General features: G+C 42.6%; 14 protein-coding genes across 20 annotated transcripts; 8 read left to right on the top strand and 6 right to left on the bottom strand.

Moving 5' to 3' along the window:
- Positions 1 to 4,612: 4,612 nt before the first annotated feature.
- pcsk9 (proprotein convertase subtilisin/kexin type 9) lies at positions 4,613 to 13,805 on the bottom strand. Its single transcript, XM_007899835.2, has 12 exons — positions 13,490 to 13,805; positions 11,924 to 12,115; positions 11,401 to 11,524; positions 10,609 to 10,742; positions 9,562 to 9,703; positions 8,898 to 9,094; positions 8,497 to 8,680; positions 7,672 to 7,842; positions 7,090 to 7,238; positions 6,616 to 6,793; positions 5,698 to 5,861; positions 4,613 to 5,299 (listed from the first exon to the last, which is right to left on the bottom strand). The coding sequence occupies exons 1-12, from the start codon at positions 13,679 to 13,681 to the stop codon at positions 5,096 to 5,098; spliced, it is 2,031 nt and encodes a 676-aa protein (XP_007898026.1). The 5' UTR covers positions 13,682 to 13,805; the 3' UTR covers positions 4,613 to 5,095.
- Positions 13,806 to 18,884: 5,079 nt separating this feature from the next.
- bsnd (barttin CLCNK type accessory subunit beta) lies at positions 18,885 to 22,700 on the bottom strand. The gene is given in 4 exon segments (NM_001292621.1): positions 18,885 to 20,127; positions 20,829 to 21,092; positions 22,156 to 22,259; positions 22,474 to 22,700. Coding segments are annotated over 4 exon segments (969 nt in total). The 5' UTR covers positions 22,651 to 22,700; the 3' UTR covers positions 18,885 to 19,703.
- A 1,510-nt stretch (positions 22,701 to 24,210) lies between these two features.
- Positions 24,211 to 28,961, bottom strand: LOC103182735 (transmembrane protein 61). The gene is made up of 3 exons (XM_007899833.2): positions 28,585 to 28,961; positions 26,002 to 26,454; positions 24,211 to 25,491 (listed from the first exon to the last, which is right to left on the bottom strand). The coding sequence occupies exons 2-3, from the start codon at positions 26,343 to 26,345 to the stop codon at positions 25,182 to 25,184; spliced, it is 654 nt and encodes a 217-aa protein (XP_007898024.2). The 5' UTR covers positions 26,346 to 26,454; positions 28,585 to 28,961; the 3' UTR covers positions 24,211 to 25,181.
- A 2,803-nt stretch (positions 28,962 to 31,764) lies between these two features.
- dhcr24 (24-dehydrocholesterol reductase) lies at positions 31,765 to 43,847 on the top strand. Its single transcript, XM_007899832.2, has 9 exons — positions 31,765 to 32,153; positions 34,515 to 34,670; positions 35,214 to 35,319; positions 35,788 to 35,906; positions 36,373 to 36,636; positions 36,953 to 37,096; positions 37,266 to 37,463; positions 38,156 to 38,334; positions 40,267 to 43,847. The coding sequence occupies exons 1-9, from the start codon at positions 31,923 to 31,925 to the stop codon at positions 40,418 to 40,420; spliced, it is 1,551 nt and encodes a 516-aa protein (XP_007898023.1). The 5' UTR covers positions 31,765 to 31,922; the 3' UTR covers positions 40,421 to 43,847.
- Positions 43,848 to 44,725: 878 nt separating this feature from the next.
- LOC103182818 (lymphocyte expansion molecule) lies at positions 44,726 to 50,789 on the bottom strand. The gene is made up of 9 exons (XM_007899965.2): positions 50,740 to 50,789; positions 48,946 to 49,033; positions 48,199 to 48,369; positions 47,736 to 47,855; positions 47,267 to 47,404; positions 46,794 to 46,934; positions 45,627 to 45,794; positions 45,403 to 45,525; positions 44,726 to 44,860 (listed from the first exon to the last, which is right to left on the bottom strand). The coding sequence occupies exons 1-9, from the start codon at positions 50,787 to 50,789 to the stop codon at positions 44,726 to 44,728; spliced, it is 1,134 nt and encodes a 377-aa protein (XP_007898156.2).
- Positions 50,790 to 53,275: 2,486 nt separating this feature from the next.
- Positions 53,276 to 70,010, top strand: ttc22 (tetratricopeptide repeat domain 22). 2 transcript variants are annotated; one of them, XM_042334979.1, is made up of 8 exons: positions 53,276 to 53,854; positions 56,319 to 56,374; positions 56,953 to 57,068; positions 57,606 to 57,724; positions 58,665 to 58,826; positions 59,671 to 59,823; positions 61,140 to 61,613; positions 69,980 to 70,010. In XM_042334979.1, the coding sequence occupies exons 1-8, from the start codon at positions 53,276 to 53,278 to the stop codon at positions 69,995 to 69,997; spliced, it is 1,677 nt and encodes a 558-aa protein (XP_042190913.1). In that variant the 3' UTR covers positions 69,998 to 70,010. The 2 variants fall into 2 exon arrangements, with proteins under 2 accessions (XP_042190913.1, XP_042190912.1); XM_042334978.1 differs by lacking the exon at positions 69,980 to 70,010 and having other exon boundaries at positions 61,140 to 61,982.
- LOC103182731 lies at positions 62,396 to 66,766 on the bottom strand. The gene is made up of 4 exons (XM_007899829.1): positions 65,626 to 66,766; positions 64,653 to 64,801; positions 63,812 to 63,936; positions 62,396 to 63,523 (listed from the first exon to the last, which is right to left on the bottom strand). Exons 1-4 carry the CDS (start codon positions 66,176 to 66,178, stop codon positions 63,430 to 63,432), a joined length of 921 nt encoding a protein of 306 aa, XP_007898020.1. The 5' UTR covers positions 66,179 to 66,766; the 3' UTR covers positions 62,396 to 63,429.
- On the top strand, positions 67,593 to 71,259 carry pars2 (prolyl-tRNA synthetase 2, mitochondrial). Its single transcript, XM_042334980.1, has 2 exons — positions 67,593 to 67,647; positions 69,091 to 71,259. Exon 2 carries the CDS (start codon positions 69,121 to 69,123, stop codon positions 70,525 to 70,527), a length of 1,407 nt encoding a protein of 468 aa, XP_042190914.1. The 5' UTR covers positions 67,593 to 67,647; positions 69,091 to 69,120; the 3' UTR covers positions 70,528 to 71,259.
- ttc4 (tetratricopeptide repeat domain 4) lies at positions 70,690 to 82,492 on the top strand. Of its 3 annotated transcripts, none has more exons than XM_042334982.1 (10): positions 70,690 to 70,753; positions 74,047 to 74,164; positions 74,999 to 75,160; positions 76,336 to 76,413; positions 77,050 to 77,174; positions 77,396 to 77,482; positions 78,291 to 78,529; positions 78,917 to 79,001; positions 81,502 to 81,584; positions 82,186 to 82,492. In XM_042334982.1, the coding sequence occupies exons 2-10, from the start codon at positions 74,065 to 74,067 to the stop codon at positions 82,286 to 82,288; spliced, it is 1,062 nt and encodes a 353-aa protein (XP_042190916.1). In that variant the 5' UTR covers positions 70,690 to 70,753; positions 74,047 to 74,064; the 3' UTR covers positions 82,289 to 82,492. The 3 variants fall into 3 exon arrangements, 2 of the variants coding, with proteins under 2 accessions (XP_042190916.1, XP_042190915.1); XR_006085131.1 differs by lacking the exons at positions 70,690 to 70,753; positions 82,186 to 82,492 and adding exons at positions 72,948 to 73,062; positions 80,403 to 80,591 and having other exon boundaries at positions 81,502 to 81,564; XM_042334981.1 differs by lacking the exon at positions 70,690 to 70,753 and adding an exon at positions 72,948 to 73,062.
- A 3,669-nt stretch (positions 82,493 to 86,161) lies between these two features.
- si:ch211-121a2.4 (transmembrane protein 205) lies at positions 86,162 to 91,802 on the bottom strand. 3 transcript variants are annotated; one of them, XM_007899825.2, is made up of 4 exons: positions 91,695 to 91,802; positions 88,972 to 89,090; positions 87,775 to 87,938; positions 86,162 to 87,009 (listed from the first exon to the last, which is right to left on the bottom strand). In XM_007899825.2, exons 2-4 carry the CDS (start codon positions 89,084 to 89,086, stop codon positions 86,707 to 86,709), a joined length of 582 nt encoding a protein of 193 aa, XP_007898016.1. In that variant the 5' UTR covers positions 89,087 to 89,090; positions 91,695 to 91,802; the 3' UTR covers positions 86,162 to 86,706. The 3 variants fall into 3 exon arrangements, with proteins under 3 accessions (XP_007898016.1, XP_007898017.1, XP_007898019.1); XM_007899826.2 differs by having other exon boundaries at positions 91,716 to 91,802; XM_007899828.2 differs by having other exon boundaries at positions 91,720 to 91,802.
- Positions 91,803 to 92,359: 557 nt separating this feature from the next.
- Positions 92,360 to 99,418, top strand: pigb (phosphatidylinositol glycan anchor biosynthesis, class B). Its single transcript, XM_007899824.2, has 12 exons — positions 92,360 to 92,561; positions 93,002 to 93,137; positions 93,861 to 93,978; positions 94,886 to 94,990; positions 95,312 to 95,442; positions 96,236 to 96,376; positions 96,812 to 96,863; positions 97,262 to 97,473; positions 97,807 to 97,871; positions 98,029 to 98,242; positions 98,629 to 98,809; positions 99,018 to 99,418. Exons 1-12 carry the CDS (start codon positions 92,375 to 92,377, stop codon positions 99,132 to 99,134), a joined length of 1,659 nt encoding a protein of 552 aa, XP_007898015.1. The 5' UTR covers positions 92,360 to 92,374; the 3' UTR covers positions 99,135 to 99,418.
- A 911-nt stretch (positions 99,419 to 100,329) lies between these two features.
- Positions 100,330 to 104,253, top strand: LOC103182727 (cytochrome b-c1 complex subunit 6, mitochondrial). The gene is made up of 4 exons (XM_007899823.2): positions 100,330 to 100,457; positions 102,295 to 102,321; positions 103,715 to 103,876; positions 103,992 to 104,253. The coding sequence occupies exons 1-4, from the start codon at positions 100,410 to 100,412 to the stop codon at positions 104,022 to 104,024; spliced, it is 270 nt and encodes an 89-aa protein (XP_007898014.1). The 5' UTR covers positions 100,330 to 100,409; the 3' UTR covers positions 104,025 to 104,253.
- Positions 104,254 to 105,314: 1,061 nt separating this feature from the next.
- On the top strand, positions 105,315 to 110,917 carry nsun4 (NOP2/Sun RNA methyltransferase 4). Its single transcript, XM_042335878.1, has 7 exons — positions 105,315 to 105,425; positions 106,908 to 107,107; positions 107,155 to 107,352; positions 107,649 to 107,803; positions 109,588 to 109,748; positions 110,012 to 110,136; positions 110,481 to 110,917. The coding sequence occupies exons 1-7, from the start codon at positions 105,321 to 105,323 to the stop codon at positions 110,755 to 110,757; spliced, it is 1,221 nt and encodes a 406-aa protein (XP_042191812.1). The 5' UTR covers positions 105,315 to 105,320; the 3' UTR covers positions 110,758 to 110,917.
- Positions 110,918 to 112,885: 1,968 nt separating this feature from the next.
- LOC103182725 (vitamin D3 hydroxylase-associated protein) lies at positions 112,886 to 128,164 on the top strand. 2 transcript variants are annotated; one of them, XM_007899821.2, is made up of 15 exons: positions 112,886 to 113,239; positions 115,365 to 115,478; positions 115,719 to 115,862; positions 116,569 to 116,702; positions 117,157 to 117,363; positions 117,877 to 117,917; positions 118,226 to 118,350; positions 119,122 to 119,247; positions 120,154 to 120,251; positions 122,177 to 122,276; positions 122,859 to 122,902; positions 123,808 to 123,847; positions 124,211 to 124,319; positions 125,153 to 125,298; positions 127,869 to 128,164. In XM_007899821.2, the coding sequence occupies exons 1-15, from the start codon at positions 113,036 to 113,038 to the stop codon at positions 127,992 to 127,994; spliced, it is 1,758 nt and encodes a 585-aa protein (XP_007898012.1). In that variant the 5' UTR covers positions 112,886 to 113,035; the 3' UTR covers positions 127,995 to 128,164. The 2 variants fall into 2 exon arrangements, with proteins under 2 accessions (XP_007898012.1, XP_042191860.1); XM_042335926.1 differs by lacking the exons at positions 124,211 to 124,319; positions 127,869 to 128,164 and having other exon boundaries at positions 125,153 to 125,235.
- Positions 128,165 to 131,837: the final 3,673 nt, after the last annotated feature.

Raw genomic sequence — 131,837 nt, 5'->3', positions numbered from 1 at the left:
AGTAGTTGTGATGTGCACTCATGCATACTGTGGACGGGGTTAGAAATTGCTTCAAACGAAATTCATAGAGAACTTAATGCAAAGAAAGATGTTTATTCCATCAACTGGATTAGACTGAAATACAGCACATAGAGGTGAACGGACTTTTTTTGTTAATCACTGCACTTCCTGTTCCCCCCCCCCCCCCACACCACTTTGGACTTGGATATGACAAATTGTTTTTAAAGCACTCACTCTTGTAACATTCTGGCATTACCCAGTGTGATCTTGAACTGTTACAGCCAGACATTGTGATTTGGGGAGTCTAGAATCCAGTATTATTGAGTTACTGCTGCACCTGGCTTCCTACCGAAATTTTTTCTCAAATCCCTTAACCCCCAAATCGATGTGTCCAAACTACAAACTGACAGCTTTCCTTTGAGAAGGGGTGGGATTGGGCTATCAGTGCAGTACAAGTACTGAATAAAGCAAGTAATCTGGTCAGGGCTCCCTTCAGCCCCTGTTCTAGAAGTTTATTTCTAGTCCAGCTTGGACGTGGGCTTTCTAAAATAGCATACAAGAAGCAAACCACTTTTCGCCAACCATTTTAATGCTTTTTCCTTCCTCTCCATAATGTAAAAATACCTAATGCATAGTGATTAGTCTTTCTATAAGGCTCTCAAAAGAAATAATAATTTGGTACTCCTACTCAATAGGCTGAAACAGTGAGATCCAGGTCCACAACACATTGTATTTTAAACAAAAATATAACATACAACCTGAAGTATTTCTTTTACGGTTTATCATCTGAATGAGTGTGTGTGTGTGTGTGTATATATATATAATGGATATTTTAAAAAAGAATGTTGAGTGGTACTGATTTGAACCTCGAACTGTACTTAATCACGCCTGGTCTAGAACGATGTAAGGTCAAATGTTATAAAAGGGAATTATATTCCAAAAATTGCCATCTGATCATATGTATTTACATGTTAATGGTGCATCTCGGTTCTCCCTGGTTTGTGTCGTGCTTTAAAACTAATTGCAGGAGGCCGAGGAACAGACCTTTCATGTAAAACATCTATTGCTTTTGTTGAGCTGTTTTAAAGCAGAACATATTCACATAGAGAGGACAGAAATAGAGACCAGTAGATGTACAGATATTTCTCTGCAAGTGTATAATGTTCAGCATGATATGGCAATTGGTATGAATACCTTCCCTCCCTTAGCTGTTATAAACACTGGCGTTTTACAAAATCTGCTTAATTGAGAAATTATTAAAACTGATGTCCAGAGCAGAAAAAATCTGAATGCTCATTGAAAATCTTTATAATATCCAATTTCTTCAGAAAAATATCCAATATACAACTGAATCAAAATAATCGGGCAGAGTAAAGAGAGGACAGTTAATGGTTTTCCACTTCGCGTTCGGTTGTTCCAGATGTTTAAAAGGTGTGTGTGTGTTTGTACGTGGTAGGGGGGCAGTTGTGATGAGACCTTGAGATTTGACATCAAGCAGCAGTTTCTAATCTCAGTATCGCATGATTTCTGCTTATGAGGGTGGAAAAGAAAATGCACTATTTCCTTTCCCGCCTTCCAGGACTTGTGTCTTTTGCTTTAACCCTTTGAGTACTGCAGTTATTTTAATCAGAATCACATATGTTGTAGGTTTTTTTCACTGACCCCCACTTGTACATTTCTCATTTTTACATACGACGTGACCAGTGGTGGGATGTGTGTTTTTCCAGTTGGTGATATGAGTGAGGGTTTCAATGTAAAAGTTATTAAAAGGGCTCTACTTTTCTCCTCTTCCCCCACCAACTTCTCTAGACGTGTATCTTAGTATTCATAACATTCACTGTGTCCCCTTTAGGGTGATGATCATTCTGGATGATTACTGTTGCATTTGGTGAGTTTGAATTCAGTGTTGGGATGTACGGATTGCATTATCAGGAGGCCAGGGCATGCAGGAGGCTTGAAACAAACGAATACTGCACAGTATCATGACTGGTTAGAGTGTCAGCAAGATGTTAAGTCCCCTCTTCCACCCTGGAGCATGCTACTCAGATGCTGTGTTGTAAATAATCTAAAGTAGCATTTCAGCAATGTATGTGACTGTACAAGTCTTAATTTAGTGTTCTTGTGAAAAAAAAATGTTAAGAAACAAGTTTTGTTTGATTTTGATGTTTTGGATTGGTACTCAAAGGGTTACTTTGCATTGCCATATGTTTAGTAGTTGCTAACGTCACTAAAAGTCGTGTTACTTCCTTAAATTTGCTCCCTAACCTGAACACGAGACCGAACTTGAGCCTGGTTCAGGAATGTAACTCTCACAAAGTATAGCCGCGCAGTTCTGCAAGATTATAACAAGTTGTGACAGTCTATTGTCCATCCTCCTAACAATGTTTTTTGGTGAGAGGGAGATGCAGAGATAAAAAAAAAACCATGTCACCGTCTCCATAGATTGCAGTGATGCTTTGCCGTGCTTGAATTCTCTCAAGGCAAACAGAATTGTAAAATCAGTGGACTTGTAAACGATAGATGTGCTGCACTAATTGCATTATTAATTTCAATTGTTTTATTTCAGGATGTAATTCCAGAGCCTACTAGAATAAATGGACATTATTTATTGAATTTGTGTATATTTTTTTGAAGATCCCAGGTGAAAATTACTGAAAGTTAAATTCCCTTGCAGTTTTCAATTTAATGGCCATGAAGTTACTTTAACTATCTTTTTGTGTGAATATATTAAGATTGTTAATGTAGGATATTTGTCAGATTTTAGCTTTTTTTTTCAAGATTTTGTTAAAAACGATAAAAATGATTGCATTGTGCAAGCGCTGTGAGACGCTACCCTGTGTGGAGGGTGCACCATAAGTGCAAGTTGTTGTTGTGGTGAGTACATTTGGACATCTCTCAATGGGGAACTGCACGTTTGAGTGATAGAAGTCTCCATGAAGGGAGATTTGCCGGATTCCTGGCATCGCTGGACGCAGTTTCTGCTTTCAAATTTCACGTGGGAATAGACAGCTTTTAGCACTTCATGCTGTTGTCTTAAGGGCAAATATTTTTGCTCCTGACTGTTTGTACCCAGATTGCCACTGATCGCTTTGAAATCTTGAGAGAAGGGAATGCTAACTGCCCACACCTAGAATACCAATGTGCCATCTTTGAGGAGAAGAAATGTAAGATGCACAGCAGTTCAGACGAACACAATTTTGCCATTAAAGTACTGAACCTCACTTACGTGGAAAATATTTCTTTCAAGTTGAACTGCGTTTAGTTTATTCAGTTTTTTTTTCCCCCCCCTTCTGGTTCAACTGTGTTTGTAATTCAACATGTTATTTTAGCTGGAGGGAGGAGAGAGGAAATTGCTGATGGCTGAAGGCGGTTTGACTAAAAATAATGCTTCCTTGTGACATGCCACTTCATAACGACATTACTCTGTCAAGTGTTCAAGGAGTCTTTTTTTTGGGGGGGGGGAAGGGGGGTGTGTGTCTGATTTCTTCCATTGTCGGGGTGGGGGTGGGAGGGAGAAGAGGAGGGGGGGATTCAAGCCCATTGATGTAAACTGCATGCTCAACTGGTATCTGATAGATTATGGGCCTTAGTCCATGAACAGTCTTAATGGCCCACTGCTGTTTTGTGGATGAGTAACCTGTGTGTGGGTTTATAAAAAAAAATCGCCCTCTAAATTACAACGTAAAAAGCAAAACATACGGACAGTCAAGCTTTCTCCTTTATTCCTTAAATCAATACTCGTGTGAGGCAACTAATACTGATGCATTGACACAATGTTAGCAGTTAAATTCTGTATTGCCCAGGGAATGTTTGTATGCTGTAATGTTGATCTTCCTTTTTTTAAAAAATACTATGGAAAGTAAATTAATAAACTTGCTTTAAAAATTGAACGTTACATCATGTGCTGGCTTTAATCTGCAAGAAGTTGTGCAATGTTAGTATAATGGAACAAGTGTTCATTTATCATCCTTATTGCCCTGCCTTTCAGGGCCCACGCAATCCCTTGTCACGGTGACCAGAACTATATGCAGTGACCAGAACTGGTAGTCGCACCACTTTACAATAAAATTCTGCGATGGACGTTGAGACATTGGTGATGTAATAAGGTGCAAGGTTTACTAATAGTAGTAGAAGATGATGTAATTAAGTCCAAGGTTTACTAATAGTAGTCAAACTCTAGATATGGCGAGACCAGACCATTGTACAGTTTTGAGTTTGTCTTTTCTGGGATCTCCTAACGTTATTTGCTAATATAGTGCAGGATGCTGTTAGGTTTGTTTATTGCTACTATGCACTGTTTTGGCCTGGGACTACTGTTTAACTTACAAACACCCCTAAATTTCTTTCACCTTGGTTGGCCAGTTCCATCCCATTCATGAAGTTACATGCATCTCCTATTCTTCCTTCCTCTATGATGCACTTTGCATTTATCTGTATTGAATTACTTTGCCAGTTATCACATTAAGTGTGCACATTAAATTAAACTAATTTAAAATTAAGTTAGTTACTTAGTTGGTTACAAACTTAGTTACAAACTAAAAATTTCTGAAGGTAAGTGAAACATTTCAAGTCTAATAACTTTATTTTTATTAAAGGTTGGTAACAAGCGTACAAAATTTTCAGTACAAAAATGCATAATATAATACATTCTCAAAAAGAATGAGCTATTTACAAATCTGGGGAGGCGAAAACGATAGAGAACGTGGTCTTCTGTGAATTTGCCACTTCACAAGATAACCTGTGAACCTTTGTGTATTTTTTAAATTAACTTTTATATTTGGCAAAATAGCCGGAGGGGAGGGGGGAGTTAGGCAAGGGATTGAGAAGAGGGCTATTCAGACACTCCTGCAAGAAAGTGCTGAACGGGGCACAACCACCGTGTTTGTTTCCTATATTCTCTGTGGTCTGGTCTGGGTTACCAACCGTCACAGTTTATCAAGCATGGTCTTTTGGACAAGGTACCAGACGGCTGTCCTTGCCACTGTTCACGCATCCCAATTACATCACAGCTTTCAGAATAGGGGGAGAGAGAGGTACAGAACATTGGGTGGAGGTTGAGAGGGGAAAGCGTTACCGGTCGGCCCACAACTGGGTTTCATTTGTCAGCGAGCTTGAAAGCGCCTTTCGATTGCCTCGTTCGATTACGACAGCAAATGGCAACGGCCGCAGCACCCTTCCCCTCTCCTGAGGAGGTTACCACACATGTGTTATCCACAGCATATGCTCCGTGAGTGCGGGAGCCGTGGGAATATGCACTGCAGCCAGTCAATGTCCAGCTTTCGTCGCATGACATGCTGACCTGCAAGTGAAAACATGGTGCATGAAAAGGCGGGCGAAGGACAGCCATAGAATCGAGAGGGATTCGAGTAAGCCGAGTGTTTCGGCTTAAAACGTTCTTGTACAAAGAAAAGAGGTTATAAAACTCAATTTAGAAAAGGCTTCACTCTCAAAAGGCTTATCATTATCAGACCTTAGTTTATGGTATACATGAAAATCCAAGGTATTGTGCAAGTGGAAAGACGCTGACCATGCTGAGTGTACTTCCCTTGGTAACTTCAGGGTGTTTTTTTTTTAAATGGGATATTTGAAAGGTGACTGAGATGTGCTCCGTGAATGACGAGAAGGCTAAATCGTAAATGGCCAAAAGCCTATTCTTTAAAAAAAAAATCAGTGGATGTTTAGAAGAATTAAAATTACCTTTCCTGTGAAGCCCATAGGTCCTTGTTCCTTCACCTCACACTCTATGCTTGGCACGTGGCAGCAGGTAGCGTGCGAGACCATCCCTGTTTGCACTGCACAGTGCTTGTTTGGCAAAGGCCTCACACTGTCACTGAACTGTCCAAAAGAGTGTGAGCTGCAGCCTGTCAAAATACAAAAGGCAAAACACTGCAGATGCTGGAAATTGGAAATGAAAACAGAAATCGCTGGGAACACTCGGCAGGTCAGGCAGCATCTATGGCAGCAATTGGCTGCCGCGTTCGCCCACAAATATACAGTCAATTCACTTTACAGTGTGTTCTGTGAAGCGCTTTGGGACGTCCTCCCGACGTGAAAAGCGCTATATCAAATGCACGGATTATTATTATTATTATTATGGAGAGAGGAAAGTGGGTTAACGTTTCAGGCCGATCACCTTTCGTCAGAACTGGTAGATGTTGGAAGGGAATATGATCTCATCATCTCCTGTCCTCCACCTAATTTTTTCCCTTTTTCTTTCCCTGACCCCTTCTCTGTTTCGCTTTATAATTTGCACCGTTCCAACATCCCCCGGTTTGATGAAAGGTCATTGGCCTGGAACGTTAACCCACTCTTCTCTCCGTAGTTGCTGCCTGACCTGTCAAAATATAAGTTGTGTTTATTTCTTTATTTTTTTTGGACCCTTTTGGTTTCCCATCTGTTTCCTACTGCAGGGATTTGTGCGTTATCCACTCCGTAATCAGGAGTGAGAGATCGTATACATTTAAATCAAACTCTGAACTCCTGATCTTCACTAAGCGCTGAGCTACTTACTTGGCAAAGCTTACCTCATGATTTGGTTGGTGTGAATGTGCCTTGAAATTAAGATCTAACCTGCAGTTACCCTGTATCCAATCCCATTTTAAATTCCGCTCTTACCAGTCAGCGTGTAATCCTTGTGTGGGCAGCCTGCCATCAGTGAGGTGCCATCATCAGCCTGTAAGCTGGCATTAACCACGCACTCTGCTGTCGGCCAACTACAGCACCGGGCGATGGCATAAACTCCATGACTGCCAAAAGCGTTATGGGCCACGCATTTCTTCACACTTCTTTCCTCCTATAGACGCACAGAAAATAAGATTAGAAGGGAATTGTGTCACTACTTCCACTGATGAATTTTATCACACAATTGTACCAACTGCTGACATTAACTTAAGTGCAAACTAAGCTTTGACATAGTGGCTGGAAGTGAGTCAATTTGAATACTAAGTTAATAATGCAAAGATCCCGTAGGTCAGGATGAAACACTCCTGGGTGACTCCTAAACACCATTACAAATCAACATCCTCTCTACTGGTGTTTTCTCTTCTTCCTCCCAATTTATTTGCGTCATCATAAGAGCTCCCTCCATACCTCTATGTGGTCACCCCTTCTCTTTCCATTCCTAGAGAAACTTGAGCAGCTGAACATCTCCTCGTTCTCGCTGCAGTGAGCTACCGCCTTCGCGGAGCGTGCAAGTCCCGATTGCTTGGACCACACAGTCCGGCACAAAAGCTGGTTCTCTGAAAACAAAAACAATCTATTAGGGTCGGGAAATTTATTGTAATTTGGTCACTCAATCCACGACTGTTTTGGGGACACTGCTGTGCACAATTGGCTGCTATGGTTCGCCCACAGCTCAGGAAAGTGGTCGTGTGGTAGGATATGACATCTTTATTTTGAAAGTAGAAAATATAATAATAATAATCATCCTTACACATTTAATACAGCGCCTGATCAAGTCTTTGAGAGGTCTCAAAGCACTTCACAGAATATATTGTAAAGTGAATTGACTGTATTTTGTGAACAAAATGCTGTCTTGTGTGTGATATTAGAGATAACAGAAATATGTTCGAAGATGTTAAACTTTACGAAGGTAGATTAGGATTCAAGTCTTCTTGAAATCTACATTATACCATGCAAAGTATCTCGCACAAACTAGTGTTGGTAACGTACCAGTAAACACGAGGGAAGGCAATCCTGCTATCCTGTTTGGTGTGATGAGTCTTTGCTCCTCTGGGAACCACACATCGCTGATGGCATTCTTTGTAGAATATTGGATTAGCCTCTGACGCAATGCGGACGCAGTGATATTGGGATCAGTATTCATTATCACTGCGGCAATGCCTGACCAGGATAAAATTGAGAAGGAAGTTAAAAAGCAACAGGAAAGTATGGATTATGGATGGTGAGCATTAAAATGATTAAGTGTACAGTTGTCTTGAGAGTACAGTGGTGCTTTCAATCTTTTAATTGATGCTTTCAATTGTGCTCTGTAATGATCTAGGAGTTTTAAACACTTTAAGCAGTAGTTTCGGGGATAGGGCACCCCAGGCTGCCATCCTCACCTTGGAACTGCCTACAGCAATTGGCACGAGTCCACACGAGTCCATTCCAAATCCCTGCCTCATTTCCAGTTGCTACCACACAGCTATGCCCTTGGTGCGGCCATAAATTTAAAAATATTCAGTCAAGAAAATGTATTAGGTTGAGCCATCACTGGCCTATAGCAGGTGGTTAAGAAACAATTGTCGCAGAGAATGGAGGCTTATGTTTTCAGGCCACCAAACTAGACATGGTGGGCACTCTTCAGCTTTCTAGTCAAGAAGGATCACCAGAGCATAACACACACAGCCTGGGAGAACATGGTTGAGAGAAGGAACTTGTTTGGCATGTTGAGAATTTAGAGCGATTCAGTGTCCTCCTGCTCTCTGGTTGACACCTTACTTTGGAGCCGAGCGAGTGCACTCACTGACTCACGTCTGGCCCAGGCGACATTACCTGCCACGTGAGCTGCTGCCTGGGACGTTCCGCTCTTGGAGGTGAAGCAGGTGATGCAGTCGCTGGATGCGCTGATAATGTCATCGCCAGGAGCAAAGAGGTCCACACAGCGGCCAAAGTTGCTTCCCATGGTCCCCAGGTGGGTTGGCTGGTTATTAAAATTGATGGCACCAACGGTGATCACCTAACGTTTGGCAAGCAAAGAAAGCAACTGTTTATAAGTTTCTTTGAAATCATACATACTTTTATTCCCATATTTTGCTTTATATTCTGCCACTTGAAGCCTTCTGGTCAGGAGAAGTATACCCAGGCCTCGCTGCTGTTCTACAATCAACTACTGAGATGTCGAGTGGTGCAGTTGGATAGCAAAGCCTTGGATGATGACACCAACACCAACCTACCCCTGGTTCTGATGCGGGTGAGTACGAGCAGGCATCATCCCTGTAGTTGCCGGCAGCTGCGATCAACGTGACCCCAGTGTGTGTCAGCATTCTAGCTGCAGAGTTCAGTGTGCGACTGAATCCCCCAGCGAAGGGCAGCAATACAATCATAGGACGGTAGGGCTGGACAATCACAGTGTTTCTGATGAACTCTAAGCCTGAGGAATAGAGGAACGTGTCGATATCATTATTAAAAAAAAAAAGACAAGTATTTGATATTGTTAAAAGTGCAGAATCCTTTAGTTTTCCAGTTTGGACAAAACAATCGCTACTATTCAATTTCTACAACCTACAGTGTAAAGGAATCTGAGGATCAGTCCTTTTGAGGAAGGGGGAACCGCACACATAAAAACAGGGGTTAGGCCATTCAGCCCCTCGAGCCTGTTCCGCCATTCTATAAACTCATGGCTAATCTGTACCTCGACTCCAAACACAACGCTCCTTTGCTGGGTAGAGTGCTGCCATCACTGTTTACCCCAGCAAACACCCCTCAGCACAAATTGTATCTGATGTATCAGGACAGTATCCTTCTATCCTAATTCCGAATTCTGCTGTGAGCAGGATGGGTGTGAGAACAGTTTAACGAGTGTCGGCAAACCTGCTGTAACCTGTGAACATCACTCACCAGCCAGAGCTCCACTCGTTACCCCTTTGCCTTGACAATTGAGGATTCTTACACTACGGACGTTTGCTCCTTTTGCAACTCCAGAATCCCGACCGCTCACCACCCCTGCAGTGTGCGTCCCGTGGCTATCACATTTACTAGTCTGGGGAGGAGAACAGAAACATTTGCATGTTAGAAACGATCATCAATAAGAACTACAGGTAGGTGGTACACTTTGTTCCAATGCTACTTTTAACTGTGGGAGTTCAGTTGGAATCCAGCCAGTGGGAGCGAAGGTTTCCTGTGTTTCTCCCCTCCTCCATATCCTAAATGAAAAACACTTGAGCAATCTCATTTCAAGGTCTGCTAGAGACGAACGCACGTCCTATTACTGTATTGTTCTGTATGAGCTTTCTGCCCTCTCTCAACAGCAACAACCACAACAGTTCTCCAAAGTACACAACTGGTGCTATATTTTCAGATTTGCCCTTGTATCGTCAAAGATGCAGTCTTTCAGGTGAAATGTGAAACCCAGAAGTTGTGGTGATTCAAAGGTGAAAGAGAATAGAGTCCCTTATTTCTGCTGTCAGCACTGGGTAGTAACTCTGCATCCCTGGAGTGTGAGCTTGGTTGGGGCATTGTCAGATTACAGTGACGAAACAGGTTGTGAGTCTGTGAAATGGGGTTTGAAAGCTGTGAGGCGAGTCCTAACCATAAATTGTAATTTCTCTGAATACAGACCCAGTGATTCAGAGGAAGCTAACAATCAGTAGACAGGACAGGCAACACAACACTTTGATATCGCTTAATAAGCTAGAATCCTAAAGATACTGTGTTGATTTATCTTGCAAATACACCCTATAATGGTGAATGTTTTTCTCTTGTGTCCTCCTTTTAAACCCTTCACCTCTTTCTCAATTTTCGCACTTGACAATGTCCTGGTGTTACTTGGAACAAATCTTAATGATACTTTGATAACCAAATATCTATTTCTTGGCACATTCACAATGCCCATCCAGCAGAAGCTTTCTCAGCCCTTTCTCTTTATTTCAAGTAACGCTCTCTTACCTGGCGGTAGAATCGAGTGCCATCCTCTTCTGGAACGCTCTCAAATTCTGTGACCAGAACCTTGCCTTCAATTTCTCGGTGGTTGCTCTGAATGCTGGTATCAAGTAAGTAAACCTCCACCAGGTCACCATTATCTAGCAAAAGAGGAAATTAACCAGATATCTGAGTCTAAAACATCTTCATCTCTAGGACTTGAATTGCAATTTAGCCGAGACGAAGGTAATCTGGAGGTGTCCGAGAGAGAGAGAGAGAGAGAGTGCGTGTTCCATTCCAACAATCTATCTCTGGAATTTCCATGAGTTGGTGGAAAGCATTGGATTCTGTACGGTTTGGATCCTCTTACGCACGGTGAAGCATTCCAACGTATGTCAGACACCCGGCTAGCAAAATAAAGCCTATAAACACAAGTCCACATCACCAAACTAACCATAATTCCTCAGTAAAAAAGTTTATGAGCGAATCCATGGAAAGAAATGTAAATATCACACTGGTGTAGCAATTTGTTCTCCTGTGACTGGGGTCAAGGTAAACTGCGACAATAATTTCTACAGTGTTTTTACCATCAATTCCCCATTATTGTTATGTTGGATCTATGCTCAATACAACCTAATATAAGCACTTTGCAACACAGCTTTGATTTCATACACGATTTACGGCAAAAGATAAATCTGGTGACAATGTCACTCCCCTTTCTGTAAAGAGCTCAAATTAGCAATTCTCCGCCAAACCAAACCACTAAACTGGCTTGGGAGTTATTTAATGAGTTTCTGACAAGGATTTAAAGGTACGCACTTAGAGGAGTGTACTGTTCTCGCTTCTCCTCAGCTGGGACAATGCGATGGAGGTTCCAGGGGATACTTTGTGCAAACACCAAGGAATCCTCTTCGATATATTCAATGTGAGGCAATCTCAGAGCCTTTGAGAAAAGATAGGTCACAAAACGTTGTGTGTTAGATGAGCAAAATATTCATACAAACCACACTGAACAGGGCCTTCCCTAGTTTGTGAAATATAATGATCTTCAGATGGGACTCGCTAGTATTTATTTATTCCACTGAGGTGTGAAACTAAGTGAATTCTGAAACATTTCATCCACCATTTATTGTCAGATTCTGCTGTATACTAATGATGGTCATTAGTGATTTTACCCCATTCAGTCTATAAACTATATAATGGACTACATTTAACACAGTGCTCTCCGTATAGCAATTATGCTCCTACTCTTACATTTATTACATTATTATATCTGATTGCTCATATTAAGCACATGCTCTCGATCTCCTTTTGCATAACACAAGATCATCTCTGACATTACCATGTCCAACACATCACTGCTCATCTTGATGACAAAACCCTGGAAAATGTGCCGGAAAACATGAACCAGCTCAGTCATGTAGCCATGTTTGGCAGCTTTTGTCCGGAGCCTGTTGATGGTGCGTTGTGTCTGGGAATTGTGAGTATTCTCCTTCAGCATCACGATGTACTGTCCTGGCAGTCTCCAGGCATCCTGGAAGGGAAGTGAGAAACGGCTATTGTTCAGTCATCAGGTTAAGTAAATGTCCATCATAAATCAGAACAAAATGATCAGCTGATCAATCCGATTCTTTTCACGCAGTGAGAACAAATGCTGTTCATTAAGAACCACAGAGAGTAATAATAATCTTTGGATTTGATATAGTCCCTTATCATGTCATTGAGACACCTCAAAGATGTCTGTAAAGTGCCAATCTCTTCCAATGGTACGCCAGGATTTAATATCATATATTAAATATTTTAATATACCGATATATACATATAAAATATGCTACTGTTTTGATTTCAGTTCGGAGCTACCTTCATGCAATCAGCAATATCTTTCTTGCTATCTCTGAGTGCAGTATAAGAAAGAAGTTCTGCTGAATCCTGCACTCCTCTTAATTCCTTCCACCCCACCCCAGGAATAAAAGCAAATCCATAGTCATGGGGTTGAAAACAAATTCTAGATCCTCTGTTAAACCACAAAATAAGTCAGAACGTTCATTACGTCCTCAGTGGAGTTAACACAAAAGCTAAAAAAAATGTCTTAAACGTTATTTTATATATCGTTTTGCGATCATTTTCAAGATCAGACTACATCACCCTGTCACCCCGACCATATCAAATACACAGTCAATTCACTTTTTACAATATATTCTGTGAAGCTTTTCGAGACGCGTCTCAACAATGTGATAAAATGCTGTATCAAATGCAAGGATTATTGTCAGTATTACTCTGAAATGTTCCCACACTTGGTATTGACTTTGTAATATTGCACATATCCCTAACAATACTATTTTCACAATGGAGCCTTTGACACTATTTCCAGCAACTTTGGCTGATTTAATAAATCTACATACTAATGTGATGGCCTGGATTAATCTAATCCTAATTGCAATGTACTGAAATACTTCATGGCAATGTTGTACATTATATGATATGTCGTTAGAAATTCTTCAGCCGCACCTTTTATCTGTGGGATAGCATTGGTTCTTTCTCTTTGTTACAATTCCTCAAAATCTATCAGAATAGTAATAGATTAATAATAGATATTTGATAATTTTGCCAGTCAGAAAATTGCAGCGCTTTATTGAAGTTATTCAGTTGCAAACAATAATATTTTCAGGGAACAGAAAGACAGTTTACAGCCAATGTTTAAATAAATCAAGTGCACAGAGGCAGTGTGTTAAAAGGGAAACCGTACGAAAGAATTGGTGCAGTTCATAGAGATGAAAAGCATTAAGGCAATGAGGCATTGGTTGGATAAAGGCAATTCATTTACAGAGGAATTTTTTTTATCTTCTCTGCGTTGCATTATTTCAAAGCAATGTCAACACTGAAATAGACTCACAAAAAACACACTTACTTTGTTGGATCGGTGAAAGGGTGCAGGCATGTTCTGAGTCTTAGCTTCAAACTCTACAAACGTTTCATAAATGGGAAAAGTTTCCAGAATCTCCTCCTCGAATTCCTCTTCTTCCTCAAACTCTAATGCAACAGACAGAGTTACAAACCAGAGGAGAATCACTAAGTTTGGGCAAACTTTAAAGCCACGCATATTGCAAGCCTGTGGGTTTCAGTTGGAGTCTCAGTGACAGGCGTCAAGGCTCTGTGTTGGGGGTTAAATACCTGGGGACAGATGCGGGGGCTGTTGATGTGATGGTCCCTGGTCTGAGGATCACGCCACTGCTCTCACATCGCATCAACCATTCATATCAAACTTCACCTGCCTTTGGAAAGCCCACAGTGATCAAATTACAAGCCAAGTGAAGCGAAAGACAGCCCCTTTCCATCAATGTTCAACCTACCTCTCTCAGCCCAGAGGAACTCAAGAAAACATGTGCTAAACTATGCAACTTACACATTGCTTTGCACATAAGATTGCACAGTTTACTGTATAAGATTGTAGAGTTGTGTTAAATAATGGATCAAACAATGCAATTATTTAAAATAATATTTTATACATGTGTAAAAAAACAGAGGGTATGTTACTCCTATATTCGTGGGGGAAAAAAAGAGAATAGCGAGGAAAGGCTTGCCTGCCTAATGATATTTGTTGAAACACAAAAGAAATGTTCCTAAATGTTGTTAGTGAGCAATGCCTTAGCTCAATTTAAATTCAAATCAACCATCGAGTTGGCTGCGCTGGAGCATTTGACGCTTCTGAAACTCTAAACCTACCCAACCGAACATTATTGGAAAAGAGAATAGAATTTCTCCCAGCGTGCGCCAGATAAATCTGTGTTCATGACTGTTTGTGACTATTTATTGAGCAGTATTGATAATAACAACAATTTGCATTGATGTAGCATAGGATAATGTATCAGAGAGCTTTACAACGATGGGTCGGTACATTTAGTGACTTGTGTCCCAGGTCATTAAAACCCAGATTAAGTTTAAAAAAAGAAAGCAATTGCATTAAAAATATATGATATATTACAAGCTGCTTTATGCAGCAAACAAATCATTCAGAACATAAGATTTTACCAATGAAGAAGACGTCGAGAATATCAGCGTTTGAAATCGTATTCTGGTAGGATATAGGTTATCTGAGATTAAGGATAAGGTAAGATGTTGTTGCTGAGTGACATCAGCACAGGGTGACCCACTGATGCATAGTGAGCTGTGCACCATGGTTGCATTTCAATTTACAATCCCATCTAAAAATCAACCCTTAAACACGCATTAAACGCCAACATCAGATGTTCTGAATAGGGTGTAGGTTTCCCAATGGGGGTAACGTAGAAGCAACTTGAATTCAAATTGTAGAATTTATTTTAAAATATCTTAAGAACAACTGGCGTCAGGATTTTGAAACTAAGAGTGAGATATTCCTGTGACTACTCTTGACAGTGTGAGATTTTAATCTGAGTGGTTCTAATCTGAATGGGCTGTACCCTCGTTTTTACACATTATACCGTTGGCGCATCTCTTTTTGTGACTTTCACGTTTGTGCATCTTAAAAGTAACCGATGGTGTTCGTCAAGTTATAATTGAAATTATAAATACAGCTCAAGTTTACGATGTTTGGTCCAGAGCACATTGGGTTAATAGTTCCTACACTGTATCTCAAACTTTTTTTTCCTTTCTCGTTCGATTTGTGGAAGCCAATCAGATTTATGGTTAAGTTGAGATAATCTTGGTTTCCTGGAAACACCCTTCTCCACAAGCCCAGATGGCAGTGTAGGGGAGGGAACTCCAATTCTGTAAGTTTAGATTAAAACATCTTTAAAGATGTGCACTTTGTTCACTTGATGTGTTAATCAGTGAATCCACTAGCTGGAGTAAAACTAAACTATACAAGCCGCAAGCTGCTCAGAGATAGGGGCGGCTGCTTTTGGCTATTGCTGACATCTTTCCCCAGTCACAGTTACTGGGCCCCTTTTCCGTTGCCCACTTTGGCATGTTGTCCATTGTATAAAATCCCTCTGTATCCTTCAATAGCTTTGGTCACTTTTGCCCGCATGTTTATAGTACATTCTGGTCCATCCTACATCCTTTGCACATATTTGCATTTTCCTTTACTCCTGATGCTCTCTCCTCTCTTGTTTTTTTGTCACCATTGGGGGCACTTACACTCCTCGTCTGATGTCCCTCTCCCTGACCGGCCCCATCAAGTATACTGCCTGATAGACATGCTCTCCTGACTCAACCAGCTCCTTCCAAATTCCAGCCTACCAATTATACTGCGGTTCAACCCAGCTTCTTCCCCTTTTCAAACCAAGAGCTGAGCAGAGTGGAGAGTGAATATTAAATTGGAGCTTCTCCATGTTACTTGGGTTTCCTTCTGGGTTTGAGTATAGAGCAGTGGTTTATGGTATCCCACAAGATGTTTAGAGTAAGTGCCGGCCAAAAAAAAACATCTCCTGTGCTTGTGAGACATCAGCCGAAATGTAAGCCTAGCCTCAACTACTGTAGTAGAACCACAAATAGAGATTATTGCTGTTGGAGGTTAAGTTCAATATAAGACTCTTGTTGGCCTTCCGAAGTGTTCTCTATTTTGAAGGGTTGCATGTCTGAGAAATCCTTATTGTAATTTCAGTTCTCTCCTTGTAGTTTCTTAGAGGGTTGTCCTTTAAATGGGATGTTGCTGTAAAGGTTAGCAGTGTGAGTCAGTGGTCTAATTATTTCCTAAAGTCCCACTCAGTTTCCTACCCAAAACGGCTTAGATTTTTTTGAATTAGTCGTAGTTTATACGTCGGATAAACGGCTAAATTGTAATGGTTTCTTGGTCCAAATAATCCTAAATCCTATGCAAATCATCTCCTTACTTGTAATGCTGCTGCCGCACTTACCCGCCAAAAAAACAAAAACAATAATAAATTGGTCATTTTCAATCTACGACTGTTTGTGGGACATTGCTGTGCGCGATTGGCTGCCGCGTTCGCCCACAAATATACAGTCAGTTCACTTTACAGTGTGTTCTGTGAAGCGCTTTGGGACGTCCTCCCGACGTGAAAGCGCGATATCAAATGCGAGGATTATTATTATTACCGGCTGCTTTGAAGTAAGCATGCACAGTGTTCTGTTTGAAACAAGCACGGGAAACAAAGTCTTGACTCATCAGCCATTGATAAAGTGCCACATGTGCAGTACATTACAGTGTTCTCCGTTGAAACAATCAAGATCTTGACATCAGGCAATAAGGTTCAACTAAATGCAAGTTGGTGACAAGGACTGTGCACTTGTTCACTGTATTTGTTATTTGTTAGTCTGACTTATACATAACTTTGCACATATACTTATGAAATGACTTGTGCAGGTTTGCCTGCAAGTTTACCCTTGTAAACCTTATTATAGTTACCCTTAGTGCAGTTCATAACGTTGCTTATAGTTTACAGATAATGGTACATTTTGTCTAATATGAAACCTGGTATCACTAGAGCACTGCTGGGCAATGCCAGAGGCCTTAATTTGTTCCACTGTTATTTTTATTAAGTTTTCCACTGTGTTTGCGTGGCTCTGCTGTGCACAACATGTTTGCAGCTTTGTGATTTGAAACAGGTGCGACATGTGCAAGACTGACTGGAGTAGCAGTACCACCTGGTGGTACAATCTAGTGCTGCAAAAGAGAGCAGTGCAACAGTAAAGAAAATATACAGCAGCACAGAACGGTAGAGAAACCACAATAAACATGATATAGATTCACTGGGCTTCCCTTTATATCCCCCTCAATTCGCAATGCTTCAACGTGCTGTGCCGAGCAGTGGTAAGATGAAGGTGAACCCAATAGCTCATTCCGGTTATGGTTTAACATCAGTTAACGCTGTGAAGCCCAGGGTAACTGCCCTCCTGCAGGGAGAAGTCAGCGAGATCTCCGCTACTCAACCCTCTCCTGCCTCCTTGCATGCAAGCAGCATTGACAGAAACGTTCAGTTGTATAGAGTTCTGGTCAGACCTCCTCTGGGTTCAGTTTGGGCTATGATACCTCCGGAGAGATGTACTGACCTTGGAGGGCAGCTCAGATTGACCAGAATGATGCCTGGGCTGAATGGGTAAAGTGTGAGGAGAGGTGGTCAAACTTTTGTGATATTCCCTTAAGCTGAGCAGGTTCAGGGGAAATCTCATTAAGATGTTTAAAATGATAGCAAAGTAATTTGCTGAGGTAGAGAGACAGGAACTCATTTCCTCTGAATCCAGAACAAGAGGACATCAACCTAAAATTAGAGCAAAACCAATTAAGAGTGAAAGGAATAAAATGTTTTTCACACAAATATTTCTGGAGGCGCCAAATTCACTGCTCCTGTTCTTATCTTATTCTTACGAGAGTAGGACATCGACTCACCTTTGCAGTCTGGGCATGATGCTTGGAGGACATAGCTTTATTAATACGAGCAATGTTTCACCTGTCTTCAAATAAGGAAAAACACAACACAGGTTTCTTGCTTGTGGCAATTAAGTGTTCGTGACATTCAAGTTAACTAATATGCAGTTGTCAGCCCCACCACACAGCTGTATCGTTGGTGTAACAACAAGGCTGGTCCAAGCTACTTGGCTCATTTGATGTCAATGCAATTGCTTTGACATGAAACGTCTGTTTTCCCTTCGTGTTTATGGTATCAGAGCAGCTGTGCTGCTAGAATACAACTCACTTTCTTGCTAAAGAGACATTGTTTGGGATTATGTGGGTTTAAAAAAAAATAAGATTAGAAAACGGTCCTTTCACCTCCGAGACCTGGATTCAAATTCAACAACAAAAACATGCATTTGTATAGTACCCCTCACACGGGATTGTGTCTCGGAGAGCTTAACCCAAATTCAAACCAAATCGTTGGAATGAAAATCTTCCCTTTTTCCTGGCTATTAGTGTCCATAATTAAATGAGTTTGGAAGATTCTCTACTCATTTCCTAGTTGACAGGAGGACAGTGAAGAGAACAAAATAGCCCTTTCCCTGACACTGACATTCTTCGCGTCGACAAATAATAAAAAGGTTTGCAAATAAATATTTATTTTGAAAAAGTGAAATTTGGAGCAGGGCAGATCGACTGTAAATTTAGAACCAGAAAATATAATTGATACAGATCCTTATGTGTTGCTACCTCTAGTCGGTATTCCCTTTGCCGTTTTCATGAAGTAATGAAAAAATGAGCTGCTATACAATCTTTTCATCCCAATGGCATGAGCACAACGGGAGAGGATTTTTCCCCCTTCCCCCACACCCACCAACTCCCTTTGCGCCAAACAAACGTAATTTGTCGTCTGAGGAAGTAGCCATCTTTCGCTCAACGTCACTCCATTAAAAACAGACCCCTCAGGAATGAGAGCCAACGCATTTTATAAAGTTCCATGTAACCCAAATCATACAACAGAAACATTCCAGCATTGCAATAGACGCTGTATTTTGTTCAACCTCAACTCATTCATTGTATAAGTAACCTGTAAGCATGCACACCCCGTGGGGTGTCAAAGGAACATATACACTATTTGCTTTGGCTGACAAGTGTTCTACTCAGTCACGGGCCATTGATTGTAGAGTCTGCATGAAAACGAGCTGAACAAAGCCAATCAGAGTTCTTGTAAAGGAGCCTTAAGCAGCCTACGCAATGTGCAGCACTCAGTTGACCTTGCTGTGCACTACCTGATGCAGAGTTACATTAAGAGCTTGGCCTCTCCTGTTAGAGTCAATTGTGCCCATTGGGGTGTGGAAATTTCCAACAATTCATAAACAAATCCCGGCTCTGTCACAGATCCCAATCTAATGGAGGAGCAAAAGTGGTGCATTTTGCTTTGGGTCTGTGGTATTATTAGGCCTGGCTATGCTTTGTGCGCTCGATTGATGCCTAGGTTATAAGTAAGACCCATCATTGCTGTGAGCACCCTTGTCATCACATAGAAATGTATTAGTTTTTTGAAAATGCTTCAGAGAATTGCAAAGCTACCCCACCTCACCTCAACTATCTGAAAGCAATCGGTTTGCTGGAAAATACAAATACTCTAAAATCATCTAATTATTTAAAGAGCAAATATATTCACACTTTTAAAATCCACCAGTTACAAGGAATTATCATTAACCTCTGCCTACGTCTGCCTGCCTCTCGACATTACTAAGTTATTAGATGAGACACTGACAACGAGACTCTACACAGAAATATCTTGAGAACAATATTCTTCGACTTCAGATTCCTCAGATATATTAAGAGTATTATCTTGTGCTTCATCGTATAACCCATAATACATATCATCTTCGACCTGGCCTCTTGATCTGACGTTCTGACGTTCACTGGAAGTGGATTGATCGGATTTCAACTCATTCTTAGAGATGGGGGCAACCAACTGGTTGCAGAGACAGTGGGTTTCGCAAGGTACTGTTTCAACAACGGTGATGTCTTCGTATTGAGGGAGGTTCCTACCCACTGGGCCCTGATCTTTGTTTCTCAAAGCTGACGGAATCAGTGATTCGTATCTGGGAAGAGATGAGATGCTTGAGGAGGACGGACTGATTGTAGGATCAAGGTCTTCGTGGAAGACAGCAAGAGGAGCCTTGCTACAGCATCCTGATTTACTACAAGAGGACATAAAGTGAAGATGATGAGAAGGAACATGGATTAGATAGAGACAGTGACACCTCCCTTTTAATAACAACAATTTACATTTATATAGTGTCCTTCATGCCAGATGATGTCTCAGAACGCTTAAGGATATTATTTCTCATCTTATGGTCACCTGGGTTTTTGACACATGTAGAAACTTAACACTGTGCGTTAAGACTCTCTGAATCAATGATCTCACGGCCCATCTTGGCTCATTAGGAAATACTCATTTCCAGACTCCAAAACTCTGGTTCTAAAACTCGGCAGTCAATTTGCACCAACAATGCCCCCTCCTCCACCAGCCATGAAGTGAATGCCCATTTAAAAAAAAATTGGGGGGAATTGTTGGCCAGGATATAGGGAGAGACTCACCATTTTTGGATTAAAAAAATAATCACCCTGACCTATAATCTCAAAGTCCTAATGTGACCCACAAGCATCCGATTCAGAGGGGAGAAGCTACCAACTGAATTGGGCTGACCAGGCCACATCTAACACTGTTGATAACAGTGAAATAGAAAGAAGACCTCACAATCTGAGTGATGAAGGCATTCAGCAACTGTTTGACTTCATTTTCTTGCATGTCCTGGTCTCGCAGTCCAGGTTTGAATGGTGTTTCCCCAGTGTGCGACCTCAACAAAGGGAATAAGGACCTAAATATAAATGTCCTCACCTTCTGCCAGGTGGGGTTATGTTATTGGAGCCAAGGCTAGAGCTCGTCTCTCCATCACTCTCAGAGTCCCTGTGAACCATAACCTCTGCCTTCAGAGAAGCCTGGCTATCTCGGTCCTTGTGCTCTGACTGAAGGGAAGTGGGAGGACTGCTCACTTCAGGGGGCTCCACAGCATGGGTCACTGTATATTGGATCTGCCTGGATGTCAGAAGATTTTTTACAAGCTGTCCACCTGCTTCGACGGAGATATATGGAGTCTGTGCGCTGGAAGAGAAAGCAAGTTTTACTGACTAGAAATGTACTGTACCACAAGCCTGACAGGTGCATGTGAGCCATGAACTCTCTGGAGACTCATGTTTAGACCTCCTGAGTAAACCATACAGCTTCACTATCTGCTGTCTTTGTTTCACCCACCCTCTGGTAATCACAAGTTGGAACAGTTCTACAAACCCTACTGGAACGTAAAGCCCTAAAATTCTTCCATAACAAAAATCCTTCTGCTGAGAAAATATACAGTCAATTCACTTTACAGTGATTTCTGTGAAGTGCTTTGAGACGTCTAGAAGACGTGATAAGCCACCATATCGAAAGCAAGGATTATTATTATTATATAACGATCCTCTCAAGGCATGAACTTCTTCTTGCACCAGAATGAGGGTCAAAGAGCTCATTCAATGAAAGATTCCAAGGTCGAGATCAATGCAAATCTCTTACATAGTTGATCCAAGTCCTAAGTTGATGAATTAAACTGCGAGAGAAAACTTAAGCAAAACATGTATTATAACAAAGACTCAATCTCCAGGTGTCTATTTGGATCGTCAGTAAACTTCACATATTTAATATGACTTATGCAGGACTTGGGCAGATGTACGACTTGGCGATTGTACAAGTTTTACAGATCAGACGTGTGTGAGATTTACTATGTATGGATTTTCGTCACTTCAACAAAAGTATACCACAATGAAACATTAAAACATTACATTAAATACCTCCATATACAGAGTGATCAAAATGTCTTAATTTTCAGCTACCCTATTATCTAAAAAAAAATTCTTTAAGACTTATTAGACACTGTGATGATATCACGACTTTTTGGTTACCCTGTATTTGCAACTAAAAAAAAAATAATTTTGTCCCACGTCCTACAAAAGCAGCCTCTACCACCAAGCCATGAAATGGTGATACAGTACTCCTATCTAAACTCCAAGTGTTCTCACTGGCACACACTTTAGCTTTGATTTAGTAAAGCTAAGATTAGGAAATCACACAGTAATTTGTGTAAGAATTTGTAACATTTATTCGCAACTTGATGTTCAGAATCCCTTACCTTGATTTGATGGGGACCTCACACTCTGACATGAAGGTTGCAATCTGACGCTTTTGAGAAAACAGATATTCCATGTCAGACTCCACAGCTGGGACAAATGTAATCTGCAAAGGAAACAGAGAATCAATCCATATTTATGATGGCAATGTGGTGAAGTTTGCTGGTCTTGGAGTAGACACATGATGATTCTTGTATGTAACCAAGGAAGAGAAAATCACTTCTTAAAAACATAAAGCAACCTTGTGCTAATGGTATCACATCACCAGATAAACCAGTAACTGTAGGAATATTCCATCACATTTATCCCCCATACCTTACCTTAGGGTAACATTGACAAATGCTCCAGGTTATCCCCACGATGACCATCAAAACCCCAACAGAACAGAAGGTGGCATAGACCTCAGGTTTGTCCACGTTCATGATGAACATCCCAATCATTATCAGGAAGAATCCCAGAACGATCAGTCCGTAGCGAAATGATTTATCCTCCGCCATCACCAGCTGAGAGCTTGGCAAGTCTTCAGGATAACACTCCAATAGAAAGTCTACTTTCACAAGCACAGTTGTACTTTATTCCTTTTTTAGTTTGCTACGTTCGTCCTGGTGCAATGAACGTTTGTGATGTAATGTTGATGGTTTTGTTTCCGCCAATCCTTCTGCACTCCAGTACTGCCCAATCCCACTCAAGTTCCATCCAGTCAGACTCAATGAATATAATCACTGCAAACACCTCTATAAAACCACGCACCATCGCAGTTTTACTGCCTTTACTGTAGCCATAACCTTCACAAGCAGGCATCCAGCAAGTGGAAATTTATTCAATAACTCTCTCCTCAAACTCGCACTCAAGTAAGAAATGCATAGCAGCATCAATCATCTTAATGCATTCCACAGTTTGTGCACATCACATACAGCCTAGATTTTAATTTCAGGTGAATTTTACCCGCTATAATTTTCTTTTGATTTTTTTTTCTGGAAACAGTAGAATTTTGCACAGAGCAAGTAATTAAGTTTACAGGAATTTAAGCCTCTGGTTAGTATTTTGCATTTTAAATATTTAACCACTGATTCCTTTTAATATGGATGCCTATGTTTGCTGAACCATTTTAATGTAAAATCATAAGTTTTTCTCGTTTTTTTTCACTGTCTTTTTCACTGACATGATGATGTGTTGTGAGAAGTGAGTCCAATCTAAGTGTCTGAACCTGAACATCGTGTATAATTGTGTCTCAATATTATTGTTTTGAACCGTGACTAGTCAGCAACACAAAGCAATCATATATTCAGATAAGTTAAGGCACCTGTATTTTTCCACATTAAAGTAACTGATTTGATGTCGGGTGTCTCTGATCGAGTCACATAATGTACACACAATGACAAGAGGTGGCTCAGATTCAAACCCCACTCTATCTGCTGTTATGCACAGCCAGGATATAGTTATACATCACAATTTTTCTACTCTTCGAAACAATTTCAGTGAGACACTTCTGTTTTGATGAAGCGCTCTTTCCGAAAAACAAATTCTCGCTGTAACGTAATTGACATACTGTGTTTTAGGTTTACAATCTCTACGAGATGTTATTGGGATGTGAAGGAGTGAGCAGCCTTGATGGGCCAAGTGGTCTGTTTCTATCCTGTAACATTATATGTTTCAAGTCAGTGAGTTGTGCCAATCTTAACAGGAGTAGATGTACAAAAAAAGACAATTTATATTATAGAATTTTTCATGTCGGAAGGACATCTCAAGGTGGTTAACACAGCTGGCTGGGAGGTTAAGGTGTGGGGGAGTTGAGGGAAAGGGGAGAAGCAATCAAAGCGCGATTCAAGAGTTACGGTATTAAGTTTGTTTTATCGACAGTGAGGAAGGAGAGAGGCAGAGGGATTCCGGGATGGAATTCAAGAGAGTGGGAGCAGAATGATTGAGAGCTTGACCACCCCTGGTATGTACTTACACAACATATGCACACAAACATTTTTATTGTACAACCTCTATGATAATTAGCAACAGAGCTCATTTTAAATCATTCGTAAAAAAATGGAAACGGACATTGAAAATATTGATATCAATTCCATATTTATTTATTCTGTTTGTGTATATGTATTTTATCCTGTGCTACATATACATAGTATATTGCATGGTCTCACTCTCAGTGACTGTCCTCTCATGTTGCAGAATGTTCTTTCCAAGAAGTTGTCAGGTACAGTATATCTGGTTATGTGTTTATTGTAAAGCAATTTACATCATTTGCAGCTTTGTTAGTACAGAACATGGGATACTACCCTGCTTGAGGGGGGCTATACAGATGCAAGTTGTTGTTGTTAAAGAACATGTTGAAAAATTAAGAAACAACGTATATTCAGAGTCAAAGGTGATTTGTGCACCAGTTTTGAAGGTGCTTATTTGCTGGGTCTTAAATTAATTCACATTAAAACAGCTGTTAAGATCAGGGACTGTAACAGAGGGAGGACAGATCATCCTTTAGTGGCCAGGAAGGAGTATAACTCCAATTTTAGCGTTTCCGAAAGATGTTAATAATAGTTACAGCGAAGAGTATATCATCTATTTCCATCTGTAGCTGAATCCCTAATTATGAGCATAATATTTTTGTTTAAAAATCAAAGCTCTTCACAATTGTAAAGAACTTTCACAAAATGAATAATTATTTCTTCCAAAATACCTTTTCCTATACATGTCCAGATCCTACAAAGCAATCCGGGAGTGAAATCCCTGGGGTTGTGAACATCCCCAGAATGATATTGTCTCCCTTAACTCTATCTTTAGAACTGTGAATGAAACTGAAAGTCTGCAAAGTGCATGGAAATGGAAGTTATGATGTATTCTATTAGGAGAGGATGGACAAAGAGGAGGGCGAAGACGAGAGAGAGTAGGGTTGATATAACAGCCTCCACCTGTAATATACTGTAAAGTGTAGTGACTGTGTATTTTATGGGCAAAACGTAAAGAATAAAGGGATGAGGTGACAAAGGGTATCGATTGTCCTCCACTTCCCGGTTCTTGCAGACGGTTATTGCTCTGTCTGTGCATGGAGATTCTCATAGCTCGGAGGTGGCGTGGTATATGTTAGGGAGCTTGGCCGCTCTTCTTGCTGAAGAACAATCTGAGCCACCGCTGTCTGTGATAAATCACCGTCAGGCATGCAGCGTCTACAGGGGCTGAGCCGAACCCTGGTGATTCCCATTAATGTTTCATACGACGGAGGGAGTTCTGGGTCTTTGGACTGTTGTGATCTCTGAGGATTACTGGATACAACCATCACCTCTGGCCTACTGTTGAGAGCCTCGATGTATGAAGGAACTCGAAGATTATCTGGTCCACTGAAAAATCGAGAAAAACAAATACATTTTTTAAATGATAATCTTTTAAAATGATTAATTTGGTTGTCATTTGTGCTCATTAATGAGATCAATTGGTGTGAAATATAATACATTTGTATCCAATATCAGCATCAAGCACTTTGGATCATGCAGATAAATATATGGTCGCCTCATCAAGAGAATGGGACAATAAGAGGGAAGACGCAGACAGTACCAACAAATACTGGTGGATTCCCTTCAATCACAGAAGGACTGTCAGTGAAAACTGGTATCTTGCTAAACAGCCACAAAGTGCAAATGCCAAGTTGCAGTTTGATGGACGTTGTTGACAATGTTGTTTACACACACATTCACATTCAATACAATAAATATTGAATGTTTCGCTAAAATGACCCCTATGTCCAAACATTTATTTGCTGATAGGAACAAAGAAAAGGGTGGTTATATTTCAGTTCATGAACTTCATTGAATTTCTCTTCTAGAACTTCACAATAATGGGGTCTGTCCTACCTGGGCCTGTATTTTGCTCTCCATTCCAGGGCGTTGGAGTACAATCTTATTCTATTCCAGTCTCTGTAACCTCTGGACATTTGCCTATTTACTTTCATAGTCCGCAAGAGGCCAAAAAAGAGCAGAACTGCTCCAATCAAACAGAATAAAATGCTGATTGACTTCAGTAATGGATTTGAAGAGGCTCTCTGGGGAGCAGCCACCATTTCTGGGTTTGGTGAGGTTGCTGGAACTTTAGTGGGCTGCAGCTGATCGTCGCTCCACCAGGCAAAACAAACAGAGCCAGACACCAAAAGCACAACTCCTCCAATAATAAATCTATTGCTCATGTGGTCATACGCCATTGGTGCAGTTTCCAAGGTTGAGAGTCAAACTGGTCCACCAGAGATCTGGCATACAGGGGGTTAATACCCGTTATCTGTGTGAGTCATGCTCTCTGGCCTGTGGGCATTGCTGCAAACAAACAGAAGTTAATCATTAATAAACCTGGTACAGTATATGAAGATCCGATCCAAAAAAAATTTAAAAGCTAATTGCACTTATATTCCATTTGAAAGTTTAATGGCTATGAAGTCATTGGTATTAATTTGAGAGTATCCGCGTCACGTTGGATTCTTATAGCGAAATGACAGATTAATAATAATAATAATAATAATAATCCTTGCATTTGATATAGCGCTTTTCACGTCGGGAGGACGTCCCAAAGCGCTTCACACAACACACTGTAAAGTGAATTGACTGTATATTTGTGGGTGAACGCGGCAGCCAATTGCGCACAGCAATGTCCCACAACAGTCGTAGATTGAAAATGACCAATTTATTATTGTTTTTGGTTTTGGAGGGATTATTATTAGGCTCTGTGTGGAGTAAGGAAACTTGCCCAAGGTTTCGCCCTCTGCCTGGAATTGAACCCAGGTGTCTCGCTTGCAAAGCGAGTGCTCTAACCACTGAGCTGCAGGACTCAACAAGTTCACACGATAAGGACAAAGAAAGGAAAAGAAATGGAAACGAAGAAAATATATGAATAAAGGGTAAAATAAAGGGAGACGAGTGGAAGAAAAGAGACAGGAATAAAGAGTGAAAGAAATAATCCAGAGCAATGCAGGAACGTGACATTCCCAGGCCAGTCACGAGGCATGTTTGTGTATTATTGGGGTAAAGATGCACTCTTGTTGCTTTCAAAACATGTAACTAATTTCTTTTCCATGTAAACACAAGACTCAAATGAAGGGAATATGAAAGCTGGTATTCAATCACAGGGACAGGCACTCAATGTGCTCTCACCTCTCGGTTATTGATAAGGGTGATGTGATGTGAAGCCCGATACAGACTCCATGGGCTGAGCTGCCTCATTCCATATTGAACATTTCTATATTCTGTGACTCAACATTCAATATTATAATAATCGTTGCATTTCATGTAGCGCTTTTCACGTCTTCTCGACGTCTCAAAGCGCTTCACAGAATAGACTGTGAAGTGAATTGACCGTATATTTGTGGGCAAAACGCGGCAGCCAATTGCGCACAGCAGCGTCCCACAGACAGTCGTGGATTGAAAATGACCAATCTATTATTGTTTTATTTTGGAGGGATTATTATCAGGCGTGTGGAGTAAGGAAACTTGCCCAAGGTTTCGCCCTCTGCCGGGAATCACTTGCAAGGCACATGCTCTAATCACTGAGCTACAGGACTTCTGCATAATACACAGCCAGTCCACGTTATATTATAGCCTGTGAGGTGTTTGAGATGTCTCAACTACGTGATGAGGGGCTACATCAAATAGAATTATTATTATTATTATTATTTATAAGAATCCTGTCCACATTGAATATATTGAATGGGTGCGTGAGCAGAATGCACTAATACATTGTGCTGTGGAGAGGTGCAGCACAGATTGACTCTCCCATTCTCTGCCAAGCTCGGTTCTGATCTAATTAATGCCTTGGAAGGGAGTTTCTAATAGAAATCTGTGGTCTTGTGCACCTCAAGTAGTTGGCTTCAGAGCAATACTGAAACAGCAGTACATTGGCTATTCATAACCTTTGTGTGAGGAAGACCATCGAGGCCATCCTCGTGTGTGGTGAAAACAACAGAAACAATCTCAAACAAAGACGGTTTGTCACATATGGGAGGGAATGTGCTTCCACTCTAAAGTATAACTGATAAATAACCAGAAAAAACTGCTCCCTTGACATTTGCAGCTGACTCGTGCTCCACCTGGATCCAGTACAATCTCCAGAAATCTGTTGATGTTTGTAAACCTGCACAATTCAATATGTATTCTGCCCGATCCTGGGCCTGATAAGATGGCTTAACCTGATTTCAATTTTTTTAAATCACGGACTCGGAACTATCTGGATAGAGCATCATCAATTTCTCTCTCCCCAAAAGGAAGCGCTTTGAGCTGTCTCAACAACATGATAAGGAGCTATGATCAAACGGAAGGATTATTACTGTTATACAGGCGTCCTCGCAGCCAATGTCAAAGCGTGAGAGCTTTCTTTCTTAGCCAGGCCAGGGAGGTTTCTGTGTGTCACATACGAAGCATAGGGAAGAAATGCGTGTGTGTACAGTGAGTACTTACCTAGGTTTGAATTCTCGAGCACTCCAGAGGTAAGCTCAGTCTTGAAGAATATCTGAGATTAAATGGTGAATGCAGCTAGAGACGAAAAACTTACACATGGCCCAGAAACAACTGATATAATATTCAAACTGCAGAAGCAGGTCAGGACTCTAGCTAACTCCTATCTCTGTCTGACAGGTGTACGATGACCGCCCCCTCAAAAAGCTTAAAGTACGTATTGTTTATCCACAAATTAATAGGCAATCTCAGTATTCAAATGCGAGTCCATCCCCAACCACAATCGCTCACTCATGTTTCCAACTCTAATTTATGCAAATTATCGAATGCACGAGGTACTTGCTATTAACTTGAGCTTCACCACAAATACCCAAGCTATCTGATAAGGTTGTAAGGAGACTGATTAGCTTTGCCAATGAGACAACTTCTAAGGGACTGTGGTGAAAACAATAATAGCAACAAACCTATTACAAAAGATCAGGAAATTAGATAAATTATTCGAAGCTGTAAATCCGTCCAAACTGGTGCTTGCTCATGAACTTTCAGGGTGAAAATTACCCACAGAAGTCAAATTCTGTGACAATTCGTGTTTTCCTTTCCACTTTGGGTACGTGCTTCTTTTTTTTTACAGAGCTCCGCCTTTATGAAAAAAAAAGGATTTGCCGAACCTGTTTCTCATTTGTTTTCAAATGCATAAAATATTGCAAATTGTACTGAATGGCATCACAGTTGAAACGAGGCAACTCCTTCTGTCTGTTTTCTTCATCTGCGAAACAAATTCCTTTAATTGCTTACCTGCACAAGACAGTTTACACCCTTCAAGTGGGACAGTGGCATTTCTGTGTTAAAGCAGGCTCCAGCCTGCTCCATGTCTCCCACCCGACCCGCCCTACCATCGGCGGCCGGACTTTCAGCCACTTTGACCCCACTCTTTGGAACTCCATCCCACAAACCCTTTGCCTTGCTCCCTTCCTTGCCTCCTTCGAGGCACAACTTAAGATCCTCCTTTTCAACGGTGCCTTCAGCCGCCCTCCTACCTCTCTGCCCTCATCTGAACCCTGCCCCGCTCCCCCCTCGCTTGGATCCTGAACCCTGACTGTTCAGCGCTTTGGGATGTCCTTCCGACGTGAAAGGCGCTTGACAAATGTAATTTTGTTGTTGTTAAAATGTTACAGTTCCATTCAGAGAATAATGTGAATTGAGACGTCTAGAAGACGTGATAAGGAGCTATATCAAATGCAAGGATTATTATTAATATTGTGTGGTTCTTAGGACATTGTTGTTATTCATAGGACTACCCAGCTACTCTTTAATATTACAGATACATCCAATTTAATTTGACACTCCAAAATGTTTTAATCACTTTTATTTCTGATAAAGAATACAGGAACCGCAGTAAAACAAAATAAGTTATTGGAGTAATCCACTGTGTGGCAAAAGATCCCAAAATACTCTTTAATTCTGTTTATTGAATATGACTGTGAACACCTACAATGGAAATTCCTTTGCGTTTAAGTTAAGTGATTAAATGACTCTTTAAATCCAATGTAAGACGTTTGTATTGGGACTCAATTTCAGAATCCAATGGTTTTGTCATAAAGCCCCACATTACACAATTGATCTTTCCATTTAGGGATATTCTCAAAACCAAACCAAATCAGGAGGGCAACGATAACACAATAGTTTTAAAATGAGTGTTTGTTTTAAGAGCAGCCTTTGCAACATTAGTGGAGGGTTCTGCAATGCACCACTACAGAAAATTGTCAGCGTTATTAGGAACCCACAAAGCACAGTACAGGGAGAGAGTCCAGAATGAACTCAAAATTGAAAAACGATGATGGATACGGAAAACTGATAACTTTTCCCCCATGGACTTAGTTTGCATAGTTCAGGTTCAAAATAGGTAAAGGTGTTGAAAAATAGGCCTCTTGATGAAACAACACCATAAATAGATAAATAGATAAATAGATAAATAGATAAATAAATATAAAGAGACCATTTAACCCAAAACAATAAGGATATTGTGAATCACGGGATATTAATCCCATGTTACTGCATGCTATTTTGTTGCTGAATGTCAATCAGCATTCTGTCAAATAGAATTTTTAAGCAGTGATTATATGTAAAAGAATTACTACTTGAGGAAATATATTCAATTAATAAAACATATCAGATTGCTGAGGTATCTCACCGGATTTACCGCAATTTTGCAGATGAGGATACATGATAATAATCCTTGCATTTGTTATCAAATCCAAAATGCATGAACAGTGATACAGGTCAGAAGAAGAACAAATGCAATCTCTCCAGAGTGATGACATCTTACTTAGATGTCACTGCAGATTAGGAGAAATGGCATTCCACAGTGGTACGAAAATGGAGTATTATAGGTTAAGTTAGATTTCTCCGCCACTCAGAAGTGTATCATTATGAAAAATATATGACCAAAACAGATAGCGAGGATAGCTATAATAGTAGGACTTCCTATAATTAAAGAGGAACCTCTCAATTAGTATCTTTATCTTTTTCCATTAATTTGACAGGCGTTATTGAGACAGCCAGTAACAGTATCTTTTCGGGGGCCGGGGGGGGGGACCTTAATTAAAGCATTTTTGTTTAATATAGCTCATCGACGATAATAGATTCCCCGGTGGGGTGGTGGGAGAAATATGCCCACGACACTCCCCCATGCAAGACCTTTCCGATGAGGTATAAATCACGTCTTTACGTCAATCGGTGATTGCGTTATTGACGGACGGACGGGAGGACGGACGGGAGGACGGACAGACGGACCGACCTCTCCACTTTGTTAGTATAGAGGTAACACACTGTATCTATTTATCCCGCGGCGGGTGCACGAGACGGAGGGGGCGGGGCCCACACACGCCCGACCTGCTCGTCAAACTCCCGTCTCCATGGCGACCGCCATCGGGGGGGCGGGCTGCGCCCCGCGGTGGTCTGATCCTCCCGGCGCTTCCCATTGGCCGGGCCGGGCAGCGCACGATGTGGGCTCACGTTGACGGGTGTCGCCCGGCAGCCAATCAGCGGCGCTGCCCGTCCCCGTTCTCCCCGCCCTCCCCACCCCCGGCGCCCGGAGAGCCAATGAAAGAGGGGCGGGACGGTGTGGGCGGGACTAGCGTGTCTCGGTGTTAATAAAGGGAGGAGAGCCCCGGGACGAGGGGGGGGTGGGCGGCGCGTGACGTCACGTGAGCGGAGCGCGAGCGGCCAATTTGGTCCAACGGTCGACGAGGCTTCGGGGGGGTCCACAGGGCCCGTCCAGCGGCGGTTTGGGTGAGGGCGGTCCGGCCTGTGTGTGTGTGTGTGTGTGAGAGGGAGGGAGGATGGACTCGGTGCTGTACTTGGCCGTGGTGCTCTTCCTCGTGCTGCTGTGGGTCCGCAGGAAGGGAGTGGAGTACCTGCTCATCCATCACCGCTGGGTCTTCGTCTGCCTGTTCCTGCTGCCCCTCTCCGTCGTCTTCGACATCTACTACTCCCTGAGGGCTTGGCTGGTCTTCAAGCAGTGCAGCGCCCCCAAACAGCACGACCAGCGGGTCCGGGATATCCAGAGGCAGGTGAGAGGACGGCGCGAGAGTTGGTGGTACGAGGAAGGGCACACGGCCGTCATGTCCTCCCCTCCCCGGTCACAGGGAAAGGGATGATCCCAAGACATTAGTGTAACCCAACCCACAATGATGATGATGATGATGAGGATTAATAATAATAATAATAATCCTCGCGTTTGATAGAGCGCTTTTCACGTCGGGAGGACGTCCCAAAGCGCTTCACAGAACACACTGTGAAGTGAGTTGACTGTGTAGTTGTGGGTGAAAGGCGGCGGCCAATTGCGCACAGCGCTGCCCCCGCGCACACAGTCCCGCAAACCCATGATGGGTTCATTAACGATCAACGCCTGCTGGAAAACGTTATGGCGATGAGCGTAATCCCATCCCTTGCACACTCCCTCCTTAAAAGAGATTTCCTGCCAAGGGGACAGACTCGGTCTTTTAACATCAAGTGGATCTGCAGACAAGATTACCGAATAGCTTGGCAGCGCGACCGCTGACGCGCTGGGAAGTTGTCAATTCCAATGAATAATAATTCGGTGGTATTGAAACTCAACTGAGCTGAAACAATTCTCTTTTATGTGATGGGATCACATCGCCTGGTACTATTTGCTGGAACAAACAAGTGTCTTTTTTTTGTGTGTGTGTGTGTGTGTGTGCGTGTGCGAGAGAGACAGCCCTGACAAGCTGGGTTTGGTTTATTATTAATTTTGGAAACTGATGAAGGCAAACTACGGTTATAAGTTTGTAGAGGCAGCTTAATATTATAGAAGTGTGACAAGTTTTAAAGGTTGCAGATTTTACAATAGTTCATATCAAGTTAAATTTATAATATTTAAAGAATAAATGTTCTATTCATCTTAAACCGGTACTGGTTCATCTACTGGCTAGCTATTATATTATAATCACAATTCTCAGTTCTTTCCGTCTTCCCCTTTTATATTCTTCCTCTTGTTGAGGAACCAAGCTTTGAATTGGATTTGTTCTGGCTTATCCTGAATTGTCACTCTGGAACAGAATTAACGTCTTACTTTGCTAGAACTTTGTAAGATGTTCCACATTCATTAATATCTTTACAGCTTGCATTTATTTCCAAAGGAATTAAAATGTGTATCTGGATTCTCAATTGTAATATTGTAAAGATTTTCATTCTGAAGATACATATGCATTTTATAAACAGCAATATTCTCTGCAATGGGAAGCTGCCGGACTGAACTCCTAGTTAGTAAATTTTAATTAGTTTTCCACAGGATTCTTTTGTGCAGTCTTCAATATCAACAATTTTAATTGCTACGCAACCCTTTCCTAATCCCCAAAATGGGACCTCATGCTGACACCAAAACGGCTGCCCTCAGCCAAAAGTGATCAAATTGCCCATGAATAGTTGCTTTATAAACTCAGATTAAGAATGGTCCTGGAGGGATTTACAAGCTGCTAGGGAAGTGATACTTCAGGAGAGGCAGCGTAAAGAACAAAATTGACACAAAATATGACTATTTTATAAGAGCCATTGTTCAAACCTTGTTAATGTTGATCATAATTAAAATTAACTTTTTTTAAGAAACACAACTGAATTGCTTGTAAATGTTTGGTGCCCCAAATAATCTCCCTCCCCCCCCCCCCCCCCACTGATGCCCTAATATTTCATACTGGAACGAACCTGCAGTATATTGCCACATGTGTATCTCTCTTCATTAATATTGCTTTTACTATGGATAAAGAAGGTCCTTTCAGGATAAAAGCTCTTTAATATTATGATAATAGGTTTGCTGCACATAGGACCCTGTAGCAGTGTTTTTAAAAAAATCATGGTGCAATACAATGCAAGAGGAAGAAAAGTGTAGCAAGAGTACTCATTTAATAGCATTCAACATCATATATGGGGCACAAATATAATTATAAAAGTGTGCTTTCCAGCAGCACACTTTTAAAATTGTTGCTTTCTGCAAGTGTTCACTTTCTATGATCTCTTTTCAAGTTAAGATTTATATCCATAGCCAGATGACGACAAACAATCTGTTTAACCTTGGCTGTAGCTATCGATTCTTCTGTGTGTGTGTTTGTTTGTGCGGTTTTAAGAAGGAAAGCTATGCCGCCCCACCACCAAAGGAACACAGTTTCCTTACCACAAGGGCTGGAAAGAATCTTTTCCAAGACCATTGCCATAGCAATTATTTCTAGAATATACATGAGCAGCACTGCAACTTTGATTGCTTTATAACCTTTCAGATATTTGATCGGTATCCATTTCTCAGGTCATACTGCTTCCCTAAAACCTTTTAGGTCATTTCAAAGGGTTCAATAAATTCATTTTGTTGAAAGGAGGAAAGTGGGAGCAAACTGATGGTCCTATAACTTTTTTCTTGATAGGTCTGTGAATGGAAGAAACGAGGAAGCAAAACCTACATGTGCACCGGGCGGCCGGGCTGGCTGACCATATCACTCAGAGTCGGCAAATACAAGAAGACTCATAAAAATATCATGATCAATTTGATGGACATTCTTGAAGTTGACACCAAGCGGCAGGTAGCTATTCGCATCTCAGTAGAACATCTTCCAAGATACGCGTTTAAATTTATAAAGGCTGTTTTCCTCAATCTGCTTATGCTTTCAGGGAAATCGCTGTCATAATGATTCCAACAATCTGGTAATGAAAAATTGGTTCTGATTGGAATTCAAACTCCTCCTATTTAGCTTTTTGTCTCTTGCGTGTATGTCCACATGCAGCGTGGACAAGCTGTATATTTCCTTCTCTCTGCAGCTTGTCCTCAGCTTCCCAGGCAATGTGCCATGCAAATGAGCAACACACTTACCCTCTGTGCCATCTGCCCATCAACTGACCCCGCAAAAGACTAGTAAATTGTTTAAAAACTATCTCTAGAAACGTTGCCTTTTGTCCTTGAGTAAAATAGTGCCTTGAGATACTGCATGATAATGACAGTGTTAAGGGAATCAACTCTCTTCAAGAATAAAATGCAGTTAGTTATATCCCTTATACATTGTTTAACTGTTTGCTTTATTGTTTATATTATTAGGCAATTTGAATGTTGCTTTAACTTTCTGTTCCAGGTTGTCCGTGTAGAACCACTGGTAAACATGGGTCAGGTAACAGCGCTTCTGAATTCAATTGGCTGGACTCTACCAGTTGTCCCAGAGTTGGATGATCTCACTGTAGGTGGGTTCCTCTCCTTTATGTGTTTTGTTTGCTCTCTGTGATTGCAGCAATTAATGATTGCTTGATGAGCTTCAGATGTAAATATTTTCAGGTTAATCACTGTAATATTTACTTTTCTATTCTGTTACTGAATTACTTCCTATTCTATCCTATTATATCATGGTGTAGTTGGTAGTTAAATGCAAGAAATGTTGATCTTTAAACTCAATGATACTCAAAAAATGAATATCCAGAAAATTTCCTCAACTGCTATCTGTTAGCATTATATTTCTATTTATTTTAGTTTGTTCAACAACAGCAAATTTACATTTCTTGAGGCAGCATATGGAGAATTTTACTTTCAAATCTTATATTTATTTACATTATATTTATATTTAAAAGCTGCAGTTGCATAATGGTTTGCTTGTTCATTGATGGAATAAACAGTATCTGTTTTGTTCATGAGTCTAAAAGTAGTTTTTTTCTTAGGTGGCCTTATCATGGGAACTGGGATTGAATCTTCGAGCCATATCTATGGGCTCTTCCAGCACACATGCACAGCTTACGAGCTGGTCCTGGCTGATGGCAGCCTTGTTAGATGCACAGAGGTAAATGGAATTACCATCCATTTTAGTCTGGTTGAGATTGAAGTGTGCTTATAGATACTTCTGTAGATATGGTATTTCTTACAGCTAATTATTGAAAGTTGGTTCTGCCTCTTTGTATCTGGTTGCTGCATTATTTCCATGTTAAAGGGAAATTATGTAATAAATTGTTGTGCAGTTACCAAATTAGAAAACAAAAGAAAGACTAAAATAAGCTGCCTCTAATGTTGACTGTAAGTGGATGAATTGTGCAGCCTGGATAAATCTTGTTTAAGATTGTAACTAAACACTTAACTTACAGAAGTGAATAACTACGCTTAGATGATTTTGATTTCTTTTTGAAAAATGCATTTAAGTGATGAAGATTGTAGAATAGAGTTGCCCGGATAAAGAACGATACAGAGTGGATAATTTGTGCTTCCCAAAGTTTATGTTTTACCATGTTAAAACTTTTTTCTTTCATCCTCAGGAAGAGAATTCAGATTTGTTTTATGCTGTGCCTTGGTCATGTGGTACACTCGGATTCCTCGTTGCTGCGGAGATCAAGATCATCCCTGCTAGGAAGTATGTGCGTCTGCAGTATCAGAAAGTTTACGGGCTGAAGAAATTCTGTGAGACGTTCAGCAGAGAGTCACAGAACAAGGATAATCATTTTGTGGAGGGGTTGGTGTATTCTCAGGATGAAGCTGTGGTGATGACTGGAGTCCTGACCAATGAGGCTGAGCCAGATAAGGTAAAGTGACTAAAAGAGAGCAAAAAAAAAGAGTATTTGGCATCCAGCTCACATTGTCATGTAGGTCAATGTTTCTGCTTTTCCAGACAATGTCATATTTGAAACTGAATCAATGCGCAAGTAAGATCATGTTGCTGTCCAGTCAGACTAATCTTATTGTGCACCTCTTGGTTATAAATCTAAATGTTATTTACTTTATAATCTTCTCAGTACATTTGACAGAAATGTTACATAGAGCATGTCGTTCATATTCTGTTATTCAAGTGAAATATTCCCTTTATTGTGCACTGATTTTTGAATTTAATGTTTTCTTTAGATAAATGGAATTGGCTATTATTACAAGCCATGGTTCTTTAAACATGTAGAGAAGTATATGCAGCAGAATCACAGTGCAGTGGAATATATCCCCCTGAGGCATTACTACCACCGCCACACACGCAGTATATTCTGGGAGCTCCAGGTAAGGGTTTGTTGGTTAATTAGGAAGTTCACTGAACTAATCACAAAATAGGGTGTGCCAAAAATGCTACTAGATATGTACTGTTGTTTGACATGAGAATATATTATTGAATGTGGGAAGTACTAATCCGGTTAAATATTTGTTTGTTTTCCTTTCTCCTTCATTCAAGGATATAATTCCCTTTGGCAACAATCCAGTCTTCCGCTATATCTTTGGCTGGATGGTCCCACCTAAGATTTCCCTGTTGAAGTTGACCCAAGGAGAGACGATCCGCAAAATGTATGAGCAACATCATGTGGTCCAGGATATGCTGGTGCCGATGAAGAGTCTGGAAAAGTCGATCCGCTTCTTCCACGACGAGATCAATGTATAATAATATCTCAGAATTCCATCAGTAGTAGTTTATAGCAATTAAACTGGCCCCACCACTCAGTGGACACCAGGCTGCTTCACGTCACCTGCCCAAACCACAGTGGTCAGGCGTTCAGCAGATTTTCCCCTGCCGTCTGAATCTCCATCCTGGAGTCCCTTTGACTTGCCCGTCCTTCATCTCCTTCAAGGTCCACCTCAAGACCTTTCTCTCCGACCACACTTTCAGTTGTCTTTTATTGCCTCGGCCTCCACCCCTAGCTCAGGTGTAAATCAGACGGGTCTGGTTACTTGGGACACCAACCCAATGTGAAAGGCGCTATACTAAATTTGTATTGCTTATATAAACATGCTTCTCCTTTAGGTAATGTGTTAAACTGAGTTTAAGTCTGCTTGTTCAGTCATAGTTCAGTCAAGTGTGAGGGGGACAGTATTTTCTTAGGCCTGAGTCCTCTACGACCACCATTCACAAACTGGCTAACGAGGTTCATATAAGAGTTTCCTAGAGATAGCCCACCTGTGTTCCTGTGTTCTGGGAACTCTATGTAAGAGGATCGGGGGTTTAAACCCATGTCACAGTGGACTGGTTTGTTTGATTTCTTGTTCCTTCATCCATCCAACATATTTTTTTGTGGTGTTTAACAAAACCTCTTTTTAAAAAAATGTCATTTATTTGATCTGTTTTTGCAGGTTTACCCCTTGTGGCTGTGTCCCTTCAACCTGCCCAGCTTGCCTGGTATGGTCCATCCTAAAGGTGATGAAGCTGAACTTTTTGTAGATATTGGAGCTTATGGAGAACCAAAAGCCAAGCAGTTTGAAGCCAAGGCTTCAACGCGACAGTTGGAGCAATTTGTCCGTAATCTGCATGGGTAAGTAAGTGACACCAGCACACAAGTACGAAAAAGGAAATCAGGAAAAGGGTGCGGAAGCTCGACAGAATTGGGAGTTTGAAAAGAAAGTCGGGCCATCTAATTGTCCTAAAACTGTAAATATTATAGAAACTTATTGTTTTGTTTCTACCTTTTGCATATTGGACTTCCTAGTACGCAAACAAAACCAAAAAGCACAGATACAGAAACTGTCCAGTTTGACAGTGCTCCAATTATTACCTCCAGTTAATTATTACCAGGAAGGGTAGCAACAACAACAACAAGATTCCATTTATAAAGCGCCTTTCACGTCAGGAGGACGTCCCAAGGCGCTGCACAGTTGGGTCATGACCCGAGCAGGGGGGAAATGGTCAGGGTGAGGGGAGGGAAGGGAGGGAGCGAGGAGGGGGGAAATGGTCAGGGTGAGGGGAGGGAAGGGAGGGAGCGAGGAGGGGAAGAGAGTCGAGAGGGGAGCTGAAGGCACGGTCAAAGAGAAAGGTTTTGAGACCGGCCTTGAAGGAGGAAAGGGAGGAAGCGGCGAAGGCACTGGGGGATGGAGTTCCAGAGCCTGGGGACTGAGAGACTGAAGGCCCGACCACCGATAGTAGGGCGGTTGGGGCGGGGGACGTGGAGCAGACCGGAGCCAGAGGAACGGAGGGTACGGGCAGGTAGGTAGGGGGATAGTAGGTTGGAGAGGTAGGAGGGAGCAAGGCCGTGAATGGCCTTGTAGGTGAGGATGAGGATCTTGAAATCAATCCTCTGGGGGATGGGGAGCCAGTGGAGGCGAGCGAGGGTGGGAGTGATGTGGTCGCGAAGCCTGGTGCGGGACAGTACACGAGCTGCAGAGTTCTGAATGACCTGCAGTGTGGAGGGAGGTGGCGGGAAGGCCGGCGAGAAGAGAGTTCCCATAGTCCAGCCTTGAGGTGACAAAGGCGTGAACCAGGGTTTCAGCAGTGTGAGGGGTGAGGTAGTGCCGTAATCTGGCGATATTCCGGAGGTGATGGAAGGCGGTGCCAGTTGTGCGGATGTGAGGGAGAAAGGACAGCTCAGGATCGAACAAAACGCCGAGGTTCCTGACTGGCTTTGAGAGGTGGAGAGTGCAGCCTTGGATGCTGATGGTGTCAGCGCCTGAGGTGCGGAGGCGCTGACGTGAGCCAATCAGGAGGGCCTCGGTTTTTCGCACGTTGAGCTGAAGAAAGTTGTCTCTCGTCCAGGACTCGATGTCGGACAGGCAGCTGTCAGGACATCGGTGGTCGTGGAGTTGAGAGTAGAGGAGGAAAGGTAGAGTTGGGTGTCATCCGCATACATGTGGAAGTTAACTCCATGTCTGCGGATGATGTCACCAAGGGGGAGCATATAGAGGGTGAAGAGGAGGGGACCAAGGACAGAGCCCTGAGGGACACCACATGAGACAGTGCGGAGGGTGGAGGAGAAGCCATTCGTCGAGACAAAGTGAAGACGGTGAGAAAGGTACGACCTAAACCATTCAAGGACAAAAATCAGTGTTTCACAACTAACAATTGGCAAGTATCATGAATGTGTTTTGTTTTCTAAGCTTTGCAAGACTTAAGTAGGCTACACTATAGACTGTATTCATGTGTCTAGTTGCATGTTTTGTTAATTGGCCCAGGTATGGAAAGGGATCTTGAAAAAAGATTTTGATGAAAAAGTGAACTGATTAACTGGAGGTCATTTCTCATTCCTACTTTATACTCTTTCTTCAGGATTTTGATGTTTACTTAGATTCTGTTGGCCTAATTTTCAGAAATTTGGATGCCTCACAAAAGGAGCAGTCTGCTTTTGGTGCTTCAGGTGTAATTGTGTTGGTGCCAAGTTTTGCACATTTTGTATGACAACAATTCACTCCAATCTAGAACTGGCTTGAAAACATAAAAATATTGCGATAGGGTAAATATTTATTTTTTCTGTCAGTTTTCAGATGTTGTATGCTGATTCCTACATGACCCGAGAAGAGTTCTGGGAGATGTTTGACGGCTCTTTGTACCACAAGTTGAGAGACCAGTTAAGCTGCAAAGATGCATTCCCTCAGGTCTATGACAAGATCTGCAAGGCAGCGAGGCACTGAAAGACACTGGGAGATTAGCAGGAGAAGGAACCGGGTGAAGCTTTAGTTCCAATCTAATTTATTTCCTAATACGTAGGATACATTTTTGTGCGTTCCATTCATAGCGCACTTTTAAGTTCATTTCAAAGCTTTTTATTTCTCCAAAGAAACTATTTCTTCTGATTCTCATCCAAGCCTGCTTCTCTTGAAGGAGGTGCCTCATGCTAAATTTTGATTCTGCAGGCATGAAAAGGCATCTTGTATCCTGTACTTTGTATCTTAAGTGATGATCTTAATGTGGATGCCTTGACATGCTTTGTTTGTATCGGGAGGGAAAAGAGGGGACATTCCATTTTAGCCCACTATTGTGATACAGATTTGGAAATCTTGCTAGTCTGGATACACTGAAGCTAAAATGGAATATGACAAACACTGTCTTGGGGAGTTAAATAACTTAATACATAAAAAATCCTGCAGTGTTATCCACTGAGCTACCTGGGCACAGTTGACCATCTTTTTAGTTCTAGAATTATGGCTTTTTTTTCCCCACTTCATGTGTAATCAGTTGTGCTTCTTGTCATTCATTTGAAACTAGAAGACTTGTAGCAGCTCAGCACATTCTGTCACTCACAGCTGTTAGTTTATTTTAAAAAGATATATGTTATTCAAAATGGTGGGTGTAAGTGCATCTGTAATTTTGTGTGTTGAAGGGTTTAGTAAAAATCTAGTCAGTTAATTGTGCAAACAGCCATAGGCATGATGAAAGGCACTGTGTGAAATATAGACAAAAACTACAATTACAAAATTAGAATTTCTTCATGCGGTTAAATGGCTTGAATCGGTTACAATCTAATGAATAATATCATGGCAAGTCCAAGTTTTAACTTACTGGATCCACTGTGTGAAGTGAATGATATGGAAAGTTCTGTTAGCATTTAAATATCAAGTGCCAAATGTTTTGAAGTAAATGCCCTTGAGATTGAACACTACAGTCGAAACGACTGTGGAGAGTATTGCTGGGAAATAAGTAATTAAAACTTAGAATGGATTTTATTCTTTACGCAGTAAGGTACTTGTTCTGTGGTAATGTATGCTTTCAGGTCAAAAATATATCTCTGCTTATTGCCTTTCTGTTGCATTCACTGTATGTGTATAACAGTATTCACATGTGTATTTATTATGTATTATAGTGCGTGTGTGTGTGTAATAGGTAGCTGTGAAAACATTCAGTGGATTGGGGGTTTGTGCTGAGCAAGGTTCTCCTTGTACATCCTGACCATGCTTTGCTGAAGACTGCAGAGCATGTGTGTGTGAGAGTGAGTTGGCACTGGATCCAATTCCTGTTCACTCAACTCATTGACTGCTACACTCGCTTTGCTTCACCTCCCGTTACATACCACTAAGAGCAGCACCCCTCTCCGCCACAACATCCAATTAGCCCAGACTGGAGCAAAGGTGGATTGGGAGCTGATCCCCTTCCCCTCTCTAGCCCTAGCCACCTGCCACCTGAGAATCAATAGACCTCATCCACAGCAGTGCAAAGTAGTGCTTCAGTCTTGAAGTTCTACTGATGTTCATAAGCTCATCAAGCCTTGGTTATGGTGTATTTCCTCCAAAACCTCTGTTAAAATACAGCTTTGTAACTGCTGTTCATTTTGGACACTTACTGTATTGCGATCCCTTGGCATTCCTTCAATTCAGTGTAAATTGATTAAAAAAAGTAAGATCAATTTCTACTGGATTTGATGACCACTATGCATTGGATTGTGTTGATTCTTGGCTCCATTGGTACAGTGTGTAATATGCATATTTGCCAATTTAATACTGCACTTCCTCTCAGTACTCTTTTGTTTAAAGTTAAATGAAGTCTATTCAAATGTTTCAAAATTTCTGGGCGAAGGTTCAAGCTCATTACAGTGCCTGCTGAGAGAGTTTTGAAAGTTTTCTGTTTGTTGCTTTAGTATTATTGTTTAAAGCCTAAATTTCAAATTGAGTTGACAAAAACTCGACATTTTGTAAAAGGTAAATGAAATTTATCAAGCTGCCTGTAAATGCTGTACGTTAGTGTGGATATGAGTGTGGAATTGTGATGCCCAAAGAGCCCAGTTTCAGCTTGCCATACAAGTTTAACTCACTCAGTTATTTGTTGGCTTCTAGCCTTAGCCTTTGAACTTCAAGCAAGATAGACCAACTTTTTTACAGAAAATTTGACTTATTCCTCATCTGCACTTTCCATAAAAAGAGTGGAACCTTTTCAATGTCTGATACCTATGTGATCAAGTATTCGATTAGTTGTGTTTTATGCCACTGCTTTGTAGGATTCAATGAGAATTGTGTTGGTTTAGTAGTGAGATAGGAGGTCTGAGAGAGAGAAGACATTTTTGCAGCCCAGTGTCACTAATTTGATCTTCCTTACACCATCACTATTCTTATATTGGTGTAGCACTGTCGCCACTGTACTAAAAGGCATGCCAAAATCATTTGCTTCAAACTTATCTATGTCTTAATTGAACCTATTGTAACGATTTGATGAAAGACTCCTCTGTTCTAATTGTTTTGGAAGGAGTTCAACGTATGTGTGAGTGGGAATAAAAAATCCAACATGCTGAATTTGAAACCGTTTCTGTTCAGATGAACAGAAATAAACTTTCCATCAATTTGTTAGATATTCCTGTAGATTTTTGGGGCTGTTTGTGGGACATTCCTTGTGTGCCAATTGGCTGCTGAGTTCACCTACATATAGTCACTACACTTTATATAATCTAGTGAAGTACTTTCAGACATTCTCCTGGCATTAAATGCGTTAATCAAATGCAAGGATTATTATCAAATGTCTCTGGTACCCTTGGACTTCCACAATACTTATTTGAAATGTGAATTCTGTGCAATTGAAGTATTAGACCAAATACCTGCTTATTGGAGGGAGAGGAGGCAACGGGTGCTGTTTTGGTGCAGGGTTACATGAAGGTACAGCCTCTCAAACCAATGATACAGCAGAACCTGACAAGGTCAGAGGAAGTAATCAACCTTTTCTTAATTTTGGTTCTTGTATCAAGTTTATAATTTCTGTTCTTGCATTTTTTTTGTTTAAATTTGAGTAAATGGTTCCTGAGCAAACAAATATACTATGGAGGTTCGGTTCATTTAGCTAAATTGGATTTGCAATCTCAGTAATGATGTGTTGAATTTTCTGTGTACTGTCCATCTGTTGATAACAACCACAAAAGTCGGTAATAAACTGATTCCAGTATTTTGTCTGCTTGTTTTGGGAGAGGTGGGAGCTCTAAGCCTTTTGTTGAATTCCGGCCTTATAATCTGCTGTTGAAGGTTTGAGAGTGCTAGTAATTCTGATAATCCCCCTTTGTCAATGTATTGTAAATTCATTAAAAAAAAACCTGTTTAATCTGGGTTTATTTATGGTGTTTTTAAATAAAGTTTAACTGCTGAAGTTGGTTTATCTTTTGCATTTTATTTAACATTTGTTTACTATTTCCACATACTGCCTTCCCTTATAATGCGGAGATGTGCCTTCTACGTATCCATGTCTGTTAATTTGAATCCAAAAAGTCTTATGCAGATATTTAGGTACATTTATCCAAATTGGATGGTTTAACTTGTGGGAGGCACCGATTGAGCAATGGGTGATTTGCAAGAGTGTCAAATTGGGGCAAAATAAGCTGCAGAATGTTAGTTTTGCTCCCAAACATGTGAGAACACCCGTACAGACTCTTGATGAATGATGGTATCTATTCACTTATTCAAAAAGATGTACAGACTTCAACTTCCTTTCAAAGCAAGGTGATCGAACTCCCTCTTGGAACTGGATGAGGCTTTGTTGATTTCAGGCGCTCTCTATGATAATAATGAAAGTTGGAAGTTAAGCAGGTAGAATTAATAATAGGTTAGGTGTCTTAACAAGTTAAATTATCAACAGTTGTTGCACAAGAGGTACATCCTTCAATTCCTTCATGCAGGGACTCGATCTCAGCTATACTATCGGATATTTTATCCATGTTATTGACAAAATTAACTAAAACTAATCACACAGGCAGAATGGGCAAGAGACCAAAGAGGATGTACAGCTGCTCACAAAGGAAAAACTTTCCAAGTCACACTGAAGAAACAAGAACACCATCCAAACAGGATGATAACAGGTAGTTTTGAAATGTAAAACTTTTTCTTCAACAAAAAAGGTTAATATACCTCACTGTCAACATGTGAGGAAGAAAAAGCAAAAAATGTAGCTATTCCAATTTTCCCCTTCTGCGATTCAACCTGAAAATGATCGCTCAGTTTTTCTCACTGTGGCAAGGGATGTGTGCGCACTTACTGTAGGATTTTGTCCCTTGTAAAATTAGACAAGTAACGCTGGGTTTTAGAGAGAAAACATGATCTGAAGGAGTTTACTGGTCTGGTTTTGTCATACTTTGCAGTGTCATAGCGGCCCACACCTACGTTGTTCTGTAATGAGAAAATAAACAGGTGGCTTATTAGCACATTGACTTTAAATTCACTTTACAGTGTGTTCTGTGAAGCGCTTTGGGACATCCTCCCGATGTGAAAAGCGCTATATCAAATGCAAGGATTATTATTATTATTATTATTGAATCAATGAGAGCATTGTAGAGGATCACAAGTACAGCAGTGGAGCATACAGAATCTGGCAAATTGTTGAATTGAGTCTTAACTTTGAAAATAGTTTTTCCGGACTTCAGACAACGTTAGTGAACTATCTGGTGGAACTTCTCTGCAATCCCTTCAGCAGAGCAGAACAGCTGGTATCTTTCTGTACATGGGTAAAGAAGGGTTGTATACCAGAATAATAAGAGATTGGATCATAGAGACTTCTATGGAAACTCACTGATTTCAGCCATCCCATGGAGGAGGTGCTGGGCAGAACATAATTGCCAAGTTTTTTTGGTGGGGGAGGATAATCTTATGAACCATCTCTTTTCGTGTAACTCAGTTCAATGTTTAAAAAAAGTTATGAAGTGGTCACTCACAGGGTTGAAATTGTAGAGTTTAGCAGATTTGTAGCTGCCTCTCGTTGTGGAGGTTAAAAATGGTGGTGGTTTTCGGTTTTCTGGTTTAGAAAGTAGCTTTGTGGAGTAGTATCCAGGGTAGCTCTGTTCAGACACAAGAACAAGATCATTACATCGTCCGCAGAGTAGAACCCAAGGAAAATATAATTTTAATTAAAAAAAATAGAAATGATTGAATGACTGACCTTCGGCCTTTGCCATTGGCTCAAGGTGCTGTAATATATGCGATCTGTGGGGGGAAAGGGGTATTGTGCCTGCATCCCAAACTTCCCATGTCTCCTCTTTTCCTGGCATAAAAAGTCACTTGTGAATGACTTGATCTTGTACATTCCAGGACTCAGGTTCATGGGTCTCTAAAATACAAAACACATCTTTACCCAGGTTATTTTCAAGCAATTAATTGCATAATTCTTCTAATCTAGCCTTGAAATTCACTTCTATGACCCTCCTATATCTCCATATGTCTGTGTTTATGAACATGGGAAACCGCAAGATCATTAAGGCTGAAAAGTTAAGAATGGAAGATTTTTTTTTGCGGACATTTTCACTGCAGAAAATTTGGGGGGAATTCCTTTGATGGTAATTGGAAGTGTAAAGAAGCATCCAGCTTCATAGAGAAAGTAAAGGTTGGTAATGTGGAGTTGAATAATAATGTACATGATACTTTACAACAATAACACCAACAACTTGCCCCTATATAGCATCCCTCACGCATGGTAATTAAGGACTGCATCTCAGGCTTGTTGGTGCAGGGATCCACATAAGGTTTGCATAATTTACCACAAGATTACACACTGAGCGCTTATCAATTTTAGGCCCAGTTTACTAAAGTTTAAGGTAGAATAGCTATTTTGGTGCAAACCCTGTTTTTGGTATAATTGTAGCAAAATGGACATGGGCAAGTAATGCATTTTCTCCCTCGAACGAATAAAGGTGCTGCATCAAAATTTAAGAATTATTAGTGTTCTTAAATTTTCTTTTTTTCCTCTGCGGTATTTCTTAACCCTAACCTCATAAGAACACAATCTGCTGCACTAATCCTAACATAGTGATTTCCCAACGTCGTCTTTTGGTCTCTGTTGAATGTGAAGTACAGCAATATAAAATTATAGACGGCTGTGGGTGGGTATCTAATCAGGAAGTTCATTGAGAATGCTTAAACTCATTTCTCCCTGTTAGCCATCAAGGAGAGCGGACTTCACAATTCCTAGATTGGATTGAGAGGAAAAAAAAAGAAAAACTGTTCTGACCCCAGTACGTTCCACAGGCTTTCACAGGCATCCACCGACCATCTCCATCAACCTAAAGTAGCAATAAATATATACAGCAACTTTACTGTGACATCTACGTACCGTTGCACGATGCCCAGTGATGATACGACTGTTCCTTGAACCTGTGAAGAGATCGAAGGGGCCACGTTTACTGACGACCCGAGTCAGTAATTTATCTATGCTGTTTTCAATGGTATAGGTGCCCGGCCCCAAATCACAACCCTAGAAAAGAATATATTAAAATTGAGATGCATTATAACATCTCGCTTGACCTGTAGCCTCAGTACAATGTAATAGAAAGCTGATGATGCATAATTTTTTGCTGTGCTTTCCTCACCTGTCATTGGCTTTCTTCATGCCATAGCGACACCCATGATGACTAAGAACATTTTTAAATTAAATGCCAATCCTGATTCCAGATTTCTCAATCCACTTAAATCGTTCAATATTGGTGCAAGTGAGGAAAAATAATTCTCTTTCCGCCTTCAGGGGAAACTGCTCTATCTCCTCACTTTATGTTTCCTTAGGAAATACAACAACGTTGACGTACTTACATGTATCATGGGAGCTCGGGATTTTAAACCCTTTGAATCCATCAATCCCAGTTTTCCAGGAGAAACCTTTTCTTTCTCCTCCAACAGCGCACTTGGGATTCCTCCCTTTCCATATGTCCCAGGACCTGGGGTGTAATTCTGAAAATCAGCAAAGCTAAAATAACTTCACATCTTTTGCTTAATATTTGTTAAAACAAAAAAATCTGGTCAACCTAATGCTCCTGTACATATTACCAAATATTTCAAAGTCCACACCCCAGATTCTGCGAAGCTTTCTAAAGCCAGTCTGGGACTAGACATGTCGACTAAACTCATAGTGGGTCATAAACTAATAGAAATACAGCAATTGTAGAATTGGTTCTTCCTTTAAAAATCTAATTTCCAGGTATATTACATGTGTGTTTCACTGATATTTAATGCAAAAAAAACAATAGAAATTATTTGAAAAGGCAAAAAACTAAATCCTTACATCAACCTCCTTAAATCGCTCCTCTCTGGTGTCACAAACGCCTCTCATTCCAGGATTTTTCTTTTCCAGTAAGTCCAGAAAATAAGGTATGGTGTATCTTCCAGGGCCCCGGCTCATTTCCTGAGGTACAAAAAATGGTTCAGCAACCTAAGGCGCTACATCAAATGCAAAGATTATTATATGTTTATGTTCTATAAATATAGAGGCAATGTCTTTATACTGCTGTAACTGTTTTTGAAAAATCAGTTGTATATTACTTCAAAAGCAGGAAGGCTGGTTAATTTCAAACAATGAAAATGAACCATGGATCAAGCTTAATTGCCGTCGTTGTTGTTGTTAATTGCCATGTTCAAAATGCAAAGAGAAGATCACACTATGTACACCTCACCCATCGCCTAGTACCTACTGTAATTTGTTTTTAAATGTAATAGAGGGGAGATAAAACAATCTGTACAGTAATTACCAGAAATGTCTGTCTTTGCTTTTTTTCCTTATAAAACATTTGTGGAGTGCGAGCAAACTTCTCTATCTCCTGTTCTCTTGCCCAGCCAGGTCCAGACGCTCTTCGAGCCACTGCTTCAAGGCTGAAGCTGCCTTGGTCTGCATTGTAGTACCCAGGAGCTAACTTTCTTTCCTGGAACAGAATACAATTCTTATCTAATACAAATATTTGTTGTTGGTGTAATTTAGAATGAGATATTGGCCAATGAGATGATTTCTTAATCTCAGATCTGTTACCAGGGGTTGGCAATAAGCAGGACCTGGAATCGGGGAGGGGATCGGTAAGTGGCGTTACCTTGGAGCTGTGGTGGCTAGCTCCAATATGATGTACATTAGAATCACGTCAACCTTCATGGTAGTACTGGTAGTTCCTGAACCAGGTTATTACAGGACTCCAGGGCATTGTTAATAATGGACCAACTGTCTCATTGACAGGACTTGTGTGGGAACCAGTCCTTAGCAATGGATCTGTAAAAGGATATAAAACATTGAGTTCCTTAGAACTGTGTTGTAGGAGGGTGACTTTTTTTTAGGACTGATGCTTTAGCAAGAATCTTGTGGTAAATTATGCAAACCTGATGTGGATCTCCGCACCAACAGGCCTGAGATGTAGTCACCATTAGTTAGAGATGAGCCTCTGGTTTTATTTACTGATTAAAGTCTTGGACTGTTTGACAGCCCCTTCTTCTGGAACGGTTGTCTAACTTACCAATTCCCCGGTAGCTTTTTTATCATAAACCACTTCTGTGTAGGTGCCTGGCTTCCTTCTATTTGGGTAGAGTATGTTCACATCAAACCTGGAAGAACACCAGAAGTAAAAATACTCTTGTAATCAACTTCAAAGTCATGAAACGTAACTAGAATGGAAGAAAAAAAGGCATTTAGCCCTTTCTGTTTGCTTCAATCAATATCCCAAACCCATTCAGACCATTTTTATTTCTCACCAAAAAACGTCAATTGGTCATTTGGTTAATGTCTGCTGGTGATACTTTGCTGTGTGCAAAATTGGCATTTGTCTACAAAAGCATAATCACTGCACTTCACTCTGATTACCGCTGATGTGCTAAGAGATGTTTGGGCTGAGTAGATATATCAATTTATTCGTGACTAGGTCAAAGCTCAAATGGTGCAATGTGTAATACATTACCAATGAAGCCAACCCTGGAGGGTATACAAACAGAGTATATCGAGCAGGATCAAAGGCAAACAAAAGTATTAAATGGCATTCATCTGATTTAAGTCATTTGCAAGAATATAGTCGCAAAATAGAGCCCATCATAAGAGAGGTTTCCTGTTGACGGGTGAGTATTCAACCTGGATATGAATGAAGAAAGAAGAAGAATTTTCATTTTGAATTTATATTATGATGGTCCAACCTTGTTCAGTAGCTTTTTGCTTCTGAGTTCTGATACTTTTATGTTTCTTGCTAAATGGAGTAATTTGTTTCACAGATACATTACCAATGATTAAAGCTCTAAAGCGATACAGAAACTATTGGTTTCAGCAAATTGCGGATATCAATGGTAAAATAGAGGTTCCTTTATGAAGATATTTAAATTGTTAAAACTTAAACGTCTACATTAAAAGGAAGAACTGGAGGATGTTATTTTCAATAATGTTTTATAACCTTTACCACAGGTCAGAAATCGAATTGTTTTGCCATCCCTGAGAGGTAATTAAGTCTTTGAAACCCTAATTCGGTAACTTTCCCGTTTATTTTTTTTAAATTAAATCATTACTTCTCTCAAGAAAACGCGCAGAAAAGTGACTTTCCCAAGAAATAAAGAAACATTTTAATTCGGGGGAAGAACGACTGTAATGTTTTGGCTTTCCATCTACTTTCTGGGTTTGGATTTCTTCAGAGACGACAAAAAAAACAAAACAAAACAAACAAAAAAGACCAACAGAAGACCCAGAAGCGAGTAACACATGTTGTTTGCTCACCTCATTTAAGAACAAAATGTGTGTGTGGGTTTTTTTTTTAAAAAAACTGTCCCGAGTCTATCCTGGATCTTAATTAATTGAACAAATAAGTGAAGACTGAGAGGAGAGTTCTTCCCCCCCAATTAGCAATGGTTACACTACTTCTTCCCCCACGAGAAATCAGCGATGGTTAGTGATGACACTACTCCATCAGCAATAAGTCACTCTACTCCATCAGCAATAAGTTGCACTACTCCATCAGCAATAAGTCACTCTACTCCATCAGCAATAAGTCGCACTACTCCTTCAGCAATAAGTCACTCTACTCCATCAGCAATAAGTCACTCTACTCCATCAGCAATAAGTCACTCTACTCCATCAGCAATAAGTCACTCTACTCCATCAGCAATAAGTCGCACTACTCCATCAGCAATAAGTCGCACTACTCCATCAGCAATAAGTCGCACTACTCCATCAGCAATAAGTCGCACTACTCCATCAGCAATAAGTCGCACTACTCCATCAGCAATAAGTCACTCTACTCCATCAGTTTGGTCCACACGCACTGCTCTTATCTCACCTGGATTTCTGAGTGCCAAAGGGAGCACCTGTGAAACTTTTGCTGGCCATGTGGGATGGGATGGTCAACACCTGTGGGATGCCCAGGGCAGGAGGATCCTCGCCCCAATGTCCATCCAGTCCGAATGAGCTGCTGCTTCATTTCACGGTGATCTGAGCCACCACACTCTGGGGGGGGGGGGGGGGGGGGGCTCCTTGGCAACGGGACACGCGTGTTATCAGAGCACGTAATAGCAATCGGACAATTTATAAAATAATAACCAACGTCTTAAATGTACCAGTGGTTCGGACGATCCGATTCAGGTGATGGAAAATGAATCCAAACACAAGACTCGACCCCCAAGTGAAATCCAATATAATCCGCACACGCAGTACAGTGTAATCTGAACTCTTTTGCTGATTTTTTTTTCTTACTTCACTCCCCAGACATTCACAATTCCTAAGCAAACCCCATCATTCCTCATTCCCTGTGTAAATAATTTATCTCACCCCCCCCCCACCCCCCCCCCCCACCCCAATATGTTGTGTAACTGCTTGTTTTCTGGGTGTAATTTATTCCTAACTGCTATTCTCCACATACATTTGAGTAGTGTGTGTGTGTGTGTGTGTTCTATCTAACTCTCTCTTATGTTTTATTGAAGCAGCAGATGGAGGAGATATACATCTCTCTCTCTCTGTGTGTCTCTCTCTTGGGTATCATTGGAGTATCAGAAGGTGCATGTTTTTGTTGTGTGTGTGTGGTGTCAGTTACTTTGGATCTGAACTGTGAAGCTTTGACACTGTTGGCGTAAATCGAGATGACAGCTGTAAAGATGGGCTGGTCGGAGAGACTTGTCTCCTTGTTTGTCTTGTTGGTTCATCCGATTGAACTGGTCCAGACTTCTTGCGAGACTGGAAGGACTCGATCTGGCACATTGTTGAAATGGCAACCGTGCCGAAAGAGGGCGAAACAGCATTCCCGGGCGATCTCAAGCTGTCACACCTACATTCCGAAGCACTCTAATGTGAAAGCGTTCCCAAAGGCTGGGGGCACCGCTGTCAGAGACCGTCCACAGCTTCCCACATAAGGAGATGCAAGTCCGCATTCACAGCTATCGTTCCAATTAATGCTGAACTAAATTCTAACAATCCCTCTCTGGAATTTCCATGTGTAGGTGGGATGCATGGAATTGATTCTCGAGTAATCTGAAAGCTGCCAGCAACATGTGGGTTTAACGAGTAATAATAATAGTAATAATAGTTGCATTCGATATATTAATTATATTGGCTGCTGGGTTTCGCCCACAAAATATACAGTCAGTTTACAGAATATTCTGTGAAGCGCTTTGAGATGTCTCGAAGATGTGATGAGGCGTTGTATCGAATGCAGGATTATTCCATTATTGTTATTATATAGTGCCTTACCACATAATTATTATTGCCTGTGGAGTAGTGTAACCGTTGCTAGTTTCTCGTGGGGGAAGAAGGCAGCAAAGGAAAATTGTAGGTGGTCAGACACCTTTGCTTAGACATCTCCAAGTACCGTATAGCACTGAGAGAGAGAGAGAGAGAGAGAGTGTGTTGGGGGTAAAATCTCCTGGATTCCCAGATAGTATATGGGACCTGGTACTAGAAAGGAACCTCCAAAGAGAGTTGAGTTACAATAACATGGTGTGTGTGTCTGTATATATATATATAGATACATACACACACACACATATATATATATATGTATATACAGGCAAGTGAGTAGTGTGTCCATATAAAAAAATGTAAATGCCACCAAATAGGAAATAAGACTTTGACCCCTGTTAGCAGTCACACCCTTTACCTGTTCAACCCCTCCCACCTTAGTGGATCAGAGGTTACAGGTAGGACACATCGGCTGGGACAGGGGTTAGAACCAACACAACCAACACCAACACAACCAACACAACACCAACCAACACAACACCAACACAACCAACACAACACCAACACAACCAACACAACACCAACACAACACCAACCAACACAACCAACACCAACACAACCAACACAACACCAACACAACCAACACAACACCAACACAACCAACACCAACACAACACAACAACCAACACAACCAACACAACACAACACCAACACAACACCAACAACACAACAACACAACACCAACACAACACCAACACAACACCAACACAACACCAACACAACACAACCAACACAACACCAACACAACACAACACAACACCAACCAACACAACACCAACCAACACAACACCAACACAACACCAACCAACACAACACCAACACAACCAACACAACACCAACACAAGACAATACAACACCAACACAAGACAACACAACACCAACACAAGACAACACCAACCAACACAACACCAACACAAGACGACACCAACACATCCAACACAACACCAACGCAACACCAACACAACCAACACAACACCAACACAAGACAACACCAACCAACACAACACCAACCAACACCACTCCACCCCAAGGCTGTGTGTGAGTGTGAGTGTGTGTGTGTGTGTGAGTGTCCGCATTAAAACCAAATGGATGGCGACTCGGAGCGGGACATCGAGGCGCTGATGCAGGAGATGGACTACATTCCGGGTCACTTCCACCTGGAGCTGAACCTGAACTTCGAGCCCCGGGAACCGGAGAGGCAGCGGCGGAGAGACACGGAGCTGAAGCGGGAGAGCCTGAGGCTGGAGGCGGGGGGTTGCGGGAGCGGGTGCGGGTGGGGCGGGAGCGGGGGGGGCGAGCAGCGCCACGCCGTGGGCAACCTGCTGGGGCTCCTGGCTTTCTCCCTGGACGAGTACCAGGTGGCCCAGAAGATCTTCTCGGACATCTGCCGGGAGGAGCCGGGCAACCTGAACGCCTGGGCCAACCTGGGCTACGTGTACGACCGTCTGGACCGGGAGCCCGAGGCGGCGGAGTGCGTGGAGCGGGTGTCCGGGCTGGTGGCCCGGGGCCGGGGCCGGGGCTCGGGACCCGCTGCCCGGTGTTTGGCCGAACACGCCTTCGCCAACGCCTTCGACGTGGGGCTGCACCGCGAGGAGGAGCACCGCCAGAGGCTCAGCACTGCGGTGCGGCTCTACGATAGAGCTCTGGTCTACGGGCACGGCCAGGTGCGGGGGGGGGGGGGGGGAAGGGTGGGGGGGGGGGGGGGGTGGGGGCTGTGTGTGTCCTCTGGTCTCTTGTTTCACGTCCCATCACATGTCATCACATCCCATCACATCACATCTCATCTCATCTCATCTCATCACATCTCATCCCATCTCATCACATCCCATCTCATCCCATCACATGTCATCATATCCCATCTCATCCCATCACATGTCATCATATCCCATCGCATCTCATCACATCCCATCTCATCCCATCACATGTCATCATATCCCATCACATCTCATCCCATCCCATCACATCCCATCTCATCACATCCCATCCCATCACATCCCATCTCATCCCATCACATCCCATCTCATCCCATCACATCCCTTCCCATCACATCACATCCCATCCCATCACATCCCATCTCATCCCATCCCATCACATCACATCACATCACATCACATCTCATCACATCCCCATCCCATCACATCTCATCCCACTCACATATAATAATAATAATAATCCTTGCATTTGATATAGTACTTTTCACGTCGGGAGGACGTCCCAAAGCGCTTCACGGAACACACTGTAAAGTGAATTGACTGTATATTTGTGGGCGAACGCGGCAGCCAATTGCGCACAGCAATGTCCCACAAACAGTCGTAGATTGAAAATGACCAATTTATTATTGTTTTGTTTTGGAGGGATTATTATGAGGCTCTGTGTGGAGTAAGGAAACTTGCCCAAGGTTTCGCCCTCTGCCTGGAATTGAACTCAGGTCTCTCACTTGCAAAGCGAGTGCTCTAACCACTGAGCTACAGGACTCCACGACATCTCATCACATCACATCCCATCTCATCCCATTCATATCACATCTCATCCCATTCACATCATATCTCATCCCATCACATCTCATCACATCCCATCACATCTCATCACATCCCATCACATCTCATCTCATCCCATCTCATCCCATCCCATCACTTCCCATCTCATCTCATCCCATCTCATCACTTCCCATCACATCCCCATCAAATCACATCCCATCTCATCCCATCCCGTCACATCCCATCACACACACCACACCACACACTCCCCCCTCGAATGGGAATACCGTACAAACCGCTGCCAATAATAATCAATAATTGATAATAATTCTGGCATCTGATGCAGCGCCTTGTCACGTCTTTGAGACATCTCAAGGCGCCCGGCGGGATACGCCGTAAAGAGAATGCGCTGCATATTCTTTGGGACAACCTAAGGATTGGTTGTTATCGGTCACTCCCAAATGCAGCGCTGGGGTTTGTGTTGGAATTGTCGGAGGTGCAGCCCTTTGGATGAGACGTTAAGCCGAGGTCCCACCTGCCTGCTCAGGTGGATGTTAAAAGTTCTTTTTTTCTCTTTGAGTAGCCTGGTGGCAATCCCACAACCAAAATGGGTCACTCACTCCATGGCTCTTTGTGGGACACTGCTGTGTGCAACTAGCTGCCATGTTTCGCCCACAAAATACACAGTCACTCCACTTTACAGTATATCCAGTGAAGAGCTTTGAGAGGTCTCGATAAGGCGCTCTCTCAAATGCAAGGATTATTATTATTATCCACCAAGGAAGATAGTCATTTGAAGCCCAAGATCAGATACGGTTTGGTGCGGTCTGTTAAGGAATGAGTTTGATGAGCTGATTAGCCTTTAAGTTCAGTGTTTTCTTATATTCTTTTGCAAGCTTTGTTTACAAGGTTAACAGTTACTTTGGATTCTGTTAAGTGTAAACTGATGTTCAAAATTCTCACAGGTTATGATGGGGGTTGTGTGTGGAAGTGAAATAATCTTTGGATAACAGTAGGATTATACTCACAACAACAAGATTCCATTTATTGAGCGCCTTTCACGTCGGGAGGACGTCCCAAGGCGCTGTACAGTTGGGTCAGGACCCGAGGAGGGGGGAAATGGTCAGGGTGAGGGGAGGGAAGGGAGGGAGTGAGGAGGGGGTAGAGAGTCGAGAGGGGAGCTGAAGGCACGGTCAAAAAGAAAGGTCTTGAGACCGGCCTTGAAGGAGGAAAGGGAGGAGGCGGCGAAGGCACTGGGGATAGAGTTCCAGAGCCTCGGGGCTGAGAGGCTGAAGGCCCGGCCACCGATGGTTGGGGCGGGGGGTGTGGAGCAGACCGGAGCCAGAGGAATGGAGGGTACAGGCAGGTAGGTAGGGGGATAGTAGGTCAGAGAGGTAGGAGGGAGCGAGGCCGTGAATGGCCTTGTAGGTGAGGATGAGGATCTTGAATTCTACTCAATAGATTGTAATAGATTATATGGCAAAATACAACTTGGTTAACAGTTTACAAAAAATTAAATAGTTTTGATGATGTAATTCTACTCAAGGAGTAACCCAGCGGCACAAAGCTAAACCTTCTTGAATAAATAATATTAACAATGTAGTTTTCACTGAGTTTTTGATTTTAAAATTACTTTTCTATCCCTCTTTAGATAACCCCAGAAGAAAAAAGAAGTTGGTATCTTACAATGGCTACCATGTTAATAAGGTGAGAGAAGCTATTGCAATGCCTATCAACAACAACAACAACAAGATTCCATTTATTGAGCGCCTTTCACGTCGGGAGGACGTCCCAAGGCGCTGTACAGTTGGATCAGGACCCGAGCAGGGGGGAAATGGTCAGGGGAGGGGAGGGAAGGGAGGGAGCAAGGAGGGGTAGAGAGTCGAGAGGGGAGCTGAAGGCACAGTCAAAGAGAAAGGTCTTGAGACCGGCCTTGAAGGAGGAAAGGGAGGAAGCGGCGAAGGCACTGGGGGATAGAGTTCCAGAGCCGAAGTTAACTATACAAGTTAATTGCCACTGGTGACAAAAATGCTTTGCCATGTCCATGGTATAGCCTTTATAGGTTTGTAATTATTATTTTTAATTATGGTTCCTTGTAAATATTGTTTACTTAAAGTAATTGATTCATTAACTATTCTGTCATCCATTAGAAGATGTCTTCCCTCTGTCAATCACTGCTGCGTTAAACAAGCCAGGGCTTGGGCTATTTTTCTCGGGATACGATGGGTGTTGCGTAATTTAACAGAAAAAGTTAGCTCTTGCTTTTCTCTCTCACCGCCCGATAGACTGGATGGCATATTAATAAACGAGGACGTACCTGAACATGAGCGACTACCGTCATTCAACAGGTCATTGCTGCTCCTGAGGGAGGTTCTCAAGTCTAACAACACTCAATATAAAGGTAGTGTATGGACTGGGAAGAGCAATGGTTAATTGGCAGTTGAAAATGTTTTTATTTCTACAAAAGATATGAGATTTGGGACTGTGAGACTTCTCCAACAAAGGAGTTATTCTGCACCATTAACTCAATGCAGCCCATTAGTTGATGTGAGCTAAGGATTATTCCTCTCCATTTAGCAAATTTGTTACTGTGCACCTATAAATAACTGCAATGCAATTTCGAAATTCTAAGCATTGTTGCATGTTATATGTACGGCTCAATGGATTATAGTTAATTATATTAGCATAGTCTGAAATTCACGGGATTGACTTAATTGAGCAATGCTTAGGTCTCACTAACCAAGATAGCACGGAGACAGGCCACTCGGCCCAACTAATCGGTGCTGGGAAGTGTGCTGATGTGTAAATGTACTAATGGGCAACTATTTTTAAAATTTGTATAGGGTGTAATAATACTTAATAATATAACTGCTTCATTTATGGTCTTCATGGTTAGTCATTAACTCATGGATCTCCGTTAATGTTGCATTGTTTCCAGCTCTTGCCTGGTGTTACTTAGGGATGATGCTGGAACGGAAAGACTCTTTCTCCATCACTCCAATGGCAGTACATAACTGTGGCTACTCTGCTACTGATCCCCTCGATTGTTTTGGACAGGTGAGGCTTCAAACACTTTGGTATTGATAATTTGTGTCACTGTCTGACAGGAGTGGGTAAAGCCATACTGTGATCAAGATGCTGGGACAAACTCATAATAATAATAATAATAATAATTTGATATAGCGCCTTATCTCATGTTCGAGATGTGTCAAAACGCTTCACAGAATTTACGGGGATGGTACCAGGAATGAGGGACCGTGATTATGAGGAAAGGAGAGAGAGGTTAGGATTATTCTCATTGGAGCAGAGAAGGTTACGAGGAGACGTAATCGAGGTCTTCAAAATCATGAGGGGATTTGATAGGTTAGAAGGGGAAAAACTGTTTCCACTGGTGGGTGTGTCAGTGACTTGAGGTCACAGATTCAAAATAGTCTCTAAAAGAAGCCGAGGGGAGGTGAGAAGAAATGTTTTCACGCAGTGAGTTGTTCGAATCTGGAACGCATTGCCTGAAAGGGCGGTGGAGGCCGATTCGATAACTACTTTTAAAAACGCAGTGGAAGGGTATTTGAGGAGGACGGTTTTGCAGACTTATGGGGAAAGGGCTGGGGAGTGGGATTGACATTAATTGCTCTATTCAAAGAGTCGGCACAAACTCGATGGGCCGAATGGCCGTTTTTTGTGCTGTACGATTCTATGATTCTATGATTTACAAAGTGTGTTCTGATCTGCACACATTCATGTTACGGCTTTGTTTAACCTGTGATTTTAAAATCTAATTGCGCATTTCAGATCGATTGTTCTTTCACATGGCCTTTCAGATGTTCATGTTTTCATCTGTGTTTGTCCATTTGATAGCCTCTGTGATCAATACTTTGGTTCTGGTGCCAGAAATTAATCTTTCTGTGTTAATATTCCAACATAGGAATATACAGTTCAGAGTCGGTAAAATTTAACTTGCATTCTATCTTAAATTTAATTTCTCTTAATCATTTTCCAGGCAATTGAGACAGCAAAAATGGATCCCTTCATCCTAAATCGACTTGCCAAAATCTTTCACTTTCTTGGAAAACAGGAAATGGCAATCGGAATCTGCAACATGGCCTTGAATATTCTCCCTGATCCAGGAATGAACTGGCAAGCTTACTGCACTCGGGCAAAGGTACTTTATTCACGTTCTTCATCAACTCTGTAAAAGCTGCTTCAGTTGTGGTGGAGGTGAGAGGACCGCTGCTCAGAGGCATAGCTGTTTAACAAAAGTGGAATAGCAATCTTTGGAGCTTGCGTGGAGATTGCTGGGGATTGAAGTGAACGGCTTTAACATGTGCTGTGGGAGGTATTGCAAAGGTGAGCATAGCTGATGGTAAATCTGAGCTGAGGGGTGCAAGGCACTTTCTTTATTCTAATTGCACGGTTGCCAATTTTCTCCTATATCAACTGAATTATAGTAATAATAATCCTTGCATTTAATATAGTGGAGTCCTGTAGCTCAGTGGTTAGAGCACTCGCCTTGCAAGTGAGACACCTGGGTTAAATTCCAGGGCGAAACCTTGGGCAAGTTTCCACACGCCTAATAATAATCCCTCCAAACAAAACAATAATAAATTGTTCATTTTCTATCCACGACTGTGTGTGGGACAGTGCTGTGTGCAATTGGCTGCCACATTTTGCCCACAAATATAGAGTCAATTCACTTTACAGTCTGTTCTGTGAAGCGTTTTGAGACGTCGAGAAGACGTGAAAAGCGCTATATCAAATGCAAGGATTATTATTATACAGCTATTTTTCAAAGCGCTTCACAGAGTAGACTGTAAAGTGAATTGACCGTATATTGGTGGGCAAAATTATGGCTTCTCAAAATGGCATTGCTGATTTAACACGAGTTATAGAAAATTGTGACCAATATTAAATTGTAGGCACACACCCACTAGGACCTTGATTGAAGAAGTGTGATAATAGAAACAGAGTTTATAATTGATGCTTTTATTTACCCCTTTCTTTATCAGATTAATATTAAACTGTACATTCAAGGCCTTGAGCGTATCAAGATGGGTCAAGGAGGAGTGCCTGACAGAAACTTACTTACTAATGCAAAAACAGATTTGGAGCACGTCCTACCAGCGTGTCCCTGTCTGAAGACATACCTGGACATGGGACAGGTGGGTGATGAGTTCATACAATCAGGAGTACAATCACCACATTATATTGAACATATTGTTAATGAGCAGGTCGAGACAGATCTGGTTTTAATTTAGTGTTTACTGTTCAGTGTCTTATTATGTCTACCTCATCTATGCCTCTCACCATTTAAAAAAAACTCGATCATGTCCCCTTCAAACTCCTTAAAAAAAATAAAATCTAGCTCAACTTTGCAATTTTTAAAATTAAAACATAGAGATTTAAATCCCACAATTATCTTTGTTGCTGTTTTCTCAACTCTCCAACAATTCAATGCATTTTTGAAGTTGTTGTTGTTGAATGTAACATTTCAAAATTGCAAGTCTTATTCTAAATTGACCCATTAGTGATCTGTAAAATGTCAGAGTACCTTCCAAAATCCAATATTCTCCTGATCCCACTTAGTATTTGATTGAAACGAAAAATACCGCAGATACTGGAGATCCAAAACAAAAAACAGAAGTCGCTGGAAACACTCAGCAGGTCAGGCAGCATCTATGGAGAAAGGACAGTGAGTCAATGTTTCGGGTCCACGACCTGCGTCATGTTGGGAGGGAGAGGCTTTCAAGGGCTAACAGAGAGAGGCTGGGCAAGGAAGACAAAAGAGAAAATGGGATAGAGGATGGTGGATGATGGGTTAAAGAGTTAGTATTTGATTAGCTTTGTTTAACAGCAGCTACACATTTACTGGAAACCTTCAAGGATGATCATTAGATAAATCCAGATCATTATGTTCTCCATATTTTCCAGAAATAATCCTGCATTTGGGTATTGTGTTTACTGTTCTTGATCCAATATCTTATGTTTAAGTTTACTCAAATCTATTTGTCATTCCTTGGCCCATTCCTTGGTGCAATTTTTTTAAGGTTTATTCTCAGGTTATTCACTTGCCCATTTATCAGTGAATTTTACAGTGATGCAAGAAATGTTCTTCTCCACATCATTTCTAAATATTCTACATACAATGGAGAACTCAGAACAGATTCTGAAGAGAACTTCAGTCACTCTTTTCCGGCAGAAATTTTCTTTGATTTATCATTATCTTAGACTTTCTCTTGTTCAGACAGTTTTGAAACTAATTAACTATTGTGCTGTTAATTCCATGAATTTTTACCTCTTAAAAGTTTTATATATTTTTTACGTTTTAAAATTTATGAAATGTCTTCTGTAGATTTAGGTAAATGATGTCCACTAAATTTCATTTACATGAACCTCTATAGCCCTCGTCCATTAGCGTAGTTACTTGCTCAGATTCCTGTAAATTTCCAGATCTATACCGATTCTGTATTGTTGATAGGTGTGTTATTACATGGGTGTTGATGCAGTGGAGGAATTGCAGCTGGTGGATGAGAATGCACTCAATAGTGCTCTAACATGTTTTGCCAAAGCTATGGAGTATGACTTGGGAGATACTCTGCCTGAGATCCAGTTCATGAGAGGGAAGTGCCTGCAAGTCAAAGGCGAGGAACACAATGCTGTTGAGTGCTTCAAGCAAGCTATCGAACTGGACGATGAGGGGTCTCAGTACTCTGAGAGCTTCCGCTGCCTGTTGGAGATGCTCCTCTCATTGTTCAGCCAGGGCAACGGCAACATGGAGACAGTTATCGATGAGGTGGAGGTATGGGTGAAAAAAGCTCAGGCAAAGTATCGGATGGATAAGGTCAAACAGGAACTCCGCACGGTTTGCCAAAAACACACGCCCCAAATTTTAGAACTTTCCAAAGCAATGATCACAGCTGGGAAGCTGCAACTGGTGAAGCTACTGTTTGAGATGATGAACCCTGAAAATAACTTAGTTAACAAGTTCAATAAGCAGTGATTAGCATGAAGACTCTGTTATAGTGAATTGTATGAAGACACACTATATAGATTTGTGTGAAGACAGTCTACAGTGATATTAACTTGCTCTACTTCTGTCTCCCCCATCCCCTCTTCATTTCATGTCAATATCGGATTTAAAGCCAATGAGAGACCTGACCATCAGAAACCAAATTCTAATCTGCTTCTTCAATTCATTTGGTATTTCTAAAAAGCTCACGTTCAGGATCTCCTATTTTCACTGCAGTAATTCAGTGTTACACTGAATGAAGTATGAAGTTGTGGACATTGAATTAAAATATATATACACACACATATATAATATATACACACACATATATACATATAGATGATTACAACTATTGCTTGTTTTTTGGGGGGGAGGGTTTGATTAATCATCTCAAACTCCCCCAGGCCAAACACACAGGTAAGAGATAAAGTTCATTTTCCTCTGCTCCATTAAAAATTCAACATAAAACAATTTGTCAAACATAGCAACAACATCAAAATTACGTTTATATAGCGCTATTCACATCAGAAGGAACTGTTGAGATCCAGTGTAAAGATCTCAAACCTGCTCTCAGTATTAAACCTTAATTCTAAAATCACATCCTACTTTCAACAAGAAACAAGCAAAATATTCTATTTAAAATTCCTATCACAATATAAGGAACAGGTATAGTTCCTGATGACATTTACCGGTGTTAGACATCAAAAAGGTCACCCAGCATTCGCTTTAGGTAAAGTCTGTTAAGCCAAGTTTATTCAAACAAAAATACCATTGAAATGCACTTATTTCAGCAGTCAACCGTCAACGCCACTAGAACGAGTACTGCGAGTCCGGAACAGGGTTCTTTCTTAGTTGCTTCAGTTATTCAGGCTTTCAATCTTCCATGACCGTCTGTTAGCGCTGTTCCGGACTGCTTTCCACTTCTCTTTTTCGGCTACTTATAGTCAGTCGCCTGACTTGCCATTACATCCCGTATTTACATATCCAATCTCTTCGTATTTTACCTCACCTTATTCGGCAGTTTGTCGACCAACTGCCTCGGCCTAACTAGGGCCCCTCTACCCACTTCTGATACAGTCACGTACTCAGGTTAATCAATCATGTGGCTTGGTGCCAGCATGACTGAGTCTTCACGAGGTCTTCCCTTTTTCCTGTCTAAGATAGGAGACTGATCAGTTTGACTGCATCTGGTGCTTGTTATTTTATTATGTGGAATCATTAGTACATTCGTTTCAAGTGACTTGTTATTTCTTATCAGTATCCCGGGATGGTACCAAGGTCCTCTAGTTTAAGCAACTTGCTCATTTGTTGCTATTCTTCAACGCCTTGGGACGTCCTCCCGACGTGAAAGGCGCTCTGTAAATGCAATCATATTGTTGTTGTTGCTGGTTGCCTTTTGTCGCTTGGCAGTCCCTGTCAGAATCTAGCAACTTATTACTAAGTCGAGATCCTGTGTCGACCGGTACCTTGGACCGTTACCTCTGTGGCTTGTTGTCATTTACTGATAAGAGGTGACCCTCTGCCCTTTTCCAGAGCTGTCCTGTTATTCTTTCAAAAACAGAGAAAACCAGATGTGTCCTATCCCATGACTGTCAGTACTTTCTCCATTCTAAATTTGTTTAATGTTCATTATTATTAGACTACAACTTCTATAATCAAACACTGGGAACCTGGCTTCAGACTCAGCTCTATTAGTGATATTACTAGTGCTAACTGTAACTCAATGTACAAACACAATAATGTCTGTGTATGCATCCTGCTATATTTTACTTCTCAATATATTTCTCTTCAGTTTCTCCTGGTCGTCTGGACCGAATCCAAAACTTGTTAGGTAGTCATTCACGGATCCATATCTGACAAGTTAAAACAAAACTAATCTGTATAAAAACAGTACTATTTTTGCTGACAATGCTACTATAACACAATATTAAAATTTAACATTTAAAATGTTTTTTAAATTCAATGCTTTTAAATTCAATGCAATGGACATTCAGAAAATTTTAGGTAGACCACATCTATGGAATACAATTCCTTTTAATATATTTTAATTGCTTAATTTAATTGTTTATCTGCTCTGTTTGTGCATTTCTTAAAGATTTGGTGTTCTCGGTACAAAGTAGGTGCCCACTTTAATCACTTACGTATTGTCTACGTGTTCCAGTACTGCTTTTATATATTCTTTGGAGCTTAGTAGGAGATCTTCGGTGAATCCCATTTTTTTACAGTAAAGTGTGTGAAGCTTTTCATATATCGGCTTTATACCTTGCTGAAGAGAAAAGTACAGAGTTGGGCCAAATGAGACAACCCCAACTTTTAGCTACCAAAGTCATGCAATCATCATCCCTGAGTTAGGGATGGGGAAAATAACACTTTAATGATCTCCAAGTGGTTGAGTTTTGTGCTGTTACTGTATTTTGAGCATGGTGTATTGGTGACAAGCCCAACAACACAGCACTGATATAACAGAGCTAGAACAATGATAATGACCAATCGTATAAAGTAATAGATAACAAGATGCCTTTATACCACAGACCATTACATAAAAAATATTAAAGAACATTGGATCTGAGTCACATTCATATTTCACAATTCTCCTCTCCGCTCTCAACCCCTCCCCCTCTATCATTGGTGAATAACAATATAAAACAATTTTCAACATGAACACTCAGCTAGTTAAAAGCAAATTTGAATCTACTCCAACACATGGCAGAACAAAAAAATGCGCGTTTGATCATCCATGGTGATAGCTGTAATACCAGCATTCTTTCCAGGTAAGACTGCGAAATGATGAGTATCATTGAAATACATTGCAGGAATTTCTCTCCACCTGGGGTAAAGGGGTATGCAGTCCTGAATGTTCCAGAGGCAGCTCAAGAACCGCCCTTTCTAGAGGGGTTTTCACACCTAGTCAATGAGGTGAGCTATTAACTGGACGTAAAATCAAAAGTACATCTTGTACCTTATGACATCCGGTTTACTTACCGTGCTGGCCGTGTAGTCCTCTATGATGTTTTTCTTTGGCCAACCTACGGCTAGTTGTATGAGAGCAGCAGTGACCCCAGTCCTGTCCTTCCCAGCCGTGCAGTGTATCAGAGCAGGGACATTTCTGGGCTCAGACAACAACTTCAAGACTGTGAACAATATCAAGATCATTTTTTAACTGCTTAGTGACTTTGATCAGTTAACCATTCACTAATGTATAGTGCTTTTCTTATTGATTCTTATTCATTTCTGTGGAATTATTTTAAAGGAAGCGGTGTGTATGTCGTTGGCTGTTGATTTCAGACTTTAATAGGATTTAATAATCAACAACATGCCGCACAAGGGAAGGGATTGGTCTAGTGAATTTTTGTCATTCAGAACTCTGCAGCTCGTGTACTGTCCCGCACCAGGCTTCGGGACCACACCACTCCCACCCTCGCTCGCCTCCACTGGCTCCCCATCCCCCAGAGGATCGAATTCAAGATCCTCATCCTCACCTACAAGGCCATTCACGGCCTCGCTCTCTCCGACCTATTATCCCCCTACCTACCTGCCCGTACCCTCCGTTCCTCTGGCTCCGGTCTGCTCCACATCCCCCGTCCCAACCGCCCTACCATCGGTGGCCTTCAGCCTCTCAGCCCCAAGGCTCTGGATCTCTATAAATGGAATCTTGTTGTTGTTGTAGTGAGGAAGGAGGTTAGTCTAACTAATGTAATGATAATAATCCTTGCATTTGATATAGCTTCATCACGTCTTCAAGACGTCTCAAAGCGCTTTACAGAATATACTGTAAAGTGAGTTGACTATATTTTGTTGGCGAAACGGGCAAAGTAGTAAAGGGATTTATTTAGCTAGGAAAAGAGGAGGATATTTAACCCACACTTTTCTTAAAAAAAATAAAAATAAAACCCCACATGTGTAACAACGTCTTTAGGAAATAAAAATGATCCTGCAAGTTTCGGGAACGACTTACTTGTAAAGATGACAGTCTGGGAAGTGTCGACCAGATCTGTGTACTGTTGCTTCACCCCCCTGGGATTAAGGACACGGGTGGTCAGGTATCTCTGAGACAGCCAGGTGTGGAAAACCCGATCGATCAGAGCCATGAACATCAGCAGCACTTTCTGGCAGGCGGACATGGTTGTGAGGAGTCGAGCCTTGTATTTCTTGGTGGCAAAGCTCAGGACACAGCGGACGCCTTGTGCCTCCCCTGAGAGCAGTTTCCCTGTGGTGCCCTTGCGCTTCGTGTCTTCCATTTCCTCCTCTGTGACCTTCAGTCTTTCGTAGGAAATATCGATCGGCTTCCGACCCCCGTGAGACGAATCTTGGAGTTCCTCGGATGAGCGGAGGTCGATGATCAATCGGATCCCCAAGAGCTCCTTCAAAACTCTGACCTCCTCCTCGCTGGCATGGTCCGGGCTGGCTGAGCGGTAGATGTTGGCAAAGCCCGAACACAGTTGCCTGAGGTTTGGGATATTTTGAGGTTGAATTGCCATGATCCTATCTTCCTCGGGTTCTCGAGTCATTTCTGTGATATATATATTTCTCTCTCTCTCTCTCCAGAGATGAGTTTTGCTCTGGTTGTTAACGACGCTCAAGTGTCAAGTGTCCAGACCTTGGGGGAAACCAAATGGAACAATCACATTAACCCTTCCGAAGGCTGTCGAGGGGTTTAAAGGACAGGGTGGCGGCTTAGTCTGAAAGTTGCTGTTTCTTTGTCTTTGTCTTCTTTTCAAAAAAAGAATCAGTGACAGATCCGATTCCGGGTCTCTTGACTCTATTCCACGTTCTACTATTGTAAAGGAAGCTTAAGCCCAGCAAATTATTGGAGGCTTTTCCATTGGTCTCAGCAAAGTCACAAGAGGCCGTTTGTTTTTTTCCGCCGGTGGTAAACACATGTAAATCTTACGCTGAACCAGTTGACAGGCTCTCACGGGGGTGGGAGGTGCGGAGTCCAACCGTTGTCCAAACCTTCTGCCAAACAAACCCATCAGTTGCCAGTAACCAAGTGGATGTTCCCTCCACCTCCCCGAAGTTTGGAGCCGCTTATACGCTGTGTCTAACTTCTACCTCTGTCAAATGGAGTCCTGTAGCTCAGTGGTTAGAGCACTCGCTTTGCAAGTGAGAGACCTGAGTTCAATTCCAGGCAGAGGGCCAAACCTTGGGCAAGTTTCCTTACTCCACACAGAGCCTAATAATAATCCCTTCAAAACCAAAAACAATAATAAATTGGTCATTTTCAATCTACGACTGTTTGTGGGACATTGCTGTGTGCAATTGGCTGCCGTGTTCGCCCACAAATATACAGTCAATTCACTTTACAGTGTGTTCTGTGAAGCGCTTTGGGACGTCCTCCCGACGTGAAAAGCGTTATATCAAATGCGAGGATTATTATTATTATTAAATGCAATGGTTATTCTTATTCTTTCTTAAATAAATCCGCGGTTCCCACGCTCCCTCAGCAGAAATACTTGCTGTCATCCTTGGCAATGTATAGTTTCTCTCTCTCACTCTCTCTCTCTCTCTCTCCTCTCTTCTCGCTCTCAGCTCATTTGGGATTCCAGCAGCGACTATTGCTCTGTATTTAAACACATTACATTCAGTTCAGATATCTATATATATATATATATTTACATGTATAAAAGCTCCGATTGCTTCCAGTCAGACAATCTAAACTCTAAAAGATGAGGACAGAGGTTTATTTTAGTGACAATAACCCCCTATTACCAGAAAAGAGAGGGAGAGAGGGAATCGTTTAAAGAGAGAGAGAGAGGGAGAAAGAGAGAGAAACACAGAGAGAGAGATGGACAGAGAGAGAGATAGAGAGAGAGAGAGAGAGAGAGAGAGAAGTCCTTACCTGAAGACTGCAGAGGTTCTCAGTGGACAGACTGTCACTGGGGCTTTGGGTGGTATCGAGTTTAGCGATTTGGTTCTTTCTGTCCTGAGGGGCGGTCCGTCCGCTCCACACACACAGAGGCGGGAGGGCAGAGAGAGAGTGAGTGAGAGGGGCACAGGGGGTGAGGGGGGCACAGGGGGGGTGGGCCTGGCCCTGGGCACAGGGGGTGGGGGGTGGCACAGGGGGTGGGGGGCACAGGGGGTGGGGGGGCACAGGGGGTGGGGGGGCACAGGGGGTGGGGGGGCACAGGGGGTGGGGGGGCACAGGGGGTGGGGGTGGCACAGGGGGTGGGGGGCACAGGGGGTGGGGGGGCACAGGGGGTGGGGGGGGCACAGGGGGTGGGGGGGCACAGGGGGTGGGGGTGGCACAGGGGGTGGGGGGGCACAGGGGGTGGGGGGTGGCACAGGGGGTGGGGGGCACAGGGGGTGGGGGTGGCACAGGGGGTGGGGGGCACAGGGGGTGGGGGGCACAGGGGGTGGGGGGGCACAGGGGGTGGGGGGGGCCTGGCCCTGGGCACAGGGGGTGTGGGGGCACAGGGGGTGGGGGGCACAGGGGGTGGGGGGGCACAGGGGGGGGGGCCTGGCCCTGGGCACGGGGTGGGGGGGCACAGGGGGTGGGGGGGGCACAGGGGGGGCCTGGGCACAGGGGGTGGGGGGGGCACAGGGGTGGGGGGGGCCTGGCCCTGGGCACAGGGGAGAGGCAGAGGAGAGAGAAGAGACGGGGCGTTGGGGGCACAAAACTGCACCAGGAACTACCTGGTCCCCCCTCGAGCTCTGACCCTGATGCACAACGCGCATTAGTGCTGTGGGGGAGGGTGTGGGGGGCGTTCGGTTCATTCATTCCCTGCGGATCCTGACTTTGGGGCAGGAGGGGGAGGGGAGCGGTCAGTCAGGCCCAGGCCCAGGCCCAGGCCCAGGCCCAGGCCCAGGCCCAGGCCCAGGCCCAGGCGGGTGGACGAGCAGAGCTGCAGTGCCAGTCTGGCTCTCGGTTACTGGCCTCAGTTCCTCGCGTCTCAGTCGGAAAGCTGTGCAGGTTTTCATTGTGAGGTCCCAGTGATCCCCAACCTTCATGGAAGCCGACAGATATTTTTTTCTCTCTCTTAGCGAATTTTCCTTAATTTACGGCCAGGTGGTGGGTATCCGCATCACCCACAGGCTATACATTCAATTCACTTTGCACAAGGCCTCCCGTGAAGCCCTTTGAAACGTCTCGAAGACGCCATAAGGTGCTATATCAAATGCAAGGATTATTATTATTATTATCGCGGCTCAGTAGCTGCTGAAACTTTGGCCGGAGCCGAACCGCTTGACCCTGAACAGTATTCAGAGATGTGCTGAAAGCACAAAATGTTTTGTTCCTTACGCTGATTTGTCCCACTTTTATACACAAGATATACATAACAGAAATGACTAATCGACCAAATAAACATTGAGAGTGTATGTGGAATGCTTTCTGCCTGGTGGCCAAGTATTTCGCATCTGGATTTGAAAACGTTTGTTACTTCAGGGTGAGCTTTGACTTAAACTGTCTTTTACTTTCCAGAGAAATCTGTGTGTTGGACTCGGAATAAAGATGTTTTTCGATTGTCACTCACGACAGTTATTAAATTGCCTGTTTAGTGGCTACAGGAATGTAAATAGGTTCCATTATCACCGCGGCAAGTCCAAGCACCTGCTGCTGTCTCGCCTGTTTCAGCCCATGAACCTCCGTGAGGACAGAGTGGTTGGAGTTGGCCGATCGAACGAGCTCACCTGCAAGAGCCAGCAGCTGATGATTCAGGCAGGCCTCATCCACCCAGCCAATCCCGGCTGCTTTTATTACTTACCGTACACGGTTCGAGCCTTGGAAAAACTGATCCGGGTGATCGATGAAGAAATGGAATCAATCGGGAGCCAGAAGGTGAACATGCCCAGCCTGAGTACTGCAGAACTGTGGAAGATCAGCGAGCGTTGGCAGGTCATGGGGAAAGAGCTGTTCAGACTAAAGGACAGGCATGGCATGGATTACTGTTTGAGCCCTACCCATGAAGAAGCTGTGACACACCTCATAGCCTCATACGGTAGCCTGTCATACAAACAGCTGCCAGTCATGCTCTACCAGATAACAAGGAAGTTCCGTGATGAGCCGAAGCCAAGGTTTGGTTTGCTCCGTGGGCGTGAGTTCTACATGAAGGACATGTATACGTTCGATGTCTCGGAGGAAGCTGCAAAGGAGACCTACAATATTGTCTGTGAATCCTACAGCCGTATATTTGATCGGTTGGGATTGCGATTTGTAAAGGTGGAAGCAGACACTGGCAGCATTGGTGGGAAGATGTCGCATGAATTTCAGATACCAGCAAACATTGGGGAGGACAGAATTTTAGTGTGTTTGGCCTGCCGTTTCGCTGCCAATGTGGAGAAGATGGAAAGCGGTGGAACAGACTGCCCACAGTGTAAAGGAAAGCTGACAGAGACCAAAGGTATTGAAGTCGGACACACATTTTACCTGGGGACAAAGTACTCGCACGTTTTCAAAGCCTCCTATCACAACGCTGAGAACAAGCCCGTCACGGCAGAAATGGGCTGCTTCGGCCTTGGGGTCACACGCATCTTGGCAGCGTCTGTGGAGATTTTGTCGACTGAGGATGACATCCGCTGGCCCAGTCTCTTGGCACCTTATCAGGTCTGTATCGTTCCTCCTAAGAGAGGCAGCAAGGAGGACGTGACGGAGGGACTCTCAGAGAGTCTGTACGACACGCTGGTTGATGCTGCCCCTCAACTTCGAGGAGAGGTCATTTTGGATGACCGAAGTCACCTGACAGTCGGCAAGAGGTTGAAAGACGCCAAGAGGCTCGGTTACCCTTACGTCATCATTGCTGGGAAGAGAATTTTGGAAGATCCACCTGTCTTTGAAGTCTGCTGCCAGAATGTCGGAGATACTTTGTTTCTCACACAAGAAGGAGTTGTGGACATTTTGAGAGACGTGCAGACTGTATAGTGTGTGTGATTGTTCCCGGTTTACTTTGCCTCCCGAAGGTGTCCTATTGCTGTGTTTTGCCCACAAAATGTACAGTCAACTCACTTTACAGTGTATCCTGGAAGCGTTTTGAGACGTCTCGAAGACGTGATAACGTGCTATATATAAAATGCAAGGATTATTATCATTGGAGGGAGGGAGCTGTAAACATGGCAAGCTGTAGACATGCATCAAGGAACACTACCCAGTAAGTCATTTTTATTATTTTTCTATTGGGAAGAAAGCCATAATTAATATATTCTGTCCAAGATTATGGTAATTCAATTGGGATGGAAATTGAAGTTGCGTGATTACAGAGAGCAAGATCAGTAACACAGTGCTCAGAATGTACCGCATTCACATGGCTGTACACCGGAGGTGGTTTGTACAAAGCTTGTGTGAAAAGCATGTATTGATACAATGAGCATACGGCATTTACAGGAGTCATTGTAATAGTTATATTTCCACTGTCAGGTGTCAGCTTGGCACAGCGGTAGTATTCTTGCCACTGAGTCAGAAGGTTTGAGTTCAAGCCCCAAGTTGGGACTTGGAGTCACATGGACTAAGATGACACTCCAATGCAATGTTCGAGGTGTCATCCTTCAGATGAGATGTTAAACCGAGTTCCTGCCTGTCTGTTCAGATGGACCATAAAGATTACATGGCAGTGTTCAAAAAGGCCAACAATCTCCCAAATAAAATTAGTCACTCACTTCATGGCTGTTTGTGGAACATTGCTGTGCGCAAACTGATTGTCGCGTTTCACCCACAAATACACACTCCGTCTATTTTATAGTATTTTCTGTGAAGCGCTTTGGGACATCTCGACGACGTGTTATATCAAATGCAAGGAATATTATTATTATCATCATCACTGGTTTGTTGCTGAAGCCTTGACAGATGCTAATTTCCAGCCGTGTGACGGTGTGTTATATTGGCCGGGTTATTGTACCTGCCTACTTTCAATTTGACATTCACAAAATATTTTTCGATCTGAATGGATTATCTCAGAGTGCCTGAATTCAGAAAATCTGTCCTCTGAATAAAACATGGGAGCGTTTTCCAGAAGCTTTGGATGTAATTATTGCGTGGAAGCATTTAGATCGGTGTTACAAGATGCAACAAGCTGTTCAGTACAAACAATTGCACGGACCTGTGGCGGCCAAACTATGGCACATGGGCAGGTTATTCTGAGAAGTGCTTTTAAGATGTCTCAATGACATGTTAAGGCGCTCTGTCAAATGCAATACATATTATGATTATTATATAATCTCAAGTCAAATAATGAAGGTATGAAGCATTGGTAACTGCCACAGCATTTATTCAGCTGAACCGTGAGTCGCAATAACATAAAACAACAACAAAATTAAATTTTTATAGCGCCTTTCACATCGGGGGGACGTCCCAAGGTGCTGCCAAAGGCAAAATAATAACGAGTGGCAATAAAATTAAATCTAAAATTGGAAATATACAGCTGTGTGCACCAGCACAGTGTGTGTGTGTGTGTGTGTGAGAGCCATGTAGTGAGTGTGCGTGTGTGAGTGTGAGCCTGAACAGTGTGTGTGTAGTGTGAGTGTGTACAGTGTGAGAGCCTGTACAGTGTGAGTGTGTAGTGTGTGTGAGTGTGTACAGTGAGTGTGTGTGTGAGAACCTGAACAGTGTGTGTGTAGTGTGAGTGTGTACAATGTGTGAAAACCTATAGTGTGAGTGTGTACAGTGTGAGTGTGTACAGTGAGTGTAGTGAGTGTGTACAGTGTGTGTGTGTGTACAGTGTGTGTGTGTAGTGTGAGTACAGTGTGTGAGTGTACAGTGAGTGTAGTGTGAGTGTGTACAGTGTGTGTGAGTGTGTAGTGTGAGTGTGTAGTGTGTGAGTGTACAGTGTGTGTAGTGTGAGTGTGTACCGTGAGTGTAGTGTGAGTGTGTACAGTGTGTGTGTGTAGTGTGAGTGTGTAGTGTGTGAGTGTACAGTGTGTGTGAGTGTGTAGTGTGAGTGTGTACAGTGAGTGAGTGTGTACAGTGAGTGAGTGTGTACAGTGAGTGTAGTGTGAGTGTGTACAGTGAGTGTAGTGTGAGTGTACAGTGTGTGTAGTGTGAGTGTGTACAGTGTGTACAGTGAGTGTAGTGTGAGTGTGAAACAGGAACAGGTTTCCGAGCCGCGGGGACATGTTAGAGGGGGGAACAGCCGGAAGCGCAACCCCCCGCCCGCCCCCCGCCACAGCCGGAGCCGGAAACGGTCACTGCGGCGCCCGGAGCTACTGTCGGGGCACGAGGCACTATGGCCTCTCACACCCCCGGGGGGCAGGAGGGGGAGCAGGGGGAGGGGGAGCAGGGGGAGGGGGAGCAGGGGGAGGGGGAGCAGGGGGAGGGGGGGCAGGGGGAGGAGGGGGGGCAGGAGCAGGGGGAGGGGGGCAGGGGCAGGAGGGGGAGCAGGAGGAGGGGGAGGGGATGGACGCCTTCATGGACCAGTTCAAACATCAGAGATACAGAGCGGGTTTCAACGAGGACAACTGGGAGGAGGTGATCCTGGGACACCTGGGGGTGGGCGTGTGGGGGTGTGTGTGTGTGGGGGGTGTGGTGGGCGGTGTGGGGGGGTGTGTGTGGGGGGTGGGGTGGCGGTGTGGGGGGGGGTGTGGGTGGGCGGTGGGCGGTGTGGGGGGGGTGTGGGGGGGTGTGTGTGGGGGGGGCGGTGTGGGGTGGGCGGTGTGGGGGCGGTGTGGGGTGGGGGTGTGTGTGTGGGGGGTGTGGGGTGTGTGGGGGGGGTGTGTGGGTGGGCGGTGTGGGGGGGTGTGTGGGGTGTGTGTGTGGGGGGGTGTGTGGGGTGGGGTGGGTGGGCGGTGTGGGGGGGGTGTGGGGTGGGCGGTGTGGGGGGTGGGGGGGGGGTGTGTGGGGGGTGGGGGGGGTGTGTGGTGTGGGGGGTGGGGTGGGCGGTGTGGGGGGGGTGTGCGGTGTGGGGGGGGTGTGTGTGGGGGGGGTGTGTGGGGTGGGCGGTGTGGGGGGGAATCGGGAATACTTTCCTCTCTGAATGGTGATTATTGTGATGCCATTTCGTGCTTTGCCACTGGAAGGGGTCGGGGTTCGGAAACTTGAGAGACAGTATGTTCCGGGTGTCCGGGAGGCTGAGCCGGACAGCGAAGGCTTCTGGCTCTCCGGCCTCACCGCTGCCGGGCCGGGTACCAGCCCGAAAATAACAAGAATAATAAATAATAATAACGATAATAACCCTTGCTTTTCAAACACCGCCGTATTGTAACCGCCGAGACGTCTCCCAAAGCGCTCCCGCGGAATACACTGTAATGTGAATTGACTGCGCATTTCGTGAGCGAAACGCGGCAGTTAATTGCGCACGAGCGGCGACATCCCCACAAACACGTGCTGGATTGGAGTGATCAATTTGTTGTTGTCGGTTTTGCAGAAGCGTGACCAGTAAGGAGCTGAGATGGGGAGGGATTGCAATTTATTTATACCGTTGGCCTTTGTCATTTATTTTTGTTTCCTGTCCAGGAGTTTGACAATATTCCCATGTTCATGAAGAAGGCACCAGAGGAAATCGATCCAGTGAAGACTCCGGAACTTGCTTGTATCCAGACCATTCTGTACGATGAAGACCAATCACCAGAAGGTACAGGAGTAATTAGCAATTATTATTTTTAGAACGTCTTGCAAATTGCATGTTTTCCTTCACTGCCTCCTCAAGATAAGGTTGAAGAAATGAAACCATGTAGCGCTAATATTTCAAGCGCTCTGGGAAGCTACTCTGCCCATGCGAAGGATGCTATATAAATACAAGTTGTTGATACCATGATTATCATTGTATTTAGTGCTATCATCTACCCAGTTGTTGGTTAATGTTATGGTTAGTCATATAAACCGCACAAATTTGTTGGGGAGATTTTATATTTATTCTCACAATGATGCAAAGAGTTTACTGGAGCAGGTGAATTCGAAAACTAATTATCTGTCAATAAAATAATATATGGTGTAAATATAATTATTAGCCAAGGCTGTCAGTTTGCTTTTCGGAGGGTTGAGCAGACTCCCATCAATACATTTACACTTGTCTGCTCTAGATTCAGATCTTGATAACTGCTGTGCGCAGTTGGCTGCCGCGTTTCGCCCACAAAATATACAGTCAATTCACTTTACAGTATATTCTGTGAAGCGCTTTCAGATGTCTCGAAGACGTGATTAGGCTCTGTATCAAATAATAATAATAATCCTTGCATTTGATATAGCGCTTTTCACGTCTTCTAGACATCTCAAAGCACTTCACAGAATATACTGTAACGTGAATTGACCTCTTGGACTGGGGAATGTAAGTAGTGAGCACTTAGTAAGTTTTTTTTGTTGAAGAAAATCAGTCACTGTGAGGAATGAAATGGCCCAAAAAGCATTGACGTTGTACTACAGATCAACATTTTTTTATCTTAATCTCAAAACTATCTCTATTTTCCAGATCTTGCAAAAACATACAAAGATGAAGGGAATCATTACTTCGGGGAAAAGAATTATAAGAAAGCCATCATCTCGTACACAGAAGGGCTTAAGAAGAAATGCAGTGATCCCAATCTTAACACCGTACTCTACACAAACCGAGCCGCTGCACATTTTCACTTAGGTACGGACATCATTGCTATAATGATTCTGATGGCTGGATGGTATATTAGGTTAGGCTGTTACCTTTCGAACTTGGCCATTCTCTACTGAGTGTAAGAGTTCTACTCAAAGATTTTCTAATCAATACATCCACAGCATAAAAATGATTGTAACATTTTAAAATTAATGAAACTAAATTGGCTGTTTTACTCAGCTGTCACAGGATGGCTGATGTGGGAAATGGTAAGGTCACAGTGATGCAGTATATTCGTCATCTGAAGCTGCAGTTAATACACAACGTTCATTGAAAAAACAAATCCCTTTCAAAGTTTCTTTTCCACTTTTCTCTGAGAAAGCTTTCTCCCTTTCTGTGACCTTTGCAGTTGAGGGTAGATACGGTGTAAGTTGCAAACATGCTTAAACCTAGTAAATCATGATGAATTGTATTGGGGCCCAAACAACTGATGTTGGTGTGTGGCTGGGTGGGGAGGGGGGAGGGTTTCTCAGGCATCCCCGTTCCACGATGGAGCACAAAATTTCTAATAGTAGTTTGTGGTTGAAATTCACAGGATCAGGTCCAAGAACCTGCGTTCTTGTATCCTTTATTACCAGGATCTGCAGAAAATATTTGTGCAAAATGCATGGAGTGAAATGGTTTCTGCCGCAAGAGAGTGCTTTTCCAGTGATTAGATGTCACTGTGAGCTGTCATGGCCGATACCTGTTACTGCAGCATGGGGTGAACTCTTGTCAAATGCGTGTGAGAATTTCACTTACTTCCCCAAAGATTGACCCAGTCAGCTACATTAAGCCAAGCAACCCATCCTTACCCCAAAATATGTCAGGCAAAAGTCAATACATCGATCATTGTAAACATTGCACATTTTGTGTGGGGCCAGTTTCCTCCAGTAACTGGTTGGATTGTCAATAAATTGATATATACAAATTGGTATTAGAAAATTAATGTGGGAGCAGCATTGAGCAGGGAGAATTCCGAGTACAAGTGATTTGTTTGGTGGCTGTCAAGGTATCAGTGTATGCGGCTATCTGCCACTGGACCTCCTGATGTGAAAGGCGCTATACAGATGTCATTTGTTGTTGCTGAACTGTCTGTGGTGCTGACTGTTTGGGTAAAAACCTAAAGTGATGAACAGGAAGGTGATGTTCTCTGACCCTGCCGTTTAATATTTTGTGTCCAGGTAACAATCGATCTGCATTAAATGATGCGATAGAGGCTAGGAAGCTGAAGCCGGACCATCTGAAAGCGATAATCAGAGGTAAGAATACTGAAGCATTTTATTTTCTCTTATATCGTAAGGTTCTTTGCAGGCGTGAAGACAAGTAAAGATTTTCCAAGCTTTTCCCAATGGAGTTTATGTTGGTATCTTTGGCCTGTGCAGCACAGATTAGGTCGACCTGGCTGCGAGATTATCTTTGACTTTCATACACAACTGACTGAAAGAGAATTGAGATGTATAAAGTTCAAGAGAGAGCTATTGCAGCAGTGAGCATCGAACAGGCTCGGTGCTTCTCCCAATATTTATTCCAGGCACATTTTAAGTTGTTAACAAGGGTGGTAGCTGAATGGAGGTGGAGGGTTGAATAGGTTTTTGACTCTGCTTGTTTCTAAAAGAACTCCACTTCAAAGTTCCTTGTTCAGTCCCCTAGATTCCTCCTGCCAGGTATTTGTGCTAACAGAAAATAAGTAAGTAGCAATACATCTAAGAGCTGCTACTTAACCTTTGAGTTCCTGCATCATTTAAGAGTACTAACCATCCAAAATAGGAGATAATTTGCAATCCTCCTACAATTTAAAAGCTGCGTGATATTGTGTAACAGAAGTTTTGCTACAAATGCTTGAATAACAAGAGGGTAGAAAGAGACACTAGTCTGTTCTTTCTGATTTCTGACAGGTGTCCTGTGCCATACTGAGCTGAAAGATTACAGTAAGGCCATAATGTGGTGCAACGAGGGGCTCCAGGTTAATCCAAAGGAGAAACAATTGGTGGACCTGAGATCGAGGGCTGACAAACAGAAGGTACATAGAACAGTTAATGACCATTGTATTATTTTGTCATTGCAAAGATTGGCAGGTGATATTACTGTGTTAGGCTTTATTTAATATATTGCTTTGAAGCATTGCTCACTCTTGGGTATCCAATGAATACATTGAGGGTATAATCATTCTGCTGGGGCTAAAAGGCACAGTCTGAAGATACCATCTAATCACTTCTAACTGCCTTGTGTTTTTATATTTAGCGTGTGGAAGAGAGGAATGCAAGGAAGGCAAAGTTGAAGGAAAAGAAGGAACATTTGCAGAAAGAAGCTCTACTGAAAGCCATTGAGGTAAGAACCATACAAGGAACAGGTATAATCTTCCTGAGCTGAGTGAGATATGCATTCCAAGGTCATGAACGGGGAAGGTGCTTTTGCATACATGGTATTTGGAAAATTCCCATGAGTCTTAATTGAAATGATCAAGATTAGCTTTGACAAGGGATGCCTTCAAGGGAACCTGGAGACAGCTTCAGTGGTATAAAAGGCACGTTCAGGGCATTCAGTCAGCTAGATATCTTTACATAGACGGTTACAAAAATATTTGGATTGGATTACCCCAACCAAGGTTAGTTTGAAACCAGGATACTGGACTGATTTAGGGACTAGCTTGATGCTATTATAATAATAATAATCCTTGAATTTATATAGCATCTTATCATGTTGGAGAGACATCCCAAAACACTTGCTGTAAAGTGCTGTGACTGTTATTTTCGGGAATACATTAGGGTTGGTCGGGGAAAATGAGATCAAATGGGCCAAAGGGCCTTCCTCATGTGAACACCATGTGATATTGGGGCCCTGGATTTCTGAACTGTTGGCGCAGAGAGAATGGAGAGGAGAGGTAGTTGAATAAACTGAGCTAGAGAGCAAAAAACAATAGGGCAATGCTGAAATTATTTTATAAACCTTTAAAGTATTAGTTTTATTGTGCCTCTAGGGCCCCCCTCCCACCATCCCTCTCCCCCCCCCATTTAGAACGGATTATTGTCTTGTACTTCCCCGCTGAGTAATACTAAATCACTGTCTAGACATGATAATACTCTTTGTATATTTTCTGTGCTGCCTTTGCTGTAGTGTATTTTATTGCTTCTCCTAGGAAAGGAAGATCAAACTGTTTCGATCTCAGGAATGTTTCAGTCGACATTCAGATGAGGAGGAGGAGGAAAGAGTGTCAAAAAACTTGATGGATTTGTCGTTTGATGGTACAGATGCTGAGAGTGCTACCGGTGCCAGGGTGTACCTGGATGAAAATGGCAACTTGCAGTGGCCTGTCCTGTTCCTCTACCCTGAGTACGGGCAAACCGACTTCATCTCAGCATTTAACGAAGACACACGGTAAAGATTAATCTGCTGAGAGGTACCGATGATACGTGCCTAATTTGTACTGATTCATCTTAAAAGGCCAGTTACTCACCGATGATTCTTTTTATTTTGGATGATTTAGTTATTTAAAGGGATTTGACTTTTTCAAATTGTTCCTAAGTGAGTTAACTTTGGGCATAGTAATGTCTCCCAGTCCCTATTTGTGGAGGAAATGTGTTCAGTCACTCTTTAGCAGACAATTTCAGATTAACTCTTGAAGGAGGTATCAGCACACGTACTGGTGTTGTTCTCAGTCTTTATTTATTCCTGTATTTTCTGCTTTGAAACTGACTCAGAACTGCTTGGAAGTAGAAATTTAGCTGAGAATATTTTCGATTTGTGTTTGTTTCTTTTCTTCAGGTTTATTGATCACTTATCAGTGATGTTTGATAAAGACTTGCCCCCCTGGGACGTGGAGAAAAAATATCAGGCAGATCGTTTAGAGGTACGACTTGGATTATTTTATAAGTGCTGCGTCGGAGAAGGAGACAATTTTTGGGCGGAATGCTGGGTCTATTTAGGGCTAAGCTATTTTTCAATATAATTACAAGTATATTGAAAAATATAATTTTTAAAATTCTTTAATTTTTTTTAATATATCAATTTAATATCAATTGGCTGCTCCATTTCTCCCACAAAGTATACAGTCAATTCACTTTACAGTATATTCTGTGAAGCGCTTTGAACATCTCAAAGACGTGATAAAGCGCTATATCAAATGCAAGGATTATTAGTAGTAGTAGTAAGTGTAATCCTTAAACCACAACCAATCTCTAATTTTCTTTAATTATTGGGTTATGACAGAAAACCTTTTTTCGTTATTGCCCTGTGGATCTGTCAGGCAGCTGATGTGCCTACGCACTGCGCCTAAGTTCACTGACCAAGGTCAGGCTGACATACTGATTTCAATACAACCGTTAATGTCTTGTATTCCAATTCTGTTTAGTTCAGTTTTGTTTTGACTGCAATTGAAGCTGTCTATAGCCTAAGAAACAACACTGATTCAGTCTGAGCTTGAAATTCCTCTCTGTATCTGTGCAGGAATCCCTGAGTACAGGATGTGCTTGGAGATTTTCAGATTGGTCAGTGTGGATCGTGGCAGGTAGTCTTTAAAACAGGCTTTAGAACTCTAATAACCGCATACCTGTGGGAATCAGATACCTGATGAAAATCTCAGTTCTTTAACTGATTTACTTTACTTGCACCTCATCCCAGAATCTGGAAAGCTATTGAAGCTAATCCATTATATTGCTTTATTACTGACTCTGAATTCAACTAGGGTTAGGTTGCACATTGCAAATAATCATGACTTTACTCAAGGTAAGTTATTAATACACTTGTCACATCCGAACGTATGTCAGTAGTCGGAATTACAGCTATTACTGCATTTTGTTCAATCAGAAAGTACAATACTGATTTCTAACTTGACCAAAAACTTTTTTTTAAAGACAACTAATTTAATATTGTTTACATTGCTTTCAAATTACTGCTGTTTATTTGAGACTTATTGGCAGGCCTACATCTTGTTGGTTGATTTGCACCTTCCCAATACAAGAAGGTGTCTAAACCACCTGTGTAACTTTGGTAAAGGGTTGGGGGATTTTAAACTCCATTGGGAGATTCTGCTCTGCAAATAAGAGTAATAAGAATAATTCTTGTATTTGATATAGAGTCTCATTACGTCTTCGAGACATCTCAAAGCGCTTCAGGGCTATGGTTCAGGCTTCTGCCAGTCACCTTAACTAAAGAATCACAATCTAGCCTAACTAGAAGATAAATGAATGATCTAGTTTTGCAGTGTAAACACTGGACATCGGTATGATTAGTCTCTTGTGTATCCTTACAGTATGAAGAGCTGACGTTGCAAAACTGACAGTTTTCTAAAAGCACGAGCAAACAGCTCAGAGCGCAGAGAAAACATGCTGAGAGAATGCTGACTGAGCAAAATGATTTTCATCAGAAATAGAAAACTACTTGCGACAGACATTATGTCAGGAATAAATTTGTAAAAACAGAAGTGAAAATGCACCATAAGGTCGGTGGCTCCTATATTTCCCCCTCCCTCCCCCCTCAGAAAAAAGTACATATTTTACAGGCCTCCCAGCCACAGACTGGTGATGACGGCAGTCTGTGATTCAGCCATCCTTGCGTGGCTGACTGCTCTAAAGGGTCAGTTTGAACATTGTTTTCATTATTCCATCTCATTTATTTAGGATATTTTGGGAAATTATTTAAAAATACAAGAAAATTATGCATTTGACTGCATTGTTCAGCTGTTGGGTGAAATCCTGAGATGTGCTCCACTGGCACTATTAACCCCCGTACCCACATTTTTACTTGGATTTCAAGAGTAATATTTTTTCTGAGTTTTATGCATTTAACACCTACTATTATAGTAGTTATTATGACATGAAAAGCAATAAACAAATGTAATTTGTTGTTAAGCACCCACGAGATGTGATATTTATGCATACAGAGGACATGTGTGAAACGTTGTTTAATTGGGTGGGTCTGATTGTTGGATGTGTGATGTGTAACACACAGTGATGCCCAAAGTAAAGCAGTATGATAATGTCTAATGCCAAGTGTTGCATTCTGTTTGTGCCACAATTGTATTCCGTTGCCCTACGGGTTAATTTGTGTTCGTCTATTTTGGAGAGACTACAATGTGTGGGAGTAGCGATGAGAGCCTGGGAAAGAACAAGATAAAGTAGGAGATGATATTGAAAGTAACAATGTGATAATTTTTCTCCTCCTGCAGGGCCTATAATCCGTCATTGCTACTTTGTTTTGTCCGAGTGAAGAAATTGCGGAGATAGTGGAAATGTCTGCAAATAATATCTTGAGTGGGTGGGTTGAGGTTTAAAATAGAATTTAAAAAGGTAGATAATCTTTACATAGCATCATCAATCATTCCCCAAATGTTCTTTTCTGTGTGTCCGTAGCTGTATTTTGAAGATGAAGAAAGAGAGGATCTGTTTCGAGTGAACCCTGACTGTACCCTGCGGCAGGTACTGAGCCACCCCAGGTGAGCAGAACAAAATTTCTTATTAGCCTTTATGTTTCTCATTCTTTGGAACTCCATCCCACATTCCCTTCGCCTCGCTCCCTCGCTTGCCTCCTTCAACAACAACAAGATTACATTTGTATAGCGCCTTTCATGTCGGGAGGATGTCCCAAGGCGCTGGACAGTGTACAGCATTTCAGACCCGAGCTGGGGTCAGGGGTGGGGAGAAGGGAGGGGAAGGGCAAGGCACATCTCAAGACCTTCCTCTTCAACCCTGCCTTCGGCCACCCTCCTACCTCTATCCTCCCTGTCCACCACCCTTCCTTATCCCAACACCCCTCTCGGGTCTTGACTGTCCAGCGCCTTGGGACGTCCTCCTGACGTGAAAGGCGCAATACAAATGTAATTGTGTATTGTATTTTGTATTGTTATCCCCAGTTTCTACTCTCTGCCTTGGTTAATTGTAGGAGGGTCATACACTTGTGCAAAATGATCAGTGTGCCGTGCTCGAGTTTGGATTATCTTTCGAATGACTTGTTTAATTAAGGGTATAAATATGAATGTTTCCTTTTTATAAAGGAGATCATTGCTTGGTATTGATGCTGTGTTTACCCACGTCTAGGTATTTTGTGAAGGCTGGCTCTCCTAAGTTCATTATTCTGGTCAGGGGCTCATCATATTCCTTGGAATTTTTGTCTGGGAAGAAACTTCAACAAGCAAGTTGAGCTGTTTCAAAATCATCCATAGATGTGGCCATCAACTGGAACGAGCTTTCTTCGACCATCAAGCAAGCAGAGGAAGAGGACATTTTGCCACGTGCTAATGAATGTATGAGAAGATGGAAACGTCGTAGAAGGGGAGGGGAAAAAAGACGATGTCAAAGGTGAAACACTTCAATAAAGAAAAAAACCTGATGTGTTTAACTGCAAGAAGGTTTAAAATCAGTTTCTTGTAACAATGGGTGTGAATAACTCCGCCAAGATCCATATGGGTGACAGTAAATTTATACTGACATTTTGAAGCAGAGTCAGTGCTGTCCTGATGTGGAGATTCCAAGCTTCCATGTTTTCTGTTCCACCTCTGACTTTCACTCAAGGTTGAGCATGTTGCAAGAGTTATTGCACAAGCAATGGATCACTAACTAATGTTGATTTACTGCTGACAGTTACTGGTGAGTTACAAGGGCGTAATTTAATGAAGCGGGCTTGTTTTTTGGGGGTTATTTATTTGGGCCACAAAATACACAGTCAATTCACCTTATAATATATTCTGTGAAGCGCTTTGAAACGTCTCAACAATGTGATAAGGCGCTATATCAAATGCAAGAATTATTATTTAATATATAGTGTTGCTGTTATTTTAAAATGCTTAATCAATGATTGGAGCTGTCTTAACACATGTTGAAACTCATCACCAAGCTAAAGAGTATCCAAACAAAGCAGAATTCCATGCATGTTGCCTACACTGAGAAAATCACAATAAAGCAGCGAGAATCATACCTTACAGCTTCTTGAGGGTATTTTCAGTCCTGAAAGGTTATGATATTTAGTATGGTATCTCCATCAATGGAGAGAGCTAGATCAACAAGCCAACTAAGTTCCTGAGAGCATGATGCTGTATTATGGGGATTTTCCCCAGCCTTTTAGGAAAAAATGTCAATTGTTTGTTTATTTCACAGACTAAAGATAGAATAGTTTATAATGAAACCTCCTGCAATCTATAATAATACTTCTCTTTAAGGCACATTGTAGAGCAGTTCAGTGAGAGATTTAGACTAAATGTATGACCTGAGTGCTTGATGCCAATAATAGAATAATAATAATAGAAAATGCTCCACTGCTCATTACTGACTTGATTTGAGTTTCACACAAAGGTTCACACTTTATAAATGTATTTAAGAAAGTGCTCTGAGATGCCGTCCGGCGTGGAGGGCGCTGTATAAATCCAAGTTGTTGTTGTTAAGAAAATACTCTGATTGCTGCATTGGCTGATTAGCAGACAAGGCATGAGCAGCCAAATGAAACTTTGGATTAGTGTTCAGCCATTTGACTTACATTAGCTTCAATTCAATTCCAGAGAACCTGGAAAACCAACAGGATTTCTGTGGTAGTTGATGTAATTCAAAATAGAGTTTTTTTGAGACGTTGATGGACAATAAGACACCACCAAGATTAGAGAAGGAGACTGTACCTCAAGTCTTGATTTCAAGATAATGACAGTGAATGGGTGGGAGGGTGGATTATAGCAAAGTACATATGGAAACAAGGGTACTATGACCTTAATTGAACTGATTAAATAAAGAATGAGAGATTGATGGCCTGCCAGGATAGGAGAGGCATCAGTTGTTATACTGGAGGGTTTGCCTATATCCAAACCATGAATAGGGTAGGTGGAAGCTACTCCTCAGATATGCAAGCAGTAACCAAATCTTGAATAGAAGCAGAAGAGATGGGAGTTTAATTTGAGAGCAGAGGAGTTTGTGAAGCTACAAATGTCAACAGATGAAATGGAACCATAAAAGGTAATTGAAAAAGACCAGCAGCCCTTGAGATAATGGAGAAAGAAAGTATTTCAATGGTGAACCATTAACTCTAGCACAGATAGAGAGAACAAATACAACTGGAAGATCAGAAGATGCTAACGTGTTTGGAACTGCATGGTGTCAAACAAAGGCTTTGGATGTATCTAAGGTAGAGACACAAATTTGCCCAGGTATTACAGAGGTATACAACTTTGGCGGAGGTGAGTCATGGGCAAGATTTAAGAAAAGCTGAATTGACTCCAGCTTCCCAGTTACGGCCAGCAGGAAAAACAAGAGTGACTGCTCCATCTCTCTAAGTGGATTTAATCCTGTCTGGGACTAGATCCTGCCTGGGAATCCTGTGTGTCTTACTGTCTTAAACAGTCTTACTGTTTAACACTTTGAAGTTAAGTGGGGGTGGGGTGGGAAGGAGTGAATTGAAAAGAAGTGTGAGTGTTGTGTGATACTGTGTTTGGTGGTGCTGGCAGCTGATTCCTCATTTACTTGTTAAAACAATGAAAACGCATTGGGTATTTCCATAGTGTTCGCCCTGCTTACTGCAAACATCCTGAATCTCCCCCCAAAAAATGACCTATACTGTGCGGGAAAGAAAAAGTTCTGTTTTCTGCTTAAATGTGTCGGGGTGTATTATAGCGAGTACAAAAGAAAAGTGAAAATCAGCATTTTCAAGTTTTTAAAAAGTCTCCCAAAAAGATAAATCCAACTAACTCTCATCACACCCTGCATTTCTGTGAGGGGAGGATCTGGTTGGCTTGTTGCAGTGCCCAGTTTAATCACTAAACATTGAATTCCCCAAACTAGTTGTTCTCTGTGAATCAGGGCACACTGAATCCCCAAGAGGCTCAGGCTGGTCTCCAAAGTGTTTGAATTTGGTTATTGTATCTGGACCTGTCATTCGAATGGTTGTTAGTCGATTGGTGGATCGTTTTTCCGGGGATAATAATCCCTCAAAAGAAAACAAATAATAATTTGTTACTGTTCACTAAATCCCCCACTGTTTGTGGGACGCTGCTGTGCGCAATTGACTGCCGCGTTTCGCCCACAAAATATACAGTCAATTCACTTTACAGTATATTCTGTGAAGCGCTTTGAGCCATCTTGAAGACGCGATAAAGTACTATATCAAATGCAAGGATTATTATTATTATTCGGCTCTTAAATCACTTTAAGGACTCTCGCCAGCTGCGGCTAATATGAGTGAGTAACTAAGGGAACAATAGCTGTTGCCTGGACTTCCAAAGTGATCCAGTTAGTACACAAATTAGTGAATATTTTCTACTGTGCAAGTATTCACTGGAGAGGATATTACTAAATTCTCATTCATTTCTGCAGCACTCCTGTGATCCTGGAGGAATTTGAAATTCCAATTTGAATTTACAAAAAAANCCTTGGCACAAACATCCATTGATCCTTTAAAATTTACAGAATTTTAGCAATGATCCACATGAGATTTCGAATTACAGCTAAAATTTGCAGGAATCCAGGGCACATCAGTAACACTTTCATGCTCTCGGTCTAGCTACCTATTGAATTTCCCCACATTTTTTCAACACGTCTCTCTCTTTTAATAACCCTGAATGATTAATTTAGAGGAACTTGTCTAGATATTATTTGAACCCCTTTAGAGTACCTCATTCCACCACCTGTATTTTCTTAGCGAACAGGATAGTGCAGGACACATTACTGAATACATAAGAAGTGAATTGATCATTCATCAAGAAGTCAGATATCCACAAATGCAAATTGTGTTTTTTTTTGCATTTATTGGATGGGTTGCCATCATTAAGGTTACATTTAATAATATACATTTTATACAATTATATGGGATACAAAAGTCGACCATTCAAACACTCATTCTTGGGATCTTCTGTCTGCTTCTATTCTGTAGAAATGGTAGCCGGGTTTGTTGATGTTTGCTGACTTTGGTTTATGATTTTGCAACAACAAGATTACATTTGTAGAGCGCCTTTCATGTCGGAAGGATGTCCCAAGGCGCTGGACAGAATACAGCATTTCATACCCGAGCTGGGGTTGGAGGGGGAAGAGAGGGGAGGGGAAGGGGGGTGGCCGATGGCATAGTCGAACAATGAGGACCTGTGTGTGTGGACTGAGCTTGTATGTGAGTTATCTTAACCAGGTGTCAAGCAGAATGTCTACAAATTGTGTAAGCTGAGTTTGCTTTACAGTGGATGAGGTATTAGTATCTATTTACAGTCATGTGTCATTGGTATGTTTTTCTGAAATTATTCTACAATTGTAAAAGACTGTACCTTCCCAAAAAGTGTTTTGGGGAGGGGTATAGTACAGAGAATGAGTACATGTTCAATCCACATTCTATAAATGTGACTGTATACCAGGGCATACTTTTTCCTAGAACATACAGTAACTTTTCTAATCACAAAAATATTGCAGATTGCAGTATTAATACCCATCAAAACAGTATTATTCCAAAGATCACAGTGAACCCATAGTCCATCGTTACAATATGTGGTGCAAATAGTTTGCAACTTGAACATGTCTGTCTTGCACACGATAAACTCCTGAAGGTAAGAAAACTTCCCTGGATGATTTAGGCCCTTGGAATATCTGAATCAGACTATTTCACAAAGTGGACAAATTAGCTGCCATGTAATACAGACTCATCCCATTGCAAACAATGCAGCACAGGTTACAGAGAGAGGAGAACCTATGATACAGGTCAAGTTTATGTGCCAAATGCTTGTATTTAGTATTGGTCTCCTTCAGCTGGCCATACGCCTCCTTATTACTGGACAGGCCGACATCGTGACCCAGCCCACGGCTCTGTTCAATCACGTGCATGTCGGCCATGACCTCGGAAGTTATTTGTCCAAACCACTGAGCATTGATCCCGGCGACAGTCACACAGATGAAGAAAATTACAATCTGCGGGAAAAAGATTAAAGATTTTAAGGTATGTGTCCCAAGTTAGAGATATTAATGCTTATAAGCGTGACAATTTTTGTCAGTTGCTTGGTAGAGCTTTCTATACTCTAAAGAGTTAAAAAAACAAAAAGGTTTTGTACTGTGGACAAGTGCTTACAAGAAACTGGGATGATCTGAAGTCACATTAGACTTCAAAACCAGTAGTTAGAGGTGAAACAGCATTCTATGGAACTGTGTGCCCCCCTCCCCACCCCCAGTGCTCCTGTTGTCGCTGCTAATTGATGAGCCACAGAACTTGGTCAACAGTTACAGCTGACTTGGCTGGTTTTGCCCGATTTCACCTCCGAGCAAATTCGACCCCCGGGGAGTTACTCCCCTTCCTTGTATGTCATGGGGACGGATGACACTTGCAATAGCACTAAACAAAAAAATTAATTTGCACCCCCCCTGCCCCCCATAATACTTAATGTCCCCACCCGTCATAAAGGAATAATGTGGGGGCATCATTGAGGCATGCTTACATATTCACTTGGGTTCAGTTTAGAGCTGAACTAGATTGGGAGAGACACACATGGATAGGTGGGCACAGAACCTTCAAAAACACAACTACATAATACCAATAAAAAATTCTGGTCTTTGGCCATTAACAGTAACAGACGAGAGTGTGGGCAACTGAGCTAGTCTGACACCAGGTTATCCTTGATATGAGGCACTATTGCTATTATCCACACCAAATTGCCTTCCGGCAGGGACATTGTTTGTTACCTGCAGGGTCTCCTCTTCATTTAGCAGCTCACTTGGATGATATATTGCAAAGATGGTCAGGTTAAAGAAAGCGCAGGCTGAACCCAAGTGGAAATAGTAAGGAAAGAGCTTGCTCCGAATGAAGCCAAATGTATGTCTGGAGAGGTTACTGCCCATGACAAACTCTGAAGGAGAAACAATTAGCGATTACTGTTAATACTCAATGTAAAACCCAAGGCCTGCAGTTGTTTTTTTTTAAAAATCACACATCTACCTTTCTCTGCTCACAACCAAATATGTACCAAGATATACAAGTAGTTTCATTCAGATTGCTCATTCACAATAAACATTCCTCTCATCTCTACATATTGACAGCCATGCTACAAATAATCACAAAAGACCACAAATACATGAAGATCAGGTACCCCTGAAGCAGATTGCTGGGAGCACCAACATCTGCAATGGAGGGGATTCACTGACACATTCTATCAACAGACTGGATTCAAAGCCACTGCTGTTCAAAGGCAATGATCTGAGTCAGCAAAGACTTGCTCTGTGGGTGCTCCAGTGCTTAATTCTATAAATTAGATTATGGCCATCATAATGTTTTTTTCACAAGAGTATATTATAAATCATTAAGCACAGCCCTAGAGTATCCCCTGTTGTTAAATTCAAATTAAGTCAATGAGTAAATTAAATATGAACATAACACAGGATCACATTGCTTGGATCAAGATGTAATTGAGGCATTCTTGCCCCTGTGCAACAGGCATGTCCAAGACAACTGGCAAACATGATGAGAGAGAGAGAAGATATTTTGCAATGGAAAATATCACAATTTGGTACTGTGGGAGGTTGGCAATAGAAGTTAACATGAGTAGTGTCAGGATCGGAAAGGAAGGAATGAAATCCCAATTTACAAAAAGGATCACGCACAAACAACAGGCTGGTTAGTCTAACATCTATTGTAGGGAAGCTATCGGAGTGTATAATGAAGCACCTACAGTGCTTGAAAAACAAGGGTCAATACTGCTCAAACTAGACTGGTAAGCAATTTCCCAACTGTTGGCTTATACTGTCTTCAGTTATTATCAGCACATTTATGAACGTTGAGCTTGGCCATTGTAGGCAAATTTAAACTTTGAACCTGTAATTGTAAATATTAACAGTTCAATTCAATTACAGAAACAAAGAAGACAGATTTACATTCATATTTACCTGAAATAAATGTGACCCATATCTGCATCCCCCAGAATGTAGACAGAAATATCAGGTGAAGAAGTTTGGCAAAAGTTGTGGGTCCTTCATCGGTTGGCATGGCAATTGTCATCATACAACTAAGGAAGATGGAAAACTTGCAGAAAATTATTCTGTTTAAGTCGGGGACATATATAGTGTGGGAAATAAAAGAGCAGGGAGTAGAGACAGAAAATGTAAACCAGACTCAAGATAACGGTTTGATGAGGATCTAGTTTGGCATCAGCAAAGCATACAGAACAAAACATGAAATAAAAAAAGTAATTCTCAGATAAATCTCGCTCTCCCCATAAAACACTTTACACAGAGCAAACCATTCAAATGAGTGTGGATTTAAAAAGCACATACGCAACAGGTTTCTCTCAGATACAAGATTTTTCTATTGATAGGCACATCAAAAAAAAAGGACAAGCATCAAAGTGATGAATAAAATCAGCCTGGCTGGGTCAATAAATCTCCTATGCAATGTTTTCTCCCCCCCAACAGTTTTCAGTGTAGTTTCACGTGGCGTATTGTGTAAGGGAGTTCAAATAGCACAAGTTACAGAAGGGCCTTGAGATAATAATTGTATTTAATGATGTTAATCCGAGTCAGCACCTTGGGACGTCCACCCGACTTGAAAGGTGCTCTATAAATGTAATTTTGTTGTTGTTGTTGAGTTAGGCTCCTCTACTGTTAAGCGCTCCGAGCCATTACAGGTGCAAGTGGACAAGAACAGCTCACAAGTAAATCATTGAGTCTTAACCTCACACGCACAACTTGCTTGATTAATTAAACTTTAATCAGGTGTTCCTAGTTTACACTCTGACTTGGTTAGTAACACAGAAGGGGTATCCATATGACCAGTATTGTTTCAATCAACAGTCAGTACATATTATCTCAGTGCAGATTGGAGTCCTGTAGCTCAGTGGTTAGAGCACTCGCTTTGCAAGTGAGAGACCTGAGTTCAATTCCAGGCAGAGGGTGAAACCTTGGGCAAGTTTCCTTACTCCACACAGAGCCTAATAATAATCCCTCCAAAACCAAAAACAATAATAAATTGGTCATTTTCAATCCATGACTGTTTGTGGGACATCGCTGTGCGCAATTGGCTGCCGCGTTCGCCCACAACTACACAGTCAATTCACTTTACAGTGTGTGTTCTGTGAAGCGCTTTGGGACGTCCTCCCGACGTGAAAAGCGCTATATCAAATGCAAGGATTATTATTATTATAAGTTGTTGCTGTAATCCAGTTCATCTCTGAGCTCAGCAAAATATTCGCATGGGTTATCCAGCACGAAGCTGAAACAAATCACTCAAATTTGCCTCAACTTTTGCCATGACATAACTTTTCAAGGTGCATCATCCAAAGTTTCAGACCCCCCTTTGTATTCTGCTTTTTTTTCCCCCCAAAAAAACAACGTGAAGAAGCGTTGACCACGAAAACCGTCTCTTTAAAGTAAATCGCTCGGGTTTTGCTACGTGCGCTTTGTCACACAGTATATCACCATTAACGACCCCAGGACCGGGGCGAGGAATTGCTCAGTGCACCAAATCGTTGCAATTTAAACACATCACCAAAGTGGGGGGTCACCAAATTATTTCCACTTTTAGTTGTTTTTCCGATATAAAAAAAGACGAAACCTCTCCCCAATTTCCTAACAAATTCCGAGGATTTTCAAAACGATCGTAAAATAACTGCAGGTTTCCCAACACCCCACCACCCCATCTACACCCCCCCCCCACCCCACCCCATCTACACCCCCCACACCCCACCCCATCTACACCCCCACACCCCACCCCCCAACCCCACCCCCCAACCCCACCTACACCCCCCACCCCCCCAACCCCACCTACACCCCCACACCCCCCCCACCTACACCCCCACACCACACCCCACCACCTACACCACCTACACCCCCCCCACACACCCCCCCACCCCATCTACACCCCCCACCCCATCTACACCCCCCACCCCCACCCCAACCCCACCTACACCCCCCCAACCCCACCTACACCCCCCCACCACCTACACCCCCACACCCCCCCCCCCACACCACCTACACCCCCACACCACCTACACCCCCCACCACCTACACCCCCCCCCCCCCACCACCTACACCCCCACACCCCCCCCCCAACCCCACCTACACCCCCACACCCCCCCCCAACCCCACCTACACCCCCAACCCCACCTACACCCCCCCCACCACCTACACCCCCACACCCCCCCCAACCCCACACCACCTACACCCCCACACCCCCCCAACCCCACACCACCTACACCCCCCCACCACCCACACCACCTACACCCCCCACACCACCTACACCCCCCACCCCCCCCACCACCTACACCCCACACCCCCCCCCAACCCCACCTACACCCCCACACCACCTACACCCCCCACACCACCTACACCCCCCACACCCACACACAAGCAGAAGCAAATGAACCTTTTGAGTAAAAAAAATGTTGACTTTGGTCGAGTCGAGAGTCACTTTTGCAAAACTTTTTCCGACCAGTGATACAGATTTGGAGAGTCAGCAAAACACACACATACATACATACAACTGTTAGCTCTCAGTGGGTAGAGATCATGTGGGCAATGTATTATTATTATTATTATTAAAGCAGCGTTGGTGGAAATGCAAAGTTGCGGACTGCGGACTGACTGCTGATCATCTCTGCAACTCACTCACTTACCCGCTGCGCCGCGACACTCACCGACCTGTGCGCTCAGTGATGAAACACGTTGACTCTCGGGGCACCTCAGCCGCTGCAGCCGCCGCTCCTGATTGGTCCCCCGGCTACACCCGCCCACCCGCCAGGCGGCCCCCTCACGGTACGCACGCGCGGTCCGTCCGCCTGAAGCATGCCGGGACTTGTAGTCTCCGGCCCCCTCCCCCCTCCCGCTCCATCCGTCCTCCCGTGAGAGGGCAACAAGCGGAGTCTGAGGCCGCCGGGGAGAGGCGCGGAGGGGAGGGGGGTGGGGGGGGGTTGGGGAGAGAATGAGGAAGGGTAGGCGGCGGATGAGTTCCAATCGCTGGGGCGGCCCTGTTGCATTTCAGAGGGAGGGGAGGGGAGGGGAATGGGGACGGCCGTCGCCATGGCAACCGGCGCCGCGCTCTCTCGCTCTGTGTGTGTGTGTGTGTGTGTGAGAGAGAGAAGCGGCCGCATCGGGGCCCAGCTCGGCCCGCGCAGCCTGTCCGTCCGTCCCCCCTCCCTCCCTCCCTTTCACCGGGGGAGTGGGGGGGAGGGAGAGGGGCCTCTCCGCGCGCCCTCCGCTCTCTTGACGGTTTATTTGCCGCGGAAAGTCTTCCGAGTGCGGCCGTTGTCGTCGTCGTCGCCTCCTCCCTCCCTCCCCTCCTCCCCCGCGCGGGGCGATGACGTCGCGCCCGTGGCGGTCGCGGAGAAACCGAGCGGGAGGGGAGCGGTTGTGGGGGGGAATGGATCGGCTCCGCGGCGCTCTGTTCAGGCGCCGGCGGTCAGCGGCGGCCCAAACCGTGAGGCTCCGGGAGAGGAAGTCTCGGCTCTACAGCAAAGAGCGCTCCAGCGCTGAGCAGAGCACAGGTACACACCCGGGGGTGGGGTGGGGTGGGGTGTGGGGGGTTATTATTATTATTATTATTATTCTGTGCTTTGTGTCTCAGCTCAGTGGCAGTGTGTTGGCTCTCCTGTCGCTTTTACACCCCCCCCACACACACCCCACACCCCTCCCCCTCCCCCCACACCCCTCCCGGTGGGGGTGTAAGATGTCAGGCGACCATTGAATTACTCCCCAATGGAGATGTGGGATTTTGTTTTTTTTCCCCTCTCTCTCTGTTGATGAGGGAAAGCACTTTGGAGAGGAGGGGACTTTGTGGCTGTAAATGGCCTGAGTGGGGGGGGGGGGGGGTGTGTGTTGTTTTTTAAAAAAAAATCCGAGGGAGAATATTGCGTGTTCCCTGTTATCGTCCCCCGACTGTGTGCAGCTGCTCCGGTGACTTTGTTGTTGTGTTCCTCTTCTCCAGGTTGGATGGGTGCGAACGCTTATTTCGTTGTGTTCACGGTGGCTTTCAGGACACTGAACTGCATGTTGGTCCAGACCAGCTTTGTCCCCGATGAATACTGGCAGTCACTTGAAGTCGCACACACTATGGTCTTCGAATATCCTTTTTGCGTGATTTTAAAATTGTATGATTTGTTATTTTAAAACCTTTAAAAACCGTCGTTTTCTGCCCCCCCCAAAAGTGCTGCTTTGGAGGTGCTTCACATCTGTGTGTTCACAATGCAGTGAGTTCCAGATCTCAGTTCAGCAGAAAATGTGGGTAAACTGAAGTGTTGATTAACTTTGTATGATTTGAATGGGACCCGAGAGGGACGGACCCTAAATTTAAGGAAGGATATTCGAAATAGTTGTTGCAAAGAGTTGCTTCTTTCTGTATGGTATTTTATTTTCATTTATAAAGTTCCCATAAGAAACTCTTCTGTGCTGTTTTTGAATTGCTATTAGAGTTTGATGTATATATAAATGATACACATTTGTATGATCCACCTTTTTAAATGATGACCTTTGAGACGAGTGGTATACTAATTTTCTATGCAGGGATATATAGCAGACTGGCTGATGAATTCTTTTTGTTCCCTTTCCTTTGGTGCTCTCTTCTCAATAGGTATTGCATTCTAAATCTATCCATCGGAAATAAACACTTATTCTCTTTGAGTACGTAATCCAATGATAATGTAGGCTATTCTTGTGCATCTGGGAATGTATTGCAAAGCAACATTGGTAGAGGCCTAACTGTTGCCATCCCAGCTGTCTTTGTAGTTTTCAGGAACTATTCAAGAGAGAGGAATATTGTTAAAGTGTTGTAACCTTAACATTTTCAATTATGGTTACTTAACCTGGGAATGGAAGGAGAGGCTGCGAGGCTATACCTATCCATTGTTCTTTGCAAGTTTTTATAAATTATTACAGATTTTCAAGAAGGACTCTGTTCAACTGCTGGTAAGTACAGTGTGAATGACATTAACCAATCTTTATTCTCTGACAAGAAGTTCTATTTGGTGTGAAAGCCATTGGCGGTCTTGAATGATGTGTATTCCCTCAGAACATCAGATTTAGAAAATACTGCAAGGTAGTGTTCCATCAAAACAAACATTATTTTCTTGTGGACAAAAGCTTCCTCATTGTAAGCTTTACGACTAGTTTTAATCTTTCTAATTGACCCAGTTGATGTTGAAGGGAAGAGCTTCTTGGCTTTTAAGTAGAGTGTATATATTCAAGATTTTATGATAGGCTTATGTTTTGCCTATAATTCCATGGAATGACAGGCTTCATTTCCTTGCTCTGCTGCATTCCTAATCTCAGGTGCACTGTTGAATCAGGTAGATTTCTCATGTTTTCTACTGTAGGTCCAGTGTTACACAGAACGTTTTCCCCAGGAACATGTGATGGGGATTACCTCCCAACTCCCCTAAATGCATGGAAAGAGTTGGAATGAAAATGGAGTTGTCTTTTCTTGTTCATTTTGTGCTGCCTGGGTGTGTGCCATGGCATTCTTCCAGAACTCTGCGGATCTTCTGAAATGTCTACTAAAACATTGCCTTAGGCAGCTGATGGTTTGCATACCCTTAGATTTCAAGATCATCTGCTTGGCACCTTGGTCTGGTCAGTATCCCCAGCATTGGTCCAAAACTATATTCTGTGACTCCACATCACAGAATGCTGGAGAAGTGAAAACTGCAGGTTCCTCAGAAATTGTTCGAATTGCATCTATTAATTCAGAAAATTAAGTTTCTCATCCTTTTATGTAATAATTGTGAAACAGAGCAAAAATAATGCACCTCTTGTCTACCCTCTGACCCAAAAGTACTTTTTTGTGAATAATCTGATAATGTGTCTTTTCCTGTAGATCTGGGTTCCTCGACTAGTTCAATCGTTTCTGGCAGCACTGGCAGATGTGAAACTGTATTCTATCATTAAAAAGCGGGAGAATGCTGAGATTGCAAAGTGGGTGGTAAGAAACATCCTTTTCATCTTTGGTTGACAACATTTTTTTCCTGTAATACTTATTTGTACTGTGTAGAAATTCTTCTGGGACATTTTTAGAATTGTATAGAATATACAACAAAACCCTTATTAGATGTCATAAATCAGTTTCCCTGCTGAGAGGAACGTAGGGGAGCTGCACTAAAATATTTGCCAAAGCTACTGTTAAGAGTTGACTAGTTGACTTGTCCTCTATGTGCATTTAGAAGTATAGTTTGTTAAATAGTGAAGCAGTCTGATCAGACTTTTACTTTTTACTTAAAACAAAACATTTCTTCTCTTGTTGCAGTATTTCTGTCAACTATGCTCCTGGTTCACATGGTACTGCTGCACCCGGACTATTACGAACAGTATGGAAGCTGTTTTGACCAGCTTTATCCTGTATTACTGTCCTTTTCCTGGTACAAAGGCAGTCACCAGGTCAGCACAATATTTGTTTTGTTCTAAACCCTTTCCTATAATCTATTGTACATTCCGTGCAGCTTTGTGAGGTATGTTTGTGGGGTGGTGGGTTTCTCATTCCTCGTACAAAGTTCTCTGTTTAAAATTGTACTCTCAGAGGAGAAGTACTGAATGAAGAACAGACTCATTGAATCCTCCACAGTACAAATGGGAGGAAATCAATTCCTAGCTTGCTATTGGTGCCCCTAGGTGTATGGTTATCCCGACCCCCAGCTCGAGTCTGCAACACTGATTGTCCAGCGCCTTGGGACATCCTCCTGACGTGAAAGGCACTATAGAAATGTAATTTTATTGTTGTTATTGAGTGAAAACTGGAAGTAACACACACATTGTATTTGAATTGAGAATTTGGTTAGACTGGGTGGATTTGTCTTGGGAAGTTAGGAAATCTGGAGGGTGCTGGTCCTCCAACTACTGTAGTTTATTTTGCAATCTTTGAAGTAAGATTTATTGCGAATATGAACCTAATTGTGAAAATATTCACTTGGTTATTTTATGCCAGAGTTTTCAAGTCAGCTCTTTATGAAAGATGAAGACCTGTAACTGGTGAGCACGGCAGAAGGGACTTAAGTCTAGACAATTTTGCAGAGTAAGGAAATGGGGCAAGTAATAATAATAATAATACTTGCATTTGATATAGTGCCTTATCACGTCTTTGAGATGTCTCAAAGCGCTTGAGTACATGCTATGTTTTTAATGACATTCATGGGTAGCTTTAAATAGAACTTTTTTTTTCTCTCTCTACTTGTAGTTTCAAATACCTGGCGTTGATTGCATTTGCAGTGGTCATTCGTCCGACTGCTATCATCCTTTGGCTACCTTTGCTGTTTTATCACTACTGGCAGGAACTGAAAAAAATGGATCTAATTCTATACAAGTGCCTACCAGTCGGGTAAGCTTGGGTAGGTGCTATTCTAGGCACCTGCAGGTTGAGACATGAACTAGTACCTACTTTAGGAGCTACTTTTACCATTGTTGTTCCTTATTCAGATGGAAATTAGTAGTTAATTAGTAAAATTAGTAGTTCTACTGCTGATTCACAAGCACTGATGTCCACAACCATACCAGCACTAGTAAATCCAACACTTCTGTTAGCACAGTCTGTTATTGATGATGTAGTACTATTATTCTTTCTGAATTCAGGAGGACATCACCTCCCACAATGCAGTATATCCCCAGCAATGCACTGGAATATGAGCTTAGACTATGAGTTACCTCATCATCTACTTTAAAGTACTATTTAGCACAAATTGTTGCTTATTTTTTTCATGGAATATTTATATTTGTCCCACTAAATCCTGTATATACGTACTTGTTTGTTTTCCAGATGCTTGACACTTGTGATTTCTCTGATCATTGACCGAATATTTTATGGCGAGGTACAGTGATGCACATACCTTATTTTTCCACAATCAGTCTTTGTTCCCTTTTTCATTCACTTAATGAAAATTACATACAATATTGTAGTAATTAATAATAATCTTGGGATATATTGCCAATCGCACCAGAAAGTATTTACCTTCCCTGGATGCACCTATATGTCACAGCGTCATAAGCAATATAAAGTTAATAAGAATGCTGGATAATAATGTAGACTAAGTGGATATAGATATTAACTCATTTACTCTCATTGATCAAACTGTAATTGTTTGCCCAGGCTCAAATTTATACTTTGTCTACCTAAGAAGTGTTGTGTGACATTGATTCTCTACCTCCCAGTGCTGAGTTACTAATATTCATATTTTGTTCCTATCTTTCATTGCTTTCTTGCATTCAGTGGGTTGTGGTTCAATGGAACTTCCTCAGATTTAACGTGATCCAGAATATGGGGTCATTTTATGGCTCGCATCCATGGCATTGGTACTTCGGCCAAGGCTTTCCTGTCATCATGGGAGCACATTTGCCCTTTTTCATCCATGGATGTCTGTTGGCTCCAAGAAAGTACCGGGTTTTATTAATAGTTGTGATATGGACACTTGTGGTGTATAGGTGTGTACCATTCAGTTTGGGGTTCTCTATGGAGGGTAATAAATATGTGATAGTAACCACAAGGCAAGAATCTTAGTCATGGGCTTAAGGCTTCTTCATTGTTGTCCATTTGCAAGATACATCTAAACTTCTGAGATTAGATTCAGTCTTGTATTAATTCATTACATTTTATAATTTATTAAAATTCTTTATTTTCTTTCTGCCCCCACCATCCATCCATTAGCTGCCATGTATAGTGCTACAAGACAGTTTGGAATATTTATGCATAATTGCTTTTCAGGTGTAAACTCCAGAATACCCATTTGTAAAAATATTTTGTTTCTTTTATTACAGTTTCTTAAGCCACAAGGAATTCAGATTTATTTATCCAGTAATGCCACTCTGCATGGTTTTCTGTGGTAAGCATCAGATATTCTAATGTTATTACCAAATTTATTTATCTTTGCGATTGTCCTGTGATGTGAAGCTGTTTTTAATCATAAAAGAAAAATGAACTCTAGGAGACATCTATGACATGTAACAAAATAAATGCTTTTTATCCCTTTTTTTATTTAGGGTTTTCTTTGGCGAGCTTGAAAGCATGGAAGAAAGCAGCAGTCTCTTTCCTGTTTTTCTCCAACATTAGCCTAGGACTGTACACTAGTTTAGTACACCAACGTGGAAGCCTGGATGTCATGCAGCATATTCGACAGCTTTGTGAGGACTTGCCCAAGGAAATTGAACCATCTGTGTTCTTCCTGATGCCTTGCCATTCAACGCCATTTTACAGGCAAGTTATATAACACGGCCCCCAAAAATAAAATTGTTCAATTATAGGAAGAATTGCAACTTTGGACTTGTATATCATTTTCTTATTAGTTCAAATCAGAATAATGATTTCTCCGGTAAATCCCAAGTCTGATATAGCTGAGCACAAACCTCGTAACAAAGCTGATCTGACACTTGAAGTTTGAGCTTTTGTTTTTTTTAAATTTGTGAGTCCGTTCTTTCAGAGATTCTTTTGTGTAGATGCGTATGTAAGGAGGAAGAGATACATCACTTAAACATGAGCTATTAATCCCAATGAGTGTTCAGTAACAAAGTTTGTCTAACACCTAATTCAATAGATCATATCTCTGTAATATGATTGTAAATTATTTTTCCCCCTTCTCATAGCCATGTTCATTGTCCAATCAAAATGCACTTTCTGGAATGTCCCCCAGACTTGACTGGAAATGGCAGCTACGTTGATGAGGCAGATTTATTCTTCAGAGAGCCACTAAAATGGTTGAATGGAAGGTTTCCTGGTTCCAGCTCCCTACCCACTCATTTAGTATTTTATGATGTATTGGAACAGGTATGTCAATGTTTAATCCATTTATTTTGTTTTTTTTACCTTATGTTGGTTAATGTCTTAATACTTTTTGAGGAATCATGGTATGTTGCACATGTACAGTGATGAGAAAGTTAATTGAGCCTGAGTGTTAACTTAATGAATCAAATGATTAAATGTGCTGAAATTTGGAGCACATTCTCTAACCTGAGGTTTTTTTTTCTCTCTAAAGAAAATAGAACCATTCCTGATAAGCAGAAGCTATGTGAAAAGTGCAGTCTTCTTTCATACTCATGTACCTGGAGGGCGAACTGGACGTAACATTCACGTATATGAAAGAAAACTCTGATGGGTGACTTTTTTAAACAAGTTGACTTAAATTTATGTGTATATCTGGCTGATTTATAAATGTGTACTTTTTTAAAATTCTGTTGTGTCTGTCTTTGTACTTTCATATTGATACAAAGGAATGTATACACAGTTCTTCAACTTTAAATATAAGTATTGCAGCATTTAATAGACTAACCACACCACTGATGATCAGCAAAGGCTTTGAACTGGAGAATAATCTATTGCATTTTTGGGAGATTGATTTTTGAAATAAAAAAATAGTAGCTTTTTAAGATGAATAAATCACACTTTAGTGATGTTATTGTTACTGTTGGGATAGTATGCCATTCTACTACTTAAGAGAAGCTTGCTTCCATGAATGAACAGTGAACCTGGCTTTCCTTGCTTGAGACCAGATCTAATTTGTGAATAGTCTTCTGTAGTGCTCACTTTTTCCCCTTTCTATAGGTTTACTCCACCAGAATCCAATTGACCAAAGTTCAGTTGAAGTAGTGTCATCCGAAACCTTAACCCATTTATCTTCTGGTCCTGATGAGGTGCTGATAACGATTCCATGGCGCTCTTTGAAAAGAGAAGCGAGTTTCTCCCGGTGTCCTCGCCAACCATCCCCCAAATAAAACTGGTCACGGCGTGGCCGTTTGCGTGGGACACTGCCGTGCGCGATTGTGCTGCCGCGCTTGCCTGCAAATAACACTCCCATTTCGCAGTGACCCCTGTGAAGCCCTTCGGGAGACATCCTTCTGGCGGTCCAGTCGGGTGTCCGATACGCGCGGAAACCCGTCCGTGCCGCGCTTGAAGAGCACCCAAAGCCGAGCTGAGAGCGAATAAGGCGCGACAAGGCAAGGCCAGGGCTATCGTTGACCTCGCGACCCTCAGGCTGGGACAGCGATTCATTGCGCTTTCTGGGCAGCAGTTGACCGGCCGCCCGCGTGGGTTGGGGGTGACCGCTGGCGTTCCTGAACCGGCTAAAAACCCCAATGGGGCCGCCGTTGACATGGCTGTCGGCCGTTCTCTCCCGGGGTAAGGCTTCGGGCGTGGAGGGAGGGTTGGTGACAGGAGCTGAGGGGGATGACTCCCTGCCCTCGCCCCCCCCTTCCCCCCCCCAGTGGGTCTGGTCTGAGGCTTTGTTGATTGACCACAGTGACCACCAGCGGCTCGTGACGCGTCACCGCCGAGGCACGTCACCTTTGGGCCGACGTCACTTCCGGGTAGTCCAGGCGCGAGGAGGAGGAGGAGCGACAGCGCCGCCTCCATCGTCGTCGTCGTCGTCGCTATGGGTCTGCGGGACGAGAAGATGCTGACAAACGGGGAGCCCGAGGAGGTGAGGCCTGAGCCCCGGGGGGTAGGGGAGCAGGAGAGGCTGAGGGGGCTCTGGTGGGGGTCAGACTCGCCCGCCGACCGAGGCCCGTGTGGGGCGAGCCCCGGGGATGGGGAAGGTCTCAAGGTTAAGCCTCCGGCCGCCCTGAGGAGGCCCGGCTCCGGCTCCGGCTCCGGCCCCTCTCGGGGGGTCGGGGAAGCGAGCAGCGGGTACTGGCGCTGACAGCCCTGCCGGGTCTTGTCAGACCGAAGGGCAACCCCGGACTGCGGTGGCTCCCAGCCGCCGCCTTGGCCGCAGGGTATCCCGGCGACCGGACTGAAGCGAGCCCCAGGCTCGAGGCCCTGTCACCCCCAGACCCTGCTCCGCCTGTCAGGTTCGGGGAGAGACGCCAATACTTAGCGCCGTCCTTTCCTCGTGTCCTCCCGCACCAGGAGGTCGCACAAAGGACACGGACTGTGTGTGTGTGTTTCACTCATTCCTGTCTTCATTATTATTCCGTGTTTACACCTCTGCCATCGCTCTGACCTTGGGTGCTTTCGGTCGAACAGTTGAGGGTTTGCAGAGAAAGAGCAGAAATATAGACATATATTCTCCGCAACATCGCCCGACTCCGCCACTACCTCACCCCTCGGGCCACTGAAACTCTTGTCCGTGCGTTCATGAACGTCCTCCCGACGTGAAAGGCGCTCTATAAATGCAATCTTGTTGTTGTTGTTCATCACCTCCAGGGTCGACTATGCAAATGCGCTGCTTGTCGGCCTTCCCAACTCCTCCCTCCACAGGAACTCTGCAGCCCGTGTCCTCTCCCGCACCAAACTCCTGACCCCATCTCCCCCACTCTCGCCCGACTCCATTGGCTCTCTATCCTTCAGAGGATCCAGTTCAGGATCCTGGTCCTCACCTACAAAGCTCTCAATGGCCTCGCCCCACCCTACCTCTGCGATCTCCTAACTCCCTACCAACCCGCCCGCTCCCTCCGCTCAGCCGGCTCTGGCTGCTCCACGTCCCCCGACCCACCCTCCCCACCATTGGCGGGAGAGCCTTCAGCCACTCTGCCCCCAACCTCTGGAATTCCATCCCCCAGTCACTCCGCCTCGCTCCCTCCTTAGCCCCCTTCAAGTCCTGCCTCAAAACCCTCCTCTTCGACCATGCCATTGGCCAGTCCCCTCCCCTCCCTTCTCCCCCTGACCCCAGCTCAGTCTGAAATGCTGTACACTGTCCAGCGCCTTGGGATGCCCTCCCGACGTGAAAGGCGCTATATAAATGTAATCTTGTTATACATACTGTAGTTTTTAAACTCATTATTTGACAATATGCAGTAACCCAGGGATGTCTCCCGGAATTTGAATTCATCTTGCACACCCTGGTCTGACCTGTAGAGTCAAGTTGGATTCCTATTCAAAGCAGATTCATGAGATAAATTTCCTTTCTCTATTGGGCAGAAATTCCTCCAGTTTTAAATGCACATAGGCTTTTCATGAGCCTAAAAAGAGGGAACTTCTGAAAGGAAAGTAGCTGTGAAGGAATGCTAAGGTGAAAGCAAGACAAATCCGTGTAAATTTAATATAAAAATACAGATTGTTCTGGACCCTGCAAGCTAAAACTCTAATAGGTTGGGTGTTTCTCGTGAGCAAATAGGTTTAAAGAGAAGTTTATTCCGATATCCTTCAGATGACTCTGCTCATTCACTTTACAGCTGTTTGTGAGACATTGGTGTGTGTAAATTAGCTGCTTCTACATTAAATAATTATTATAAGATACTTTGAGAGGTTTTGACATTATAGAAGTTATTAAAAAATACAAGTGCTTCTTACTAATCATTCAAATTGTTTCTCTTCAGGCTGAAGAAGAGGAAGAAGACATTGTGGTAAGTTGCACAGAAGATCATAGTAAGGTTCTGAATCTCTGAATTTTTGATGTGTTAATTAAGAATGGTAATCTTGCATTGATATTAAGAAGAATTGTGTATGTTTCTAATCTGTGGTTCAAAACTTTGGATTAATGGTTCTATTGAGCAACATAGTATATTTAGAAAGAATGTACAGATGGAAATAGGCCATTTTTACTCGATCCAAGCATTCCTTGCTGGTGTTTACACTCCACATGAGTCTCCACTCATTCCTTGCTCCCTCCCATATCCTTCTATTCCCCTCTGATATGATATCTGATGGTATGACCTTGGAATATTGTTGAGAAAGAACTACAAATGTGCACTATGTCAATATTCTTCATTTCACTTTAATTTTATTTCTTGACTTAAACAGTAAGCTAATTACCAAAATAAAATTCTATTTGCTGTCCATCCCAGTGGGTTGAAACAATGAAACAACCATTCATTTTTAGAGGCCGACACAATTAGGGCAGTGATTGGAAAATATCTTCCAACGGGAGAGGAGAAAGGTAGTGAGGTTAAAGTGGCTCGGAGGAGATGCGTGAAGCACGTCAACAGTAATCCAAAACATTGTTGATGAATGACTAGCCTGTCTGGCTCATCAATGAGACTTGCTCTTGGCACAGACATGTCCTTAACTCAAAAGAGAATGGGTGGTCCTACCTGGACAGGTACTGTGATACTTATCGGTCGTTTGCTAATTGATTACTATATAAAATATTTCATTCCTTTCCATTTTAATTCTTCTGTTTTCTGGTCTCTGCAAAGAAAATGTTGAGAAGAATTCTGATACGGAGCAACTTTGATATGAATCTAAGCCTTTTAGTTGCGGTGTTGTAGTATAGTACAATTTACAAAAGTTATTTCCTTCCAATAATAATAATCCTTGCATTTGATATAGCATTTTTCATGTCTTCCAGACATCTCAAAACGCTTCACAGAATATACTCTAAAGTGAATTGACTATATATTTGTGGGTGAAACGCGGCAGCCAATTGCGCACAGCAGTGTCCCACAACCAGTCATGGATTGATGACAAAATTATTATTATTTTTATTTTATTTGTTGAGGGAATATTATCAGGCAGGTGGAGTAAGGAAACTAAGGTTTTTTTGCATAAGAATTTAGCTCACATTTTGTAATACAAAAATGTTAATTGAGAACTAACTGAGAAGAACCATATCCACCTTTAAATCCCACGCAACATTAAACACTTCTCGTTTTCGTTTCTTACTTGTACAAAAAGCTCCTAAATTTCTTGTAATATTTAATTAAACCATGTAGATTAAGAAAATACTGTACATTCAAAATATATAGTTCTTTTGATTATTCTGATGCTTTTTTGAAATGTGTTTGTGCTGTTGTGCAGGATCCCATAACTGTGATCAGGGAGCAATGTCAGCAGATTGAGAAGTGCATGGCATATCGAGCACGATTGGAGACTTGCGAGGAGCGTGTTACTTCACGCTCCAACACACAAGAGACGTGTACTGAGGAGCTGTTTGACTTCCTGCACTCCCGGGACCACTGTGTATGTGTGAGCTAAGTAATTTGAATAATTGTTCCCAGTAGATGCTCAAAATATTCTCTTCCAGTGATTTTCTGTGAAACTGGGGTGGTATAAAACATGTATTCTTCTGTTCCAGGTGGCTCATAAACTATTCAACAAGTTGAAATAAATTCTGGTATCTGAGGTGCTTTACAGTACCAGATGAAAATTTGTTATTGGGACTCCACATTCGTTGCTGCTCTTTGAGACCTATGAATCCGTCATGTAAATGGACTGAGCAATTTGAGGATTATGCATTGATGTTAATCAATTCTTTGTTTTGTTTGTGATTGAATTTGAAGTCGTAATCTTAGGTTCCAGTTGACGTAAATAAATTTATTGGAACTCAACTTGAAAAATCTTATGGCCTCTATTCATTTTGTTACTGTGTTATTGGCTGCCGTGTTTCGCCCACAAAATACAGTCAATGCACTTTATAGTATAGTCAGTGAGATGTTTCGAAGACGTGATAAGGCGCTGTATCAAATGCAAGGAATAATATGGTTTAAACTGGTGAATTGAAGCAGGCAAGCAATTTCCAATTTTAGCTGACAGTTTCCTCACTTCATCTTCTCCAAATGGATGTGCTCTTCTTCCACTATATGTATTTAAGCTGATTTTATAGCCCAATAAAACTATCTGTTATAACAATCTGGCAAAACCCTTTCCAAGCAAGGGATCATTTAAAATATACATTGGTTACTGCATGAAAATTTGCCACCGTTTCTGAACTAACAGCAGAGAGTTTCTGTTTGCCACTTTTGAAATGTGAAAGTAAAAAAGGGAGAAGCAACACCTCTTATACTCAGAAACGTTGTCGACAACAGTATTTGTGACCCCAACATGTAGAGTAGTATATTCAACCAATAAAACGACACGTTTTAAGAGTACACGGTTGCCCAAATAGGACCACCCTTGCTGTTTGAATAAATCGCCCCGCCATTGGAGGCCGTGTATTCAGTCACTCGTGACCACCTCCGCGTCAGGCTCCGCCACTGTTTAAGCGCTTTGAGACGTTGCCCTGGGTGGAGGGCGCCGTGCAAGTGCAAGTTGTTGTCGTAGAACAGGGTCACCAGGAACCGAGCGAAATCAGCCGAGAGGACCCCCTTGAAAAAGTTGATTGAGAACCCACCCCGAGTGAAGTTACACTTCTTAAATATTAAAAAAAAGTTCTATTTGTTTGACGTAAAAGCTGCATTTTTTTTGATAGTTTTAAAAAAAAAATTTGTAAAAAAAATAAAAAAAAGCAAAGCAAAAGTGGCGATGAGACCGAGGCCACGTGACTGTGCCTTCAATGAGGGAACCGCGCGGAGAGGCGGAACCTTTGCGCAGGTGATGTTGGTTCCGAGCCGGAAGGGAATCTGAGCCCTCCCGCCCCCCTCCCCCACCAGCGCGGGCGCGCGCGCGCGCAGGCGCACAGAACAAAATGGCGGCGCTGAAGGACCCGCGGCAGTTGGTCAGGAGGTTCCCAGGCGGTTTGAGAGACGCGCGGCCGCTGCTGTGCCGCCGCTATGCCGTCAAGACGAAATGGGTGAGAGTGTGCGCGTCCAGAGGGAGTCACAGTTAGTCACCGAGACACTGGACGTGCTGACCAACAACAGCGCTCACCATCACCCCTCCCCCCCTCCCCCTCCCCCCTCCCCACCACCACCATCATCACCATCACCACCACCTAATGTGTAGCAGAGAATTTAGCAAATTATTTATATGTTAATCGATTATTTGTTATTCAATGTGAATTACCGCACACACACACACACAAAAAAAAAATCCCACAGGAGCTCAGGGCGGCTCCGATATTCGTTTGACGTCAATCAATTCCCCGATGGCTGTTGGCGACGCGGTGACCGGGTCCTGTCAGTCAGAGACCTGCGTTCCCCGTCGAGACGTGGTTCCTGAATTGCACTAATAATGGTAATAATAGCAGCAGCAGTAATCCTTGCATTTGCTACAGCGCCTTATCGCGCATTCGAGCCGTCTCGAAGCCACCTCCGACGCACCGCCCGTCTCCTCAAACACCTCTCTCCGAAAGCCGCTGTCACCCTGGTCCAGGCCTTTGTCACCTCTCGGCCGGACCACTCTAACGCCCTCCTCGCCGGCCTCCCCTCCACTGCCATTCCATAAAATCCAGATCATACCAAACTCTGCCGCCCGCATTCACACCCGCACCAAACTCCGCTCCCCGATCCCCCCCCGGTCCTGGCCAGACTGCACCGGCCGCCTGTCCCAGAGAGGATCGACTTCAAGATCCTCACCCTTGTCTTCAAATCCCTCCATTCCTCTGCACCACTCTCTGGCCTCCTCTTTCCTCAAAACTACCCGTTGCCTTCGTTCCTCCGGGTCTGGCCTCCTCCTTGTCCCCCGAGTCCTCCGCTCCACCCTCGGCGGTCGTGCCTTCAGTCACTATGCTCCGAGGCTCTGGAACTGCCTTCCTCACTCCCTCTCTTCTTACTTTCAGGTCTCTGCTGAAGACCTTTCTTTTCGACCGCGCCTTTGGTCACCATCCTCCTCCTCATCTTGGACTCGGCCCCGGGATCCATTTCTGTAAAGCGCTCTGAGACGCCGTCCGGCGTTGAGGGCGCTATATAACTCCAAGTTGTTGTGTTGACTGTATATTTTGTGGATGAAATGCGGCAGCCAATTGCGCAAGCAGCGTCCCACGAACAGTCGTGGATTGAAGTGACCAATTTCCTTTTTTCTTTTTTTTCTTGAGGGATTATTATGGAAACTTGCCCAAGGTTTTGCCCTGCCGGAATCAAACCTTTTCAAATCAAATTGCCTTCTCAAAGTAAACTTTCTGTGTATTAAATGGTGAATGAGTTTATACTCTGGGTGACAGAAGGTTGCAGATGAGTTGTATTAACCAATATTAACCTGGAGTTTCCCTTCTAAAAAATGGGCATTACAAGGACAGTTTAAATGTGTCATTTATGTGTAACAAAAACAAATAGCTCCACGTGGTTCTCTATAATGCATTACTGCAAAGAATAATTTTCAATTTTTTTCATTACAGGCATCATCTCGCCGTAGAATTCAAAGTACTCAGCTCGCTCTTCAGAATTTTGATATGAATTATGGTGTGCAGTTTGGCAATCTCTGGCCATCCATGCGTGTCAGTCTCCTGTCGGAACAGAAGTATGGGGCTCTTGTCAACAGCTTTGTAGATCTAACAAAAGTGGTCGAGGAACTGGAACTCCAGCGGGCCAAAGATTTGTGTTTGAGGCCAGGAGTAAATGGGAAGGTTTGGACATGGCCTTTAGCCCCCAAGCAGGCCATCAGTCAGAGAGAAGCCACGAGGTCTCTCAGAATCTACCTGTGCCTGAAGAATCCTCTTTGTTCAGTGATACAACAGAAGAGTCTGCATCCAAACTAGAAGTGACCAGGCCTTTGGCCATCAGCCCTAACCTCAAATGTTTTACATTTCCAAGGGGAGATATCACACGGTTCAAGCCCGCAAGGTACAGTCACAACCTTTGCAATCCTCATGCAGCTGTCATGGAGCTCCTTTATTGAAGTGAATCACAACTCCATTTATGATTCCCCACCTGGAGAAGTTATAGTTTTGACATGGGGAATTGGCGATCTGATAGTAGACATTTCTGCAAAGAGGGGAAGATATCTCTACTCTGCGTGAAGGGCGCGATATAAATGCAAATTCTTGTTACGTTGCCTTTATTTGTATCAAATCATTTCAAAGCTCTTCACACAGTGAAATACTTTGACATCTGAACTCATCTATCATGTCTTCTTTCAGGCCAGATGGTTCAAACATGTTAGGATATTATCTGATGGATGCTGCGTCACTCCTGCCAGTCCTTGCTTTGAATGTTCAGCCAGGTCACACTGTCCTTGATCTTTGTGCGGCCCCTGGTGGGAAAACCCTGGCCCTGCTGCAGACAGAGTGTTGTCGTAAGTTGATGGGTTTCTTTAATGGGGGGCAAAAAGAGTGTATGTTACCGCTTTGATCTTCACTGCAAAGGAGCCCTGTCGCTCAGTGGTTAGAGCACTCACCTCGCAAGCGGGAGATCTGGGTTCGATTCCCGGCAGGGTGAAACCTTGGGCAAGCTTCCTTACTCCACATGCCTGATAATAATTCCTCAAGAAAAAAAATAATAATTTGGTCACTCAATCCACGACTGTTTCTGGGAACACCTGCTGTGTGCAATTGGCTGCCGCATTTCACTCACAAACATACAGTCAATTCACTTTACAGTATATTCTGTGACGATGTCTAGAAGACGTGATAAGGTGCTATAACAAATGCAAGGATTATTAAGTTTTGAAGGCAGTTCTACAAAATGATATAATACTTTATTTTCACTCTGCAATTTTATGGCACATTTCTAAAACTTACTGTCTTTTGAAGACTTTTGTCTTCACAAAAGAAGTGGATGCACCAAATGCTGCAGTATTGGAGGAGAGGGCAGAGGAAATGGATAGGATAATTATAAACAGAGAGGAAGTACTGAAAACGTTGACTGGGCTGAAGGTAGATAAGTCACCCGGTCTGGACGGGATGCAGCCAAGGGTACTATGGGAGGCACTGGTACAAATAGCAGAGGCATAGACAGAATGGTAAAATGGGCAGACACATGGCAGATAAATTTCAATGTGGAGAAATGCGGGTAATGCATTTTGGTAGAAAGAATGAGGGGAGGCAATATAGGCGGGTAATACAATCTTAAGGGGGGTAAAAGAACAGAGAGACCTGGGGGTGCAGGTAAATGAATTCTTGAAGGTGGCAGGACAGGTCGATAAAGGTGTAAAAAGGACATATGGGATACTAGGCTTTATAAATAGGGGCATAGAGTACAAGAGTCATGAGGTTATGATTAACCTATATAAAACACTGGTTAAGCCTCAGTTGGAGAACTGCGCCCAGTTCTGGGCACCGCACTACAGGAAGGACGTTAAGGCATTGGAAAGGGTGCAGAGGAGATTTACGAGGATGGTACCAGGAATGAGGGACCTTGATTATGAGGAAAGGCTAAGAGAGGTTAGGATTATTCTCATTGGAGCAGAGAAGGTTATGAGGAGACGTAAAAGAGGTCTTCAAAATCATGAGGGGATTTGATAGGTTAGAGAGGGAAAAACTGTTTCCACTGGTGGGTGTGTCAGTGACTCGAGTTCAGATTCAAAATAGTCTCTAAAAGAAGCAGAGGGGAGGTGAGAAGAAATTTTTTCACGCAGCGAGTTATTCGAATCTGGAATGCATTGCCTGAAAGGGCGTTGGAGGCCGATTCGATAACTACTTTTAAAAGCGCAGTGGAAGGGTATTTGAGAAGGACGGGTTTGCAGAGTTATGGGGAAAGAGCCGGGAGTGGGATTGACATTACATTGCTCTTCCGAATGGCCTCTTTTTGTGCTGTACGATTCTATGATTCAATGATAACCAGAGAGGATTCAGGAGGTTCCCAGTTTAAAAAAAAGTAAGAAGTTGATCATATCTAACTAATTATAGAGAGGCATTTGTCAATGCCTGGGAGATAGTTGTTTGTCCTCTTGGATCAGGAGCGGTAAATGGGTTGGATTTAAAGGATTGGGACAATTGAGTGCCCGCAAATCCACAGGTTTTAATCTTGTTGCTATGATATGACTGAAAGAGTAAGGAGTAACTTTAAAAGCAGAGCATGTGAGCAGGTTTATATTGCAATGAGAGAAAATATTATTTGTGTTCTTTTGTGTTCTGAGAGGACATCTTGCTATCAACGACGTGTCCACGTCTCGAACCAACAGGTTGCGTAAAGTTCTTCAGAGCTACGTCCCCACAAACCTTTGCTCAGCAGACAGATTGCGCATCACGTCGTTTGATGGCAGGCAGTGGGGAATGATGGAAAGGAACACCTTTGACAGGGTAGGTACACTTATCATGTAGCAAGACTTGATATTTGTGTATTTGAAATAAGCGGCCTGGTAAATAAATAAAATAGGAGGACGTTTCTTCTAGACCATTCTCACTCACCTCGGGGCACAGGCATATATGATGGGCGAGGAGAATTAGATCTGGAAATTAATTCCAGCTTTCTCACTCAAAAAATTACAATGATAATTGCCGGGGGAAGGGGAAATGTCATAGCAATGACCTTTCCGATTGTTTAATATGAATTATATTTCCAGGTGCTAGTCGATGTTCCCTGTACAACCGACAGACACTCCGTGCTCGAGGAGGACAACAGTATCTTCACTAAACTGCGCACCAAAGAGAGACAGATGCTTCCCATGTTGCAGACTCAGCTCTTGGTGTAAGTGCCAATATATTTGTGCACTGTTACCTCACACACGCCTTTTTCTCTCCTCTTTTCTCTTAAGTAGAAATAAGAATATTCGAATGGCCTGTCCAGTGGCTGTCGAGCCTACTGCCACTCTTTTCTCAGATCATGGCAGAACTTTTAATCCATTTATCCTTTTCTGCTTTCTCCGTATCCCTTACTACCCTTCCTTTTCAATAGCTACCTACCAATTAAAAACCCCAATTGAGTCTGAATTTAAGACCTTCTGGAGCAGTGCATTGCATGTTCTCGCAATTCTTTGTGAAGAAATGTTGCCTTAATTCACTTGCAATTGTTGTCCTCGTTTTCTTTCCCAGTGCTGGTATTCTAGCCACAAAACCCGGCGGAACTATTGTGTATTCAACATGCACCTTGTCACAGCTGCAAAATGAATATGTGGTGGAGGGGGCAGTGGAAGTGGCAGCAGCGGAATATGGTGTGGAACTAAAACTGGAGGATTTGACAGCCATTCGGATCCTTTACCGAAACACATTTAACTTCTACAACCAGTGTAGGGTTGGGGAGCTGGTTCTCCCACACCTGACGGCAAATTATGGACCGATGTACTTCTGTAAACTACGTAGATTGTTATAAAATATTTATGTTTTCACTGTTTATTTTAAATTGTTAAACAATAATAAATAACAAAAGGTGTCTATCTGGCTCTCCTCCGAGTCAACAACAAAACAATTAGATTTATTTAGTGCCTTTTGTTAGAAAATAAAATCAGCCATCATCTCCGTTTGCAACCGGATATTAGACCTTTCCTTTATTATTATTCGTTATTCCCCAATATCCCGATGGGTCAGACCAAAGGCCGGTACAATCAACAGATCTTATAACAGAATAATACCACCGTAGATATCTCGAGTTCAACACTGTGTCTTTACAGCACACAAGCTTGATTCTTTATGCTTTTAGTCTTCTTGCTGACAGCTTTCAATCTTCCATCTGATATCCTCAGTCTTAGTGTTTCTAGCTCTCAGTCTTCCATCTCCCGACCTTGTCTCCGCAGCCCGGGATGGCCCCATCTCCCGTACCCTTGTCTCCGTGACCCGGGATGGCCCCATCTCCCGTACCCTTGTCTCCGTGACCCGGGACGGCCCCATCTCCCGTACCCTTGTCTCCGCGACCCGGGACGGCCCCATCTCCCGTACCCTTGTCTCCACGACCCGGGACGGCCTCATCTCCCATACCCTTGTCTCCACGACCCGGGACGGCCCCATCTCCCGTACCCTTGTCTCCACGACCCGGGACGGCCCCATCTCCCATACCCTTGTCTCCACGACCCGGGACGGCCCCATCTCCCGTACCCTTGTCTCCGCGACCCGGAACGGCCCCGTTCACAAAGCTAACGGATGTTCATCCAATCATGGTGTGGACATTAGGTCACCTGGCCGAAATCATGTTGGGTTCACGTGAACACCTCATGGGGTATACGTGCCTCACACACAAACACATTGTCCTTGAGACAGTCCGTTATCTTGTGTACGTGCAGGGCAGTAGTACACATCTTGTCCTTGAGACACTCACTTGATCTTGGGTGTAAACTCATGAGTTTCAGTCCAGTTGCCCCCCCCCCACACTTAACTTAAAAGTTAACCCGTTCGCAACATCTATTATGATTCTAACATTATACAAAAAGTGTAAATTTTAACACTTTCACGTCAGAAGGATGTCCCCAGGCACTGGACTGTTAAAGATTCACATCTGAGCTGCTTTAGGAGCTTATCCTGCACTTCAAGCAAATTGGAGAGCATGATATCCTGAAATGTGGATTCCAGGATCAACAGGTGTGATTAACATTTCCACATAATCAAATATATATAAAATATATTACTTATCTCTATTTCCTGCTCTCTACAACCACTAAAAAGGGAATTATAAGAGTTCACAAAGAATGTACAGCACAGACCTTGTCAGGTTTATACTCCACATAAATCTAATAATTTAGCAAACACTGCTATCCAGATATAAAGAAAGCTTAAACAAAACACAGAATACTGCAGATGCTGGAGTCTGAAACAAAAACAGAGAGAGCTGGGAAAACTCAGCAGGTCAGGCAGCATCTGTGAAGAAAGGAAATCTCTCGATCTTGAGAACTATCTGTCTTTATTACAGGCATCTGATTTCCCTTGTTAGACTGTATAAACTACCAAGCCTGTCTTTACAAACACTGATTGTATGTTATTGCATTACCAGCTAGCTCTGACTTAACTAAGTGATGCAATAAATGCATGAGTGAAAAGTAGCCAAGAGAATTCGATTCAGACAGATAATCTGCCGCCGCAGAAATTTGACTTGGCACATCAATCATCACGTGATCTGTTCCGGATCAACATTATCACAAGACACCCTCTTGCGGTCCTCAAGCCTTGCCTTTTTTTTCCCCCCCAAACTTTGCGAATACTTTCCAGAATTAAGCAAGCAGTATGCAGAGAATGGGCATATCATTCAAGACGGGGTAAATTTCTGCGTGTAAGGTGGCATACAGAGGCGAAACTCAGTCTGGTTTGAGTTCATTTAAGAACAAGTACATTAATTGGGCAATAACTGTACCCCATGTACCCAGTTTGGGGCTAGAGCTGGGGTTGGGGCGGGCGAGGGGTGTGTAACTAAAGTAGATTTTTTTTAAAAAACTACATTTCAAATTGTGGTTACCAAAACAAAAGTGGGCAAAACTTCCTGGACAAGTTAATCAATGAGCTTCATGATGAATCCATGCCAGGTTTTGGAGCTCGCTGACGCTGCGGAAATCCCAGTGCTCGCTATCGCCACAGTTAATCACTGGCTGCAGTGCTCGCTGGAGCTGTTTGGCCACCGAGTGACTGACTGTCCGGTTAGTGAGGACGTAAACTGAGCTCTTGACCCGATGACGATGCTCTGGCTTCAGACCGTTTGGGTTGACCTGAAAGCAGTCCCAGTCCTGGTGCTGGTGTGCTGCGTCTCGCTGACCATGGCCCTGACGAGCTTTATGAAGAGCACCAGGTACAAGCGGGTGATACCGGAGGCAAGAACCAAGAGGATCAAGGGCCTGGAGGAGATGAGGAGAGCTGTAGAGCAGCACAAAGTGATGGTGAGAACCGTGTCCCAATTTCTGCTCAGGTCCTTCACCCCCCGCAGCACACACACACACACACACACACACACACAGACAGGTTGCTCTCTGGCTCGCTCTCTCTCTGCAGCTTTTAGCTTTTTTTTTCCACATCGAAATAGATTCAGAATTAACATAACAATAATATAATAATAATAATAAGGGAAACGCCGTTGTTATTGTTCTGCTGCGTCATTGGTTCAGACATGAAACTTACCACTTCATGTCAGTGGGTGGATTGCGCAGTTCAGTGTTTTGCAGGATTCAGTCCACTTCTGGTTGAAGCCTGAATCCAGGTGGGAATCAAATATTTTACGCTTAAGTCAGATGTTTTAAATCTAAGTGTTTCTAACCCCGCAAACCCAGACCCTAATGGCTCAGCAAATGCTTTCAGTGATAAGCTGTGCAGGTTTAGCTGGTTAGATTCCAGCAGTATCCTAAACGCACTCTGGGATCGCCAAGTCGTAGATTGAAAATGACCAATTTATTATTGTATTTTTTTTTGGAGGGATTATTATTGACTGCCAAACAGTCAAAAAGCACTTGCCTCACAATTGAGAGAACTGGATTCGATTCCCAGCAGGGCAACACCTTGGGCAAATTTCCTTACTCCACATGCCTGATCCCTCAAAGAAGAAAAAACAAAAAACAATAATAAATTGGTCGCTTCAATTTACGACTGTTTGTGGGACACTGCTGTGCACAATTGGCTATTCCATTTCGCTCACAAATATACAGTCAATTCACTTAACAATATATCAAATGCAAGGATTATTATTATTATTGAGGCTCTTTCATTACTTTGTCCTGGTTGAAATGACTAATGGGAGGCTTGTTTCCAGCTTTTGGTAGTGAGAAGTTGGTGAAGCATTAACATAAGAACAACAATAAAATTACATTTGTATAGCTCTTTTCACGACGGATGTTCCAAGGCGATGGACAGATAGAGTTTCTGACCCGAATTGGGGGTCGGGATTGGGGACGGTTGAGGGCAGGGGGGCAAGGAGGGAGACTGAAAGCATGGTCGAAGAGTAGGATCTTGAGATGGGTCTTGAAGGAGGCAAGGAGGGGGCGAGGTGGAGGGACTGCGGGATGGAGTTCCAGAAGTGGGGCAGAGTGGCAGAAGGCCCACCTGCCAATAGTGGGGAGAGCGAGGCAGGGGAGGTGAAACAGGTTGGAGTCTACTGAGCGGAGAGAGAGCGAGCAGGATGGTAGGGGTTAGGAGGTAGGGGGAGCAAGACCATGGAGGGCTTTGAAGGTGAATGTTCAGAAAGAACATAAGAAATGTTAGACAAAAAAAGACCAAGGTCCATCTAGTCGCCTTCCATCTTCCTGGTGGTCACATGCACATATGTCCCAAACTCCCTATGTACTATATCCCATAATGTTATTTCCTAAAAGAAAACTATCTAATCTGTGTTTGAAAGAATCAATACTTCCTGCTTCAACCGCCTGATCCACAGGTTCACTATTCGCTCACTGACATAGTGTTTGCGTAGACTTGTTCTGAATCTACCCCCTTCAATCGCAGGCGGTGTCCTCTGATTTCACTAGTCTGCACAAGATGAAACAGCCTGTCATGATCTATGTTGTTTTGCTCATTTAGAATCTTAAAGATAGCAATCATGTCAACTCTCAATCTTCTCTTTTCCAGCGTGAACATTAGTAAATTGATAATATGGAACCTAAACTAACCAAACTATGGGAAATGTAGTACAGGAGTTGGAAAGATGAAGTTGAACATGTTGCATAAACTGTTTGCTGAGAGTTGTAACATTGCAAACTCATTCTGACAGCATAACTACATTGTGTGAGTACATGGCAAATAAGCGTTGGCAGGCAAAAAATCCTCAGATCACTAAGTGCAGGAATATTGAATGATGTAGATTTACATGGGTGGAGATTTACACACAACGCACATAAAATTGGTCACCCACTCCATGGCTGTTTGTGGGACATTGCTGTGCACAAACTGGTTGTTGCGTTTTGCCCAACTAATATTATTATTTATTTATTATTATTAATGTGTTCCTGCAACTCCGTCACTTGCTCCAAAGTGGCAGTATCTGCAATGTTGTAACTGGGAATTGTTCTTTCCTCTTAGGGCAATAGTGGAGTTGATGAATCTATTCTGCATCTCACACTTCGGGAGCTCTGTAAACAGCTGAAGGAAGGCTCTTTAACACCAGCATCTGTGCTGTATTCTTACATGGAGAAAGTAAGAGAGCGACTCTGTCTCACTGTAGACTCAGATAGAAACTCTTTGTTTTCTCATCATGATAAAATGTTCTTTAAGGTGAGGGGAAGCGGGGTGGTGAGTGTGTTGAAACAATTATGTTGTTGATCAAGGTAAAGAACAAAGTCAAATGCTAACTTGTTTGTGCGTTCCAATTATCAAACATGCTGTCCATTTTCCTTTCTATCTGCTGTGGTTATGATTACATTTTTTCTCTTGAAGGCTTTAGAAGTCACAAAAGAACTGAACTGCATCACTGACTATCTTTCTGAAAGTCAAGCACAAGTTAAAGAACTTGGTGAAAGTGGCATAAGGGGAATGCTGTACGGGATCCCAATCAGTATCAAGGATAACCTTTTTTACAAGGTACAGGTTCTTAATTGTTTAGCTGTGCAATGATGACGAATGGCCAAGGCAGAGTCAGGCATGTTCTCACAGTCAAGGAGAGTTACTCCCCCGTTTCTCTCCTGGTTTGACTAGAGATGCGATTGACAGTAGCCGGGAGCAACTTTACGATCTATTTTCTTAAACAAATGTTAGTTGCTTTTCAGTACTGTCCGGTAAGAATGTTGATCAGGAGCCCATTGATCCCAATGCAGCCACACTGTAATCCAAATATAGGAATATCTGAGCACCTTCAGTTAACTTCACTGCAATATAAATATTAAATGATGAGGATTCTGCACTTGGTGCACTGAATTTGTTCAACTTCTTATTACATTAAACAAATACTCAATATTTGCAATCGAAACAATAATGGTTTATAGAGCACCATTGATGTTCATTTCAAAGCACTGAAGGTCAGAATGGGCTCAATTCATATTCAGTAGTTTTTTTTTAACAAGGGCCAAACTTTCCGGAACAGGGAACCAAATCTTAAAACATTGTCAAAGTAACAGTAAACTATATACGACAATTTACAATTTTATGCAGCACCTTTCATGCCAGGAGCTGGACAATTCTGTCTGAGCACCGGAGCTCAGGATGGGATCTTGGGGAAATGAGGACAAACTAAATCAAAGGCATCAATAATAATGCATGATTTTTGTTTCTGCATGATTTTTTAACACAGGGCCATGACTCAACTTGTGGACTTTCTAGATTCATAAATAAACCTGAGGAAGAAGACAGCATTATAGTCCAAGTGTTGAAGAAACAAGGAGCAATCCCTTTTGTGAAAACCAATGTCCCACAGTCCCTGCTAAGGTAAGACTTTGTTGAACACTAGAAGTTTTAATGAGGACTAGAAATTGGTCTGAAGACTAGGAATAGGATTATGGATTTAAACACAGATCATAAACCCATCTGGTAAGCCAGTATTCTAGCTATGCAACCTAATTCTGCAAAGAGAACAGCTAATTGAAGATCTAAACCCTCTCCAAGGCTTAAGGCTGTATAATATAATACAGATGACGGTTGCTCAAGCCCCCATCGGATAGAAGATTTTTTTTGTCATAATCTGTCGCTTAGACCATGTGAGGAGGGGCCTCTGATTTAAAGTGATTGCTAAACCAAAGTGTTTTATTTTAAAGCTTGACTTTATCATATGCTGAATTCATAAGTGAAGGGCAGAATCTTCAAGAAATAACAGAGAGATTAGGAATCAGGTGAGGGTGAGGATTCCCGTCACTCACAAGCAATGATTGATTCTTTGTTACAGCTACGAGTGCAGCAATCCCATATTTGGGTCAACTGCCAACCCGTACAACGGCAATCGGACATCCGGCGGGTCATCTGGTGGAGAGGGAGCTTTGATTGCAGGCGGTGGCTCCATCCTTGGCTTCGGGTCTGACATTGGTGGCAGCATCCGCTTCCCAGCTTCATTTTGTGGTATCTGTGGCTTCAAACCCACTGCCAATCGGTTAAGGTAAGAATTTTCTGTTTGCTATTTAATAGCCTAAATTTACATAGCATAGCAATCCAATATATGGAGCAGGTCTTTCCTCTCACCCCCAGGTACACTGTAGGGCTGGACGTTGTATCTTTAACTGAGAAACAAATTGCTCTGAACTCAATTATTTGTTGCTGCAATATTTAGTCTCTAGTTTTTGCTTATGTCAAAGAAACTTTCTGTTTGCTACATTTTTGTAACTTTTATTTGGACTTTAAAGGAAAAAGCAGTAAGCAATCATTAAAAAATGATTTATTGAAGTATGCCTAGAGTGCAGACAGTTTCAAACACTGTTTTTATATTCCCGACGTGAAAGGCGCTATAAAAATGCAGTTTTGTTGCTGTTATTGTTGCTGTTGTTGTTGTGAAGTGATATATTTCTCATCCCAGAGCTTAAATAATGACATTGATGCATTGATAAGGCTGCTAGAGTTTATGAGGAGGTTGATGCCTTTAATTGAATAATAAATGAGTATTTTTTTCATACAGCAAAAAAGGAATAAAGGCAAGTGTAGCCGGACAGAAAACTCGTAAGTTTTTTTTATCCTACACAAAAATGTTTGTTCCGTTAAAAATTCCAATAACGTCCCAAGACGCCAGACCCCAATCTGACTACTCCATACAGTCCTGGTCACCACAAGATAAGGAACCGGCCCAGCCATCCTCTACTCTCAGTCAGACATTGATCTTTACCTTCTCAATAACTAAGAATAAATTATATTGTGCAAGATGGTATCACGATATTGTTCGATAAAGTTCTGATTAGTATTTTTTTCCAGGATGATGGAACAGTGAATGCTGTGATGTGAGTGATGTGATCAATGATGCTCTTTCCTAGTTGAGGTGATGATTGGTCCAATGGCCAGAGATGTGGACAGTTTGGCTTTGTGCATGAAAGCTCTGCTGTGTGAAGACATGTTCCGTCTGGATCCCACGGTGCCACCCATTCCCTTTAAAGATGAGGTAAGTTACACAACAAATCCTGTTTGATACCCTGTTGTATATGGGAGAGTGTGTCTGATAAAACAGATGCATTTTTAACCAGGTTTTTGCGTAACACACTGGCCTATTATACTGGCTTTAGCCTCACAGACGAGATTCCTGAGCTGCCAAAGTGCAGGTTACTGTAAGTATCTTTCTGGACATGCTGGTGGAAAGAGCATGTTTTGTGTTACACAATGAAACATCCTTGATATGTAATGGCATATCTGGCAATTTGACCAGAGAAGTGTTACAATAATATATGGAGACACAAGACACACTGTTGTAATTTTGAATATGTCCACACACACATCTCTGTTTACCTGGCAGTAAGTAGGAAACCGGTTGTTAGTCGATCGCTTCCTGGGGATAATACTCCCTCTACAAAAGAAGAAATAATAATAATTTTGTCACTCAATCCACGCCTGTTTGCGGGACACTGCTGTGCACAATTAGCTGCCGCATTTCGCCCACAAGACACACAGTCACTTTACAGTATATATTCTGTGAAGCGCTTTGAGATGTCTCGAAGACGTGATAAGGCGCTGTATCAAATTGCAAGGTTTATTATTATATGATCTTTCTGTGATATCTTTATGAAGGGAAATCAGTTTAATATTGATCCACTTACTCAGCCATCAGTTGAAAATATACCCAACCAAACGAGCAGCAGTTGCTCACGTGAGCTGATTTGTAAAAATGTTTGAATAAATTTGAATTTGATCTTTGTCAATGTCCTCTCTTTACTTGTAGATTTACTCCAACACCAAAATGCTGAGGATAGGATATTTTGAGAGCGATGGATATTGGATCCCTAATCCCAGCATGCGACGTGCCATCAGGGAAACCAAACAGTTGCTGGAAGAAGCCGGGCACACGGTGAGTTTGTCAGTCTTCCAAGAGAATTGTAAAGATTGGGTAGAAAGGAAAGTCGGGTGAATGAATAATGCGATTCCCCCCCTCATCCAATATCTGTGCTACATACATGGAGCAAAATACCAGTGTGATGTTGTGCAATTTGAGATGTGTAGATATTTGTTTCCTTTTGTGGACTCAACAGCAATCAAAAAAATAAAATAATAATTCGGTCACTCAATCCATGATTGTTTGGCGCACTGCTGTACGCAATTGGCTGCCGGGTTTCGCCCACAGAATCCACAATCAATTCACTTTACAGTATACTCTGTGAAGCGCTTTGAGACGTCTCAACAACGTGATAAGGCGCTGCATCAAATGCAAGGTTTATTATTATTATTAAAACTGAAAATCAGCTGTCCCAGATGTAAACCAGTGAGTTTGCTTCTGGTATACTTATGTATTCTACCACTTTTGAACTGATTCAGTTGCAGCCAAAACAATTAGAAAGATACGGATTGGTTCACAAATCAGATAATTGGATAACTGGATTTTCCACTTTAAATTGTTCATTCGTTTTAAAAATATTACTGAAAGAAATGTTGTGGGCTTGCCTGCCAGAAATTCCTTGCCCGAGAGAATATAATAGATTTGTTGTTTCAGTAGCACAGAGTTGTCTACAACTGCTTCCCTTTGTTTTCATAGTCCACATAATAATAATAATAATAAATAAAATAATCCTTACATTTGATACAGTGCTTGATCACATCGTCGAGCCGTCTCAAAGCGCTTCACAGAATACACCGTAAAGTGGAGTGACTGTGTATTTTGTGGGCGAAACGCGGCAGCCAATTGGGTTCAGCAGTGTCCCACAATCAGTCGTGGATTGAGTGACCACATCTTTACTCTTTGCCCTTTCCTTTTTTTCAGTTAATACCCTTCACACCACCCAAAACCTACTTTGCTATGAACACAATAATTATTCCGGGTATCCTAGCTGATGGAGGTGCTTCACTCCTGAAAAGAATGTAAGAAAGCTCAGTGCCTTTGAATTCCAAATGTTTAAAGAAAAAGTCAGTTAGTCAATTAGCAGGATCGCTTTCCAGGGGTAATAACCCCTTTTTAAAAAAAAGTTTGGTCATTTAATACACAATAACAATAACAACAACAAACTTACATTTGTATAGCACCTTTCACATCCGGAGGATGTCCTAAGGCCCTGGACAAACAGAGTTTCAGACCCGAGCTGGGGGTCGGGGTTGGGGAGGGTGAAGGGCGGTGGGCGGAGGGGTGGGGACAGGGAGATCGAAACCACAGTTGAAGAGGAGGGTCTTGAGATGGGTCTTGAAGGAGACAAGGGAGGGGGTGAGGCAGAAGGACTGTGGGTTGGATTTCCGGAGGGTGGGGCAGAGTGGTGGAAGGCCTGTCCGCCGATAGTGGGGTGAGCGAGGCAGGGGATGTGAAGCAGGCAGAGGGAGCGAGCAGGATGGTACGGGGTTAGGAGGTGGCAGAGATAGGGGGAACAAGACCATGGAAAGCTTTGAAGGTGAGAACCAGGATCTTGAACTGTATCCTCTGTGTGATGGGAAGCCAGTGGAGGTTCCGTGACCCTATCACCCCCATGAAGGTCACAGAGTCGGGTGCGGAAGAGGACATGGGCTGCAAAGTTCTGGATGATCTGCAGCCTGTGGAGGGAGGAGTTGGGGAGGCCGACAAGCAGTGAGTTTGCATAGTCAAACCTCGATGTAATGAAGGCGTTTGTGAGGGTTTCGGGGGCCTGCGGAGTGAGACAGTGTCGGAGCCGGGCGACGTAATGGAGTTGGGGGAAGGCAGAGCAGGTCATAGCGCAGATGTGGGGTAAAATAGATAGTTGAGGGTCAAACAAGACCCCAAGGTTCTGGACTGGCTTAGCAAGGTGGAGTGTGTGACCATGGATGGTGATGCTTTCAGCGCCTGAGGTGAGGAGGTGCTGACGGGAGCCAGTCAGGAGCCTCGGTCTTGTTGACTTTCAACTGAAGAAAGTTAGCTCTCATCCTGGACTTGATGTCTGACAGACATTCTGTCAGGCCAACAGTGGTCCTGGAGTCAAGGGTGGAGGCAGAGAGGTAGAGTTGGGTGTCATCCACATACATGTGGAAGTTGACCCCATGTCTGCGGATGATGTCACCAAGAGGAAGCATATAGATATTGAAGAGGATGGGACCAAGGACAGAGCCCTGAGGAACCCTGCACGAGACAGGACGGGGGCTAGAGGAGAAGCCGTTTGTGGAGATGAAGTGGAGGCAGTGTGAGAGGTACCAGCTGAACAAGGACAGCGCCATGAAGGTTGAGGTAAGAGGAGAGGTGGTGTGGATGAGGATAGAGTGGTTGATGGTCTCGAAGGCAGCAGAGAGGCCAAGGAGGACAAGGAGGCAGAGGGAGTCCTGGTCGCAGATGGACAGAATGTCATTTGTCACTTTGACCAGAGCGGTTTCTGTGCTGTGGGCGGCACTGAAGCCCGATTGGAGGGGTTTGTGAAGGGAGTGGCGGGAGAGGAAGGAGCGAAGCTGAGAAGCAACAACTTGTTCCAGGACCTTGGAGAGGAAAGGGAGGTTGGAGATGGGGTGATTCGAGGGACACTGCTGTGCCTAATTTGCTGCCGCATTTTGCCCACTGTCAATTCACTTCACAGTATATTATGTGAAGCGCTTTGAGACGTCTCAACAATGTGATAAGGCTTTATATCAATTGCAAGGATTATTATTATAATTAAATACACTGATAGGTAATCAAGGGGGTTATTAGAGGAATATGAAAACATTTTTTGTACTTATATAAGCCGTCAGAAAAGCTTTTTCCATTTCAAATTATGCTTATTCACCTTGGTTATCCAGATCGTGGTCTTATTTATGTAAACGTGCAAGAAAAGGAACAAATTCTCTTTAAATCATTTGGCTTTATTTGGTTTTTTTAGGGATGGAGACATCATTGATCCTAATATGAAGCAACAGTTTTTTATGTGCAAGATACCGACAATAATAAAGAAGATCTTGTCATTTCTATTGAAACCATTCGTAAGTGACACTGCTTTACCTCTCATGTCATCTAGCAGTACGTAGGAACCGGGTTGTTAGTTGAAAGGTGGATGGCTTTTCTGGAGGTAATAATCCCTTCAAAATAAATGAATATATAAATAAAAATAATAATTTGGTCGCTCAATCCACGACTGTTTGTGGGACACTGCTGTGGGCAATTGGCTGCTGGGTTTCGCCCACAAAATATACAGTCAATTCAGTTTACAGTAGATTTTGTGAAGCGCTTTCAAACATCTTGAAGACATGATAAGGCACTATATCAAATGCAAGGATTATTATTATCATGGCTCTTAGTCTGTCACCTGAACACATGAGACGGAGCAGGAGGTCACTGGGTTTGGAACGTGAGCCGGGATAAATCCACTGTGAGACAGATTAGGTTTACCCTCCTGATGATGTCTCGATGCAATAGTAATCCTGCTCAGTACGAGAGGAACTGTAGGCCTATTGGCTTTATTACCCAGTGTGTTTAGATGAGATTGCCATCAGCCCACCTGGTGGTACTGCTCAGCTGTGACAACAATGATAGTTCCGATGATGTCTTTCTATTTATTTTTGTAGAGTCCTCGAATTGCTGATTTTTTGAAGGCGACAAGTGGAGTAAGGTTAGTCGTGAATTGAATAAAAGGAGAACCAGATTTCTGTGGTAGATGCAGAAACTAGCTGTTTTTGTCTTAGACGTAAACACAGAATATTTTGCAAAGACCATACATGAGAACGGATTCTTTAAGAGAAAAAAAATCAGTTTGATGAGACAGCTTAGCATCCCTTGCCCTCCCCTCGCACTATCGTGGATGACTCCGTGAGTCTGTAGTTGAACATGAAGACCTAATTTAAAACTAGTCTGTATTGAAATGGCTGATGTCAACCAGAGGATCAGTTATTTCACCACTACTGTCCTTACCTTGACAGTTCAGTGAGAGTAAGATCACACAGGATATGCACTCTTGACAACGCAGTGAAACAATATTAGGAGTGTTTCTTGAGCTGAAGTATATTATTTAAGAACTTAAATAAAACTTGAACACTGATTATTTAAGAATTTTTAAAAACAAAATCACATGGAACATTAAATACAGAGTTGTAAAATGGCCACATTGATATCATCGGGTGCAAAATGTATCGCAGGAAGAAGCGTTGATATCCCTCTTGTTGGTGAACAGTTACAAAGGCTGTTAGTCCACAATAGAATCTATTTTATGCTTATTATTATTATTATAGGCTTCTCTTTGTTGCCTCTTTATAATGAGAGATTCTATTATAAGGACATAATAAAAAGTTGACTTAGCAATCAGCTTGTTATTTGACAATGGCTGAATGTTATTGTGATTTTAAGCTAGTTCAGAATACCATGTTTTAAATAGGGTTGTTTGCTTTTGAAAAATAAAGTTTATGTTTTGATTACGTAGTTTTAAATGCTCCCGAGATGCCGCCCGGCGTGAAGGACGCTATATAAATGCAAGTTGTTGTTTCTCATCTTCTTTAGTGGCTTTGTTTTATATTTTCACAGCTCGGTGACTTTACTTTGGGAGTATCACAATGCTGCAGAGGTAAGCTCAAAAATTGTCATGTATTGTGGCCAGGAATCTAAGGAATTTGTGAAATCAAGAAAGAGACAAGAATTTATAGTGTCTGGAATTGAATGCACACTTTCTCCCTGGAATGCACACACTCGTCCTGCTTACCCAAATCTAGAGACTATTATGCACAGTTTGGAAGAGCCAAGGCTTGGGGGGATCCCACATTATGTTCTGGGGTGCTGCTGGAGTTTAACTTCCGGCTGCTTGTCAGCTAAGACCACCTTACCTGTTAGGGCTTTGGGCTTGCAGTGTTAACAGGAGCTAAGTGTGAAGAATCCCTGCTCCCGGTGACAGGTCATTATTAATGACACTGAATTCTTGTATTTTGGTCAGGTTTACAGTGACGAGTACATGAACCAATGGAAAAAGCAGGACCTCGATGTTCTGCTCTGTCCGTCACTAGGCCCTGCCTTTAAATTTGGATATGCTGGAAAACTAATTGGTAGGTACAATTCACAAGTAACCCTTTAGCTCCCACACCACCAACCTTCCCCAACCCAGTCAGTCCAAGAATGCCCAGACTTGGTGCTAAGTGGTAAGTGATGTCCCCTCTAAAATAGCAAGCCCTGCAGACCCTCAATGTATCTACCTCTGTGTGCTGATGAGTAACTCAAATGTAATTTGTATTATACCAATTCTCAGTGATAGCATGAAACTTCTCAAAATCTGTACTCTTCCAAAATCTCTTTGCCTTGTTTCCTCTCTCCTTGTCTACAAACAACAATAACAACAACAAATTACATTTGTATAGCACCTTTCACATTGGTGGGAGGACATCCCAGACCCTCCAAAAACATATCTCTTTTAGAGAACATCATTAATTATTCCTTCTTTCTCCCTGATGGCTTCTCCCTGTTCTATTTGTTACGTGCTTTCCTATTATTAGTGTTCAATGAAAATGTTGATACAAAAGTCTCCTACAGGTAGGAGGATCATTCAGAGATAAATAATTGCATGATTGGAACAGAATCTGAATTCAGCCCTCGCTGAAGAATATGGAAGGAGTAATCCATACTTTATTCATATTTTTTACAGAATATACAGTGCTTCATGTATATTGTACATTGGCTATGTGGATTATACATGTGGTGAAAAAGTGTTACATGATAGAGGAAATACCTTATGTATTCTTTACACTATATTATAAAGGGAATATAATTGCTTGTGTATATTTAGCACACTAAATAAGGAACTCAATATGTTTAGGAACACACTTCAATTTTCACCATCAACTTTTCTATGATGATAAATATTGTGTGTGTTTTTTTAAAACAGCTGCAGCTAGCGGCATGAGCATTTTCAACTTATTAAATTATCCAGCTGGTATAGTGCCGGTCAGCAAGGTATCAGAGCAGGATGAAGAAGAGCTGAAGCACTACACTGGTTACAACAACGATTTCTGGGACAGAACCTTCAAAAAGGTCAGTGAGTGAGTCAGAATGATAAGTCAGCACCCTTAATAGTGGCACAAGGTAATGAGTGTCTACGTACTGAACTGGAATAATAATAATAATAATAAGTCATAATCCTTGCATTTGATATAGCGTTTTTTTCACATCTTCGAGACGTCTCAAAACGCTTCACAGAATATACTGTAAAGTGAATTGACTGTATGTGAGCGAAACGCGGCAACCAATTGCGCACAGCAGTAAGAACATAAGAACATAAGAAATAGGAGCAGGAGTAGGCCATTCAGCCCCTCAAGCCTGCCCCGTCATTTAATAAGATTGTGGCTGATCTTCTAACCTAATTCCATTTACCCACCGTATCCCCATATCCCTTAATCCCTTTAGTTTTTAAAAATCTATTGATCTCAGTCTTGAATATGTTCAATGACTGAGCATCCACAGCCTTCTGGGGTAGAGAATTCCACAAATTCATACTCTCCGAATGAAGAAATGTTTTCTCAACTCAGTTCTAAAAGGCTGACCTTTACTCCTGAGACTATGACCCCTAGTTTTAGATTCTCCAACCAGGGGAAACAGTCTCACAATATCTACCCTATCAAGACCCTTAAGAATCTTATAGGTTTCTATAAAATCACCTCTAATTCTTCTATATTCTAGAGAATATAGGCCTAGTCTACTCAACCTCTCCTCATGGGTCAGCCCCTCATCCCAGGAACCAACCGAGTGAACCTAAGTTGCAACCCTCCCCAAGCGAGTATACCCTTTCTTAGATAAGGAGACGAAAACTGCACACAATTTTCTAGGTGCGGTCTCACCAAGACCCTATAGAATTGCAGCAAGACTTCCCTACTCTTGTATTCTAACCCCTTTGCAATAAATGCTGACATGCTATTAGCCTTTCTAATTAGTTGCTGTACCCGCATACTAACATTTTGTGACTGGTGTACAAGGACACCTAAATCACTCTGAACACTAGTCCCTTCCCCTCTAGAAAATAATCTGCTTTTCTATTTTTTCCACCGAGGTGAATAACTTCACACTGCCCCCCACATCATACTCCATTTGCCACCTTGTTGCCCACTCACTTAACCTGTCTATATCCCTTTGCATCCTCTTTGTGTCCTCCTCACAGCTTACTTTCCCACCGAGCTTTGTATCGTTCGCGACTTTAGATACATTAAGCTCTATTTCCTCATCTAGACTGTAAACAGTTGAAGCCCAAGCACTGATCCTTGTGGCACTTCACTAGTCACATCCTGCCAATCTGAGAAGGACCCGCTTATCCCTACTCTCTGTTTCTGCCTTGTTAACCACTCTTCAATCCGTGCTAATATATTAGCCTTAATTCCATGAGCCCTAATTTTATGCAACAACCTTTCATGTGGCACCTTGTCGAATGCCTTCTGAAAATCCAAATACACTATATCCACTGGTTACCCCTATCTAACCTGCTCGTTACATCTTCAAAAAACTCTAAAAGATTTGTTAAACATGATTTCCCTTTCATAAAACCGTGTTGACTCTGCCTAATCATATTATGACTTTCTAAGTACCCCACTACAAAGTCCTTAATTGTAGACTCTAGAATTTCCCCACCACCGATGTCAGACTAATTGCTCTATAGTTCCCCATTTTTTCTCTCCCAACCTTCTTAAATAGCAGCGTTACGTTTGCGACCTTCCAACGGGAACCGTTCCAGAATCCAGGGAATTTTGGAAGATCAAACCAATGCATCCACTACCTCTGCAGCCACCTCTTTTAAGACCCTAGGATGCAGGCCATCAGGTGCAGGGGAATTATCAGTTTTTAGTTCCATCAATTTCTCTAGTACTATTACTTTACTGATATTAATTCCTTTAAGTTCCTCACTAACATTAATCTCTTGGTTCCCCACTATTTTTGGTAAGTTTTTAGTATCTTCTAACATGAAGACAGAAGCAAATATTTGTTTAGTGTCAAATAATTTTGACACTCTCTGTCTCTTTCTCTGTTTTTTTTCAGCCGTTAAGTGTGCAGTCCCGCTGAATGAATTGATTGACCAAATTATTATTGATTTTTTTTTCTTGAGGGATTATTATCAGGTGTGTAAAGAAACTTGCCCAAGGTTTTGCCTTGCCAGGAATCGAACGTAGGTCTCTCGCTTGTGAGGCGAGTGCTGGAACCACTGAGCTACAGGACACCTCAGGAATGTCATGGGTACAAGCCTGGGATCCAGTCACCAGGATTGGAACTTTTGTTTCAAAACTAGAGCAACAACAACTTGCATTTATGTAGAACCGCTCACACAAGGTAGCGTCCCAGAGCGCTTGAAGGTTGTAGGTGCAAGTTGGGAAAATCTGGTGTCATATAAATTGGCTCATATGAAACAAACGTGTAAATGTGAGTTGAATTTTAATTCCAAAATAGGCTTCTCGTATCCTAATTTTTGGCTAGGTCAGGGTATCAAGGGATATGGGGCAAAGGTGGGTAATTGGAGTTGAGTTACAGATCAGCCACGATGGCGGAACAGGCTCAATAGGCTGTATGGCTTATTCCTAATAATTATTCCTAATAATATATTCTTGTTTGTTTCTCTGTTTAAGGCTGTGATGGGAGGGGTTGGCCTTCCTTTAGCCGTGCAGTGTGTGGCCTTACCCTGGCAGGATGAACTCTGCCTCTACTTCATGAGGGAGGTGGAAAGACTTGTCTGTGCGAAGAAAGGAATTTAGTTGCACCTGCGAACAGAGGGATGATTTTAACCCTGATGTCCACTAATCATCAAGGTGTTTGGTTTCTTCAAGAGGAAGCCTTATGATAAATAATGACCATCACAATATAAATGAGTTGAATTAGCACATAGACGCTGAATTAATAATAATAATGAAATCCTTGGATTTGATATAGCGCTTTTCACGTCTTCGCGACTCTTCCAAGCACTTCACAGAATATACTGCAAAGCGAATTGACTGTATATTTGTGGACGAAACGTGGCAGCCAATTGCGCACAGCAGTGTCCCACAAACAGTCGTGGATTGAGTAACCAAATTATTATTTATTTCTTTTTTTCTTGAGGGATTATTATCAGGCATGTGGAGAAAGGAAACTTGGCCAAGGTTTCGCCCTGTCAGGAATCAAACCCAATTCTCTCGCTTGTGAGGCAAGTGCTCTAACCACTGAGCTACAGCACTCCTGGCTATTGACACCTTCTCACTGTTGGCAGATAGATGATCTAGGACTGTTGATCTCACTATGTCTTCTCAATGACAACTTGATAATATGATCATTCTAAACAGAATTGGATAAGCACACGAATGACAAAAAAAAAAGCATTAAGGAATTTGAGCAAAGAGCTAGAAAGTGGAATTAATAAAAAAGGGAAGAGTTGAAATACAGGAAGCAAAGCACAGCCTATTTATAAGGTTCTGCACTAAACATTTAAAATTAATGTAAAACTTCAACCAACAGACCAGATGATGGCAGCCTACAAGCCAGTCAGTACAATTTATAGTAATTACCTCTGAAGTGCTTTGAGATGTCTTAACCTGATAAGGTATATAAAAATATGTGTTCTTTCATAAATAAGTTGCAGGGAACACTCAGCGGGTCAGGCAGCACCTCTGGAGAGAGGAATGTGGGTTAACGTTTCAGGTCGATTACCTTTCGTCAAGATCATGAAAAGCATGATACGAAAAATGCAAGATGGTTAAGACATTGCAAAAGTGCAGCACTAGACAGGAGGAGGTGCCATCCCTGACATTTCACTTACATTCTAGAGGTGGTTCAGCTGAACAAGATGCATGGCACAATTTCGTAACGGATTATGAGTTCTGGTAGGAACTTTGAACCCACAACCTTCTGGTCCATAAGCAAGCTTGCTACCAACTGAGCCAATATGACACTGATAAAATATACAATATAAAATCTGTAACAGCCCTGGAACATACTGCTGTGGCTCAGTGAATATAATTATATTAATGTCTGTGAATGATCACTTACATATTAGAGTAATATAATGTAGTTGGACCTCCTGAGGAATTAATGACGTGTGAAACTGTTTGGTTTTCACTAAGCTGGGCTAACTGCAGAGAGATACTGTATATAAATATTCTCCTAAATTTTCCTGTGTTTACATTTAAGAGCATTCTCCCAGTTGTTTAACCCGGGATTTTTCGTACTTATTTTCACTTGCAAGGGATAATGGGGAGAATGGAGTATTTCCCCATTTGCTTCCCACTTTGCCTTATGTTGCTGGGGCCCGGGTTGAAACCACCTTTAGATTTTAGTTAGTTATAATAATAATAATAATAATAATCCTCGCATTTGATATAGCGCTTTTCACGTCTTCTCGACATCTCAAAGCGCTTCACAGAATATGCTGTAAAGTGAATTGACTGTATATTTGTGGGCGAAACGCGGCAGCCAATTGCGCACAGCAATGTCCCACAAACAGTCATGGATTGAAAATGACCAATTTATTATTGTTTTGTTTTGGAGGGATTATTATCAGGCTCTGTGTGGAGTAAGGAAACTTGCCCAAGGTTTCTCTCTGACCTGCCTGGAATTGAACCCAGGTCTCTCACTTGCCAAGCGAGTGCTCTAACCACTGAGCGACAGGACTCCGCATGTTGTTAAAGTGTAAGGTACATCTGGACTGGATTGAGTCTCAGGTGCTTGACACAGCATTTTTGTCATATGAACTATAACAGACACTTGTGTGAGAAGGGTAATGAAACATACACCATATTTGCAAGTACACGCAACAGCTAATTTGTGCGCAGCGAGGTCCCACAACCAGCCGTAAACAGTGTAGAATCCATTACACCGCATCACAAGATTGGTTTGGATGAAGTGGGGCCCTTCAGCCCACTCGATCTCATCTTTCCATTGATCTGCCCGATAAGATAGTGTGCAAACGCTTCACTGTGTCTGTGCTAATTTTCAGTACAGTGTGCTCTTCCACCCAGATGAGAAGCCGAGGTTTTATTCTGCCCAGTCCTTTCACTTGGCAGGAACAGCGCGTTTTAATAGCCTGCTTCACGTCCCCCGCCTTGCTCGCCCCACTATCGGCGGGCGGACCTTCCGTCACTCTGCACCCACCTTCTGGATCTCCATCCCGAAGTCCCTCCATCTCGCCCCCTCCCTCGCCAGCTTCAAGACCCACCTCAAGATCCTCCTCTTCGACCGTGCTTTCGATCTCCTGTGATCCGGGACTTAAAAGTTCTGAGGCTTTCAGGCCCAGCTGACTAGGAGACAATATCTTTTTGCAGTTACCCGAGTTGTTATAGTTGTGTTTATTTCTGCTTGTATTGAAATATAGTATAAATGACAAGTTTGTGCTGTAGCATTTCACATTATTGGCACCATTAAAAGGTAGCAATACTGTTACTCTTCTGATGGTGGCATTATCCTCAACAAGTGACTTCTACCAGTTCAGCATTGCCACGGGCAGGAAATTCGAGGTACTGACACTGTAATATTTCCAAAGCTTGTTTTACCTCACAGCAATGCTATTTCAAAACTACCTTCAGGAAATATTTCCCTCTTCCATCAGTATTTCAGTTGCAAACATTGCTGCATAAATCACTGGTTTGATAGAGATTTCAGAATAATTTTCTCCAGTGTCTTAACAAAGATAATAGTCTAAGCAAAGAATCACACTCGGCACAGTGTTACAGTGTCACATTGGCATCTAACAAGGCTTTGCAGGACTTTCAGCCAATGTAAAACCCTACAACAACAACAGCATTACATTTATAAAGCGCTTTTCACGTCGGGAGGACGTCTCAAGGCGCTGGTGGTGGTGTCATGGTGAGCAAGTGTGAATGACTGAGAATTATATCGGGGGGACTGAGTTTACCTTCATAAACATTTGATTGAAACATTTGATTGAAATACAGAATTTTTTTTTAAAAAAAGTTATTAATCAGAACTGTGAGAGTCCTCAAAGATCAGAGTACTTCGGATGGAGGGAAACCTTGACTTATTATAAATTGAGTCCGTGATGGCCATTTTCCTTTTATTTTAACCACCGTCTCTGTCAGTGGATTGAGCGTTGTGTCTGATTCCATGACATTGCTCATCCCTTATTTCTAGTTTCCCACCTTGTCAGAATTTAATAAAACGTGCAACATTAAAATCTCTAACCTAGCCTGGCACTGCCTGTTGTGGCTCAGTGAATATAATTATATTAATGTCTGTGAATGATCACTATACGTATTAGAGTAATAGAATGCAGTTTGGACTTCTGAGGAATTAATGACACATGAAACTGTTTGGGTTTTTCCTACGCTGAGCTGGCTGGATTGAGATGTGTAAATATTCTGTTCCCCCCATACACATTTATTAGTAACTCTTAAGCCTAACTCTTTAACCCGTACTCCAGAACAATACTTGTGCTATTTCCAGTCAATGTGGACGACTGTGTGCATTTGGCATGTATATCAGTTTGTACGTGCTTGTGTGCATGTGTATTTACGCGTGTTTGTATGCATGTGTGTGTTTGTGCATGTTCGAATCAGTATGGAAATGGGCAGCGAGGGAAGGGCGAGTTATCGTCTACAATAGAACATTGT

The sequence above is a fragment of the Callorhinchus milii genome, unplaced genomic scaffold, assembly GCF_018977255.1.
Source record: "Callorhinchus milii isolate IMCB2004 unplaced genomic scaffold, IMCB_Cmil_1.0 Scaffold5, whole genome shotgun sequence".
In the NCBI taxonomy this organism is placed as follows: domain Eukaryota; kingdom Metazoa; phylum Chordata; class Chondrichthyes; order Chimaeriformes; family Callorhinchidae; genus Callorhinchus; species Callorhinchus milii.
The sequence above is the reverse complement of the archived record's forward strand: the minus strand, read 5'-3'. Positions and strand labels throughout refer to the sequence as shown.

Excerpts from the sequence above, each read along its gene's own strand:
- LOC103182727 (XM_007899823.2), top strand. The coding sequence starts at position 100,410 with ATGGGTCTGCGGGACGAGAAGATGCTGACAAACGGGGAGCCCGAGGAG. Across the intron at positions 100,458-102,294 it reads CAAACGGGGAGCCCGAGGAG|GCTGAAGAAGAGGAAGAAGA; the intron begins GTGAGGCCTGAG and ends GTTTCTCTTCAG. Across the intron at positions 102,322-103,714 it reads AAGAGGAAGAAGACATTGTG|GATCCCATAACTGTGATCAG; the intron begins GTAAGTTGCACA and ends GCTGTTGTGCAG.
- ttc4 (XM_042334981.1), top strand. The coding sequence starts at position 72,991 with ATGGACGCCTTCATGGACCAGTTCAAACATCAGAGATACAGAGCGGGT. Across the intron at positions 77,483-78,290 it reads CTCTACTGAAAGCCATTGAG|GAAAGGAAGATCAAACTGTT; the intron begins GTAAGAACCATA and ends TGCTTCTCCTAG. Across the intron at positions 81,585-82,185 it reads CAGGTACTGAGCCACCCCAG|GTATTTTGTGAAGGCTGGCT; the intron begins GTGAGCAGAACA and ends ACCCACGTCTAG.
- pcsk9 (XM_007899835.2), bottom strand. The coding sequence starts at position 13,681 with ATGCGTGGCTTTAAAGTTTGCCCAAACTTAGTGATTCTCCTCTGGTTT. Across the intron at positions 9,704-10,608 it reads GCACTCGATTCTACCGCCAG|ACTAGTAAATGTGATAGCCA; the intron begins GTAAGAGAGCGT and ends TCTCCTCCCCAG. Across the intron at positions 5,300-5,697 it reads CTATGGGCTTCACAGGAAAG|GTCAGCATGTCATGCGACGA; the intron begins GTAATTTTAATT and ends TTTCACTTGCAG.
- LOC103182818 (XM_007899965.2), bottom strand. The coding sequence starts at position 50,789 with ATGGCCAGCAAAAGTTTCACAGGTGCTCCCTTTGGCACTCAGAAATCC. Across the intron at positions 48,370-48,945 it reads AAAAAGCTACCGGGGAATTG|GAAAGAAAGTTAGCTCCTGG; the intron begins GTAAGTTAGACA and ends ATTCTGTTCCAG. Across the intron at positions 46,935-47,266 it reads CCCGAGCTCCCATGATACAT|GGTTGTGATTTGGGGCCGGG; the intron begins GTAAGTACGTCA and ends ATTCTTTTCTAG.
- pigb (XM_007899824.2), top strand. The coding sequence starts at position 92,375 with ATGACGTCGCGCCCGTGGCGGTCGCGGAGAAACCGAGCGGGAGGGGAG. Across the intron at positions 93,138-93,860 it reads GCACACACTATGGTCTTCGA|TTATGGTTACTTAACCTGGG; the intron begins ATATCCTTTTTG and ends TAACATTTTCAA. Across the intron at positions 94,991-95,311 it reads CTGAGATTGCAAAGTGGGTG|TATTTCTGTCAACTATGCTC; the intron begins GTAAGAAACATC and ends CTCTTGTTGCAG.
- dhcr24 (XM_007899832.2), top strand. The coding sequence starts at position 31,923 with ATGGACTCGGTGCTGTACTTGGCCGTGGTGCTCTTCCTCGTGCTGCTG. Across the intron at positions 35,320-35,787 it reads GTTGGATGATCTCACTGTAG|GTGGCCTTATCATGGGAACT; the intron begins GTGGGTTCCTCT and ends TTTTTTTCTTAG. Across the intron at positions 38,335-40,266 it reads TTTGTCCGTAATCTGCATGG|TTTTCAGATGTTGTATGCTG; the intron begins GTAAGTAAGTGA and ends TTTTTCTGTCAG.
- ttc22 (XM_042334978.1), top strand. The coding sequence starts at position 53,276 with ATGGATGGCGACTCGGAGCGGGACATCGAGGCGCTGATGCAGGAGATG. Across the intron at positions 57,069-57,605 it reads TAACAACACTCAATATAAAG|CTCTTGCCTGGTGTTACTTA; the intron begins GTAGTGTATGGA and ends CATTGTTTCCAG. Across the intron at positions 57,725-58,664 it reads CCCTCGATTGTTTTGGACAG|GCAATTGAGACAGCAAAAAT; the intron begins GTGAGGCTTCAA and ends ATCATTTTCCAG.
- pars2 (XM_042334980.1), top strand. The coding sequence starts at position 69,121 with ATGTTTTTCGATTGTCACTCACGACAGTTATTAAATTGCCTGTTTAGT.
- LOC103182731 (XM_007899829.1), bottom strand. The coding sequence starts at position 66,178 with ATGACTCGAGAACCCGAGGAAGATAGGATCATGGCAATTCAACCTCAA. Across the intron at positions 63,937-64,652 it reads AGGACTACACGGCCAGCACG|CAAGGTATAAAGCCGATATA; the intron begins GTAAGTAAACCG and ends TTTTCTCTTCAG. Across the intron at positions 63,524-63,811 it reads CTGGAACACGTAGACAATAC|ATATGGATCCGTGAATGACT; the intron begins GTAAGTGATTAA and ends TTAACTTGTCAG.
- si:ch211-121a2.4 (XM_007899825.2), bottom strand. The coding sequence starts at position 89,086 with ATGATGACAATTGCCATGCCAACCGATGAAGGACCCACAACTTTTGCC. Across the intron at positions 87,939-88,971 it reads ATGGGTCACATTTATTTCAG|AGTTTGTCATGGGCAGTAAC; the intron begins GTAAATATGAAT and ends TTTCTCCTTCAG. Across the intron at positions 87,010-87,774 it reads ATGAAGAGGAGACCCTGCAG|ATTGTAATTTTCTTCATCTG; the intron begins GTAACAAACAAT and ends TTTTTCCCGCAG.
- LOC103182735 (XM_007899833.2), bottom strand. The coding sequence starts at position 26,345 with ATGGCGTATGACCACATGAGCAATAGATTTATTATTGGAGGAGTTGTG. Across the intron at positions 25,492-26,001 it reads AGAGCAAAATACAGGCCCAG|TGGACCAGATAATCTTCGAG; the intron begins GTAGGACAGACC and ends TCGATTTTTCAG.
- LOC103182725 (XM_007899821.2), top strand. The coding sequence starts at position 113,036 with ATGACGATGCTCTGGCTTCAGACCGTTTGGGTTGACCTGAAAGCAGTC. Across the intron at positions 115,479-115,718 it reads TGTATTCTTACATGGAGAAA|GCTTTAGAAGTCACAAAAGA; the intron begins GTAAGAGAGCGA and ends TTTCTCTTGAAG. Across the intron at positions 119,248-120,153 it reads TGGAAGAAGCCGGGCACACG|TTAATACCCTTCACACCACC; the intron begins GTGAGTTTGTCA and ends CCTTTTTTTCAG.
- nsun4 (XM_042335878.1), top strand. The coding sequence starts at position 105,321 with ATGGCGGCGCTGAAGGACCCGCGGCAGTTGGTCAGGAGGTTCCCAGGC. Across the intron at positions 109,749-110,011 it reads AAAGGAACACCTTTGACAGG|GTGCTAGTCGATGTTCCCTG; the intron begins GTAGGTACACTT and ends TTATATTTCCAG. Across the intron at positions 110,137-110,480 it reads TTGCAGACTCAGCTCTTGGT|TGCTGGTATTCTAGCCACAA; the intron begins GTAAGTGCCAAT and ends TTTCTTTCCCAG.